The sequence below is a fragment of the Drosophila subpulchrella genome, chromosome 2R, assembly GCF_014743375.2.
Source record: "Drosophila subpulchrella strain 33 F10 #4 breed RU33 chromosome 2R, RU_Dsub_v1.1 Primary Assembly, whole genome shotgun sequence".
In the NCBI taxonomy this organism is placed as follows: Eukaryota; Metazoa; Arthropoda; class Insecta; order Diptera; family Drosophilidae; genus Drosophila; species Drosophila subpulchrella.
The window spans coordinates 10,986,617-11,112,484 of NC_050611.1; the positions used below are offsets into that span (position 1 = coordinate 10,986,617).

General features: G+C 43.8%; 46 protein-coding genes across 59 annotated transcripts in view; 25 read left to right on the top strand and 21 right to left on the bottom strand.

The window, feature by feature from the left end:
* The first annotated feature begins 919 nt into the window (after positions 1-919).
* LOC119551070 (odorant receptor 47b) lies at positions 920-2,621 on the top strand. The gene is made up of 6 exons (XM_037860193.1): positions 920-1,053; positions 1,120-1,288; positions 1,352-1,869; positions 1,921-2,128; positions 2,270-2,428; positions 2,490-2,621. The coding sequence occupies exons 1-6, from the start codon at positions 920-922 to the stop codon at positions 2,538-2,540; spliced, it is 1,239 nt and encodes a 412-aa protein (XP_037716121.1). The 3' UTR covers positions 2,541-2,621.
* Positions 2,622-3,937: 1,316 nt separating this feature from the next.
* Positions 3,938-12,854, top strand: LOC119551696. The gene is made up of 20 exons (XM_037861165.1): positions 3,938-4,038; positions 4,891-5,085; positions 5,339-5,686; positions 5,749-6,030; positions 6,090-6,222; positions 6,306-6,448; positions 6,626-6,812; positions 7,518-7,630; positions 7,724-7,984; positions 8,039-8,176; positions 8,287-9,081; positions 9,190-9,652; positions 9,735-9,922; positions 9,999-10,177; positions 10,368-10,507; positions 10,565-11,216; positions 11,275-11,444; positions 11,497-11,781; positions 11,861-11,986; positions 12,516-12,854. Exons 2-20 carry the CDS (start codon positions 5,013-5,015, stop codon positions 12,568-12,570), a joined length of 4,731 nt encoding a protein of 1,576 aa, XP_037717093.1. The 5' UTR covers positions 3,938-4,038; positions 4,891-5,012; the 3' UTR covers positions 12,571-12,854.
* Positions 12,049-12,350, bottom strand: LOC119551698. Its single transcript, XM_037861166.1, has 2 exons — positions 12,290-12,350; positions 12,049-12,231 (listed from the first exon to the last, which is right to left on the bottom strand). Exons 1-2 carry the CDS (start codon positions 12,348-12,350, stop codon positions 12,098-12,100), a joined length of 195 nt encoding a protein of 64 aa, XP_037717094.1. The 3' UTR covers positions 12,049-12,097.
* A 370-nt stretch (positions 12,855-13,224) lies between the features above and the next one.
* On the bottom strand, positions 13,225-15,197 carry LOC119551799 (uncharacterized protein DDB_G0283357). The gene is made up of 2 exons (XM_037861347.1): positions 14,935-15,197; positions 13,225-14,875 (listed from the first exon to the last, which is right to left on the bottom strand). The coding sequence occupies exons 1-2, from the start codon at positions 15,083-15,085 to the stop codon at positions 13,503-13,505; spliced, it is 1,524 nt and encodes a 507-aa protein (XP_037717275.1). The 5' UTR covers positions 15,086-15,197; the 3' UTR covers positions 13,225-13,502.
* A 1,007-nt stretch (positions 15,198-16,204) lies between these two features.
* On the bottom strand, positions 16,205-18,734 carry LOC119550440 (augmin complex subunit dgt3). Its single transcript, XM_037859115.1, has 6 exons — positions 18,610-18,734; positions 18,226-18,554; positions 17,662-18,024; positions 16,943-17,605; positions 16,710-16,887; positions 16,205-16,627 (listed from the first exon to the last, which is right to left on the bottom strand). Exons 1-6 carry the CDS (start codon positions 18,625-18,627, stop codon positions 16,478-16,480), a joined length of 1,701 nt encoding a protein of 566 aa, XP_037715043.1. The 5' UTR covers positions 18,628-18,734; the 3' UTR covers positions 16,205-16,477.
* A 357-nt stretch (positions 18,735-19,091) lies between these two features.
* LOC119550442 (farnesyl pyrophosphate synthase) lies at positions 19,092-21,016 on the top strand. Its single transcript, XM_037859117.1, has 6 exons — positions 19,092-19,327; positions 19,608-19,702; positions 19,769-19,980; positions 20,039-20,400; positions 20,460-20,686; positions 20,743-21,016. Exons 1-6 carry the CDS (start codon positions 19,146-19,148, stop codon positions 20,922-20,924), a joined length of 1,260 nt encoding a protein of 419 aa, XP_037715045.1. The 5' UTR covers positions 19,092-19,145; the 3' UTR covers positions 20,925-21,016.
* On the bottom strand, positions 20,934-23,133 carry LOC119550441 (CWF19-like protein 1 homolog). The gene is given in 9 exon segments (XM_037859116.1): positions 20,934-21,207; positions 21,264-21,421; positions 21,479-21,807; positions 21,870-21,978; positions 22,039-22,356; positions 22,413-22,744; positions 22,802-22,968; positions 23,043-23,083; positions 23,086-23,133. Coding segments are annotated over 9 exon segments (1,644 nt in total). The 3' UTR covers positions 20,934-21,065.
* A 459-nt stretch (positions 23,134-23,592) lies between these two features.
* On the top strand, positions 23,593-24,361 carry LOC119550958 (POU domain, class 6, transcription factor 2). The gene is made up of 3 exons (XM_037859985.1): positions 23,593-23,704; positions 23,771-23,893; positions 23,955-24,361. The coding sequence occupies exons 1-3, from the start codon at positions 23,600-23,602 to the stop codon at positions 24,327-24,329; spliced, it is 603 nt and encodes a 200-aa protein (XP_037715913.1). The 5' UTR covers positions 23,593-23,599; the 3' UTR covers positions 24,330-24,361.
* Positions 24,362-26,246: 1,885 nt separating this feature from the next.
* Positions 26,247-29,226, top strand: LOC119551532. Of its 4 annotated transcripts, none has more exons than XM_037860919.1 (3): positions 26,299-26,454; positions 27,866-28,258; positions 28,954-29,226. In XM_037860919.1, exons 2-3 carry the CDS (start codon positions 27,940-27,942, stop codon positions 29,055-29,057), a joined length of 423 nt encoding a protein of 140 aa, XP_037716847.1. In that variant the 5' UTR covers positions 26,299-26,454; positions 27,866-27,939; the 3' UTR covers positions 29,058-29,226. The 4 variants fall into 4 exon arrangements, with proteins under 4 accessions (XP_037716850.1, XP_037716847.1, XP_037716848.1 ...); XM_037860920.1 differs by lacking the exon at positions 26,299-26,454 and adding an exon at positions 27,443-27,571; XM_037860922.1 differs by lacking the exon at positions 27,866-28,258 and having other exon boundaries at positions 26,247-26,454.
* Positions 29,227-29,315: 89 nt separating this feature from the next.
* LOC119551535 (protein FAM166B) lies at positions 29,316-29,965 on the top strand. Its single transcript, XM_037860925.1, has 2 exons — positions 29,316-29,478; positions 29,535-29,965. The coding sequence occupies exons 1-2, from the start codon at positions 29,463-29,465 to the stop codon at positions 29,801-29,803; spliced, it is 285 nt and encodes a 94-aa protein (XP_037716853.1). The 5' UTR covers positions 29,316-29,462; the 3' UTR covers positions 29,804-29,965.
* LOC119551536 lies at positions 29,960-31,057 on the bottom strand. The gene is made up of 2 exons (XM_037860926.1): positions 30,912-31,057; positions 29,960-30,851 (listed from the first exon to the last, which is right to left on the bottom strand). The coding sequence occupies exons 1-2, from the start codon at positions 31,015-31,017 to the stop codon at positions 30,772-30,774; spliced, it is 186 nt and encodes a 61-aa protein (XP_037716854.1). The 5' UTR covers positions 31,018-31,057; the 3' UTR covers positions 29,960-30,771.
* LOC119551527 (NADPH:adrenodoxin oxidoreductase, mitochondrial) lies at positions 30,382-32,569 on the top strand. The gene is made up of 4 exons (XM_037860914.1): positions 30,382-30,751; positions 31,147-31,519; positions 31,574-31,745; positions 31,805-32,569. Exons 1-4 carry the CDS (start codon positions 30,540-30,542, stop codon positions 32,446-32,448), a joined length of 1,401 nt encoding a protein of 466 aa, XP_037716842.1. The 5' UTR covers positions 30,382-30,539; the 3' UTR covers positions 32,449-32,569.
* On the top strand, positions 32,499-33,873 carry LOC119551529 (UPF0605 protein CG18335). The gene is made up of 2 exons (XM_037860915.1): positions 32,499-32,657; positions 32,714-33,873. Exons 1-2 carry the CDS (start codon positions 32,617-32,619, stop codon positions 33,642-33,644), a joined length of 972 nt encoding a protein of 323 aa, XP_037716843.1. The 5' UTR covers positions 32,499-32,616; the 3' UTR covers positions 33,645-33,873.
* On the top strand, positions 33,684-38,468 carry LOC119551525 (F-box/LRR-repeat protein 6). Its single transcript, XM_037860912.1, has 9 exons — positions 33,684-34,155; positions 35,041-35,959; positions 36,023-36,233; positions 36,290-36,459; positions 36,517-36,657; positions 36,722-36,889; positions 36,948-37,180; positions 37,242-37,376; positions 37,444-38,468. Exons 2-9 carry the CDS (start codon positions 35,057-35,059, stop codon positions 37,646-37,648), a joined length of 2,166 nt encoding a protein of 721 aa, XP_037716840.1. The 5' UTR covers positions 33,684-34,155; positions 35,041-35,056; the 3' UTR covers positions 37,649-38,468.
* Positions 38,469-38,504: 36 nt separating this feature from the next.
* Positions 38,505-39,218, bottom strand: LOC119551531. Its single transcript, XM_037860917.1, has one exon. The coding sequence runs from the start codon at positions 39,104-39,106 to the stop codon at positions 38,645-38,647; it is 462 nt and encodes a 153-aa protein (XP_037716845.1). The 5' UTR covers positions 39,107-39,218; the 3' UTR covers positions 38,505-38,644.
* Positions 39,219-39,809: 591 nt separating this feature from the next.
* Positions 39,810-43,298, top strand: LOC119551526 (WD repeat-containing protein 48 homolog). Its single transcript, XM_037860913.1, has 9 exons — positions 39,810-40,108; positions 40,203-40,422; positions 40,485-41,479; positions 41,539-41,643; positions 41,707-41,846; positions 41,916-42,111; positions 42,174-42,368; positions 42,427-42,532; positions 42,654-43,298. Exons 1-9 carry the CDS (start codon positions 40,067-40,069, stop codon positions 42,695-42,697), a joined length of 2,043 nt encoding a protein of 680 aa, XP_037716841.1. The 5' UTR covers positions 39,810-40,066; the 3' UTR covers positions 42,698-43,298.
* LOC119551530 (protein Vhl) lies at positions 42,774-44,046 on the bottom strand. The gene has a single exon (XM_037860916.1). The coding sequence runs from the start codon at positions 43,897-43,899 to the stop codon at positions 43,360-43,362; it is 540 nt and encodes a 179-aa protein (XP_037716844.1). The 5' UTR covers positions 43,900-44,046; the 3' UTR covers positions 42,774-43,359.
* A 19-nt stretch (positions 44,047-44,065) lies between these two features.
* Positions 44,066-44,881, top strand: LOC119551533 (trafficking protein particle complex subunit 2-like protein). Its single transcript, XM_037860923.1, has 5 exons — positions 44,066-44,213; positions 44,268-44,437; positions 44,499-44,586; positions 44,648-44,727; positions 44,790-44,881. The coding sequence occupies exons 1-5, from the start codon at positions 44,181-44,183 to the stop codon at positions 44,833-44,835; spliced, it is 417 nt and encodes a 138-aa protein (XP_037716851.1). The 5' UTR covers positions 44,066-44,180; the 3' UTR covers positions 44,836-44,881.
* A 2-nt stretch (positions 44,882-44,883) lies between these two features.
* On the top strand, positions 44,884-45,778 carry LOC119551534 (cuticular protein 47Eg). Its single transcript, XM_037860924.1, has 2 exons — positions 44,884-45,367; positions 45,437-45,778. Exons 1-2 carry the CDS (start codon positions 45,356-45,358, stop codon positions 45,776-45,778), a joined length of 354 nt encoding a protein of 117 aa, XP_037716852.1. The 5' UTR covers positions 44,884-45,355.
* Positions 45,779-48,829: 3,051 nt separating this feature from the next.
* LOC119549895 (troponin C) lies at positions 48,830-50,358 on the top strand. Its single transcript, XM_037858204.1, has 4 exons — positions 48,830-48,982; positions 49,334-49,508; positions 49,566-49,817; positions 50,250-50,358. Exons 1-4 carry the CDS (start codon positions 48,971-48,973, stop codon positions 50,276-50,278), a joined length of 468 nt encoding a protein of 155 aa, XP_037714132.1. The 5' UTR covers positions 48,830-48,970; the 3' UTR covers positions 50,279-50,358.
* Positions 50,359-51,731: 1,373 nt separating this feature from the next.
* LOC119551386 (glycine-rich cell wall structural protein) lies at positions 51,732-58,871 on the top strand. Of its 2 annotated transcripts, none has more exons than XM_037860709.1 (17): positions 51,732-52,029; positions 54,627-55,332; positions 55,615-55,734; positions 55,884-55,922; positions 56,100-56,132; positions 56,195-56,260; positions 56,334-56,450; positions 56,514-56,585; positions 56,848-56,880; positions 56,939-56,995; positions 57,087-57,176; positions 57,447-57,650; positions 57,710-57,742; positions 57,799-57,864; positions 57,923-57,985; positions 58,096-58,140; positions 58,473-58,871. In XM_037860709.1, the coding sequence occupies exons 1-17, from the start codon at positions 52,015-52,017 to the stop codon at positions 58,682-58,684; spliced, it is 1,971 nt and encodes a 656-aa protein (XP_037716637.1). In that variant the 5' UTR covers positions 51,732-52,014; the 3' UTR covers positions 58,685-58,871. The 2 variants fall into 2 exon arrangements, with proteins under 2 accessions (XP_037716637.1, XP_037716636.1); XM_037860708.1 differs by having other exon boundaries at positions 51,735-52,029; positions 57,078-57,176.
* Positions 58,872-59,168: 297 nt separating this feature from the next.
* Positions 59,169-61,223, bottom strand: LOC119550082 (mediator of RNA polymerase II transcription subunit 15). Its single transcript, XM_037858553.1, has 2 exons — positions 60,602-61,223; positions 59,169-59,898 (listed from the first exon to the last, which is right to left on the bottom strand). Exons 1-2 carry the CDS (start codon positions 61,049-61,051, stop codon positions 59,242-59,244), a joined length of 1,107 nt encoding a protein of 368 aa, XP_037714481.1. The 5' UTR covers positions 61,052-61,223; the 3' UTR covers positions 59,169-59,241.
* Positions 61,224-64,839: 3,616 nt separating this feature from the next.
* On the top strand, positions 64,840-65,264 carry LOC119551285 (endocuticle structural glycoprotein SgAbd-9). The gene is made up of 2 exons (XM_037860551.1): positions 64,840-64,851; positions 64,929-65,264. Exons 1-2 carry the CDS (start codon positions 64,840-64,842, stop codon positions 65,262-65,264), a joined length of 348 nt encoding a protein of 115 aa, XP_037716479.1.
* Positions 65,265-66,278: 1,014 nt separating this feature from the next.
* Positions 66,279-67,439, top strand: LOC119551283 (larval cuticle protein 1). Its single transcript, XM_037860549.1, has 2 exons — positions 66,279-66,612; positions 66,952-67,439. Exons 1-2 carry the CDS (start codon positions 66,505-66,507, stop codon positions 67,327-67,329), a joined length of 486 nt encoding a protein of 161 aa, XP_037716477.1. The 5' UTR covers positions 66,279-66,504; the 3' UTR covers positions 67,330-67,439.
* A 447-nt stretch (positions 67,440-67,886) lies between these two features.
* Positions 67,887-71,692, bottom strand: LOC119551280 (mitochondrial sodium/calcium exchanger protein). The gene is made up of 7 exons (XM_037860546.1): positions 71,401-71,692; positions 70,945-71,348; positions 70,536-70,886; positions 70,364-70,482; positions 68,337-68,571; positions 68,214-68,281; positions 67,887-68,157 (listed from the first exon to the last, which is right to left on the bottom strand). Exons 1-7 carry the CDS (start codon positions 71,628-71,630, stop codon positions 67,963-67,965), a joined length of 1,602 nt encoding a protein of 533 aa, XP_037716474.1. The 5' UTR covers positions 71,631-71,692; the 3' UTR covers positions 67,887-67,962.
* Positions 71,693-72,441: 749 nt separating this feature from the next.
* LOC119551282 (endocuticle structural glycoprotein SgAbd-2) lies at positions 72,442-73,244 on the bottom strand. The gene has a single exon (XM_037860548.1). The coding sequence runs from the start codon at positions 73,186-73,188 to the stop codon at positions 72,538-72,540; it is 651 nt and encodes a 216-aa protein (XP_037716476.1). The 5' UTR covers positions 73,189-73,244; the 3' UTR covers positions 72,442-72,537.
* A 1,805-nt stretch (positions 73,245-75,049) lies between these two features.
* LOC119551284 (cuticle protein CP14.6) lies at positions 75,050-77,093 on the top strand. Its single transcript, XM_037860550.1, has 4 exons — positions 75,050-75,135; positions 75,592-75,770; positions 76,399-76,474; positions 76,560-77,093. The coding sequence occupies exons 2-4, from the start codon at positions 75,595-75,597 to the stop codon at positions 76,713-76,715; spliced, it is 408 nt and encodes a 135-aa protein (XP_037716478.1). The 5' UTR covers positions 75,050-75,135; positions 75,592-75,594; the 3' UTR covers positions 76,716-77,093.
* LOC119551281 (odorant receptor 47a) lies at positions 77,054-78,590 on the bottom strand. The gene is made up of 4 exons (XM_037860547.1): positions 78,290-78,590; positions 78,044-78,233; positions 77,375-77,990; positions 77,054-77,168 (listed from the first exon to the last, which is right to left on the bottom strand). The coding sequence occupies exons 1-4, from the start codon at positions 78,588-78,590 to the stop codon at positions 77,118-77,120; spliced, it is 1,158 nt and encodes a 385-aa protein (XP_037716475.1). The 3' UTR covers positions 77,054-77,117.
* A 4,348-nt stretch (positions 78,591-82,938) lies between these two features.
* LOC119550784 (neuropeptide-like protein 32) lies at positions 82,939-83,435 on the bottom strand. The gene has a single exon (XM_037859716.1). The coding sequence runs from the start codon at positions 83,369-83,371 to the stop codon at positions 83,069-83,071; it is 303 nt and encodes a 100-aa protein (XP_037715644.1). The 5' UTR covers positions 83,372-83,435; the 3' UTR covers positions 82,939-83,068.
* Positions 83,436-85,085: 1,650 nt separating this feature from the next.
* On the bottom strand, positions 85,086-85,449 carry LOC119551615 (cold and drought-regulated protein CORA-like). Its single transcript, XM_037861028.1, has one exon. The coding sequence runs from the start codon at positions 85,399-85,401 to the stop codon at positions 85,156-85,158; it is 246 nt and encodes an 81-aa protein (XP_037716956.1). The 5' UTR covers positions 85,402-85,449; the 3' UTR covers positions 85,086-85,155.
* A 328-nt stretch (positions 85,450-85,777) lies between these two features.
* LOC119551710 (protein suex-1) lies at positions 85,778-86,101 on the bottom strand. Its single transcript, XM_037861184.1, has one exon. The coding sequence runs from the start codon at positions 86,099-86,101 to the stop codon at positions 85,799-85,801; it is 303 nt and encodes a 100-aa protein (XP_037717112.1). The 3' UTR covers positions 85,778-85,798.
* Positions 86,102-86,771: 670 nt separating this feature from the next.
* Positions 86,772-87,485, bottom strand: LOC119551649 (shematrin-like protein 1). The gene has a single exon (XM_037861084.1). It carries the CDS (start codon positions 87,483-87,485, stop codon positions 86,772-86,774), a length of 714 nt encoding a protein of 237 aa, XP_037717012.1.
* A 1,886-nt stretch (positions 87,486-89,371) lies between these two features.
* LOC119550246 (glycine-rich RNA-binding protein 10) lies at positions 89,372-89,787 on the top strand. The gene has a single exon (XM_037858820.1). It carries the CDS (start codon positions 89,406-89,408, stop codon positions 89,730-89,732), a length of 327 nt encoding a protein of 108 aa, XP_037714748.1. The 5' UTR covers positions 89,372-89,405; the 3' UTR covers positions 89,733-89,787.
* A 1,756-nt stretch (positions 89,788-91,543) lies between these two features.
* On the top strand, positions 91,544-92,117 carry LOC119550895. The gene has a single exon (XM_037859885.1). The coding sequence runs from the start codon at positions 91,625-91,627 to the stop codon at positions 91,973-91,975; it is 351 nt and encodes a 116-aa protein (XP_037715813.1). The 5' UTR covers positions 91,544-91,624; the 3' UTR covers positions 91,976-92,117.
* An 821-nt stretch (positions 92,118-92,938) lies between these two features.
* LOC119551996 (polyadenylate-binding protein, cytoplasmic and nuclear) lies at positions 92,939-93,727 on the top strand. The gene has a single exon (XM_037861720.1). It carries the CDS (start codon positions 92,939-92,941, stop codon positions 93,725-93,727), a length of 789 nt encoding a protein of 262 aa, XP_037717648.1.
* A 743-nt stretch (positions 93,728-94,470) lies between these two features.
* On the top strand, positions 94,471-94,827 carry LOC119551953. The gene has a single exon (XM_037861648.1). The coding sequence runs from the start codon at positions 94,471-94,473 to the stop codon at positions 94,825-94,827; it is 357 nt and encodes a 118-aa protein (XP_037717576.1).
* A 574-nt stretch (positions 94,828-95,401) lies between these two features.
* On the top strand, positions 95,402-95,857 carry LOC119551194 (H/ACA ribonucleoprotein complex subunit GAR1). Its single transcript, XM_037860395.1, has one exon. The coding sequence runs from the start codon at positions 95,461-95,463 to the stop codon at positions 95,791-95,793; it is 333 nt and encodes a 110-aa protein (XP_037716323.1). The 5' UTR covers positions 95,402-95,460; the 3' UTR covers positions 95,794-95,857.
* Positions 95,858-96,260, bottom strand: LOC119551195. The gene is made up of 2 exons (XM_037860396.1): positions 96,164-96,260; positions 95,858-96,045 (listed from the first exon to the last, which is right to left on the bottom strand). The coding sequence occupies exons 1-2, from the start codon at positions 96,258-96,260 to the stop codon at positions 95,858-95,860; spliced, it is 285 nt and encodes a 94-aa protein (XP_037716324.1).
* Positions 96,261-96,465: 205 nt separating this feature from the next.
* LOC119551658 (protein suex-1) lies at positions 96,466-96,855 on the bottom strand. Its single transcript, XM_037861096.1, has one exon. It carries the CDS (start codon positions 96,838-96,840, stop codon positions 96,466-96,468), a length of 375 nt encoding a protein of 124 aa, XP_037717024.1. The 5' UTR covers positions 96,841-96,855.
* A 933-nt stretch (positions 96,856-97,788) lies between these two features.
* Positions 97,789-98,242, bottom strand: LOC119551319 (ctenidin-1). Its single transcript, XM_037860615.1, has one exon. It carries the CDS (start codon positions 98,240-98,242, stop codon positions 97,790-97,792), a length of 453 nt encoding a protein of 150 aa, XP_037716543.1. The 3' UTR covers position 97,789.
* Positions 98,243-98,411: 169 nt separating this feature from the next.
* Positions 98,412-98,991, top strand: LOC119551305 (glycine-rich protein 5). Its single transcript, XM_037860600.1, has one exon. It carries the CDS (start codon positions 98,548-98,550, stop codon positions 98,989-98,991), a length of 444 nt encoding a protein of 147 aa, XP_037716528.1. The 5' UTR covers positions 98,412-98,547.
* Positions 98,992-100,108: 1,117 nt separating this feature from the next.
* Positions 100,109-107,727, top strand: LOC119549538 (MAGUK p55 subfamily member 7). Of its 5 annotated transcripts, none has more exons than XM_037857681.1 (9): positions 100,109-100,462; positions 102,870-102,978; positions 103,046-103,323; positions 103,748-103,879; positions 104,249-104,278; positions 104,590-104,757; positions 105,311-105,632; positions 105,775-106,068; positions 106,618-107,721. In XM_037857681.1, the coding sequence occupies exons 2-9, from the start codon at positions 102,936-102,938 to the stop codon at positions 107,136-107,138; spliced, it is 1,788 nt and encodes a 595-aa protein (XP_037713609.1). In that variant the 5' UTR covers positions 100,109-100,462; positions 102,870-102,935; the 3' UTR covers positions 107,139-107,721. The 5 variants fall into 5 exon arrangements, with proteins under 5 accessions (XP_037713609.1, XP_037713613.1, XP_037713611.1 ...); XM_037857685.1 differs by having other exon boundaries at positions 105,892-106,068; XM_037857682.1 differs by having other exon boundaries at positions 100,163-100,181.
* LOC119549539 (spermine oxidase) lies at positions 107,442-111,393 on the bottom strand. 2 transcript variants are annotated; one of them, XM_037857688.1, is made up of 2 exons: positions 111,307-111,393; positions 107,442-109,612 (listed from the first exon to the last, which is right to left on the bottom strand). In XM_037857688.1, the coding sequence occupies exon 2, from the start codon at positions 109,595-109,597 to the stop codon at positions 108,068-108,070; it is 1,530 nt and encodes a 509-aa protein (XP_037713616.1). In that variant the 5' UTR covers positions 109,598-109,612; positions 111,307-111,393; the 3' UTR covers positions 107,442-108,067. The 2 variants fall into 2 exon arrangements, with proteins under 2 accessions (XP_037713616.1, XP_037713615.1); XM_037857687.1 differs by having other exon boundaries at positions 111,219-111,374.
* A 742-nt stretch (positions 111,394-112,135) lies between these two features.
* On the bottom strand, positions 112,136-115,052 carry LOC119551515 (syntaxin-10). 2 transcript variants are annotated; one of them, XM_037860899.1, is made up of 4 exons: positions 114,896-115,052; positions 114,033-114,190; positions 112,905-113,609; positions 112,136-112,732 (listed from the first exon to the last, which is right to left on the bottom strand). In XM_037860899.1, the coding sequence occupies exons 3-4, from the start codon at positions 113,509-113,511 to the stop codon at positions 112,656-112,658; spliced, it is 684 nt and encodes a 227-aa protein (XP_037716827.1). In that variant the 5' UTR covers positions 113,512-113,609; positions 114,033-114,190; positions 114,896-115,052; the 3' UTR covers positions 112,136-112,655. The 2 variants fall into 2 exon arrangements, with proteins under 2 accessions (XP_037716827.1, XP_037716826.1); XM_037860898.1 differs by lacking the exon at positions 114,896-115,052 and adding an exon at positions 114,280-114,696.
* Positions 115,053-115,453: 401 nt separating this feature from the next.
* On the top strand, positions 115,454-117,387 carry LOC119550965 (phospholipid scramblase 1). 2 transcript variants are annotated; one of them, XM_037859998.1, is made up of 5 exons: positions 115,454-115,590; positions 116,357-116,533; positions 116,595-116,986; positions 117,084-117,227; positions 117,286-117,387. In XM_037859998.1, exons 1-5 carry the CDS (start codon positions 115,506-115,508, stop codon positions 117,313-117,315), a joined length of 828 nt encoding a protein of 275 aa, XP_037715926.1. In that variant the 5' UTR covers positions 115,454-115,505; the 3' UTR covers positions 117,316-117,387. The 2 variants fall into 2 exon arrangements, with proteins under 2 accessions (XP_037715926.1, XP_037715927.1); XM_037859999.1 differs by having other exon boundaries at positions 116,604-116,986.
* Positions 117,388-125,868, bottom strand: part of LOC119550960 — a 49,348-nt gene continuing 40,867 nt past the window's right edge. For all 3 annotated transcript variants that reach the window (XM_037859988.1, XM_037859990.1, XM_037859989.1), the window contains 6 exons: positions 124,981-125,868; positions 124,178-124,921; positions 124,002-124,109; positions 120,884-123,939; positions 120,594-120,820; positions 117,388-120,529 (listed from right to left, as the gene is read on the bottom strand). The exon at positions 124,981-125,868 is cut by the window's right edge and continues 665 nt beyond it. In XM_037859988.1, the coding sequence (XP_037715916.1) occupies positions 118,530-120,529; positions 120,594-120,820; positions 120,884-123,939; positions 124,002-124,109; positions 124,178-124,921; positions 124,981-125,868 (7,023 nt within the window). In that variant the 3' untranslated portion in view covers positions 117,388-118,529. The remainder of the gene's footprint in view (positions 120,530-120,593; positions 120,821-120,883; positions 123,940-124,001; positions 124,110-124,177; positions 124,922-124,980) is intronic.

Genomic DNA, 125,868 nt, shown 5'->3' on the forward strand with positions numbered 1-125,868 from the left:
TTAATGGCCGGCCCATTATGGTACCATTATATGGTTAGTCCGTGGGTTATAATAAAACACACTTTATTACGAGCATTACAGGCGACGCGCGCCAGGCCAAACACTGTGGGGCTATTGACTCCCTGGTCGGGACTCCTCTAATCCCAGATTGATTCCAATGGCCTTGCTAAATGTCCATGTCCAGCCATTAGACAGTGGCATTAGCATGTTAGCATGGAAGCGGATGTCCAGTTGGCCATCATAGACACCAGAACCAGTACCGAACCATCCAACCCACGGGATTATGACGGAAAGTGTGCTGGCGAAATTTGAATAGCGAACTGGACTTTAACAGTGTCCGTTTCTGGTTATATATCGATGTCTTTGCGGGGCCTCCGGGGATCCTGATTAAGACATAACTCATCGAACATAACTTACTTATGCAGATGTGGTCCATTGAAGTGATAGGCCACAGGAAGTTTATGAGCCAGGTTGATTGAACCTAGCTCATCGCAACTATTTGGTTCGTTGGGTGGAGTGAGGAGCACTTTGCAATGATCATGTTTTGCTATACGCTTCAAAAATTGCGAATAAACAGAAGCCCAGCTGAATTCACCATTTATGCGTTATATTATTCATTGTTCTTAATGATGCTGATGATCTAATAGAGGCACCCGAGTCACGCGAAGTTAAAGTTGGGTTCATTGATCGCTGTAGAGAGTGACCGAAAGGTCCATCATATCATCATGATGTGTCAGTGGAAATCGATCGAAGTAGTGCGATTTGCAGCACATGTTCTCAATGCAATCATTCAGGGAAATCAATGTCGTGGGCGTTTCTCGAAAAACAATTGCTTATAAACATTGTAATTAGACCCTCGAGGCCTCCTTGTATAAAAGGAGCTGACCGCCAGCCTGGAGCACAGTTTATACATTTTGCAATGGTAGACTCGGGTTATCAATCAAATCTAAGCCTTATGCGGAAATTCTTGGATGAGTTCCGTTCGGTTCTAAAACAGGAAACTCCTGGACCCATCCCACGCCTGGCTTTTAACTATGTTCGCGCCTGCTTGAGGTGAGTGTTGCATCATCCATCACTCTTTTTGTAATCTTTATAATCCGTTTTTTGCCATACCCACAGTTTGCTGTGCCTGTATCCCAACAGGAAGTTGGCTAGTTTGTCTCTGTACCGATGGCTTAACTGGTTCATCATGTGCAATGTGATGAACGCTTTCGTGACCATGGTCTTGGCCCTGCCCGAGTCTAAGAATGTGATCGAAATGGGCGACGACATGGTGTGGATTTCGGGAGTAAGCTACTCGGATTCAGCCACTTATAGATCATAGAAACTAATGGTACTCTGTTTCTGATAGATGGGTCTTATTTTTACCAAGATGTTCTACATGCACTTACGCTGCGACAAAATCGATGAACTTGTTTGGGATTTTGACTACTATAATCGGGAGCTAAGACCTAATCATAATGATGAGGAGGTGTTGGGTTGGCAGAGGCTGTGTTACCTGGTAGAATCGGGTCTTTATATCAACTGTTTTTGTCTGGTCAACTTCTTTAGCGCAGCTGTTTTCTTGCAACCTTTGATAATCGAAGGAAAGCTTCCCTTTCACTCGATTTGGCCATTTCAATGGCATCGCATTGATCTGCATCCCCATATGTTTTGGTCCCTCTACCTTTGGCTGAGTGTGACCTCGCAGCACAACCTAATGAGCATCCTAATGGTGGACATGTGCGGCATTTCCACCTTCATGCAGACGGCTCTCAACCTCAAGCTTTTGTGCATCGAGTTGAGGAAACTGGGTGAAATGAGGGTCAGCGATGCCCGGTTCCGTGAGGAGTTTTATCGGGTGGTTCGCTTCCACCAGCACATCATCAAGTGAGTTTTGTATGATCTTCAACCAATAAATTTTAAGACTATGTTTGGCAGGGTGGTAGAGAAAGCCAATAGAGCTTTCAATGGAGCCTTCAATGCGCAGTTGATGGCCAGTTTTGCTTTGATTTCCATATCCACATTCGAGACCATGGTTGCAGCTGCTGTCGATCCCAAAATGGCAGCCAAATTTGTGCTCCTCATGGTGGTGGCGTTTACTCAATTGTCGCTGTGGTGCATCTCGGGAACTTTGGTTTATACCCAGGTACGACACAGTCAAACTAGAACTATTTTTGAAATACTAAATTCAAAAACTACAATCGAATTTCATACCCATATTGATATTTATAAAGTTCTTAGCTATCAGTTCTTAACTGTTTCTATCATTTTATAATTTTTTTAACAGTCTTTGGAGGTTGCTCAGGCTGCCTTTGATATAACCGACTGGCACACCAAGGCCCCAGCCATCCAGAGGGATATTTCCTTTGTGATCTTACGAGCCCAGAAACCGCTGATGTATGTGGCTGAACCGTTTTTGCCCTTTACCCTGGGCACCTACATGCTTGTAAGGATATGGAAATATCTAGATAATGTACTACTTCATCAAGTTTACTCTAAAATTGTAGGTTCTGAAGAATTGCTATCGCTTGCTGGCCCTGATGCAGGAATCGATGTAGTGGGTAGTTTGTAGATTGTGAAAATAAAAGTTGGACCTTTTGGTGGGCATTTGCATTTGCATGGCTCGTTTAGGTTGTCGCCGCGCCCAGTGACACTCGGCTTTAACAATGGGGGCGGCCCACGCACACCCAGCGGCGACAGGTGCAACCCAGCTGCAAAGTGCAGAGGAGGAGCCCCACGATGCAGTGCCTCTGGAGCCAGCCTCGAACTTATTCAGACGTGACACGCATTGTCATGATCTGACCCAACGCCGGACAATGAAGAGCGGCGATCGTTTAGTATTTGGTATTTAGCATTCGGAGTTGTGGACTTGGGCCACCAGATGCTGCTCCATGCCCTTCACAAGTGGGAAAGTCGCCCATGTCCATGAAACGTTGACCGGCCAAAATGTCATTATGTGCCATGTGCACATTCGGCCAGAACGAAAAGCTCCACCACTCTCACAACTCCAACAACACACCCAATTCCCGGGTGCGTGTTCTAATACACCGAGAAAAAAATTAATCTGCAATTGAGTCTAGTTTCCTAAGGTGATCCGACCTTTATTTTCAAATATCACTTAAAATAATTATTCAAATTATGAACTTACTTCTCTAAATTCATTTTTATAAAATATTCGATTCCTAAGCATTTAAATCCTATGGAATTATATGACTAATCGCCGATTTCTCAATGTCATGTTAAGGTTCTAGTTTGTTAAATGTCAAAGAAAGTTAACAATATGAAACCTGGCATGATATTTATAAACACAATTTTTCCATAACAGCAATGTAACTAATGTCAAGGGTTAACATGTCATTGAGAATTCGACACTAATGACCGCTTTCTTGACCACATGTCAAACTAAAAGTAGGTTTTAAAATAGACGTGTTTATAGGTTTTTTAGGCTTAAGAACTCTCCCAGATAGGGGACCTGATAAGATTATTTTTGGATTTACATGAACACAAAGAAGTAAAAATCTATAATTTCGAATATATGGAAAATATTTAGATAACAGATAATGTGCCTTCTTTTATATAGAACCAGATCCATAAAACTGTTTTCTGTGTGCCGGCGACTCCCCAATTTGGAGGGTGGAGTGGGTGGTTGGTTGGTTTTCCAAAGGGGGGTGGGCTTTTGTCAACTTCGGTCTGCTCGCCGCACTGATTAACATTTGAATGGCAATCCACGTAGGAGAGCATTTAGAACATTGTGTCCATGGCTCTTTGTTGCTGTCTCCACATCTAATTAATTCCCCTTTTCGACCATTGTTGCCATGGAGTCGGTGCCGCTGCCCCCGCTAATGGTAATCGCATTGGCAATCGCGATGGTAATGGTAATCGTAATGGTCCAACCACCGATCCGACTGCAGACCAGCGGCAAAGTAAGGTTCTCGAATTCAGTTTGTCGCGCCATATTCTAACGATCGGTCGGGTTCGGTCCCCAATAAACCATTTGTTCACTTAATCGCTTCAGCTTTAAATTGTATTAAACGGATATCCTTGTGGCAATAAACGGTATTTAAACTAATAAAGTGGTGGTAAACTATGCCCTTGAAATCCTGACTATCGTTAATAAGTGATTTAATGGTTCATCTGTAAAGACCTTATAAGATCTGACTTGTTCCTTTAAAGGATATCAGCATATCTTCCAGGACATTTAGTATAGAACAATGTGCAAACAAATGTTTTTCTAAGGATCTATACGGTTAAGAGTAAAAAAAATAAACAGGAACAAGGATTATCAAGGACATTTTTCTAGAAACTGTTTTAAATGATTGTGTTTTTAATCAGTGTTAACTCTAAGGATTTTTGAATAATTTTTATAAGATCGCATTCTTATTAATTATGATATAAGGACTATGAATATATAGTATGATTTCATTTAATATATTAGGATGCCTTTGTCTTATTCACAGCTTATTTCACAATTCTAGAAAAGCTTTCAAAATTTTAAAGCGACACTTTCCAAGTACAGCCACCACTTGAGGTCAATAGCTAACGTTTTCCGAAAACTCACTTCGCTTTTGTGCTGCGGCTGTGCGGAGAGCATAAAGAGTTGGGTGGACAATAAGCCGGAAGTGACATCCGGAGTTGCGGATCGATATGAGTCGAGCGACACGTAGCTTGGCTAGATTTTCGTTTAATGATCCAAATTCACGTTACGCATTGTGCACATTATGGCGGCAGAAAAGCAGAAATATATTTAACTATTCATGTGATTTTCCCATTTTCCACCCGCCACACTTCTCGCGCCGCGGGGAAATGCTCCCTATTGAGGTCGCATATTTCATGTCATTTTGTTAGCCAATGAACTAATTAGATCATGTCGGATAAACCAGCGCGACTAACCACGAATTCTGATTCCAGTTAAACGGCACGCAATAGTTTCGAAACCCAAAAGCCACCAAGTTGCGGCTAATAATGCCGCGATCAAGTTAGGAACCCCCGTCTGAAGCTATCTTAAATTGAATTATTGTGGATCATACAGAATGCGACCCAAAAAGGGATTACACCTGCTGCTGGCGACCCTAGTTGTCGGTCTATGTGTCGGTAAAATTAATGGTAAGTAATAATATATAATTAATGATAAATACCTAAGAAAAAAATTATGTAATATTCCACTCGTGTCATGTGGTTTTATCACATTTTATCAACTTAAGACTTAAATGTTATTTTTACTTTAATTATTTGTAATTCTATTAGGTTTATATTTCTGTTGGAATATTAAATATATTAATCTCAACAGTAGTCATAAATCGATTTATTTAGATTCTATACACCCAGTGCTATTATAAAATCTTGTTTCCACGTGCAGGTCAAACCACCTGCAAGAACGGCTTAGGCCGAGTGCTCTACGAAAGATTGCCCAACCAACAACTTCAGGGCTACGATGACGATGTGGTGAGGGATACGGCGCCACCATTCCGGGTGCTGGAAAAGTGCCAGGACTTATGTCTGCGGGATCGATCTGGCTCCAACAATCTGGTGCGCACCTGCACCAGTTTTGACTTCCAACCAGGCAGTCGGATCACCTCCTTTGGAGGAAATTCCGAGTACGAAGAATCGCTGTGTTATCTGACCTCCGAGCAGGCGGGTCCCGAGGGCATTGGTAGCCTAATGCTGGTGCCCAATAGTGTGCACTTCAACGAGATCTGCTTGACTTGTAAGTGGTTCTTAATATAAATATATAGGAACCGTTTGTATTTATTTATCTAACAACCGTAGCCAGTCGTCCGGAGAGAGAGTGCCCTAGCAGAAGATATGTCTTCGAGAGGCATCCCCGCAAGAAACTAAAGCTGCCCATAAGTGATATTAAGGAGATCACGGCTGCTAATCGCTCGGATTGTGAGGACAAGTGCCTGAATGAGTTCTCCTTTGTTTGTCGATCGGCCAACTTTGATTCCACCATGCGATCCTGCACCCTGAGCAGATTCACCCGACGCACCCATCCCGAACTAATGGAAGACGATCCCAACTCCGATTACCTAGAGAACACCTGCCTAAATGGTATGTTTTGATTATAGTACCAAAGTGCCCCTGAATTCACTCCCTGAACCATTGATTAGCCGAGCGACGATGCGATGGACTGGCCGTTTTTGTCAAGGAGGAGAACAAACGCCTGGGTGGCCCCTTCGAGGTGGACATATTCAATAACATGACGCTGGAGGAGTGCCAGACCATGTGCCTGCGGGCCGAGAAGTAAGTCATATGCGTAATAGCTCTATTTCAGCGTCATTTGAGCTAATTGCACACACCGCATTGTGCGATCCTCAATCCCGCAGATACTTTTGCCGCTCCGTGGAGTTTGACGACCAGAGTAAACAGTGCATCCTCTCCGAGGAGGACTCCATCTCACAGAAGGATGACATTAGCATCAGCTCCAGTCCCACACACCATTTCTATGATCTTGTGTGCCTCGATAATCGTAAGTGGCTACCGTAAAGACCATCTCGTGAGAGTGGAGAAAAGTCAACAGCGACAACCAGATTATAGTGGTGCATCCCATCACAACGGTTGCATCCACTTCTTCCTCTACTTCCATCCCATCCCATACCGAGAATCTCTGTTTCTACGACCATGTTATGTTGTATTCCCGTTGCAGAACGAGCCAACGATTATCCAGATAACTCAGTTACCTCGCACCTCTTCTCCAGCGGCCGGCGGCCAGATACAGCATTCCAGCGGTACCGCAACTCCAGGCTGGGCGGCGAGTTTCACTCCGAGATCACGGGCCGTTCGCTGAGCGAGTGCCTGGACGAGTGTCTTCGCCAGACGAGCTTCCAGTGCAGGTGCGTTTTCTGCCTCGGACTCTACCGTTGCCATTCTCGTTTTGATACCCTGGTTGAAAGTGTTCATTGTTTTCCAAAAGATTATGCATATTTAAAAATATTTTCATAACATGCAATATTTGTAGGTTCGAATCTATAATGAAGTTAGTACATATAGGTCCGAACATTTAAATATTCGTATCTTTTAAATGTTGAACACTTTTGGAGCTTAGCTTTTCCCAAGAAAAACTGTCATTCATCGAAACGTTTATTAACAGTTTAATATCAAAGATCCAGTGACCCTTAAAAATGTTGAGGTAGCTTTTGGTATAACTATATATTATGGTATAGACTTTACACTATAAAGTAAGTGGTAAAATTTAAAAATATTTTGTTATGCTCCAGTGCAACTGTAATTATTTTGAAATATACTAAAATCTATAATTCGAAATTAGTCATGTAGTCGAATATTTAATTGTACATATGTTAATCTTATACTAAGTGACTTTTACTAAAACCCATGATAGTTCTTTCTTAACAATTAGATGTTAATGATATATAGATCTATACTAATCTATTATATACTAATCACTATGAGCCCTGGCAGATTTAGTTATAGTACAAATACCAGGGTACTTCCGTCTTCGACCTTAAAAAGCTGTGCCAGCTTTCTGGTTCTCCTACTGCCTCACTAACCCAACCACTCTATCCTCTCGCAAATTACAGGTCTGCTGTGTACAGCGATCGTTTTCGTACTTGTCGCCTGAGTCGGTACAATCAAAAGGACGGCATGCGCATTATATACGATGCTGATTATGATTACTACGAGAATCTAATGTGTAAGTGGTTAGAGGAGGTGCTAATAGCGGGCCAGTAATCCCTGACTTGGCTGCTGGTTGCTTGGCTGGCTCTTATTCTCTCCTATGTTGCAGTGAATGTGGTGGGCGGAGGCGCCGATGGCGATGGCAGTGGGCACAGTGGCAGCAGCGATGGCAAGCGACCCGGGGATCAATCGGGCAGCAACTGGAGACAGCCTAATAAGCACGACGATCGCTACGGGTCGGGTGGGTCAACTGGCGGAGGTGGATCGCATGGCGGGACGGGTTCTGGTGGCTCAAGATTGCCCTCAGGCGAGGGCGTCGACTATAACAGGCCATACGATCGTTATCCAGACTTTGCTGGCAATGAATATGGTAGATGGTTATGATCTCTAAATTTACTTTTAAACTCTATTAAATCCTGCTTAGATCGCAATCCTTATGGCGGAGCTGGCGGAGATCGCGATAGGGATCGCTATCCCCCAGATCGTTATGGCTCCCGATATCCCACTGGAGGCGATGGAATGGGCTATAACAGGCCCTATGATCGTTTCCCTGATGACTATGGTGAGTTCCTATACCTTTCAAGACTAAATAACCCTTAATCTCACAATCGAAAAACGAGATCACCTTGCTCTAATTCTACTGACAACTAATTCACTAACCCCCCACATCAGATCGGTACCCAGTGGGTGCGGGTGTCAATGGCGATAGAGACCGCGATCGTGAGAGGGATCGAGATCGAGATCGCTATCCAGCCGCTGGCGATAGGGATCGATATCCAGGAGTAGGCGACAGAGATCGGTATCCAGCAGCTGGCGACAGGGATCGTTATCCAGGCGATAGGGACAGAGATCGCTATCCGGACCCTTATCCGCCGGAGCGTTATGCGGACAGATATGGAGATCGGCGTTATCCGGATAGGGAAAGAGATCGTGATCGCGACCGGTTGCCCTACCGCCCACTGCCTTATCCAGGAATCAATGACAATAGTCTGGCCAGCGATCTGCCGCACACCCGACCTTATCCCTCCGACGATGATGCTCCCTTCCGTCCCTATGGAGGATATGGAGGAGGTCGCTATGGAGAAAACAGATACGACAGTCGTTACCCTCCTCGTTTTCCTCCTGGCCGCGAACGGGATCCCGTGGGCGGTTATACGGGTAGAGATGCTCCCGATAGCATTTTCCCGGACAGACGCTACCGGCCTTCGTCCATGGATTCTCCAAGGTATCCCTATCTGCCCGACTCTCGGGGACCACCGGGAAGATACGATGATATCGTACATAGCGCTCGGAGACCCGAGCCCGATTCGGCCAAGCGATATCCACCAGCGCCAATCGCTCCCACAGGCAGTGCCAGCAAGTATGCCTCCACTCCGAACCGGTTTCCGGTAGGTAACGATCGTTATCCCATTGACATCTACAAATACGGCAATCGTCCGGGAGCCAATGATATTGGCAGGCGACCGGGTAAGTACTTCGGGACGGGACTAACCAACTACCAACTAGTAACCCGTAACTTACATGGTGGCAAGTGGAGATCAGGAAATATCAATGATAATTGGTTTACCCCCTTAGGCCTAGAACGTCCACCACCTCCTTTCTATGACTATGACTACGAAGAACGCTATGGTGACAGATACGGACCGTATGACCGGGAGTACGATGGTCCGCCGGGCAGAAGACCTCCAAGTGGTGGACCCTATGGACGCTACGATAGTCCCTTTAATCGTCCCTATGGTGGCAATGGCCTAGATGATCGTCCCCTTCCATTACCTGGTCTAGGACTATCCCATCCACCCACTCCTTACGGAGGAGGAGGAGGGGGAGGTCATGTGGGTGTGGGCGTGGGTGTCAACTCGGGTCCACCGCGTCCTCCGATCACCCGCTGCGAGGAGAGCGATAATTTCAAGCAGATAGCCGCCAGGCACAAGATGCGTCGACACTTTGTGCGACGAGCTCTGATCGTTCCGAGCCTCATCCAGTGCGAGAGGGAGTGCATCGAGAGTCGGGACTTTGTGTGCCGCAGCTTCAACTACAGGTGGGTGCGGATGTGGCTAGCAGATACAAGATAAGCCGAACACGAGCCGCTACAAATTCACATTGTAAATTTCAATTTGTAGAGACTCTGCCGCCTCCAGCTACGAGGACAGAGATAGGGATCGGGATCGGGATCGCGAGTCGCCGAACTGCGAGCTAAGTGACAGAGACTCACGGGAGCTGGACATCCACGATCCGGGCACCTTCGACGCCTCCAACTATGACTTCTATGAGCGCAGCATCGGACGCAGTGATGGCGAGTGCATGGACGGTGGGTGGAGAGCCTATTGAAATGTAAATTTATCTTATCCAAATAAAATATATATTCCTCGCATGATCTGGGCTAGTCACGCAAACGTGTAACGAGGAGGGCATGGAGTTCACCATCCGAACGCCGGAGGGTTTCTTGGGACGTATATACACCTATGGATTCTACGATCGCTGCTTTTTCCGTGGAAATGGAGGCACTGTCAATGTACTAAGGCTCAGCGGACCCCAGGGATATCCCGACTGTGGAACCCAGCGGGTAAGTTACTAATGCCATTGGAAAGATATAGTATATTTCAACAGATCTCTAAGCCCACTTATATTTGGGATACCCTAATAATTAATCATACTCATTTAAATAAATAGCTTTCAGGAATTATCTTAAAACAGATCTCTAAAGAGATATATAGTTAGAAAACCCCTTATCACGAATCCAATATATTTTACAGTATGGTGACACTTTGACCAACATTGTGGTGGTTCAGTTCTCGGACAATGTGCAGACCAGCAGGGACAAGCGCTACAATCTGACCTGCATCTTCCGCGGTCCAGGAGAGGCGGTGGTTAGCTCTGGTTATATCGGAGCTGGGTAATAAGACACTTCTTCAAATGCCATAGTCTTCCACTTACACAGCTCACTTTTTAGATCCGGCAGTCCCATTCCTATAGAGTATCTGCCAGCGGAAAATACTCTTAGTTCCAAGGTGCGCTTGAGTATCCTCTACCAGGGCAGACCCACCACCACCATAGCTGTGGGTGATCCTCTGACCTTCCGGCTGGAGGCTCAGGATGGCTACAACCATGTGACCGACATATTCGCCACAAATGTGGTGGCCAGGGACCCATATTCCGGCCGCAGTATCCAACTAATAGATCGCTTTGGGTGCCCAGTAGATCCATTCGTGTTCCCTGAACTAGACAAACTGCGCGATGGTGACACTTTGGAAGCCCGCTTCAATGCCTTCAAGATACCCGAGTCCAACTTCCTGGTATTTGAGGCCACCGTCCGCTCTTGTCGCGAAGGATGCCAGCCTGCCTATTGTCCTGGTCCAGCGGGTCGACAGGAGCCCTCCTTTGGTCGCCGTCGAAGGTCTCTAAACACCACCGAGGAACCCGAACCAGAGGCACTGGCTCTGGAGGGCATTAACCAACTGGAGGCTTCCACTTTGGACGAGGTCACCGTGGTAAACAGCACCACAGTGAGTGCTACCCTGGGACAGGCTCCTGGAAATGATACCCAATCGGGAGAGAAGTCCAAGGAGACTGAGGAACCGGAACAAGTGCGGGAAATGATAGAGGTAAGTGGAAGAGGATATAAGATGGGGCTATCCACTAATGGTAATCGAATCGATTAAGGTCTTTGAAACCCGCGAGGAAATCGAGAAGGAATCATATCCCCGCAAGCTAGTGGCCCCGGTGGAAACTGTGTGCATGACTCCGGCCGAGTATCATGGCCTGATCACAGCCATTATACTGCTAATGATCCTGCTATTCAGCATCACGCTGGTGGCTGGTCTAGGATACAGGTAGGAACCACTCAACAGGCTAAAGATCAGTGCTAATTGGTGCCTTTCTCAGACGCTACTGGAAATCCATCTCTAAGAACCGACTTGTGGACCGACACTCGCCGATCCATTCGCTCGGACACTCCCATTCCTCCATACGCACTCATGAGCGGTTCACCGAGATCGGACATATGCCCAACCTGACTGGAGGCGGAGGAGCAGGCGGTGGAGGAGGAGGCGGTGGAGCAGGAGGAACTGGGGGCGGAGCCAATCAGAGCGCATCGAATCGGGCCTCAAACGCTTTTCGCACCAACATGTCCATGTTCGGCGGCTCATTACACAAGACATTTGCCACGGGGTGAGGAAAGGCTGTCCGCCAGACGAGTCGCCAATCGCCCAACCGGTCCACTTATATGTGGTGTTTTATGTCTTTACAGCAACTTGGCGCGCATGTGCCAGCTGCCAGTGATAAATCCCATGCGCACCACCAACCAGGGTAGTCACCAGTTTGAGGATCCCAGCGAGCCCATCTACACGGATCCCTCGCTTTTCGAGCGTTCCAGGCAAGTGCAGGGCCATAATGTAAGAGATCCGCAGAAAGAAGTATCCCCGACCACCTATCGCAATTGTAAATATGTTCGCCATTTATTCCGATTTGTCTAACCGTCACGAGACTACAAGGGTCTGCAGACACAGAGGCCCACCTTGTTGCAAAGTCCATCCCGTCCTCCGGCTATTTGGCAATTGGTAGAGCACCAGTCGCCTTGCAACTGGCACAAGCCGTTGAACGTGGGCATATCACCTGTAACTAAACCAGAAGTTAACTTCCAAGTTGGGCACAATCTCCTATTTAAATCAAAACTTACTTGCATGGGCACAGACTAAACAGACTAACAAAATAACCAGACAGAGGCGTAGGTATTCCATGCTGATGAGTTGTCAGATTCAGACTGAAAAGCTGGGAAGCTGGGTAGGCGATAACCCATATCAGTCGAATGAATCTTGAACTCATCCCTCTCCGCCGTTCTCTTGCGAAATATTTGGAATTGAATAAAGCTCACTGATTAAGGCCTCTTTGTGTTTCGTTTACAGATCGCTGCGAAGTCTGACCATGGTGGCCGAGTCCGAAGACAATCAGGAGGTCTGAGATCCAAACTCCAATCCTCCTGTGATTAGTTGTAAATAAGCTAAAGGTTCTAAACTCCAGTTAATCAAAGACAAACCGAAAATATCCATACGCTAGCTAAATGCGTGGGACTCCGAATATTCGGTGGTCCATCAAGTAGCCTAAGAATCGCACCGCTGACCAGTATCCAAATATTATGATCTTATGCTATTTAACATAGTTTATCTAAGCCTAACAACAGAAAACACAATTATTCGCTATACCAGCTAAGATATGAAATGCAATAAAGCCTAAACTATTCCATATCACAGCAGACTTTCGTTCTGCCCGGAGGTATGCAAAAGCGGTCATTAATCAGCAGGATGCAATTGCAGTGCCACAGTGGCACATTGAGCGGCTTGCCATCCGAGGGTTAACGAGCTAGGCCAATTGCCAGTTGCAGTGGCAGTTTCCGTTGCAGACAGTAGCCGGCGGCGATTTGTGGTTTAAGTTGAAGTCCTCTCTGCAAGCAACTAGAGGATCGGTCAGAGGCCGCACATAAATCAAGCAACAGGGCTGCTACTTAAAGTAACTGAAAATGAACCTGTGCTGCTTAGTAGGTCACGAAGCTTTACATATCATTATTAACTCTTTCTTTTTAATTTGCATCTCTTGCATCGCTTAAAGAGACTGCAGTACAGTTAAGATAACACTTTTAATAAATTAAAACCACACAATACTTCTTAAACGTAAATATATAAATTAATGCAGATAGGGAATCCCAATTGTTCTGATTGCTGGCCTTGACTAGCACAGTTGAAAAGTGTTTGAGAGGACAGCTTTGCAAATGCCTTTTTGGTGGGATTTTGGGACCAACGCGACCCAATAATCTGGCAGAACCATGGGACGTCTATCGGCTAACATAAATTACGGATTATAGATTACATTATTTACAGAACTTAGTGGCTAGACCTTTAGTCGTCGAAGAACAGTATTTCTAGTATTCGCTTTTGTGCACTCTTCTTGCGCTCCTTGTTCATCTTGAGAAGCTCTGTGGTGACCAACTCTCCAAGCAGATGCTCCGATAATCGCTGCACGCCCGGATGATTGGGCGGCGCCTGGAATTTTCCGAAGTTTGAGGGGTGTGAACCGCTGGCCTGGTGTGGAAACTGCTGGTACAACTGGAATAGGAAGTCCGTGTTTGACGGAAACATGTTCTGGTGCTGTTGTTGCTGCTGATTGTTATGGCAGTTATTGCCGCCGCTGGTATTGTTGCTCCCGCTGTTACTGCTTGTGTTATTCCCATTTCCATTGCCCCGCTGCATGGGCATAGAATTACTGTAGTGGTTCTCCTGCTGCATTAATACCTGCGGCTCCAGCAGATCATGGCTATTGTCGTCGGAATCGTCATCCGAATCGTTGCCAAAGTGGCTGCCATTGCTGGTCATCTGGTTGTGAGCACTGCCATTGAGCTGAACACGGGGTTTTTTCATTTGGAAATTGCTTGATGCCGACGAATCCAAATCGTCGCCCTTAGGGTTGTAGACGTGTGGCTGTTGCATTTGCAGGTTCGAATTGTTGCTGATGGAAGCACCTACGGCGCTGGAAGAGGAATGTACCACCGGAAGCTGCTGACCAGATGCCGGTGACTGTTGCTGAGCCGCCTGCTGTTGGTGTTGTTGTTGCTGTTGTTGATGCTGCTGAGGATGATGCGTGCCCGCTCCGATTCCTTGCAGCGGAGATGAGAGTGGTGATTTCATCGAGGACGAGGTGGAGGTCAGGCTGCCGGCGCTGTTCTGGGCCCCATTTACGCCCACGGAGCCATCTTTGTACTGATCCTGGTAGCCCTGCGAGGAGTCGGCCATCACAGCCGCTACGGCCGCCGCCTGTTGCTGTATTTGTGACTGTGAGATGTGCTGCAGCTGCTGTGAGGCGACGGCTGCCGCAAAGTCCCTGAAGACCTGATCCGCCTCGATCTTGACCTGGCCATTGACGTTTTCCAGCGCTGAAGCTGCGGCGGTGCTCAGAGCACTCATGGCGTGCTGCTGATCTGGCTGGTGGTAGTGGTGGCTCTGACCCGAGCTGCCAAACTGTGCCACATTTTTCATGGAGCCATTCGACTTGTCCACTTGGTATTCGTTGTAGCTGGAGCTGTTGGCCGACTGCGGAGACGTTAGGAAGTTCGGCACATGGCGGTACGACTTGCGTGGCTGTATGTGCTGGTCCAGGAACTTCATCTTCTCCAGGTAGGGGCGCGACAGGTGTTCGTAGACGGGCGGATCCCCCTGCTTCCGCTGCGAGACGTAGCGTTCGCGCAGGTACTTCCAGCGCTTCTTGCACGTGTCCACTGCAAAGGAGGACAACATTAAGATACAAGGTCTGGCCGGAGGAGCTCCCGGGCCTCACCGTCCGTGCGCAGCTTCATCGCAATCAGCTGCCAGGCCTCGTCCTTCGTCTCGTACTTGCCGCCATTGGCGCCGCCGTTCAGGTAGTACTTCTGCCGGTTGTAGATCACCCCGTGCTGCGCCACCTCGTCAATTAGTTGCTCGTCCATCATGTTATTCTAATTCGCGATTTTAGCTGCCAATTTACCTTTGGTGTATGTCAGGCCATTTCCAACACTGGCCTGGAGGCAGCTCGGCAGTGTGACCAGAGCGCGGGAATTGTTGTTTTTATTTTTAAAGTAACTGCTTTTACTAAAAACGTTTTTATACCCGTTACTCGTAGAGTAAAAGGGTATACTAGATTCGTCGGAAAGTATGTAACATGCAGAAGGAAGCGTTTCCGACCCCATAAAGTATATATATTCTTGATCAGGATCACTAGCCGAGTCGATCTAGCCATGTCCGTCTGTCCGTCTGTCCGTCTGTCCGTCTGTCCGTCTGTCTGTCCGTCCGGATGAACGCTGAGATCTCGGAAACTATGAGAGCTAGGCTATTGAGATTTGGCGTGCAGATTCCTGAGCTTCTTACGCAGCGCAAGTTTGTTTCAGTAGACTGCCACGCCCACTCTAACGCCCACAAACCGCCCAAAACTGTAGCTCCTACAGTTTTGATGCTAGACAAAAAATTTTAACTGAAATGTATTAGTCTTGTCAATACCTATCGATTGACCCAAAAAAAATTTTGCTACGCCCACTCTAACGCCAACAAACCTCCCAAGAAGAAGCTATGACGTCAGAGCCAGACAATGCGAAATGTTTTTACGCGTGTATGTGTGTGTATGTAAATACATAGTTGCCAGCCGAACTTAGCGGCAAAGAAAAAAGCACTGCCGGCGCTCAGAGAAAGCAAAGTGCGCGGCTAACTTATTCTATTGAATAATGCATTTTTCACGCCTACCCTAACGCCCACAACGCTTAAATCTGTCTTCCGCCGGTAGGTGGCGCATTTAAATCTCGCTTTGCTGCTTGCATATCAATATTTCCCTTTGGTCCCTTAAGCTGAGTAACGGGTATCTGATAGTCGAGGTACTCGACTATAGCGTTCTCCCTTGTTTTTTTTAATTCGTTTTTTGTACTTAATAAAATAATTTTAAAAACTTTATAAGCCAATTTTTTTATTTGTGGGCTGTTAACTGATCTAAAGTCATCAGATATAACTTAGATTTCAAATTATTATTATTTGAATGTACCAATAATCATTTGATTCAAGTACCTTAATTTAGGTTTATATGTAAACTTTATAATTGTTAAAAATTAATCCAGCTGAGCTCTTAAAGTTAAATGTTATATTTTTTACGATGTGTTTCCCTAATTACGTTAGTGTATAATTTAAAATTTATATAATTAGTACTATATCCCCACAACATTATTTTGCTATGCTTTTTACAAATCTGTTGTTCTATTTTGCGTAAAATTTACTCTTAAAATTGAAATTCTAAAGGCTTTTTAACAATGTACTTTAATTTAAATAATTTATACTTTTTTTGCGGACTAGTTTATTATCAACTAAATTAATTTGCGCTGCAGGCCGCCACCAGGGCGGATCACACCGGCGGCTGCGTTTTTAACCTCATCGATTGCATGCATCATGCGATGCGGTTCAGTGAGGAACCAGATCCAAAGGACTACGCTATAGCGCCACAGTTTATCCTTTTCCTGAAACGTCCGAAATAAATAAAAATAAATTTAAAATGGTTGCACGACATGATTCTATAAATTTAGAAAAAAGGTCACTTACAATGCGGCCGACGACGTTTTCGAGGAAATCTGTCCGCAAGGATCGCACGGCTTCATCAAGACGATTTTGTTGCTGGGTGACACTGTAAATGGCGCTCAAGTGCCGGACATTCTCAAACATGGGCCTTTCAAGGGGGGAATCGTAGACAAAGGGTCGCAAGGTCTGCTCCAAACGCTTGCTGTGGGAAAGGGTAAAGAGTTAATGAGATACAAATTGTGTATGTTCCAACTCACAGTTCTGCCAATTGATCCTGTGCAGCCACACAGGACTTTTTCTGCATGCTCTGAAACGAATACGATAACAGACGGCCGAACTTTTCGTATTCAAATAGGCAAGCCTTGGCCTCGCCAGCCTTTATGTTTTGTCCCAAATGGGCTGACAGCAGATTGGCAATCTCCTGCACAAACGGGGCGCAAATGCCCTGGTAGCTGGCATTGATGGACCGCATAGTCTGAATCCTCTGCCAGGTGGTCTGCGCCTGGTTATGCAGCTCCTCCGAGGTGTCCAGGCAGTTGCGCTTCTTGTCACAGTCCAGCTGAATCGCAATCCACAATAGTTCCGCATTGGACAAAGCATCCGATATGATTTTGGTCAGCTTCTTGTCACTCTCGTGCCGCCGAACAGCTCGATCCAACTTGAGTTTGGTATTCTCGTAGAGTACGAGCTCAATACGCCGCTGGGTATGCTGCTGAATGTGAATAGTAAGATCATTTGAGAGCGTATCGAATATGTTGCTCAGCTGATGATCGTTAAGTAGCTGAAAGTCGTGCATTTCGCGCGACATCTCCGCCAAACTGAGGCAGTGTATATGGCCGAGATCCAGCTGATCTATTAGAGCCTGCGTGGCCTTGGCCTTGGCTTTGGTCTTTATATAGGATAGGGCATAAAACTGGATGCTGCAAGGTTAGTTCGTGTGAGTTTACTTCTTATGTCCTGGGATGTCTAAGCTTACCCATGTTGCAAATCCTCCAGCTTGGCCTTCTCCTGCATAAGATCTACCTCTGCGCTCTGGAACTCATCATAGTCCTGGATCTTGAAGTTTTCCTTCACATACAGAGTAAAGTATTGCATGAACGAATCGCACTTGTGGAAGTACTGCTCCAGAGGCAGTTGATGCATGAAGAGTGGCGGCGACTGCTGGGAGGTGAAGGCCTTCTTGGCCTCGCTGCTTAGTCGACAGTTCTCCCGCTGCAGTTCCTCCAGTTGCTTGGCCTTGGACTGACATGCGGCTATCAGATCCTTCTCCCTTAGTTGCAGCTCGGCGGCGGCGCACTCAACTTCGCGCAGGTGGTTATTTATGGAGTTTTTTGTGTTTCTGCAAAGGAACGAAGTATTACTAGGTAATCAGGATGTTTTCAGGGGACTTCGAAGATCTAGGATTCTAAAAGAGTAAGTGTTAACATGGAACTAGTAGTTTTAGACAAGTTGGACTGGCTTTCTAATCATTGAACGTTTTAGAGTAGTTAGACTGATCCTGTGGCTACTAAAAACCAGGCCCTAAATACAAATCTCTTACATCATGTCCTCTAGCAGCGTGGCATAATCCCTAGACGCCTCCTCGATCGACTCAATGCCCATGCTCAGAGCGTCCACATCCTGCTGCTTGTAACTCAAAAGACCAGGACTCTCCGAATCGATCTGGAGCAGCTTCAACTCCCGATCCGATTTACTTAGCCACTCCTCTCGCCGCTGCATCTCCTCCGCCTCCAGAGACTGTCGTTCCGTGAGGATATTCGCATCCGTGATGTTCCCCGAGAGGAACTTGAAGAACTGCTCCATCTGCTCATCGTAGAGGATCCACTGGTTCGAGCTGTCTACGCCCAGCTTCTTAAAGAACTCCGAGTTCTGATTGGGAGGACCAATAAATGTAAGTTTAATTAAATTATTTGATCGAACTCACGCTCAGCAGATCGCCCATATTTAAAAAAATGACAACACAAGCTGACTGCCTATCGATAGTATGGAGGGATTCTTGCGACTCTACTAGGGATAACACTTTTCGTAGTTATTTTGAATCGATTTATTTCTTTAACAGTTTTCTATTGCTTGGTACAAAACCTATTGTTAGGCAATGGAACCACAGAAGTTTGAGTCAGAAATAATAGTTAAATTCCAAAATTTTTAAAAATGTATACTGATTTATAAGTCTTTTATACTATTAAGATAATGAGTTTCTCAAACATTTAAATTATACAGTTGCAGTTTTTTTTTAATTATCAAAAATCATTGTTATTTGGTTAGTCTAAAAAAACTTTAAAAAAACTCAACCACGAAATGCCTTGGGCATCAATAAAGTTTTAGCTATAAAAAGTAGCTAAGAAACCGTTACTTTAAAGGTTGTATTTTAGGTAACATTTAAAAGTATATTCATAAATCGCGCTCCGGGCACACTGGCAATAGTTCAATTTAGTAACCAGCCGCGAATCGTGAATTAAGATGTTCAAATTGGCCCGTATGCTCCTGCCGCAGCAGCGGATGCTCGCCAGCCCGCTGCGCCTGCAGCGCCTGATCTCCACCAGCGATGAGGTCAACTCGGAGCCCATCCTGAAATCCATGGACACCATTGGCGGCCTCCCCACCAAACTGGTCAACGAGCAGAAGCTGAAGAAGACAAGCAGGTAATCAACCTACCGGTTCTCGCACTTGACCTTTGCCTTGCCCGTTTGTTTTGTTTACGTTTCGACCGGTATGGTATGCATGTATCGGATGCCTGATTTGGGCGTGCTTTCGGATGCGGAATTTCGGGGTACATATTTCTGTTTTCTGTGGGGGAGAAAGTATGTAGTGTACCGTACCCACTTATGCAGTCACGTAGACCAAAGACGAGTGTGTGTGTTTGTGTATTTGTGGCTTTGTTAGTTCTGCACTCTATTGTTCTCCACTTTTTGTTGCCCACAGAACCTTATCGACGCTCCAAAATCACTCCGTTCCCATTGCCGCTCGCGTCACGGTGTCGAAAGATGAGAGTCGCGACTTTATGGCCGTGTTCCCAGGTAAGCTGCCATCACTTATGCCAATTATCATGCAAATACTAGTGCTAATTCTATTCCGAATTGCAGATCTTGTGCGTGACATCACCACCGTGACAAAGACCTACAATTGCAACGATGCGGCCAAGTGGTTTGCCCAGGTCCTGCAGTACAATGTGCCCCGGGGCAAGAAGAACAGGGGCATCCTCACTGTTCTCACGTATAAGAATCTGGTTCCCGCCCAGGATTTGACGCCCGAGAACATAAAACTCGCTCAGTATCTGGGCTGGTGTGTGGAAATGGTAGGAATCTAGGGTACAAAGGAGTTCCTTAACTTACTAACATGTATTGCACCTGTAGCTCCAGAGTTTTTTCATTATCTCGGACGATGTGATGGACAACAGCACCACCAGACGCGGTCAGCCCTGCTGGCACAAGGTGGAGAACGTTGGCATGACCGCCATCAACGATGCCCTCATGATCGAAAACGCCATGTATGCCATTCTGAAGATGCATTTCAGCCACTTAGACTGCTACGTGGCCCTAATGGAGCTATTCCACGAAATCACATACATCACCACCTGCGGACAATCGTTGGACCAGCTGAACTCGAACCGCTGTGTCTCGGAATTCACCATGGAGAACTACAAAGCGATTGTGGAAAACAAGACTGCCTATTACACATTCTACCTTCCATTTGCCATCGCCTTACACTTGGCTGGGTGGGTCATGATTCTCATTTCTTAGATTTCGCTTACTAATCCTGTGTTCTATTGTTTAGCTACAAGGACGCCGAGGCCTTCCGGCAATCAAAGACCATTCTCTTAGAAATGGGCAACTTTTTCCAGGTACAAGACGATTTTCTTGACTGCTTTGGTAACCCGGAAGTGACCGGCAAAATCGGGACTGATATTCAGGACAACAAGTGTTCGTGGCTGGCAGTGGTGGCCATGCAGCGAGCCAATGTGGAGCAAAAGCAAATCATGATCGATTGCTATGGTAAAGAGGGTAAGGTTACCTTGTTAGGTATCAGAGTAAGTTATTAACTATTAGTTGACTTGCAGATCCAGCTAAAGTGGAACGCGTCAAGGAGCTGTACAAGGAACTGGGACTGCCATCCACATATGCCATTTTTGAGGAGGAATCCTACAACATGATTAAAACTCACATACAACAAACCTCTCGCGGGGTGCCTCACCAAACCTTCCTGCAAATTCTCAACAAAATCTATCAACGTGACTCCTAAATTACTTGATTGCGTCGACATAACGAATACGTTTTTAATTAAACTGTAGTTTAAGCATTTACATTGATAAACTGTTAGCATGGGCTCAGCAATTACAACCGAAATGAAATTTTTACTATACATACATAAAGCATATTTTGTTTAATCGTCTGTAAAATCAAAAGGTGCAAAGGCCTTTCGGAAATCTTCAACATACGATACTTCTTCTTCCTTATCGAGCAGGCAATCCTTCCAGTTGACTTTCTCATCGCAGTTCAGTAGATTTTCTGAACAGAAAACGTCCCTGGAAATATGCGATTAGTTAAGCAGTTGTCAAAACAAATTATAAAGGCAGCGCACCTGGCAAAATGAATGGGAAAATGTTTCATTTGCCGCGTTATAAGAGTGCTATCGTCGGGCAACTCAGCCAGGAAATATGGTCCCATTTCCGGTAGCATTTTTTCGGAATCCAATGCCGGCAAGGTCTCAAACTCCAGATTGAATTCCTCCGCTTTGTCCTGAAATGTAGAAATATGAGTATTACATTTTATCATAGGCTTTGGTTGTAATTATACCTCAAAACTATGTTTTATCTTCCAGGCATAGCCTTCTTCAAAGCCAAGTGCGTTGATCTGCAGGTGAACTGACTTGTAATGCCGCTCAGTGAAGCACACAACTTGTCCTAAGGTTTTGAAGAACTTTCGTAAGGCAGCCTTGAACTTATTTAGCTCCTCCCAATCATCTGGACTGAGTTGAGCAGCGCAAGGCACATGTTTGGTGGACAATATCATGACATGATGTTTGTTGATGGGTCCTTTAGCCAGAGCTAGATAAAAGTGTTCGCCCACAGTGATAATAAGATGTTTTTCCACATCGGGTGAGGACAAACAGAACCAGCATTTATCTATGCAGAAAGAAAAATGTATCAATAGTACAGCTAGTTGAATAGTGAACCAGATCACAAACCTTGCTCAATCTGAGGAATTCTTGGGCGCTTATCTCTTCTGTTATTATCACCGCTTTGGCGCTTACGACTGCCGCCATCCATGTCATAGAAATATTGTCGATTTTCGGACTGAATATGAATACACTTCGAATAAGTATATTGATTAAAGAAGATTTGATGATTACCCACCGAGTCATTTTTGTTGATGGCTCCGCCCAAGTCTAAACCGATAAAAGGACAAGGGATTTCGTTGGTGGTCTTCTGCACCAGGTCCAGTAGACGAGTCTTGTCCACGGGCTTAAGACTGAGTGCGTAAATGTACTTGGCTTTTTCGGCATTTCCCACTTCCGCAAGGGAAATAAAGCGAGTGCACAGCTCGAACTGCGTGGTCTCGTCCTTGGGCATCCGAAAAGGAGCGCTTTCGTAGTGGGTTCCATTGATGGCACAGAAGTGATACCGCGGCTTTATCTCACGGCAGAGAAATGACACCAACTTAGAGGCAATGGCCTGGAAAGAGGGATTGCTCAGATACATTGATATGGGGACTCCAGAGAGAAACATACGTTTTCCTTCTCCTGCATACCGAACGGCCACTGGGAAGTGAGCAGCACATCCACTCCTCGGTACTCCGTAGAACAGTTTTTGGACACCAAACAGGAGTTCCTTACGGCAATGACATCGGCTTTGGTGAACTCGTGCTCTGACCCAGAGGAATCCGCAGTGCCCGCCGCCTCCAAGCCACTTAAGTAGGCTATTTTGACACCACTGCTCAGAGTGTAGACTCCACGTCGGCCGAGATATGTGAGATTGGTGCAGATTTCACCATCGGCCAGATTTTCGAAGTATTTGCTATGATCCTTCGAGTTGGGGCCCAGGATATAGGTGGGCACGGTAACTGGGGATTTGGAGAGTTTATAGATAGTGGCACATTTTTATATTCCACTATACTTACTATGTTTGAATCCATTTTTGTAGGCTATAAGCTCCTCGTTTTGTTTGTCCTCGCCGAAAAAGTCACCCACACAGCACAGGATTTCAAAGGGTCCCGCCTTTTTGTTGACCTGCTCCACGCGCTGGAAGAGTTGCTTGAAGCGACCCCGCACATCGCCCACAACTAAGCTGGGAGGAAAAGGCAATATTAAATCTTTAATTCATTGTTTTATTCCACGATTTATTTACTTTTATTTACTCACATTTTGGTGCCCGCGTCCATGGTTATCGATAACTGAGAAATCGGTTACTAATCCGAATAACATTAATTATAGGGCTGCCAACTTGTTGCATTGAAAGGCGGCAGAGTTCAAAGTTTATACATCTTTTGCTTAATTATTATTACAGATTTAGTAAAGTTCTATCAACGATATTATTATATTAACAAAATTGAAAAGTAATTATCGCACTTACAACTCGTTTCGAGCACCATGACACACTTTGAACCGAAATCCCCAGCTATACTTTTTTCGGCAATTGCTGTTAAATTGACCGAAGAACGTTCTATGCTTATATAACGAACTATAACCTTACTGCAATGTCAATGGCCCAAAACGTGACATTATTTATGACATTGGCCCCAAACAGCAGCAGATTGCAACAATGAACTTTTGCTGGGCTTTTCTGGTCATGCGTGGCTGGCACAATTAAGTGGCCACTACTCTTTGCGTTCCATTAGATGTGGAGCTTCGTGAGGGATATAAAATGGGCCTAGCGATTCCATATTCATATCAGTCATATTATACACTCAATCGCAGTAATGTCGCCCAGTCAGGTTTTGTTGATCTCAGTGCTATTGGGTCTAAATAGTTATCATGTATTTGGCCAAACCACCATCGATTGTCAAAGACCGCCGCAACTTGTGGTGAGTTATAAATGGGATCTATGGAATTTTGAGTGGATTCTGAAGACATTTTTGTGTTTCTTCTAGGATCCCGCACTTTGCTGCAGGGATGGAGGTCGCGACCAGGTGTCAGAGCAGTGCGCCCAGCGGATTCTAGGAGCAGCAAGTGGACAGAAGCCAGGAGGTCCTCCATCACTGGACACGGCAGCAGTAAGTAATCTCAGGAAACTATTTAAAACACTTTTAATATTCTCGATTCGCGGCAACTTAGTGCCTCGCCGAGTGCATTCTCACTTCATCCAAGTACCTTGAGGAGCCCCAAAAACTGAACTTGGCCAACATACGCAGTGATCTCTCGGCCAAGTTCTCCAACGACAGCGTCTATGTGGAAGCAATGTCGATGGCCTACTCCAAGTGTGAGCCCCAATCTCAGCGCAGATTGGCAATGATCCTGCAGCAACAGCAACAGCAACTGCAGCAGCAACAGCCCCAGCAGCAACAACCGAGATGCAGTCCCTTCTCCGCCATCGTCCTCGGTTGCACGTATATGGAATACTTTAAGAACTGTCCGGATCATCGGTGGACGCAAAATGCCCAGTGTGCTCTGGCAAAAGCCTATGTTACGCAGTGCGGCCTGGGTGCTTAACTTTCCGATTCATTCCAGTCGAAGCTTGTATATACTGTAGCAATTAGTAATTAAATACAAATCTTTAAAATTTGTTTATTTTTTCATATATATATATGTAAATAAATGTATATATATGTAAATGTAAATGTAAACAACATTGCATTTTTGTTTTTATAAAATATCTTAATATATTATTATTATATTAGACATTTGCAAAAATTCAACGAGCTTATAAGATTCAAACATTGATGTGGGTTTTTTAAAACAAGGTCAACATACAACATTTGTGTTATCAAATTTTCGCAATTATTTGTTCGTTTTGAGTTTACAATAACCAACATTTTCCTATAAGTATAAGGCAGAGAATTGTAATTTAAGCTACCCCTTTGATTATATAGATCTGGGGGCCTTTTTGCGCTGGACGACCTGGAAAGCCTTTAAGACCAGCATCGGCTGGGCGTCCAATCCATTCATCCCATCCATCCCATCCCATCCGCTGTCACCTTTTTGCCCTGAAAGACCTGGAGCGCCATCAGGGTCGACCGCTCCGGGGTCACCTTCTAGCCCTCGGAGACCTGGACGGCCATCAAGGCCAGGCTCCCCTTTGTCTCCTTTTCTTCCATGTTGGCCGTCCAGTCCATGCATCCCATGTTGTCCGCTGTCACCTTTTTGCCCTGGGCGACCTGGAAAGCCATTAAGGCCGTCCGATCCAGGCGCTCCGCGGTCACCTTTTGGCCCTGGGAGACCTGGACGGCCATCAATGCCAGGCTCTCCTTTGTCTCCATTTCTTCCATGATGGCCGTCCAATCCATGCATCCCATGTTGCCCAGGCGCCCCTTTTTGGCCTGTAAGTCCGTTAAACCCAGGGTAACCCCGAGGACCGATAGGACCTTGAACTCCAGGCACCCCTGAGGATGCCATCTCTTTCAGCATGTTTAGCTGCGCAGCTATATTGTCCAGTCTTTCATTAATTTCAGCCTTGTAGCGCTCGAAATCTTCCTCCTTAAGTTAAGTTCAAGAATATTACTTTTATCACTTATGTGTAGTAAAGGGTTAAAAGGTTTCAACCAACGACGATTGGTCAGTCATACGACCAATATTTGCTATTTGTATTGTTTATTAAAGCTTCATTTCTTCCCAAACCAATTGCCTTGTCTTCCATAATTCAAATGAAAGACTGATAGAAATAATCAGTGACCTTAAATTATCAGTGCTCAACTTTTTTTGGGTTATAATTTTTCAAAATGTATGTATTTGTCACATTTCCGGAAATGCGCCAATGTGCGATGATTGAAACCTTTTAACAGAACAATTTTGTTTGACTTTAATTTAAATAAGTAGTCAATATGTAATTTGGTTCTTTAAGTGTTCGTTCAAGTCTTTACTTACATTCACAGTGCCATTGGCCGTGTGGAGCAAAAAAATGCAAATACAACAGAGTATTTTCCTCATTATTTAAGAAACGAACTAATCTGAATCACTGACAGACAGATACTAATCCAAAGTGAGCAATCGTTGCTGTACTTCAGTTCTTATCTCGTCAGCTCGTAGTGATCGAAGATCAGTGTCTCTTAAGGGTTTTATACATGTGTAATGTTTTGATTTAATTTATTTTTCTTTAAGTGTATGGCTGAAAAGTTAATTTTTGGTAAGATACAAATTTTCATGCGTTCAAAAACGGCTGCCTAAGTAACGGTTTCTTGAACCGCATATTCAGTGTGACCATAGAGGGAATTTCCTTGGCAGTCAGTCTATCGAATATCGAGTACAATCGTCAGACAATCGCAGCTTCCTCTTCTGCCTCTCGTTTTTTCGTAATTATTGAGATCTTCTATCTCCCTTTTCACCGACACTTACGCTGAGGCTATCTCCCTTTTTCACCGACACTTACGCTGAGGCTATCTCCCTTTTTCACCGACACTTACGGTGGCTTACGTTTTACGTATTGATAGAAAAGTCGCAGGCAGAACGGTTTAATTTTTAGAGCAGACGCTGCCGAAGTGCTCCTTTCCGAAAGACAATCAATCTTCAATCTTGAATAATTCCAAAATGGTTGACCTGACCGACGCCGGTTCGCCGTTCCAGCAATCAATTCCCGACTTTGCCTTCTACGTGCCGGCTGTTGTTGTTTTTACCCTGGCAGGTGAGTTTCGGCCAGAACCCCCACCCCCACCGCTCTGCATTTGTTACCACCTTCAAAACCCCCCTCCCCTTCTAAACGTTAATGCATGCACATATGTATAGCCTGGCCGAAATCCCGGCAAATTGGGTCAAAAGACTTTCACGAGCAACTCAACTGAATGTTTGCCCCTGCGGAACTCCCCTTTTTGCCACTGCTGTTGGATGTGTCGTTCGTGTGTTTGGCTTGGTCTTTCGTTCTTATCCGTTTTGGTTTGAGATAGTCTCGATTTGGTTTGTGCTTTTGGCAATTTGTCTTACGTGTTCTATTTGGCCATTCTGTTCCATTCTGGATTTCTTGCGTACGTAGTCAAAAGTTTGTGGGCTTCCATCGATAAGGGCAGTGTGATAAGGAATCGACCTGCCACCAATCAGTGGTCCAAGTAGTACAGTCAAACCTCCTCCGAAAAACATCTATTTCAATGAAGTGTTAATGGAGTGCTCAGCTTAAAGAGGCCTTACTAAATATGATGGCAAAATACATCATATTTTGTGATATCAATACTCAATATACTTATAAACTTATAAAGATCCTTAAATAGTACGGTATAATAATGTTTAATTTTAGGAAAGTAATTAATTGCATACTTTTCTTAATATTTCTTTATTCATTAAAATCTTAGTAAGGGATTTAAACCACGTTGATATATAATAGATTAATGATCTTGGAAAAATAGAAAACTTGAACATTCTCAGTTGGCAAAATCTACTTTCGATTCAAAATATGCTTCAGTATGGCTTGCATTCTTATAACTTTGGAGCTATCTGTCTCTCGAGGGTGGGCTTCGTCTCCATGTGTTCGTGTGTCCGGCACTGATTAGAGGCTCTCCCTTATCGCCACTATATATTTAAACATATGCTCTCCGCAACGCCAACTTCTTGGGTCTACCTTTGGAAACATGCTGACGAAGGCAGGAGCCAAACCGAAAAGCGCAGCAAAAAATCAACTATGAGGCATATCTGAGAATAATGAAATATAAGCGAATGATTACACACGAGTGGCAATTTACTTTTGTATTGATTTTAATATAAATTTTAGAGAGTACGCGCTCAGTCCTCCCGAACAGCAGAACCCGGAGCACGTAAGCACCGGCGATCTAGCGCCAAAATTAAATAATATTCGAGTGTGTGATCTGGGGTGTATCTACTGTATGTAATCTGTAAAATAATTTCAATCGTTATTATCTCTGCATGCCGCGTGTCCAACTTGTGTTGAAGATAATCAAAATCCGTAGTCCTAAAATCCTTACTCGTATCTGATTAGTTTGTTTTGCCACGTTGTTTGTTTCTGTGATTTTGTTTGCCCCCCAGTAGCATGCTAAAATCCAGAGAACAGAACCGTAAACCATGATTTCCTATATATACCATCCATTCAGACGCGAACCGCTAAAGGCGACCGCCCCACAAAACACAGCCCGTAAATTAGAAACGAAAACCGAAAGATTAGATCATGGCCGAGGATCCGGTGAACCAGCAGGCATTCGCTGAAGACGTGGCAGCTGCCGCCGCTGCCGGAGGACCGGCTGGCTTCGCCGGTCCAGAACCCGGACATCCCGACTTCAAGATGCCCAGTGCCGACGAGATCTGGAAGCTGGTGGAGGGCATGGAGGGAATTTCGGATGACGAACGGGCGGAACTCCGGGAGAGCATCTTCAACCCGAAGCCGCCGTCGCCGGAGGACTTTATGCGCCAGTACGGACATCCGGGCCACAGTTCGCGGGAATACCTGGTGTTCTTCGTGATGCTGGCCCTCATACTTATTGTCTTTGGTAAGCGTCCTCCGGAACGGGCCAATGCCGTTTTACACCCATATCGGGTGCGATATTCGCACCCACCTGGGTTTCTGGGTAAAAGGGGGCGATAAGGTTTTAGGGGGCCCTGCCAGAGCACTCACACTCTCGAGCTCCGGCTAGAATGTTTGCTTCGTTTATAGGCGTTCGATTTTCGATAAGATAACCACCGGTGAGCGTAGGATCCACCACAGATACAGAGACAGCGAAACCCAAAAAGCAGTACTTGTCAGAGACCCATGCCCGCCAGAAGTTGACACCTAGACCTTGGCCAAAAATCCACCAAACATGAGCTTGTCGGGCTCTGATGACGAACTCGGCGTGCTCGAGCAGCTGAAACAGTCCGTGGAGACGATCGTGGCCAAAACGGGGCCCAGCAGCAAATTCTCGAAGGATCTGGTCAAGCGGATCGTCGAGATGCAGAGCAAGCTGGAGTCTCTGGCCGAAACGGACCGGCATCAGTTTCTCGCGGAGATGAAGGACAAGTTCCAGGAGACGATAGGCAGGATCGAGGAGCGAATTGTGCAGCATGCTCACATAGCACAGACCTACTCCAGTTCCATAGTGTCGGCGGTGATCTTTCTCCTGGTCTCGATATTCGGTCTCAGTTCCCCTGATCCTAAGTTCCAACCAAGCCACCTTATTAACTGCTCTGTATTTCTTTCACTTTGCAGCTCTCTTCGGCTACAAGTTGTACAAATCCCTGACGGAGAAGGAGCTCAAGAAGCAGGAGAAGCTCAAGAGCAAGCAACAGAAGAAGGCCAAGAAGTCCAACTGAAGGAGAAGAAGATGCGACGACGAGGAGGAGGAGGAGGAGATGTCCCCAACGTAGTACTTTCCGGCCCTGAGACCTTCCATCTTGTTAATCAATACAATCGCCCTGTAAATGACTAAATCATAAACCAGTAAACGTAATAAAATAAACAGTACCCCGTAACTCTTTTAAATGCCACGGTAATTGTGTTGTTACGAGGAGTCGGATTAATTGCCATTAAGGTAGGACATCAGGAAATGCAAATCGGTGTCGTGACCGAACTTGTTGCTGCCATCTAGGCAATCCTGGCCTCCGTTGTCATGGGCAACACGGTCGTTTTGTCGAAGCGCCTCCTGTCAGGCTTACTATTAATAGTCAGATTCAGTTTCCAGTTACCCAGTTAAGCAGCAACACTCGGAGATACAAAACATGTCCTATTCCAGCCGTGAGTATGCCATTGACCAAGGGTTCCCACTCACATATATTACTGGTGCTCCCTAGGTTTTGGTTTCGACTTCCACCTGCCGGATGAGGGATGGTGCTACCCGAAGAACGACATGCACTTCATCCGCAGCGCCGAGTGGGTGCCCGTGGAGAAGGCTGGCGTGGGTCGCTCCTTCGCCAATCCCAATGGCGTGATCTATCCCCGGGTAGTCGGCATGATTCCGCGCTACGGCGGCCATGTTCCGGGCAACAAATTCCGGGTGGGCAACACCTACGGTCGTGCCACCATCGACGCCAAGCGCCATCTGGCCCTCAACCACGATTGAAGCCTCGATTTTTGGATCACTAGCTCACGTATAGCCAATCAAATTTGCTGTGTTACGCTTAGAGAAGCACCCAAAATAAATCGTATACTGTAGTACAGCCGAATGGAGAACTGTAGAAAAATGGCATGTGGTAATAAAATTATTCACTGATAAAAGTTTAAAGAGTGCTTTATTATTTTATTGGGTTGATCCTTTTTTTTGAATACTGAAAGCTAATCATTTCCTTTAGTTTGATAATAAGTTACATAGGACGAACATTATTAGAAATAACAATTACATACAGAATACAGTAAATAATAAATTTATAAACATTCTTTTTTAAAATTAAATTAAAATTTAAAAAAAAAGTAATGTGGCGCGCTTTTTAATTTTTCGCTGGAGCAATTCTCTAACTACCATTTGCGGAAAACAAATTTTTAAATTTCAGAAAATTTTTAAGGATAATCTGAAACTAATTGTCCTAGACATATTTTCAAAATGTTTCTTCAAAAAACAGAAAAACCGCAGTTAGTCAGTGTTACCAAAACGCAAAGGCGGGTAAATACATTATTTTGGTACTATTTTGATGGGTATTTTTAAGACCACCGCCAAAGGTCTTTCCGCAGATAAGAGTAAATAACAAATCATCATTAACAAACAACTTTTATATGATCATCTGCTGGAATATCTATTGAAATAGCTGTATTAATCTATAGCTTTCCTAAATATAAACAAAAAACGCGGCGAATGATCTACAATGGGCATGGGTCTACTTAACATCTGGAGACGTGGCCTCCACACGAGATCCGCCCGATTGCAGATGATCCAGGGTGCCAGGCCCACCAAAAGGATATGCATCGTGGGAGCCGGACCAGCCGGCTTCTATGCCGCCCAACTAATCCTCAAGCAACTGGATGACTGCGTGGTGGACGTGCTCGAGAAGCTGCCGGTTCCCTTCGGACTGGTGCGGTAAGCAGATATGTATAGCTTTAGAAGGCGGTGCTATTGGTGCCCAGGCCGAAGCCAAAGAGTGGACCCACAATGGAGCGAAAGATGCCACTGAAGTAGCCTGAAATGGCAGGGGAAACTGCCAATCCTCTAAAGAAATTTAGGGCTAACACGTACGTACCTCCCACCTGATCGAGACTCCACAGAGGATTGGCTGCGGTCGGGGCCGGACTAATGATCACCAAGAGGCACACAATCAGTGGAGCAGCACCAACTACCGCCTCCATCTTGGAAGCAACACTGTGACTCCCTCTTCAAACCCAAATGCTTTTATCCGCACCCGGTTGCGTGTGCACGGCATTCCATTGCACTTATCGGCTAACGACTTGTCCCATTATGCAAATCGCACATTGCAGCTTCGGCGTAGCACCCGATCATCCGGAGGTCAAGAACGTAATCAACACCTTCACCAAGACCGCCGAGCATCCGCGTCTGCGTTACTTTGGCAACCTATCGCTGGGCTCGGATGTCAACCTGCAGGAGCTGAGGGATCGGTACCATGCCGTGCTCCTGACCTACGGAGCGGACCAGGATCGGCAACTGGAACTGGAGAACGAGCAGCAGGGCAATGTGATATCTGCCCGGAAATTTGTGGCTTGGTACAATGGCTTGCCGGGTGCGGAAAACCTAGCTCCGGATCTCAGTGGTCGCGATGTCACGATTGTGGGTCAGGGCAACGTCGCTGTGGATGTGGCCAGGATGCTCCTCAGTCCTTTGGATGCTCTGAGGGTAAGCTCTTTTAAATACACACAAGAATCTCTGATTCTCACCTTGCAATCATAGACCACAGATACAACGGAGTATGCTCTGGAAGCCCTATCCCGCAGTCAAGTCGAGCGAGTGCATCTGGTGGGCAGGCGTGGTCCCCTGCAGGCCGCCTTCACAATCAAGGAGCTGCGGGAGATGCTCAAGCTGCCCAATGTGGACACTCGCTGGCGAACCGATGATTTCTCGGGTAAGAATCGTGGAATCTTCCAGGATTTTTTTGACATACTTATGGCTTCCAACCCTCAGGCATAGATCTCCAGTTGGATAAACTGCAGCGTCCTCGCAAGCGACTCACCGAACTGATGCTCAAGAGCCTGAAGGAACAGGGCAGGTCCTCTGGCACCAAACAGTTCCTGCCCATCTTCCTGCGTGCTCCGAAAGCTATAGGTCCAGGCGAAATGGAGTTCTCCGTCACGGAACTTCAGCAGGATGCAGCAGTGGCCACCAGTTCCACGGAGCGCCTTCCCTCGCACCTAATCCTGCGCAGCATTGGTTACAAATCCAGTTGCGTGGATGGGGCCATCAATTTCGACACCCGTCGCGGTCGTGTTCACAACATTGACGGTCGTGCTCTCAAGGATGATGCTTCGGGAAATGTGGATCCCGGTCTATATGTGGCCGGCTGGCTGGGAACTGGACCCACTGGCGTTATTGTGACCACCATGAACGGCGCCTTCTCGGTGGCCAAAAACATCTGTGATGATATAGCCGCCAATGTTTTGGATACCAGCTCAGCAAAACCAGGATTCGATGCCGATGGCAAGAGCGTAGTTACTTGGGATGGATGGCGGCGGATCAACGACTTTGAAATCGAGGCGGGCAAGGCCAAGGGAAAGCCGCGTGAGAAGATCGTTAGCATCAATGATATGCTGCGAGTGGCGGGCGTGTAAAGCCCGCATTCCATGGGTGGTGGCTGACAATAGTTTTTATGAGAACAAATCTAGCTTACTTTATTTAACTGTCGTTTGAGGCCTTTGTAATTTATTGTAAATAAAAATCTTGTAAATTTATGAGTAAGGTTTCCAAATTAATTGTGCAAGTAAATTATAGTTAGCGAAATGGATCACGCTATAACGCCGGAACCGCACTTGGTGCCAGGGTAAGAGTTCCTCTATATATCCTTATTTGATATATCATATTTGTAACGAATTGTAGGTACACGGGTCATTGTGCTCAGAATCGGGACAGAGTGGGTCGAACTTATGGCCGGCAAACCCACAAGCTGCTAATAGATCCCTGTATTTACCATGCCCCGGAACTAATTGTGGCCTCCATTCATGCCAAGCATGGTCTAAAGGATTATCCCACGGAACAAGAGCTGAAGATCCTGCGCACTCGTGAGGGGCTGGTGGACTCCGTTTACAGGCATCCCATTCTACCCGGCTACGCTGGCTTTGTGCCGAACAAAGTGAGTCAGATTGGCAAGCGTTATGTGGCCGCCGCATCCGCGGGAGTGGCCCGGCACGAGACCCTGATGGAGCTGTACCGCTGCGAGAAACGGACGCTGAGACACCGGGATCTTCTGGAGAGTGGAAACGGTCTGTTCGACCGCAAGATCAACGAGAGACTGTTGCCGCAGACCTACTACAGGTCACCTCTGATTCCGGTCACCGGAGTGTCCAAGGGCATCAAGGATGAGTCGTGTCCGCCGAGAGTAGAGAAGCTTTGCTACAGCAAGTTCACGTCGCCGCATTTCCTGGAGGACGAGGACGCCGACAAGTTCATTATCAACGGCTACGCCGGTCACATTCCCATGTCGGTGACCCGGTTCGGGGAGTCCAACAAGGTGCTCACCCGGCGGGCGCTCTGCAGCTTCTCCGACTACATGTACAAGAAGAAGCGGGACACGTGGTGCTGTGGCCAGGACCTCAGCCGGCCGGCCATCACCTGTCCGCCCGTGGAGCACTTCATCGTCTACCACAAGGACGACGGGATGGTGCCCAACTATGCGGGCCACGTTCCCGGAGAGACCTACAAGTTCGGCCGGACCTATGCCAAGACCACCTACGACGCCAAGCGCTGGCTGGAGGTGCACAAGAATCTCACCGTGCTGCCGGAGGTGGCCAACCTGGACTACGCCTACTGAGGAGCACCACACACGGGTATTCCCCCCCGGGAGCAATTTCAAATGATAACGCTTTTCCCATGGCCTTGCCACCCCGCGTTGCAGGTGCCGCATTTATTGTGTATCTCTCACCTGGTCCCACTGGCGATTGTTGTGATGTATCGATACAACAACAACATCCCCAGCTTTCTATCTACGTCGTTTTGTTGCTGCAAATAAATAAGTTTTAATTGACTGTGCGCCTCTAAAATGTACGAATTGTGGCTAATGCCGTGACCAACTGCAGTGCAGTGCCCCTCGAGATCGGCACCAATGTGAATTCGGCCATTCGGGCAGGTGAAAAGGCCTAAAGTGTCCGTAAAACGCCAAAGGAAAAAATCTTTAGAATCGAATTCGAACAATTCAAACACACACACATAGTGCCGCACCGTTCACACACCGCAGTGCAGTACAGTACCGCAGTGAGGGCGAGCGAGACGACCAGTGCATCGGCAGATAACATACATTTGTGTACCTACCTCTCTTCCAAGTGGTGAGTTGAATGCCGATTATGCACCCTGCACGCGTCGCGCGGAGCATTGTATGCAATAAGTGAAGTGCACTGCCGCTGGGAAACAGAACGCAGCATAGTGAAACAGGAAACCCCCTGGAAATACTCCCCATCTAAACAGATCCCCCTTGAGGCCCCTCCTCTTCGAATCTTTACAACCGAGATTTATGGCGGGAACTCGAACGGAGTGTGCGCACAGGTCACTAACAAGTCGGTGCGACCCAAACTGCGGTCGACTTGTTTATTAAGAGCGAACAAACGAATAAAAATAAAAACAAAAAAATATATATGTAATTTGTTGTAGCAGGTGAGATTTACGACTGTATGTTGGGTTCGGAGAGGAGAGAGCAGTTCGTATTGAGAACGGGGGCGAATGGGAAACCGTGAAAAACCGCCAAAATGGGTTGAGTTCTTTTTGCATCGATTTTCCCGGCCGGAATGAGAAAATGTCTAATTGTTTTTTTTTTTTTTTACCGTTTTTGCTTTTATCGGCAGGCTGGAATAAAGGGCACTAACAAATAATAACAAACAACCTGCAATCATATTCCTATTGTAAATCGAATCGGATCTAACTTAATCGAATTTCAAAAACATTTATAACTGCATATCAAGTATAAACAACAATTATTTAATAAAAGAAACAACTATAAGTTTTTTAAGTAAACTTGTATATATTACAAACAGTCTTTAAATTTAAAAAAAAGGTACTCGAAATCTTTTTTGGCCAATCTTATAATCGCATAAATAGGTAATTTGTATTTCTCGAAGTTCGGTTAACTTGAATTTCAACAGTAGTAGCAAAAGCGGCAATGAAAGTACTCCACTATAAATCGGGTATTAACGTTCGTACTCTTTTTTAAATTGCAGAAGAGCGAGTGTAGTGATGAGCGAATCTCTGGTTTCTCAAGTGGAGGAGACCAAGGTGTCCGACGAAGATGGTGCAAAAGAGAAAGCTGAAGTGTCCACAGCCAAAGATTCGGCCGGATCTGCTATGGAAGTGGAGACAGAAGACACCGGTGGTCAGCAGCCAGAGCAAGGTGACCCGGGGGATAAGGAGAAATCTGCCACGGTGGACATAAACACACTCACCCCGTCGACGCCCTCACAAACCCCGCCCCAATCACAATTGCTGGCCGCCGAAACTGCCACATCGGGAAGCACGGCCGTCATCCCGGAGAACATCTTGTCGCCGCCCAAGTCAGAGACCCAAACGGATGAGACCAACACGGCCACCTCGACATCCTGCTCCCCGGCCTCCGAGGGTCAGCGGTCTCCCGCGGCGGAGCAACAGTCAACTGCTCCACCGCCGCCGAAGGAGGAGGAACTGCCCACAGCGGCTGTCAATGGCTCCATACCAAAGTCAGGGAAGCCTCTCTCCACACCGGTCGGCGGTAAGAAGCCCAGCAAGGCGGCTACCACGTCACCACGTGCCTCCCGGTCTCGCAAGCCCAAGGCGCTGCCAATGTACGAGAGCGAGATAAGCGACCACAAGGTGGGCATCAAGCTGTGCATTAAGAAATCCGATGCCGGCGACGGCGCACCCGCAGGTGCCACATCTCCGCCAGTGACCGTTCCAGCGGCCTCAAAGCCGGCTCGCAAGCGTGTCCGCAAGCCAAAGCAACAGGATAGCGATGAGGCCGAGTATGAACCGCGAAAGAAAAAAGGTGGAGGGGGAGGAAGTGGCGCGGAGAAGAAGGTTTCAACGAGTTCGGATGCGGAGGCGACTGGCGAGCCAATCGAGCAGAGTGTCTGGGCCCAGAAGCTGCCAGAGGAAGTCCTTTTTAGGGTGAGAACAAACTAAAGTAACAAAATAAAACCCATTACTAATTTATATTAATTATTTCCTCAGATTTTCGAGCACGCAGTGGATACACAGGGCTGTTTGCCCACCCTCTTTCGCCTTGGCAGAGTTTGCTCACTCTGGCGACAGGTTTCTCTTAGGCCCACACTGTGGCGCACCATGGATCTTACCACATGGGTCAAGGAGAAGTACCGCACTGAACTAAAGCTCAAGTGGTTTGTGGACAACCGCTGCAGTGCCTGTACAGAGCTGAATGTTTGTAAGTTGAGAAGACAAAGCATAGTAATATAATATAATGGTCAAATTTCCTTCTAGCCAATTGGAAAATATCAGACATTAACTGCTTCCTTGCCAAGTTGTCAAGCGGTTGCCCGAATCTCGCTGGCATTACACTGTCCGGCTGGAAAGGTTTCACTTCGGATCATCTGACGTATTTGGTGGATAACATGCACAAGTTGCAGCGCCTAGACTTGAGCTCCATCAATGTAAGTTGTGCTGTTTGGTTGCAAAGCTCATACTGATGTTAATTTTTTAACGCCCAGGTTGAGATGAACGCCAGCAAGAGCGCTGTGGGTGTAAACTCACTGTGCAATGCACTACAGACCATGGGCAGCCGCCTAACTCATCTCTACTTGGCGCACAATCGTCTGGCGGGAATACCACAGATAGTCGGAATTCTTTCGGTGAGTAGTGCAGTGTTTCATCCTTTTTCACATGGCTCATTGGCATCTAATCTACTTATTCCAGACGCATTGCCCGAATCTAACGTTATTGGATCTCTCGAATGTGACCACTCAGGCCACATCACACGGTGTACTTCACATTGAGAAGTTGCAGCGTGGCTGCCAGAAGCTGAAGGTCCTGCGGGTGACAAACTCCCACATAACGCCGAGCACGGCATCAATGCAGGAAATTGTAAGGCGGTTGGATATCTATATTGAATTTTGTTATTAAGAAAAAAAAACATTTTCAGATGGACTCCCCCGGCTTTCCAGATCTGGAAGAACTGTCCGTGGCTGCCCTTACAGATGAATCGCGCATCATAAGCGACGATCACCTGCAGCGCATCCTGAAGAGCAGTTCGAAGCTCAAGTTACTGGACGTGCGCAACTGCACCCGGCTGACACACGAAAGCCTCATTCGCCTACCTGCCTGGGATATCAAGCATTTATTCCTGTCAGGCTGCTCAGTCACTCGGGATATGGGGTATGTTTGATTGTTTGCCAACAAGAGAAACGTATTGTAATCACACGCTTACCCAATGTAGGTCGGGTCTGGAGCTTATTGCCTCCAAGTGGGCGCACAGTCTCATTGAACTGGATTTGGCTTGGGCGAATATGCAGCAACCCATAGATAACGCCCTACGAGCCCTCGCCGAAAAGGGCAGGGAGTCCCCCATGGCGTGAGTATATATTGAACTAATCAAACTATTGTGTGCTTATAAAATCCAATTTACGTGTGCCTTGCAGTCATTTAAATCTGTGCGGGTCGTCGGTTTCGGATGAGGCGGTAAAGGAAATACTTACGAACTGCCGGAAGATGAGCTCTATCAACCTGGCATCGTGCCGCGGACTGCCCCGTGGGGTCAAGCGCCTGATGCAGGGACCTCAGGAGCTGGGCGAGCTGCGAGAGGTTCTGGGTGTGCAGTTAAAGAACAGCAGCGGGAGCAACTAATCCAGTCAGTGGGCGAGTCCACGCATCGGTTTTATTGTTGATCAGGCGGGCCAAGTTTAAATGTAATTTAAATTGTTGCATCCCTCTTCGCGCGAAAGGCGTTTAGCGCTTTGTTGATTTTGTAATGTAGTCGGCAAACATATTGCAATATTTGCAAATTTGCAATCGCTTGCATCTTCCAATAATGCTTATCTTGTTTATAGGCCCTAGTGTGTAACTACTGTACTAGTTTAGTATTCTCTGCACAGCGGCAGCAGCGGGTTCCTCCCTTTGTGGAGGTTCCCGCATTAAATGCTGTGCGAACGAGCAACCTTTTGTAAATGCAATATGTATTCATAACTTAGTTGATTCGAATTTTTTGCAGCGCGAAATCATTCACTTTCGGGGACAACCGTTTGCAACGATTTTCAATTATTTTTTTGAGTATATACATAATGATATATATTTAATGATTGATTGTTAGTTAAGTCCGACCATTGAGCGTTTGTAAAGTATGTATACAAGAATTTAATATAAGTTTAAAGTGTATGATTCGCAATACGAAAATGATATATTTATCGTAAAGTAGTCGTCAATTCAAAGTCGCTAACTAAGGCAATTTGTAGAATGTTTTAACCCGATTGAAATGTACATATTGGCGTTAGAGAAACTTTCCGATTGGATGTTTTTATATACAAAATAACCATTAATAAAGGTAACGCATATACCACACATACATAAAGTAAATTAAAACAATTCAATTGTTAAGCATTACTAGCAGTTAAGTGACGGCAATTAAAGGTACATTTAATTTAAAATAAACGCAAACATTTTCAATCTACGCCCGGCATTATCTCTTCAGAGCAAAACACACCGCTCCATCGGGGTTGTTGTATAATTTTATTCAAATATGCGGGAGATAATATTGCATTACGAGCTATGTACGGCCAAGACAGCAATTACAGTACGAACCCAGTTTGGGTTGGGGATACCTCAGTTCCATCGATTAGATCATCTTCAGTTCTTCTGCAGCTTGTCCACGTCCTGAATGTAGTCGGTGCCGAGCTTGACGACGGCAGCACCAGTTCCCAAGCCGGCCAGGGTCGCCAGCAGGGCGTTGTCCTGCGGCAGGGCGGACTTGATCAGCGCCCAGGCCAGGACGGATCCCATGGAGAAGAGGGTGGCTCCCAGCAGGGCGTAGGCTCCCCGCTTGTTGTTCTTCACGTCCTTCAGGTGGGGCCTGCCGTAGATGTAGAAGGCACTGCCCACCACCGCCGAGATGAGGAAGACGTTCGTCAGGTCCTTCTTGGGCAGGATCTTGGGCACGATCTGGGGGTTCATAACATTCACCGCCAGGGCTCCGTAGCTCACCAGGCCGTGGATGGGTATGTAGTAGTTGAACACATTCTCCCGTGTGAAGGGTTTCAGGCCCACTTTGTCGCATATGCTGCAGGCGTCGTTTGACTGCGAGCTGGCCATGATTTTCGGTTAAAATGCAATTAAATCTTTGAATCCCGGTGTGGTGGGGTCGATGAGACGTCTTCTTCTTCTTGTTATGTAAAGAGCAGGGTTGTCAAGTCGCGCCAGAGCTTTTTATTACGCCCTGCGGAATATCACTGTTTTTAGATTGAAATTGTGGACTTTAAAATGTGTAAGGTAATATTTGGGGATGTCTGAGAGTTTATTTGACGTTGGGGTCTAAAACCTCTTGTTTCAGTTTGTCTATTTAATCTTAGTATGTATTTAACTTCTAGATCGCCGTGCAATGAAGAATGTTTGCTTGGCGATGTTCAAAATTCATATCTTCAGAAATCTGATAATTTATAAATAAATAATTTCCAGAACTTTTTTACCGGATATGCAATTTTGAAGATAACTTTAACTTCTTTGGATATTAATCATTTGTTGTTACTTGGTTTTCTATAAAATATTTCCCGTAAATCATTTTTAAAAGTACTTTTAAAAGAGCGTAATATATTTTGAGCTAAAAAGTAATCTTCAAAAAATTATACTAATTTTTGATTAGCTTAATTATTATAACCCAATTGGCGGATTTTGTAAAAATGCATACCATAAGTATTTCACTGGTTCCGGAATCAGTCACCTTTTCGAACCGAAAGTGTCAACTCTGCTGAACAGCCGGCACAGTGTGCAAAACCAGGTGGCAACACCAGCCGGCGCAGGAGAGTGGGTGTAAGAGGGACAGCGAGGTGGGAGGACCGAATGGGGAGAGACAGAGAGCGAAATAGGTGCGAAAAATTTGTAGTTGGCTGGAAATTCCTTAATTTCGTTTCGCAAAAAGTAAATATCAGCCGCCGCAAATTAATCCCGCGATAGATGTGCGTGCCCCACGAGCACAGAATAGCCAACAGCAGCTCCTGAAGCACTCCAGTCCAGAGATATCGCCGAGAGCCACAGTGCAGCAGATCCGTGGACGACATGTTGACGCACAAAACTTGTCAGGCACGTAAGAAAATGCAGGTGAGTGCGTCAATTGGAAACGGGTAGCCGGGGGGCCCAACAGCAATGGTGAGGCGGAAGCCCAAACTAATTTAATTAAACCGCCGGACGACAGGTTTCCTTCGTGATACGGGACGCCGAGGAGAAACAGCACCGGAATGGCGTCAATGCCCTGCAGCTGGACGCCAACAACGGCAAGTTGTACTCCGCCGGTCGCGACGCCATCATCCGCGTGTGGAACACTCGCACGGACTCCAGCGAGAAGTACATACAGTCGATGGAGCACCACAACGACTGGGTCAACGACATAGTGCTATGCTGCAACGGAAGGAACCGTAAGTTGCTCCAGAGATCGGGGGTACACAGCAATCTAAATCGCAATCTTCCGTATTCTTAGTAATCAGTGCCAGCTGTGATACCACGGTCAAGGTGTGGAACGCGCAAAAGGGCTTCTGCATGTCCACCCTGCGCACCCATCGCGACTACGTGCAGGCCTTGGCCTACGCCAAGGATCGGGAGCAGGTGGCCAGCGCCGGGCTGGACAAGGCCATCTTCCTGTGGGACGTGAACACACTAACTGCCCTCACGGCCAGCAACAACACGGTGACCACCTCTAGTCTGACCGGGTCCAAGGACTCCATCTACAGCTTGGCCATGAATCCATCGGGCACCGTGATTGTGAGCGGGTCAACGGAGAATATACTGCGCATCTGGGATCCCCGCACCTGTATGCGAAGCATGAAGCTGCGTGGGCATACGGAAAACGTGCGCTGCCTGGTTGTCTCGCCCGATGGCAACCAGGTGGTGTCCGGCAGCTCCGACGGCACCATCAAGGTGTGGAACCTGGGTCAACAGCGCTGTGTTCAGACCATTCACGTACACAAGGAGGGCGTGTGGTCGCTGCTAATGAGCGAGAACTTCCAGTACATCATCTCCGGTAGCCGGGACCGCAACATCATTGTGACCGAGATGCGGAACCCTAGCAATAAGACGCTGGTGTGCGAGGAGCAGGCGCCCGTTCTCAGTCTGGGCTACAACATCGACAAGACTGGGGTGTGGGCCACCACCTGGAACTCGGACATTCGCTGCTGGAAGCTGCCCATGTACGATAGATGCACGATGAACTCCTCGGGCGGCATGGACGCCCAGTGGACACAGGGCGGCACTGAGGTGGCCTGCATCAAAGGAGGGGCTGCCATCAAGGAGTGTACGGTGCTGAACGACAAGCGTTATATTATAACCAAGGACTCACAGGAACAGGTAGTGGTCTACGATGTCCTGAGAGTGGTCAAAAAGGAGCAACTGGGTGCCGTGGACTACGAGGCGGAGGTGAAGAAGCGCAATAAGCAGGTTTACATTCCAAACTGGTTCACTGTTGATCTGAAAACCGGGGTGAGTTTAAGGTCGGTTGAAGCATGTGTTCGATTAACTAATAATATATTCATATGCAGATGCCAACGATTGTCTTGGGTCAGGAGGAAGTGGATTGCTTCTCGGCCTGGGTGTCCATTGAAGCTGGACTGCCGGAGTGCGTAGATCCCACAACAGAAATAAAGGTTAACTACTTGATTAAACCACTTCTCAGTGAATTTCCGAAATGCAAAATGATCGTCTTTTAGATCAACTATGGCAAACTACTGCTAGAGGCCCTGCTCGAGTACTGGACACCACCGCATAGCATACCACCAAACGAAATGGAACCCGACATGCACGGCAATGGGTATTTCCAAGTGCCTAAACACACGCCCGTCATTTTTAGGTGAGTTACTGTGCTCTAACCGTATCAAAACCTTTACTAATTAATTAAATGTCTTGCTAAATCAAACAGTGAAGTGGGCGGCCGCACTGTTTGTCGTCTTTTAGTGCGCGATGCAGCCGGCGATAGCGAGAGCACACTGCTCCACGAGACGGCGCCCCAGTGGGTGACCGATGTGGTGATCGAGAAGAACATTCCCAAGTTCCTCAAAATACCGTTCTTCCTGCAGCCCCACCCGCAAATGACCAAGCCAGAGCGAACGAAGAAGGTAGCAGTCTACCGTAACAGTCCGAGTTAATTTTATAATAACTTTTGTATACCTTCCCTTAGGATCGCCTTGTAGCTAATGAATTCATCCAGTGCCGCAAGGTCTGCGAGCATGTGCTGGAAAAGGTGCTCAATGCGGAGACTACCCCGAGTGGGGGCAATGCTAACAATTCCCTGCAGAACAGCCAGAGCGATGCCAACTCGGAGGGATCCCAACTGCCAGCGGAGGAACGAATTGAGCTGTGGTGCAACGATGTGGTTAGTATGATGGAAATATCTCCCTATAAGCCTTGGCTCACTGTTATTCCCGTTTCAGGTTGTGGACCCCAACATGGACCTGCGTACAGTTCGCCACTTTATCTGGAAGCAATCGACCGATCTAACGTTTCAGTACAAGACCAAGCAGAATTTCAACTACGATGGTAAATAAGAGCGCCCACGCATAGATCAACACAAGAACACCCCTCACAAACACAACGCATAGTTCATTTCTGCAATTGCGATTGCCTAACCGAGAGTTGTGCTTATATATCCGCCCCATAGGTTCGATCGGGGATAGCCTGGAGCGCGTGGCGCGCAAGTATTGATCGAAGATGGCATGTGATCTCCCGCCTAACCGAAGCAGTACCGATGCATTATTGAATGAGAACGAGATTGAGCAGATCGAATTAACAATTTGTATGTATTTATGCAATGTATTTGAGTTAACATTCGTCTCGTCCCGTGGACGAAAACATTCAAGGAGAATCTGTTTGAACAATTACTTTACATTTAAAAGTGCACCAGAGTGCTTCTGTTTGTTTACTACTCGTTAGGAATACTTCTATGTACTTCAGATTCAGACTTATAAGAATTAAGCTTGCGACACACACACGTAGATAAGCATTGCAAGGGAGTAACTACAGACATACCATTAAAAACGTATTTGCATCTGAAGCATCTAGACCTAGAGGATTGCGCATATATGTATGTAATATTCACACTTGTTTCACATTAGGTTTATACATAATTATATACATAGGACATAAGTATAAGTAATCTGTTAAAGATACAAGAAATCAATGCAACGGCAGTAGTCCAACCTGTAAAACGCTCTATGCAAGCCAATTTGTACATAAGTAATAAGCGAAAAAAAAAAGAAAACCAGGATGAAAATCAATTAAAGTTATTAAATTATTTGGAAATCAAGTCTGGCTCTCAATTCCTAGATTCCTGCCACCCCATTTAACTAACAACTATAAGTGCAATCCTAACGGCGACGCCTGGTGCCGGCCACTCGGGAATAGGATTCGATGCAGGTCAGCAGGCTGAGGAGCTGTTGCTTCAGCGTCGAGGGTATGTGATAGCCATGGATGATTCTCCTGGGCGCGTTGCTGGTTCGGATTAGCCAGCGCGCCACTAGCCAGAGGCAGTTCTCGCGCAGCGATCTCATGGGGAAGTGGATCAGCACCTCGCTGCGCACGTCGACCAGCTGATCCGGATTGTGTGGGTTCTTGGGCACCCGCACCCGTATCGGCTGGAAGATCCTCTGCGAGCGGACGTGCATCCGTTCGCCGGTGTAGTAGTCCCGGAACAGCCAGCAGTGCGTGCTGTATGTGTTCACCCGGACCTCCTCGAAGGGCTTGAGTGTGAGGTAGAGGTTCTCCCGATCCCGCTCGCACACCCAGTATAGGTCGAGGGTACGGTATGTGGTGTTTGCAAACAGCACGTACACCTCCACCTTGCCCTGACCCTCACCGCCCACCAGCTGCTGGCCATCGCGGTTGTTCTGCGCTATCTGGAGCGCCATCTCCAGCAGGGTGCTAAGCCGGTCCGCAATGGCTGCCAAATCAATTTTGCGTTGTTTTCTTTTCGCACACACCCGTTGAATGGAATAATGGAATCAAAAAAAACAACAAGCTAACAACAAGTATAGATAAAATTCACTTATTATCAGTTACGGTAACATTTTTCTCGCTGGCTGGCTGGTCACACTCTCGATGACCGGCCTATCGATAACGGGCCAAGCAGCTGATATCCTCCCACCTCTAGCGTAGAAGTAAACAAATGAACACCCAGAAATAACAAAATATGGCATTTTGCATAGCAGTAATTGGCAAGGATGTAGGTTTTATTTTTCATGTTTTTTATAATTATTAACATACCGAATCTTTATAGAATGCCCCCCTGTACTTGACCACATCCGATATGGAGCAGGAACTGGATTTGCAATATCACGTACACGCCGCCTTGGACGTCGTGGAGGAAAAGTGCTTGATTGGCAAGGGAGCTCCCGAGTCCAAGGAACTCTACCTGGGACTGCTCTACTCCACAGAGAACCACAAAATGTACCAGCATTTCATGACATCCAATTGTATCTTTATAACTAAAAGTTGGATTTTCTTACAGCTATGGTTTTGTGACCAACACCCGGGTAAAGTTCATAGTGGTCATTGATTCCAGTAATGTAGCTCTACGGGAAAACGAGGTCCGAGCGGTGGGTATCCAATCCCGTTCGAACAATAGACTATATAACTCTCACTTTCCTCATATTCCAGATCTTCCGGAATCTCCACTTGCTCTACACAGATGCCATCTGCAATCCCTTCTACATTCCCGGCGAGTCGCTGACTTCCAAGTGAGCCGTCTAGAAACTAGCATGTCTTACCATTTTCTCACGTATGATCTTTATCTTTGCAGGAAATTCGATCGCGCCGTCCAGAAACTGATGAGCGGCAATGCCTAGCTGTAGATTAAAACTGAACGAACAATAAAGCGAATTATTTATCAGAGACCTATGTTTTCACAGGAGGGATGTCAAGGTGGCCGCCCCAAGCTAGATTTAAATAGAGATACGCACCAGAGATACGCAAACCGGTCGCTGGCCGGCTGGTTAAAGCCGAAAATTATGCAAATTTAACATTTTTGACGTAAATAATTCGAGAATTAATTATATCTTTACAATGTGTCTGCTAGTTGACACATACTTAGTTAATGTCCCCGTGTCGAACTCGTCTTCCGTCTGTTTTGCGCTTTAGTTTGGAGTCCACCAAGATCTTTAACTGATCGGCAATAACGAGGCACACATAAACATGTATTTTGTGTTATCTTATGCATATTTAATGAAATTAAATCGTACGCGTCACTTGACTTGAACTTGGGCGCCACCGGCAGAGGCAAACGAAGCATCATCGGTACCATATAAAAAGCCGGCAAAAGTTTCAGTTCGATATCAGTTAGCCTTCTCAAGTCTTTCAACAAACAACATGAAGTTCTTCGTAAGTGGCCTTATCATTAAAGCGATCCTCAATGGATTCTAATTGATTGGTTCTTTGGACTCCTTGTAGATTGCTTTCGCCTGCCTGTTGGCCCTCGCTGCCGCCAACGAAGATGCCAATGTCCTCCGCAACGAAGCAGAGGTGAACGTGGACAGCTTCAAGACCGCACTCGAGCTCGACAACTCTGTGAAACTCCAGCAGGAGGGTAGCCTTCACGGGGAGGAGTGGGTTGTTAGGGGAAGCCAAGCGTGGACCGCTCCCGAAGGCCAGAACGTGGGCATCGAATACCTCGCCGATGCCAACGGTTACCAGGTGCTGTCCGCCAACCCTCCTCTGCCCACCCCACCCCCAATCCCAGAGGCCATCCAGCGCGCCATTGAGTGGATTGCCGCCCACCCTTCCAAGGAATAAATATTATAAATAATTGTGTTAAAAATAAATGTGTTGAAAATTACTTTCCAAACATCTTTATTCTTATCCAAAAGGATCAATGCATTTAAGCATGCGGCGCTCATACAAATTTGAATATTCAAATACCTCATTAGCGGACAGAAACAAGTTTGCCTAATATTGAGGGTCAACCAGACAGACGCATATTATTAATATTTCAATAGGTGTGACCCATGGCCATTATTGATGTGCTGCCCCTGAACTTGGGGTCTCCCAAAAAGTTTCCACTTTCGTTTTCGTTTATCAATCAGAAGATTCCCATTACCACTTTGCATACTTTTGGGCAGATGAACTCCACCCACGCAACAAAAAGATCTCAGGTTCGATTTCATCCCATAAAGACGGAAATTTTTCCTACCAATGAGGTTAGTAATAAAGAAATATATTAAAAACTCGGATTTGTAATAACAATTGACAAACCGATTTGTTTAGCCTAGTGTAGTATAGAAATTAGAAAATGGTAATACAATTTATTAAGATGTTCTCCTTTTTACGTTAGTCTTTAACTTGATCTTGTAAACCAAATTATAGTTCTTCCAAACTATTACTTTTACTGGCTGAAAAGGCTATAGTTATTTTTTCTGTGTGGGGACATTTAGCAATCCCTATCTAGTCACGTGATCGCAATGGGATAATCAGGCTCTTTGTTGTCATAATATGCGATGCAAATGTTGGGCTTTCGGTCTTTGAAAGTGATGCGACCGATTAAGTTGTGCGATGCAGCTTATGCCGCTGCACTTATAATTATGACGACGGGCAAAGTGAATGCCATCGCAAATTACGAGGTGCAACCAGGGGCAAAAGTAGCTGTATCCGAAGTAACTAAAGTGGTCGATCCGCCGCGACGATCAAGGCTAGACCTCGTCGCCTCACAAATGTCAAAATAACATTGAAAAGCCTGCGCTCCGGTTACCGATTTGCCGCCAAATCAGTTGATTCTGATTCGCACTCGGATTCTGGGTCGTTGAGGCTAATCGCTCTGGAAACCCAACATGAAAACCCCGACAGACTGCAGGCGATGGAAACAAATCTCAACGATGATGGATTGAGATGGTGAGAGGGCGATGTCTAGATGCCAACATGCTGTCAGGGAATCTAACCGGGAGAACACTGGGGAAAAGTGCCAATCAACTTTTGGCACGCAAAAAAAATTAAGTTTATTAAAAACGATAAAAGAAAAAGAGTGAGGTATAAGGCAAGGTCAAAAGTATTTAAAGCGCCAATGTGATAATATCTGATTATATTAATCTGGATATAACAAATAATTTAAATAAAGGTGAAATATTTGTTTGCTTTTATATTTATATTACAAAAATTAGGATATTAAATATATAAATCAAGTTTAGACACAATAACTTTTAATATTTGGAATATAAAAAATATTTCAAACCATATTCCCTATAGAGAATATTACAAAAATTAGGATATTGAATACTTAAATCTTCAGTAAACTTTAGATATTTGTAATATAAAAACCTGGCAATAGGTCTTCATTTGACATCCAAATTGTCAAACCATATGTTCTATTTAAAATCTAAATTGTATTATCTGTGTTAATCGCAGCGTATTCCCATATTTATCGATTTTCGAATTTTCCGAATTCTTTTCGGAACCAAATTGTATTTTCCGTGTAATTCGCATGGTATACCCATATGCATCAGTATTCGAATTTTCCGAATTCTTTTCCTATCTTGCTCGAGCTCAGCTGCTGACCATTTCTAATTCCTGGCATTTTGAGATATGCGTCTCATATATAACTTGCTAATAAATTAATAAGAACATAAACAAATGGTCAATATGTCACCATGACGTCAACTTTTTGGCGGCTGCTTTGGCTGGCGCTGTCATAATTCGTAAACAACATTTGGTTTCCTCAATTTCCCCAATATTCCATAGCCGCATAAACAAAGACGTTGTACCGAAAATGTGTGCCACACAAACAGCAATTTTATTAAAATATATAAATCAATTTGCATATCATGGCTGGCATTAAACAAAGCGAAAATTAATATTGTGGCTGATTTAATTCTGGTTATACGTACTATATTGGTGTAGGAAGCAGAATCGCAAGAGACAATATTCGAATCGTTTATAAAAATGTTTTAGCACCGTTGTTCGTTTCATATTTCCATGAGCGAGTGTGTGTGGAATGATTCCATCCTCTTAATTAATGTCGATTTTTTAATTGCTCGTTAATTTGGTCGAGTTTTTAAATGATTTTATGGGCGCCGTGATTGATTCATAAAGCGTGTCGTCGCTGTGAATTGGAAAATGTGATCAGATTTGCTCCAATTATGAGTGGATATCGGATACATATTTAAATGAGCAGCACTTAAGCTTACACTGAGGGAAATCGGACTATTGAACTTGGGCTGCTTTCGGTTTCATCTCGAATTCATCCATGTCATTTCGCATGTTAAATACCCAACGAAAGCGAAACTGAATTTTTATAGCCGTAGAACAGGGTTGGTTTTTAGTTTCCCGCGGAGTTTGTAGTTATTTAATTTGCCATAAATAAAGACCAGTATCCGTCCCAAAAGTATAAAAAGAGATGTTTATTTAAATAAGGTAATTTAAGACATTTTTGTATTGTCATTAAGCGTGTTTAATTTTAGCAGATGGTGACAGCGCATTTGGAACTGGTTTATAATCAGCATGAGATATAATCACTCCAGGGGCGGCCGGATCTTATAGGGATTTTTCGCGCAGTGCTGCCTAAAAATAGTCATTGTTAAGCCTAGCAAACCACTACAATATCGTATGGGGTGGGTGGATGCGGACCGTCTGCTCTTGGCGGTGGTGGCATTGGTGGTGTTGCTTTCTGGTGGCCAGGCACAGTAAATTCGGCACTGCTCAATGGTTTTACAGTGCTTTTCGTATTTTCCATTCTTTTTTCACTCCACAAAAATTAGAAACACATTTTAAGATTTCCCCAGGTTGGTGTGTGCGTTTCGCTTCTTTTGTTTATTTCCCCTGGTTTTATTTTCGAAATGCTGCTGAAAACCATAAATTAGCTTGTTACTTTTGGAATGCCTGGCGCTGTGTGTGGGTGTGTTCTGGTCTCGGGGATCTCGAGAGCCCCATGAAGAAGTGGGGAACCGAATCAGTCGTTAGCGGTGATCGATCTGGTGAACAACTAGCACAGGATTTAACATGGAGAACATTGTGAGTGGAGTTGGATTAAAGAAAATTTGTAGTATAACCTTTCTTCTGTGGAGAAGAAAGCATATTGCTTGTAGGGTTATAGGATCATCTGATACTTGCCCTCTGCGTTTTTTATTTACCGGACTTAAGTTTTTATAGATTTTAGACCAAAACCTTTGTTAGAGTAAGAAATGCATTAGATCAATTCACTTTCCCAATGCAATTTATCAAATTAGAGTTACATCTTTTTGAGAACCAAGCATTTAGATAACTTTTTGATAGTACAATAATGGCTTTTGATTAAATACATAAAAATATTTTGAAAAAGCCGGTAATCATGTTTAAAAATACTCAACATCATTTTTTCTTTAGGATGAAGACCTGACCCCCGAGCAGATTGCCGTTCTGCAGAAGGCTTTCAACAGCTTCGATCACCAGAAGACCGGCAGTATCCCCACTGAAATGGTGGCCGATATCCTGCGTCTTATGGGTCAGCCCTTTGACAGGCAGATCCTTGACGAGCTGATCGATGAGGTCGATGAGGACAGTAAGTACCAGAAGCCCTTTACACTTGTTTCCCAACTGATCCCTAATTTTTGCGCAGAGTCTGGTCGCCTGGAGTTCGAGGAGTTCGTCCAGCTGGCCGCCAAGTTTATCGTGGAGGAGGACGATGAGGCCATGCAGAAGGAGCTGCGCGAAGCTTTCCGCCTGTACGACAAGCAGGGCAATGGCTACATTCCCACCTCCTGCCTGAAGGAGATCCTCAAGGAGCTGGACGACCAGCTGACCGAACAGGAACTGGACATCATGATTGAGGAAATCGATTCCGATGGCTCTGGCACCGTTGATTTCGATGGTAAGTGTGCGGACCAATTAGCCGTCGTCAGTGGGGCGATAAAAATCTTAAATTCCTTGGCCCGATGCCAAGGTATTTTCCACCCAAATTATATCAATTTGTTGGATGGAGCACCCCAACCCCCGCTGAGAAGGGGAGCCGCCCTTGTGGTGCTCTATTTATAGATCCTTAGATCTTTACCCAGAAACAAGCAGATCGTCTTGCACTAGATTTAAAGAGGTAGAACTAGGTCTAGTATTTAAAGAATGGCAGGCTGGTATCTGTTTCAATTGAAAATATTACTCATCTTAGAAAGAATTTTTCAATGTTTTTCTTTTATAAAATTTTTAAAAGCTTAATAGATTTTTTTCACTTTACCTATCAAACCCCTTATACTTCAACTTTTGGTTCACCCAATTAATTGTTTTACTTTCACCTTCGTTTCGTTTACAGAATTCATGGAGATGATGACTGGCGAGTAAGCATTTTGGACCCATCTTATCTAATTAATGTCTACCCACAATACCCGAGGCTTGAATAAACGTTTTGTATTTTATTTCTACGATTGAGTAATCATAATTACGCTATAAATAATCCGCTTGTTCAGGAACTGCCTAGCGTAGAAAAACCCATAGCGCGGCAAACATTCTATGGACTGCAGTGCATCTGCATCCGAGTTGAGTCATCTTAATTGCCACCCTCAGACTGTGGATTATTATTAAATTTCGATGTTTATGCAATGTGCTGGGAGGGGGCGTGGTCGTCGGCTCATTTGTGTGTTAATTTGGCAAGGCCACTCGGCGTATGAGTGATGCATGTTGCGCATACGCAGCGTGGCCAGTTGTCAAGTTTTTTGCTGCTGTTGCTGTTCTTTCGATTGTTTCTCAGCTTGATCGGTTGCAGTGCGTGCAAATTCCTTTTGCCACTTGGCTGGCGTTCTGGTCCGCACAGCTGTGACCATCCCAAGCAGAATGAGACCCACTGACAACCTGCTAGATGTTTGCCTTTCCAAACAGCCAGCTCTGCTGGCTGGCCAAATGTCAATGAGCATTCTCCTTGTTGCCAAAAGATGTCAAGCATTTACGCTAAACTTGGCCGCCGCGACATGCAGTGAGTTTTCCCAAAAAATAATCGAAAAGAGGCAGCTGCCCTTTCTGAAAAGTTTACGAAAATAAAAATGGAGAAGGGGCTGGGGCAGATGGATGCTGAATGTTGAATGCTGGATGTTGGATGTTGCCACCAAGTGGAGCAACTTGTTTTGCGCAATGTTAAGCCTTTCGGCCGGAGGGTGTCGATATTAGTGGTATTTATAGCCGCTTCGAATCCAGTTTGCTTCTTTGCCCCAGCCCAATCATTAGGTGAAAGGTCAAAGACTGGACGCGGTCGCGGACGCCCTGCGAAAGAGCCGCAAGTCGGATTTATTGACATCCGCCTGGGCAGACTTCTCAATATGCGATTCTTGACACCGAGCGCATTAAAATGGTTTCCCAAACGTGCAATTCAATGGAGATGAAGCTGAATGATGATGATGCGCTCGAGCGTTGAGAGACTCGATTGGAATCCAATTTACGAGCACCACCGCTTGCTAATTTTTACCCACTAACCGAGGAGAGATGTGGCTGAGAGCGTTTGTTTAACAAGACAGGGTACATTGAGTAAACGAGATGCCGCCGTTGAGACAATAGTCGAACCCATGCACCTCGGATGGGCCACCTCCGCCTCCACCTCCGCCCCCACAGCCGCCTCCCCTTTTCGTGCAATTGTTTTTTCCTCAGCTGGGGGAACACAGCCAGCACCACCACAGCTGCACACGATTGCAATAAATGCCATAAAGTATCAAAATCTCAGCACTCGCTCAGCTCCAAGCTCCAAGCTGCGAGCTGCAAGCTCCGGCTTCAGATTCAGTCTCAGATTCAGCTGCATTTTCGTTCATTCCATTCCATTTGATTGCATTTGGCGCCAAACCAAGTATAAAAGCCGGAGAACCTGGGCTGCGATCGGCACACAAGTACCGTGACATTCGAGGAGCCACAACACGCGGTGGCAGCAGTGGCAACAGTCGACTCAGTGGACTCAGTTCAGCAAAAGGACTCGCGTGGATTACCCTAGTTTTGTGGATAATTTGCTTTGGAGAGGGCTTTGTGGCCAAGGGTTTCTGGGTGCATCAAGGATTCATCTCTTTCCTCGACTGGGATTATACAATCAAAAGTTGCAAGTAATGGCTCTTAAATGGGTAAGTTCAGTGAAGAATAAAAACTGTCTCTTATTGTTCATGGAAAAAAAGGTTCCAAAAAACCTAAAAAAAAATTAGTATAGATTGTTAAACCAGTGCTTGATTAGCAGCATAGTCCTTTAGACTATTTTATGTTCTAAAATTAAGGAAAAAATATTTTAATTCCTTTTTTTTTTTTGAACTGAACATATTAATTATTATTAAATTGGTTTCATCATTTAAATTTAAAAAAAAAAAACATTTCGAAAAATGTGTAAATAATTGGTGATTAGCTAGTTCTGAGGATACTGAAAAACGAAGTCTACAATTATTTCAATTAATTTAGTCATATCACAATTGTTCTGCCTCTTGAAATTAAAAAATGTTGTAAAACAGATAACAACATCATTTAAAATTCAATGGTCGTACAACTTTGGGACATTTTTAGTTTTAAACCTACATTTAGAACATTTATTTTACATTTACATTTACATTTATTTTGACTTTAGTTTAAATATTTTAAAAGAGAAGAAACAAGTACAAAAACCAATCCAAAAAACTATGAATATCCCAATTATTCTCTTATTGGTTCAGCCTCTTTAAAACCTTTGGGGAAATCAGGATTAAACTAGCAAAGAGCTTTCAAAGTTTTTTTAAAATGTATTTAAATGAAAAGGATTAGGTTTAAAAGGGAACTAGCAGCAATTGAAAAGCGTAGTTCCCAATCTCCACTTGGAATCTCTAAAAATTCCACAAAAAAGAACAAGCCTAAACAATGGAACTCAGGAATGCCCCATCTCCGGCTGCTAAATTAGCAAAGGATTTCCCCATCGCACTTAGCATATCCGATTGTCTTGGTAAGACCAAGTGATCCCCGGCAAACGCATAAATTAACAGCCCATTTGCAATCGGAGATGGCGGATGGCACGCAAAGTTGCCCAAGATGGATCGGTCGTGGCCGACCCAGCCCGCCCCCAAAGCAGATCATCGAAATGGAAGCAGTGGCGACCCAATTGGCAGCCCATTTGCAATTACAGCAATTATATTTGCGGTTGCGAAACGCTTGTCGAAGATGTCTAGCTGCTAGGTGGTCACGAACTGCAAAAGACTCTCACAGACTTCTGGGCCCCAATATAGAGATTCCGGCCCAAGGGGCAGGCGTTGCTCTGTTGGTTGCATGTGCCACACAGATGATGCCGCTAGATGAGTCAGTGTGGCAAATGTCAGAATTTCCACATTGCCACATTATTTCATTATTCAGCTGCAGCGCGACAAGTGAGCTCATGCCAATCGATGGAGCTGTTATGTTTATGTGGCCCAATGGAATCCGTAAACGGTTTAAACTTCAACTTGACACTCGCTGGTCGACGGAGGAGCTGCGCCGCTTACTTAACCTTCCCAGCCAGCAATTCTCAGTGGATCGTCGCTGCTGTTCACACGCTGCTGCATCTTCGGACGTCTTCTGTCTAACAAGAAGTCCATAAATACCAGAGTTCGCTTCAGGCTGCGACAACTCCGCTGATGATCCGCTCGATTGTGGGTAATAGTCCCCGCCGCATTTGCAGCCTTAATGGGCGACGATCGGATGCAACAATGGAAAACGTGAGCGGATCGGATCGGATGGGATCGGGTGGCGACGCTCTGTCAATGGGCGAATGTTCCATTGATGAAATGGCCGACATTTGGCCACACTCTTGACCCCGATTGAGGTCCCGAGCGGGGTCAGGTTGCAATGCTGGACAAGATTAGGTGTGGGGAAAGATATGGGTTTGCCCAACTCAGGGTTAAATTTAGTAAATGAGGCCTAACTTTCAAGTTTTAAAATGCTTTTTTATTTTAAAACATTTTTTTTTAGTACCATCATATCTGTTAAATACTTTAAAAGGGATATATCTGTGTTGAGTTAACATGCAATCACCCTATCTTTTTAATCACAAAGTTGGAAGCTATATAACGCTTAAAAACCTTAAGTGATGATCTATCATATCCAATATTTGTTAGGTATGCCGATACTTGAACTTAAAATGGGTATAATATATCCAGACAGATATATATAATTAAAGTTAGTATTATCTAATGATATCATATAGTAAAAAGTACGAAGGTTGTTTTACGGAGCTATTGCAGGAAAAGATCTTAAGCTCTTATAAGATATCCAGACAGCAATATACTTTAAGCCCCTTCTATACCAATCATAAGGTAAACAACGAATTAATATTCGGATTTTTATCAAATAAGCCTTTAATAATACGTAGGTCTTTAAACAGTGTTTGCTAATTAGAATTTTATAGAATTTATAATAGAGGCAATTAAAAAGGTAGTTAAATAGACCTGTTTATTTCAGCATTATAAAGTGCTAGCACACTTAATAATCTCTTAAGATTTATGGTAAAGCTACTTATTGATTGCATGCAGATGTAATAGCCAAATTTGTAAACAATTAGCCAATATTTATTTTGCAATCACATAAGTCAACCTATCGAAAAGTGTTGCTCCAGGCCAAATTCAAAGCGTGCAACTCGATGGCAAAGGCTGTATTCGCATGAACTTTCCACTTACCTTGCATAAATTTGTGATGCCACCAAGCCAATCCCACCTGATTTTTGCATCTTTTTCAGGCTCTGTTGATCACGACGTTGGCGGTGGCCCAAACAGCCAAGCTGGATAACAAATACCTGCCCCCACCGGCAAGTGCGGCCAGTGCAGGCGGCAGTCCGGGAGCAGGGCTCCAGGGACCAGGAGGTGGCTTCGGCGGAGGTGGCGGTGGATCCGGTGGTGGTTTTGGCGGAGGCGGAGGACCAGGTGGTGGCGGCTTTGGAGGAGGTGGAGGAGCAGGTGGTGGTGGCTTCGGGGGAGGTAACAACGGCCTGGGCGGCTTCGCAAACGGAAGACCCATCGCTCCTGGCGGAGGTGGTCCACCCGCTCCACGTCCCAGTTCACCAGGTGGTGGTGGTGGTGGTGGTGCTCCTCCAGCCTCTGGACCACCGATCCCCATCCTCTCATTTGTTAATGAGAACGATGGCGATGGCAACTACCGCTTCAGCTACGAGACCGGAAATGGCATCAAGGCCCAGGAGGAGGGCACCGTGAAGAACAAGGGTTCCCCGAATGAGATCCCCTCCGTGATGGGATCCTACTCCTACACGAATCCCGAGGGCGAGCTCGTCGAGATCATGTACACGGCGGACGAGAATGGCTTTGTGCCCTCGGGCAACGCCCTGCCCACTCCACCACCCATCCCGGAAGCGATTGCCAAGTCTCTGGCTGCCCAGGGCATCTCCGTGCTGCCGGGTGGTGGATTTAGTGGAGGATCTGGAGGACAGGGTGAGTAATAGTAAATACCTATGTGATGAAAAATCAGTTAACATTTTACTCAATGACTCAAACAATAATAACAATGAACGAAAAAAGTACTACTCATAAAATAATGAGTATTAGTTGGGCGTTATATTCCTACAAAAGTATTTTTAGTGATCATCCATAGCTCACAATGAAAATAATAGATTTTTTATTAATCAAGTAAAACCTATGAAATAATCATTTATAGGAAGAAGTTATAAGAAGTATGAACCCGATCTAAAGCTCTTGTACATTTTTGGTTTACAGGTGCTGGTGTCGGTGGAGGCGGTGGTTCAGGCTATGGTGGCGGTTCAGGATTTGGAGGCGGTGGTGCTGGCGGCGGAGGAGCAGGTGGAGGAGCAGGCGCCGGCGGCGGATATGGATCAGGTAAAAATCATTGCAAATATGTTTAAATCCAAAGTTATACAGAAATTCTTTCCATACAAATTCGGTTGGACTAAACCCCATTCGCAAAAGATTTTTTTTCCTCTATCTACATAAAGTACTAGAGATTTTTAAAATATTGTTTTTCTTAGGAGGCGGCGGCGGTCGTGGTGGAGCACCAGGTGGTCCAGGTGAGTTGATATATTTTTTTAATTTGTATATTCACATGTATCACACGGTCTCAACATCTTCAAGTATTGCTTATACCTTAAATGCGATATCATCAGTCAAAAGTTTTACAATATAATTATTCTTTAGAGATAGCATTAGACAAGATTTGACGAAAATAACAATTTATTTGTTTGCAGGTGCGCCAGGTGGAGGTGGTTTTGGCGGCCAAGGTAAGTAATATTAACTAGTTTCAAATTTCTTACTTTGTATTAAAAACACACTTACTTTTTAGGAGGTGGTGGCGGCTATGGAGGAGCAGGTGGCGGTGCAGGTCGAGGCGGTTCTCCAGGAGGTCCCGGTAAGTACATGGGTTTCTTTAAAATATACAATGGTAATATTTAATTTATATTTTAATGGCTCTTAATTTTCAGGAGCTCCCGGTGGAGGAGGATTTGGTGGAGCCGGAGGAGCTGGCGGCGGATATGGAGGTGGAGCCGGAGGTGGAGCCGGAGGCGGCCGAGGTGGCGGTGGAGCACCAGGAGCTCCCGGTAAGTTGAATACCTACCTTATTAGTTTGACAATATCATGAACAATTCATTTGTAATTTTCAGGCGGAGGAGGATTTGGTGGAGCCGGAGGAGCTGGCGGCGGTTACGGAGGCGGTGGTGCTCCAGGTGCTCCCGGTAAGTATTCAAAAACACATTTTATTGTTAAATATTACGGCATGTCATAAGTAGACGGCGAATTTAATGTGAGGTCTTTGCGAAAACATTCAATTTTTAATGATCTTAAATTGAACCATTATAAAATCATTGTTTTTATATGGAACGTATTAAACAAATAAAGAATGCTAAATCTAATCTTTGGATTGTTGAACATTTTAAAATTATTTCTAGTCGTTATAATTTTTAAAGAGTGAAGTTTAACCAATTCTGTTGATTTCAGGATCCCCAGGAGGAGGAGGTTTCGGAGGTCAAGGTTAGTAATAATGAAATTTCCTATCTTCGGTAAAAAATGTGTAAAATACATTTTGTAGGCGGTGGTGGCGGATTCGGAGGAGGTGCCGGACGCGGTGGTGCTCCAGGTGCTCCAGGTGAGTAACTTATTAAGTTTCCTTCAGTTTTTTGCTGATTAAAATTTTAAAATTTGTATTTCTAATGGTTTTTAATTTTTAGGCGCTCCAGGTGGAGGAGGATTTGGTGGAGCCGGAGGAGCTGGCGGTGGATACGGAGGCGGCGGCGGTCGCGGAGGCGGTGGTGCCCCAGGAGCTCCCGGTGAGTTGATTCATTTATTTCCTTAATATAATTGGCATAGGTATAGACCAAAAATATCGAAAAATAATATTAACAAAAAATGTTTATGCATACAAATTCAAAATTAAATCACTTTATGATTCCTTATCAATAAACTTCTTTGAAGACTTTTAAGAATGCCAAGTTAAAGGTACCAAATTTCTAGTATATGTTTTGTTATTTTAAAATTTAAAAATGCTTATTATCTTCCCATATCACGACAATTTACTTATTTCTTTCTTAATTGTTTAGGATCACCTGGCGCAGGAGGATTTGGTGGTCAAGGAGGAGCTGGCGGCGGATATGGAGCTGGTGGCGGCGGAGGCCGCGGCGGTGGTGGAGCACCAGGTGCCCCAGGAGCTCCAGGATCTCCAGGAGGAGGAGGTTTCGGAGGACAAGGAGGTGGTGGCGGATACGGTGGAGGCGCCGGACGTGGTGGTGCTCCAGGAGCTCCCGGTAAGTAAATTATATGATATGTTATTTTATTTTCTTAACAAACCTTTTCTAATTGACAGGCTCTCCAGGTGGCGGAGGATTCGGAGGTCAAGGTTAGTAATATCTCAATTAGTTACCCTTCAGATTTAAAAATATATATATTTTTTAGGTGGTGGTGGAGGATTTGGAGGAGGAGCTGGACGCGGTGGTGGTGGTGGAGCCCCAGGAGGTCCTGGTGAGTAACTAACTCTCACTTCTAAATTTTCAAAAAATAACCCGTTTCTTTTTGAAAGGCTCTCCAGGTGGAGGTGGATTTGGAGGAGCCGGCGGTCGCGGTGGTGCTGGAGGAGCACCTGGTGAGTTTATGATTGGTTTTTATGGACTTTCATTTGATTTTGACAAGGCCAACTAGTTATAGATTTTTAATATCTGTTATTGACAATTTTTAATGACTTCCTTTCTGCAGGATCTCCAGGCGGACCTAGCTATGGCGGTGGTGCTGGTGGACCAGGTAATATATATATCCATAAATAAATTTGGAATAATTTTCATGGGAAACTAAGTGAAGAACTGAAGATTGTAGATGTAGATGTAGTTGAATAGTGTATACCTAGACGTCATAAGAAAAGAGTTATTCCCACGCATTTCAAGTTAGTTTAACATTATTTTTGCGCAGTTTGCAGTTTACAGTTTTACCCACGATCTACTAACGATATTTTTTAAATTATATATTCTGACTTAAAAGCGAATCTGGTGCATTTACAAGGTCTTTCTAGCAATTAGACGAATAAGAGCCTATATTATAAAGGGTCAATCTGATCACGATCTTTCCTATAATTGCAGGAGGCGGCGGTGGACGTCCAGGAGCTCCAGGATTGCCCGGTGGCAACCAGTACGTTCCGCCCCCAGCCGGTGGCGGTGCACCTGGCTCGCCCGGAAGACCAGGATCAGGACCTCCAGGCACAGGATCGCAATACATTCCACCTCCCCCGGGAGCGCCTGGTGGAGGTCGTGGAAATGGAGAGTTTAATCCTCAGACAGGCTATAGTTATTAAAACAAGAAGTCCCAAAACGCCTATCAAATCTCTCAACTCGAAGAAATGTCATAACAATGCTGGCTGCCCTAAATGTTCTTTCACTCAAATGGTTAATTTATTTATGTAAGCTTCCCTTTTCTCCCTTTTCTTTTGTGACAATGTGTGTGTGCCACTATCGAAATAAATGAATCTTGAATACTTGAAACCACGATTTTATAATGATACTCTGGGATACCCAATTAAAAGAAGCAGTTTGACTTTTTAGATGCATGCATTTTATACTTTTGCGACTACATATTTGGACTAACTAATCGTTTCAATTACAATAACTCGTTATATTATCTTTGGGGACTTCTTGAGGCGTTTGCCATAGGGATCCACTAGATTGTTGGGTCTGCCCTTGAGTTGTTGGGTGATTCGGGCCTGTTGTTGCTGAATCTTGAATACTCAAAACTACGTTTTATAATGATAAACTGGAATTTCCCATTAAAACAGCAGTTTGACTTTTCAGATGCATGTATTTCATGCTTTGAGTTGCGACTAACTAATCGTTTCAATTATAATAATATGTTATATTATTTCTTTGGGGACTTCTTGAAGCGTCTGCCATACTGGTTATAGCCATAGGGATCCACTAGATTGTTGGGTCTGCCCCTCAGTTGCTGGGTGATCAGGGCCTGTTGCTGCTGTTCATTTTGTTGCTCCTTCTGCTGTTGCTGCTGCTGCTGTTGTTGCTGATTGAGATTCTGTTGCTGGTTGAGATTCTGTTGCTGTTGTGCCTGTTGGGCCGTGAGATTGCTGCCAAAGGATTGCTGGCCAAATTGTCCGGCATACTGGCCGGGTAAATTACCAGAATGCAGCTGATTAAACGGCTGATCTGGCTGATATTGCCCGGAGTTTGGTTGCTGTTGCTGCTGGAAGTTGCGTTGCTGTTGCAACTGTTGTTGCTGCTGCTGTTGTTGCTGCTGCAGCGGGGTCAAAGGTTGTTGCCCCGGAAGTTGAGGTCGGAAGGGGGCATTGGGCAGTGGTGGCGGCAGCTGGCGGAAGGGCGTCTGGTAGGGATTCAAATTGGGATTGAGCAGGCCCTGTTGATAGGGTTGGGCACCCGAGAAGTATTGCGGGGAGGCTGGAATTCCCGTGCCCTCCGCCCGGAATCCGTTCTCGTCGGCGATGTAACGTACTGTTATGGGAGTGCCCTCCGGTGAGGTGTACGAGTAGGAGCCTTGGATTACCTGTTTATAAGAGAGATTAGTTAATAAAAATTTATAAAAAGCGGCACCCAAGAGTATGTTATAAGTTCTTCAAAGTTAGCTAGTGATACGGCAAAAAGATTGCTAGGTAATGTTACCATCATTTAATTGATTAGGATCTTATGGACTGAGATATTAACCAACGCGATTTATCAGAATTAAGTAACTGTCATAAAAGAGACAAAATAACTTTTCTAACAAAGTAGTTTCCAAGCCAAAATAAAAATTTGTATAAGCAATAATATTAAATAAGATTTAGTTTTAAAATAAATATTTTGATGTTTACTACAATATGTATCATAGGATCGCTAAGACCTACATACTGTTATATTAAAAGGATACTCTTCAAATTCAGTAATGAGTTAGTAAGCAATTTCTGTGGAATTAGAATTTCTATTCAATGCAGACCATACCTTAAGAGTGGTGCTAAGAATTTTGTAATTCTTATAAAAGGAAGAACCCTTTCAAGCTAAACAAAATCAAAGGTCTAAATATAAATATGAATTTTGTTTTAGTTTTAAACGTAAATGTTTCTTCAATATTTATGATATCATCTTTACTTTATAGCAATGTAAATCATAGGAACATGAACAAAATGATTATTAAGAAGTAAACCCCTAATGGAATAAATGTTTTCTTAATCATTAGCAACGACTTTGGGACGAATGTTTGTGATAAAACCCACCTGTGCCTCGACTCCTTCCCCATATCCCAGGTTTTTAACATAGCCCTGTGCCTGGGCAGTGGTTCCATCGGCCGATGAGTATCCGTAGGAAAAGCTACCATCCAGATTGAGTTCGTTGTTGTAGGCTGTGATGGGCACGTAGTTCTGCTGCTGGTACTGGTTATACCGGGTGTAGGGATTCTGGAGGGCAGCTCCAGTCAGCGGAGGAGCCAGCGGATTCAAGGCATTTCGCTGACCCGGAAATAGTCCTTGACCCTGAACGGGATTGGGCTGGCGGCGCTGGAAGGGATTGGTTGGCTGTTGCAGTGGTTGCAGAGGAGGCACCTGCCCCCGTTGTCCTTGGAAGCCAGCTCCTGGCAACTGGGCCTGGCTAACGGAAATCCAGAGACTGGCCAGCACGCAGGCCACCCAGCGGAGGTGCCGGAATCGAGGGGTTCGGGGCTCCGACATTTAGGCTGTCAGTGGGCGGGTACCGTGGATCATAAATCTCGCGAACGGAGCACAAATTACACGCTCGATAAACCCGACGTCTCCACTTATAGAGCTGGGAACAGTTTTGAAAAGATCCGATCGCGTACCGAGAAAATCCGTTGCTGCCACTGGAAGTCACTGATCGAAAGTCGTGCCACGACTGCAAATGCGGCTCCCACTGCCAGCCGTATTTATGCGGTTCTCGATCGCGGATCGGCGGAACAGGCCCTAAAGCTCAGCGTTATGGTCAGAACAATCGGTGGCTTCCTGTGCTCTGGCTATCAGCTTCTGACTGCATCTCGATGGTAATCTCCCGGGGCGGCCAGTGTAATTTATCTGCGTGTTAACAAGCCGCTGGGGTGGCAGCTTTATTGGTTTTTTATCGGCCATTGACAGAAGGACAAACGAATTTCGTTTGGCTTTGGCTTTGGCTATGGTTTTGACTTGGGCCGATTGATATCTTCATGGTGGGGCCACCTTCCGCGCACTTGTTTATGAGCCAGCCGCAGCCCCATATGCAAATTCTGGGCCTTTTTGCTCTAGCACTTGTCTTCCCATCTGCCTCGAAGGCGTTTGTCTGAGTTATGTGCTGACAGCGGGCAGTGTATGTACATCCATTGCCCCTCGTTTTCCCTTGGTCAAGGTGGAAGTCGGACCTCAACCTGGCCTACAAACATCATTTGTCAAACGGAATGCCAGAGAGATAGATACTGCGTATCCCCAGGATAGCTTGAGAGTTTTTCGGGGCCTGAGGTGTTCCATTGTTCCACGCTCCACTGGGGTTATTCATCAATCTGTGGTACCGCGTCTGGGATTGCTCATGTCTAGGTGTGATGTGATCGCCATCACTCATTTATAACTGCCAAGTATCTGGCAGATACATTTTCGTTCGTCATCTGTATGAGCTGCCATTAAAATTCGAACATGTCTTGTTCCATGTTCAGCTCGAACTTTAATTGCATATGCTAATTCTGAGGAGGTTTTCCATTTCGAAGCAAGGTCAATTTTTGCAATGATCATATAGGTCAACATTTTGATACTTGTTCATGGTAAAGTTACGCAAAATTAACAGACAGAATAATTTTTCTTTTGCTGTCAAAAGAATCAAACCAATCCCCTTTATGTTGCAAAAATAAGCCAAACTAATATTTGAATATTATTATTTCTTATCTGCCTAGTATCATTCTGAATCTGCCTAAAGGCCTACAAAGCTTTTCCATTTAATGCAAATGCAACTCAACCGAAAAGTATTCTACACTACTTTTAGAAAACCAAATAGCTTCCACATTCGGCTTTCATAACTTTTAAGTGCGCTTCACCTAACAAATAAAAAATTTTAAAAATAATATATAGGTAAAATAGTTTGTTTTATACATATTTCAACCTGTAAAAAGTTTTCCAATCAATTAAAGACTTAAAGACTAGACTTTTAAGTCTACAATTTCTTGATGATCCATACTTGGAATCATTGGTATTCATTGTATGCATCCTAAACTTCTTAGCCTTCAGATAAGGATCGAATTGTATATTTGTATCCACTTTACATAATATATGTAAAATGATCTGTGCATAATATTCACATTGTATTCGTAAGTCTGTAGCCCATATTAACAGTACACTTTTCATATGGTGCCTTGCAATGTCGTATAAGGTATAAGCAAAAACCCCATGAGAAATCATTTGTTTACGTTTCCCAAAATCGATTGACCCAATAAGATGCCCAAATGTGAGTGTCAAATATTAGTTATAAATATATTTTGGTCCACATTGGCTAACCGTCGCCTGATTGATTTGGCATTTGAATAATTTCCGAAACCGGAGGATTAAACAGCAATAAAACAAAGCGCCGAAATGCGGGAAATCAAGCGAGGTGGCGATGCGGGGAGCGACATAAAAGTGGCTTGCCAAATTTATGCAGAAATGCGAGACACAACAAGTCACAATACAATGTTGTTGGCCCGATGAGCAAACCACATTAAAGACGGGTCGGACACTCCTCCCACGACTCCATGAGCTGTAGGCTTCGGGCTCTAGCCTCAAATCCACCTAAAAGTCGGACAGCCACGGCGACGGTTATTAATAGACTGTAGCCCGAAAGTTGCACTGCAATCTCGCGATGGTTTAGATGTTTTTTTTCGCAGACTGGGCCTGACATTTTGTAATTGTGAATTCCATTAGTTAGAAATTATGGCCGCCAGCGCGGCTAATTGATTCACTTTGTGGCAGTGCGTAGTGCGACTGCAACTGCATCTTTGGATCGGGGCTTCTCTCTTCGGGTTACACCTGGTGAATCTTAACTAAAGGTTAACGTGTCGCAGCTCTGAATTATGACCTCGTCGGCATTGCGGCTGCTACATTAATGAGTTTCCACTTCTGTGGCAGGCGCGTCAAATGTCGCTCTGCGAAAGCCACACTCGAAGAAACGTGGCAGGATCATCAGCTAATCAAGACATCAGTTCTTTTGAGGTTGTATCTCATTTGCAAACAATTTGTGGAATAGAATAGGAATATGGCAGATCATTAACCAATTTATTGAAAAGAAGAAAGAAGAATGAAGGGTATACTTAATACACAATGTCATTATAACCAAGGCTCATTAAGCTATGTTAGATTTAAGCACATCAGTAGAGTTAGTTATGAAGATTTAACCACATCAATAAAAATAGCAAAAAGTTACTTAGTTCTCTAGGAAATGCATATATAATATTTGATAGTATAAAATCAATAAGGATTTAAATATTTTCATACTAAATCATGAAATTAACATATTATCTATATTTATTTTTATCATTCCATTTTGTTATCAGCGTATTTTAATTATAAATGCTGTTGTGTTTGGGATTATGGAAGACTTCGAAAAGTCTTTTAAATATATTGATTTTATTTCACCAACCTTTTGTCTTTTGTAATGAATATATAATTTTCCTGCTTAGCCTATGTTACGTTTTTGTAAAGTAGAATTTAAAAATTTTTTTAAAGTATAGACAACTTTCCACATATTTCTCGAAGTGCATACTTGTAGTATTACCTGATTCCGCGGGATTTAAACCAACTCACCGACTGGGGAGCCACAAAGAATCAATTTATTAACACGTTGCCCGAGAGCCTGGCCATTTGGCAAGTGGAACTGGAAATTGGAACTGGGCGGGCCAAGGCAAATGCCAAAATGCAACTTCTGCCGCAGTGTTGCTGCCTCTGTTGCTGAGTTGCGAAATTGCTGGAAATTATTATTGAATTCTTTTTGTCTTACCGTTTTCAGTTTGCTATTTGCCATAAATGTTAGCCGCTTCTCAAAGGCCCAGGCCCAGAGGTGCCCACCCACTGTAACAGAGTTCCAGAGCCACAGATCTCTAGGAATTCGCATGGAAGCCAGGTGGAGCAGTCGGCCGTTACCATTTCTGCACCTTTCGCTTGCCACAATTGTGTGCCGCAGTGCCAAATTGTGACAAATTTTATTAGCTGCTGCACCTTGGTAACAGAACCCACGCGACTCACATGTGTTCATGATGCTATCTGCATTGTAAACATGACAGTTTACCGGCTCCACACTTCTAAATGGCCATTTGAAATGCAAATCTGCGGTTCAATGAACTCCAAAACACGACCTGCTACTTTCTACTGACCTCAAAAAAATGAGAAAAGCATCTGGCATTGCATAATGTCTTTGTCTGCTGATCTAAGGTGGAGAAATGTGTTCAGCTGGTCTCTTAACGGATTGCTATAAAATGCGCAGAATCTTTCCAACACGCTTAGTATTAGCATAAATCATGTTCGCATTGGTAAGTAGCGCTTAGCTCATGAATAGCCGAGTGACTCCACTTTATGTTCTTCATTTTTTTTTTTTTGGGACTTCCAGCTATTGATCTTGGCTTGCTGCCAGCAGTGGAGTTGGCCCGCTGAGAGTGCTGCCATTAATGAACCAGTGCCAATCCTCAAATCGGTGGCCAAACAACTCAGCTCGGGCACCTACTTATTTATGTACGAGAGCGCCGATGGAAGTTATCGCGAGGAGCTGGGCCTTGTGGATTCCGATACAATTCCTGCCGATGGCAGTCTGAAGGTTTCCGGTGTTTATGGTTATATCGATGACTGGGGTCAGGAGCTGCAGGTCAGATATAAGGCGAACCAGAATGGCTTCTTGCCACATGTGAGGTACGTTTCCGTGGGGAATGCTATAAACAAATCGCCATAGAGCCATTATCTTTGATGGGCACACATTCTTGAAAATGTTAGCCAGACAATTACCAAAGCAAAAAGCCGATCCAGGCGCGAATAGCCAGCTTTGGGCTACAAGGAGCGGCACACGGTAAAGAAGTTATATAACTATTATTTTACCTATTTAATCGATATACCGTTAAAAAATCTTCAAAGTGGGATCAATGTCTGAGATTCTGAGCTTGGAATACAGTTCCGGTTTTATTTGGAAGTCTTTATCATTATATTATAAATTCATACAAAAAGTCTTTAAAACTAGTTTAAGACACTTATTTTAAAAAATTTCAACTTTTACGATTTTGTTACACTTTTAATAAATATAAAGAGATGTTTGAATTATTTAAAAATATGAGTTTACAAAATACATATTAATGAAGTGCTCTAATTTCTTATGAATGTAAAGCAATTTTTTTCTGTGTCTGGTCCAGCAGCTGTATCTGAAATCGCTTGCTCATCGCTGGGATATTTAATTTGCTGCAGATTCGAAATTAGTTAAGCTGTCAAAGTTATAAATTGTGGCAGCAGCGCCGATTGCCCTTTGCCAAATCCCAGCCAAATGTCGTTCGGTGCAGCGAAATGAATTTGTATTTATCACCCCATGAAATGAGTAGCGAAAAAAACACGATCGTTACTATCTAGCCCCGGAACTGCCGATGATTGAGTTAATAGCGCCGCCATGTAAATGAATTCGCTGATGCACCCCATTGAGATTCTGATTCGAGCCATTTGTCAGCCGAAGATGTTCGATCGATAGTTATAGATAAAGATAGATAGATAGATATATGTACGAATGCCCTGGGCTAGGGGCTACACCCCAGTGCAGATCATAATATAAATTGCATCAAAGCTGACATTTTACACATTTGTGGGATTGGTGTGGATATGGCGGTGCAAAGTGTGAGGTGCGACTGATTAATCGCGACACCTGGCGAGTGGGTGAAGCCGTCCAAGTTATGCAGTTGCAGAGGCCGTTAATGTAGCCGCCGATCGGTGTCATCAATCGCCGGCGTCATCGCCCCGATCTGACTCAGATCGGGCCAATATAGTGACACATATTCAAGGCCCTGCTCTGATAACTGACCCATCGGAAGCCTTGACATTTAAAGCCAGCCGCATTTCGGAGTTTGCGGACGTAGCGTCCACATAAAACGGGATGCAAACATGTTTAGCATGTTTAAGCGAAAGAGCCGAAAGAGCTGGATGTGGTCGAAATACTGATGCAGGAGTGTGTGGCTATAAAAGCCAACTGGCCGATTTCAGTTCAGTTCACACGCGCTTTAACTCTCGCTTTCTACGCTCCAAAAACCGCAAAAATGTGCAAAATCGTAAGTGGACGCAATAAAGGATAGGGGACATCAAAAAAGACTTATGGATAAAGAGAAAACTAAAAGATACAAATGTCCTTGATCATTTATTAACTAAAAGTGGGAAGTGAAGAAAAAATTGATAAGGATTGCATAACTTGAAAATTTGATAAGTAAAAGTGGGAAGTGAAAAATTAAATACATTAGCTTTATATAATATAGGACCATCTTTTTAAGAATTTAGTATCTTATTTATGTGATAATAATTTTTTTTTACAATAATGTGTTACGTGTGATAGGGGTAGTCCCTTCTGCTTTTTAATAATATAATATACGTGCTAATTTCCTAATCCCCCATAGCTTCCTCTTTTCGTCCTGGCTGTTGTGGTCGCCTGTTGTCATGGTCTTCCTGTGGAATCCGAACGCGAGCCAGTGGCAATCCTGAGTTCCGAGATCAACAAGAAAGCTAATGGTGGGTACGATACCCAATACTCAGGTGCAGATGGAACTTCTCGCAAGGAACAGGCTGATTTGGTGGACGAAGGCACCGACGAGGAAGCTCTCGAGGTGAAGGGATCCTACAAGTACATTAACGACCTTGGCGAGGAGGTTGAGGTTTTCTACACGGCGGGAAAGAATGGATTTGTCCCATATGGCACTAGCATCAATCCTGAAATCACAGCTGTTGCCGAGGCGGCCAAGAACCTGCCTAAACAGGTAAAGGTGGAAAAGGCTTAAGAAGTGTTTTCTGGAAGAGATCTCGCAGATGGTAGTTCATAAGATTAATGAAAAAAAGCCAAAGCGTTGTTGCTAGGCAAACCGAAATAAAAGATAATACGAACTGTGAAGAAATGATGTTTCAATCTATCTAATTTGCATGTCTCGCACATTTTTTGTTCACTTATCCAGCGAAAATACACAGGGAAAAATGGGAGTTAAATATTGTTGGCTTACTATACAAATCTAAATACAAAAAAAAATTAAAATATATAATTTTAGTACAAAAATCTTAAAAATTATAATATCTAAAATATATTTTAGTAAATATATTTTTCTGAGCACATGGTACTTGAAAGACCTTGAAAGCAGCCCAAAAACTTGGCACCGTGTCAAAGTGTGCGACGTCATATGATTAAGCACACGTTTAGCCACTTTGCGGTACAGTGGGCCCTGGGGCTACGAATGAGACACCTGCTTCTATACATCATTACACGCTTAAACATCGTCCATTAGCTTTGAGCAAAGACACCTGAAATGAAGACTTAACGAACAGGAAAGCGAATGAAATTGGTCATTTAATGAGGCATAAATCATCTCCGGAATTTGCATATTTGATGGGCTTATAAAGTTTCATTACAGATTCCCCTCAACTCAGACTCCATAGGCGTGGATCACGCCCTTCTCCAGAAGAATAAGAACTCCTATAAAAAAGAAATAGTACGAAACCAGTAGAAAACCACAAGCTCGTCGCAGCTTGAAGTTTGTGGTGAGGGCTGAGAGCATTGAGAAGCCCATTCCAACCTCCAAGAAGATGCACACCGTCTCCCCAAAGCCTCCCTCCGCAGGCTGTTAACAGATCTCATGGAAATACTTTTTAATGTAACATTTTCATCTCTACTTACGTTAATATTACTGGGCGCATTCATGAATGACTGCACTACCAATGGCAGGGCCAGAAACACAAAGGATCCTAAAAAGAAGAATAAAGCTGGATACTTGCTATAATATTAATTATCTTTAAATACCAAAAACTGGTGCTGAGAAGGTGGCCGTCAGGGCCATACGAGGCCATCCCTGATGGGCCAGCGAGAGATTGGTGACCAAATCGTTGCTACTTATGGCCCAGCATACGGCCGTTGCCAGTAAAAAATCCTGGCTCACTTTCATTATGGTTGCCACCGTAAAGAACATGGCATTTACCTCGGAGGTCAGGCAAAAGATCAGAAAGATGGTGGCCAAGAAACCCATACTAGATGTAAACTGTAATAAAAGCCAGGAAAAACTTCATTGGATATAATTTTAGCAAATGAGTTGGTATTGACAGGAGTCACTAATGCATAACATTCATCTTTTTAGGGTTTGTTGTATATAATTAGCTTGTAGGTTTCTAGGATTGTCTGAATCAATTGTAGTACTAATTTTTAGCAATATGCGAATAAAGAATAATTACGAAATAATAAAACAGCTTTTTAGGAAGGTTAGTCGAGTCCAAGCTCGCAAGCTTTTAGAGCTATGTTGGGAAATTATATTGAAAGAAGTATACCTAAATCTTTATAAAGGCTATAAACTGGGAGATTAATCAAACCTACACTCAGGGAAAAACACCGTGCTTAAAATAAGTACGAACAGCCTTGATTTAAAAAAAATTGCATGCTTAACATTTAAGAACGTTCGTGCTCAAAAAATTCTCATATTAAGCACATTTTGGAGTTTTTATGTCTGCCAACTCTAATAATTCCCAACTGTTTATTCTGAAAGTACTCAGTATATAAGGCGCATAAATTAGGTAGTGTTAATGCCCGTGAGCGGCTAGTCGTAAGTAAACTTAAAATATTTATGTTATTTATATACAAGGGTGGTCAAAAGTATTTTCACAAAAAAAAAGTTAAATATACTCATAATTTGAACTTACATCTTGTTAACTTTGGCATCAATAGAAAGGTAATTTAAATGCCGTTTGAATGATACAATACATTTCTTAACCCATTCAGTACTTATTGAAAAGGACGAATTTGTGTGAAAATGTCCTTTTTGAACTTTTTTCCTCGACTTGAAAACTTAAATTTTTTGATGCAAAAAGTTTCTTTAAACAAAAATAATAGTAACTGCAAAAAGAATTTTTCAAAAATCATTTTGCTTATATTTTTTATGATTTTTTAAAGGTGACAATGTCGGAAAAAATTTGTATGAAAAAGAGAAAAATATGGCTAAAATGCATGTTTCTAAGCATTTTCAAAAAATCTTAAAAAATATAAGCAAAATGATTTTTGAAAAATTCTTTTTGCAGTTACTATTATTTTTGTTTGAAGAAACTTTCTGCATCAAAAAATTTAAGTTTTCAAGTCGAGGAAAAAAGTTCAAAAAGGACATTTTCACACAAATTCGTCCTTTTCAATAAGTACTGAATGGGTTAAGAAATGTATTGTATCATTCAAACGGCATTTAAATTAACTTTCCATTGATGCCAAAGTTAACAAGATGTAAGTTCAAATTATGAGTATATTTAACTTTTTTTTTGTGAAAATACTTTTGACCACCCTTGTATATCTCGTTTATTTCGTTTCAGTTTCCAATACTTATTTCTCTTACTAGCATAAAATAAAAACTCATTTTAGTTTCATAATATTTATATATTGATATAAGAATTATTCGTCCTTAAATCATGCCTGCAAATTTCTTACTTTATTATTAAATCGTTCTTGTTTTTAGTCCAAATATGACTTGATTTAAGAATTATTCATTCTTGATTGAAGACCGAAAGGTTCTTAAATATAGTATTTTCGGTCTTGAAAATTCGTGCTCAAAAGTAGTATTTTGTTCTCGCGTTCTGTATTTTCCATGCTTGGCGAAGTTTTGACACCGAAAATACTAGGTTCAAGCACGAAATAATTGATTTTTTTTCTGAGTGTAGGTATTTCAGAGGATCTAATCTGTAAACCACGATTTTGTTTCCGGTTTAAGAAACTCCAACATTATAAATATTTGCTTTTGTAAAAAAAAACCATATATGTCTACGTGCCTAAAATCCACGTTAGAAATACCAAACACTTACTCTGAAAAATTTGGGTGGGGTGTCGGTGCGCGTGAGAAAAAATATCAAGATAGCAATGGGTATCATAATAATGAGGATGAGAATATAGGAGGCAATGCCCGCAACGGTGTATCCCCGAACTGGAAAATAAGATCTTTAGGTTGGTCACCCACGCATTTCAAGATAAACTCACTAATTATGTAGGCTATATAGGTGGGGACAAGAATCACTTGCAGGTTGAAGAGCAGCTTCGACCATCCGTAAAGGGGTTTCTCCATATCAACCACTGGTATGAGAAATCGCAACACCATATCGATGGGTTGCTTGAGAATTAGATAAACCTTCACCAGGACCGTTCCCCGTCGGAAGCGTTCCGTATCGAACTCGGCAACAGTGTTCCAAAATTGTCGGAAAAGATGCTTATTTCGACCACCCTTAACATCTGACCGTTCTATTATTTGGCGCTTCAAGGGCAACTGGGTTTGCGGCTTCAGTTCCTCCAGTTGCAGCGCCTCAGCAACATCCATCTCTCTTTTCTCCAGCTCTGGTGAGGATTTACACAGGTTATAAAAAATTATAATGTCATAGGTAGTGAAACTTACTTCGAATGCGGGCCATCAGCAAATGTTGATCAATGATGGCCACCAAAACGTAGCCCACAAAAATAAATGAACTGGGTAAAGCCAAAACCCAGTTGATGCCGTTGGGACGCTTGTGAATATAGTCCATGTATGCGACATTAAGGAACAGGAAACCAAAGTCACGGATATAATAGTTTGGCTCCATATTAAAGGGTTTGGTCAGGATCACCACTCCGGCGACGAAGATGTGCAGGAACATGGCCTGCGACATGCATATGAGGAAGGTATACTTGCTGCTCTGCATTCTCGAAGCGATTGCCGTGAATAAATCCGGCGATCCATTTGCAATGGCCAGAACCGTAACTCCAGCTGTGCTCTCGTTCATCCGCAGTGAATCCGCTATCACCTTCAGAAGGGGACAGAAACTAGATATTCCAAGTTATTTCGTTGCTTATGAAATATTGATATGGTACTCACTATTTATTTATGGTCATCTGCATCATCCAGAATACATAAATGGCCATCAGAAGCATTCCCAGCACACTCCAGAAGGAATTAAAACCGCTTCGGACGTCCACTTTGCAGAAATGCCAGCCCAGATAGTTGATAAAGTTCATATTAGTCACACAATCTGGGGTGTTTAGCACAAAATGACATCGACGAGTCTCCGGCAAATCGTGGACCTTTCTGCAAGTTACCTCACGCATTTTTAACTCGGTATTTTATTTTCCTAGCAATTACCACTTCGGAGATTGATTGAGAAACCTAGGCTTCCTTATGACTTAATATATCAAATATTTAACGTTCAAAATTCCGTTGACGTGGTATAAAAATGGACTTAAAGCTCGAGATTCAAACATGTCTGTGAACTTTGTAGAAATAATTATAAGTGTCTTAAGATGACTTACTCTATTTTCGTTAAGAAAATACGATCATCTTTATGGTTTTATAAGAATGTGTATATAAAAGTCAGAAAATCATTGCATGACGTTTTAAATACCTCCTTAAGGTCTAAAAAAAACTTGATTACATTTTTGTGAATATCAAAATAACAGTAACGGAAAAATGGTTTTTAATATAAGCCTTTAACGATCTATTTTTAGTGTTTATGCGTAAGTACCTATTATAAAGTCCAGTTAATTCAGATCTATAAAAATGTTTTTTATTTAAACAAAGACTTGCTTAGAAGCAGTGATAAGTTGTTTACGAAATGTGTTTTGCCTTGCCGGATTACTAATCAACAAAATATCTTAATTTTGCTTTGTTTTCATTATGCCTCTCTCGCTTGATTATACCAATCGTTAATCTTTTTCCATATTCTCCAATAAAGTTCTAAGCCATAAGCGTCATGCCCAACAATTTGTGGTCGGTGAGATAATTTCTTGTTGTCAGCATACTGCTTAAATTAGCACTAACCATAGCGAAATTTATGATAAGTATTTATATGCAGCACGGAATCCGCATTTCACATGCAGCTGCTGTCGCTCCATTTCAATTTCAATCAAGAACGATGCGGATTTTAGATAGGGAATCGTTTTATTGCTAGCCAGTTAAATTAGATCGCACTTGGTTTTAAATTAAACAATACTTAAGTAGTCTAGTGTCTAGGAAAGCTTAGGCAGTCTTGGTCTCCACCTTCTTCTCGATCGCAGCCTCGACGGCAGCCTTGATCTCGGCTTCTGGCGCGGCATCGAGGACCACCTGGACGGGCACCACCTGGGATGCGGCGGGCAGAGGCTCGGACTTCTCTACCTTCACCGATTCCTTGGCAACCACAGGCTCCTCCTTCTCGACGGGAGCGACTTCCTTCTCCACAGCAGCCGCCTTCTTTTCCAGTTCCTGGGATCGGGCCCTGCGGAACTGCAGCTCGTCCTCCTTGGAATACTTGGGCAGATCGGCAGCAGCCTTGGCCAATGCGGTGATTTCCTTGGGGATGATAGTGCCAATGGGTACAAATCCGTTCTTGCCGGCGGTGTAGCGAACCTCCACTGTGTCACCATTGGCGTCGATATAGCTGTACATTCCGGAGACCTCCAAAGCCTCGTCCTCGGTGCCGGCATTCTCGATCACACCCTGCTCCTGACGGATGGACTGGTCACCGCCCTCGTAGCTGAAGTGGAAGGATCCATCGGGCTGCTTGTCCGTCTCGAATTTCAGCACGGGAATGATTTCCCGCTTCTCGGTGGTGCTGCTTACGACCTGGCCAATACTGGCGGCCAGAGCTCCACTGGCCAGGGCCAACAAACAGATGGCAATCTTGAACATTTTGGTGGTTAATTAGGAAGTTACGAGAGAAGAGAGTTCTTGGGTGCTTTCTTGGCGGGAACCGACGGACGACTTGGCTTACCACATCCAACATCCACTTTATATACCGGCGTTTAATGTGCGCAGCAGCCACGAATTAGCATCTTTTGAGTCCCATTACGCCATAACCCAAAAAATACAAAAATATACCCAAAACAAAACGGAAAAAACACAAAAGAAATTCTATGGAAGCGAGCAGAATGTGATTTAATAAAACACTCACAGCCAAGAGACAAGATTTGCATATTTCTGATTCAGCGACATGTTAAAACGTAAGACATTGAAGAGAGGTCAAGTGATTAAGCCAATGATGATGATGTCGATGGGGGCACTGTAATAAGATCGACTTTTTGTCGATTCCAGCAATCGCAGACAATCCCGCCCAGACAGGTTGATCATCATTGGATCGAAGAACACGTCATAAACTTGTTTCGCACTCGAACGTTTCGGGTCGATCAATCACTTGAAGTGGCCAAAAAAAAAAACCTGCGCCTCAGTAACTGATTGATTGCCAATGTTTAGGAAACTGCACTCGATTAGCATAGTGTTCCACACGCTCGGCTAGACAAAGGGGCATAAATTAAGATACATTTGATGTGCGCTTAAAACGAGTCCATATATCGGATTCGAATCGCACGCGATCCATCAGGCATCAGTCATCACACGGGAAACTACTTGGCCACCCTGAGTGTGTTGAAAAAAAAAAATGGCATCGACTGGGAGTGAGTAAGCCAATTGCAATGGGCCGCAAATTGTATGTCAAATGTGAAAAATGCACTAAGCCAGGCCAGCCAGGCAAATAACTCTTCCTCTCAGCCAAGCTGCAATTTGAAAAGCAGCGCGAAGGCCAAAGCAAAACGCGGGCAACCGCGAAATTGGCCAAGTAACATGGAAAACGTACGAAAGGGAAAACGTACCAAACGGGTTGCGCGGGGAGTTGGCCGAAAAATCTCGGGCGATGTTCATCATGTTCGTGATCATCTCCGCGGTGGTGGAGTTGGCTGGATTTTGGCAGCAGTTATTGCTGTAATTTTTATGAATTGCAACTGACATTTCCTACACGCTGGAAAAGTTTAAAGTTTAAGCCGAGAAGAAAAATGGCCTGAGCCGGCCGGCAAAATGAAGCGGTAAATGGGAGCGGGTAACTGGTGCAGAAGGGAGTGGTCCCTGGACCTGGTCAGCGAAATTGGCCTAAAAGGGCAGGCTCACCTGGCTCACCTGGGTGAAAACAAAGACAAATAATGCTCTTTAACGATGCATTGAAATGGACAAGTCGGCTACGCCCCAACCTCCGGCCCATTCAAATGTCAGTGAGCAGAAAGATTCCATCTCGATTCATTGGCAGGCATGTGGCCAAATGGCCAATTCATCAAATCGAAACCAATTGCAACATCTGTAATCTTTTAATTAATATTTGACTTAACGAATTATTGCATCCAGTCGAGCATCCAGCGGGGGCACTAATCAAATGAAGTTCGCATTGCTAATTCACATAAATTACAGCGCAGAGAACTGTAAGCTGTGAGCTGTGAGCTGCAAACGGCATAAGCCATACGGCATACGGCATACGCGGCGTATGCGCAACGCCCATTTGCATTTGAAACTCGTTGCGCATACGCTACGTGGTGCGACGGCAGCTCTCCGATTCTGTTGCTGTCAGGCAGACAAACACTGTTTGTTTCGCGGCCCACCCGCTCCGCCCGCTCCCCTGCCCTTCCAGCCTCCGAATCTGGGCTGGTGCACTGCATCTGGTTGCGGATGCTGGCACTGCTGCTTCTGCCGCTGCTCTGCCTCCAGCTGCAGTGGATGCGATTTTGGTATAAAAACGTTTGTGGCAACTGCAGCCAAGTCAAAGCACTTTAGACGAGCCTCCCAGCGCAGTACCCGATTTTAAGTCGCGAATCCGAAGTGAGTTTCAGTTCTAGTTGCGGTTTGCGAATCCTTAAGGATACAGTATCATACAAGATAAAGCAAAAACTTAGAAAAAGAATCACAAATAACTATAAAGCTTGTCCTGCATAAAGGATATTTACAAAAACCCAAAAGGCTTTACTTCTGGAAAACCTATAACAGTTCCCAGGATCTTCAGTCTCTTATATGGATATTTTTCCCACGGCCTTCATCATCATAACCATCATAATTTCGCAGAACTTTCAAATCGCAAAAAGCCAATCGGAGTATATCAGATACTAATTGCCAAGCAACGAGTTTGACATTCAAAGACAACGCCGCCGGCAACTCAATCGGGCACTAAACACTGAAAACTGAACACTGAACACCAAACACCGCACCTCATCTCAGTTATGACTCTATTTAACCACCTCACTCCCTGCGGTACCCTGTCTTCTTTTTCGCCCACTAAAGGTCATGACGCTCACCCACGCCTCCTTCGCAGCCGTCGTTTTGGCCCTCTGCTGCCTCAGTTTCATTCAGGCCCAGCCACAACGTGGACTGCCCCCACCACGCGGAAACTCCTTCGACGCGAATGCAGTGATACTCAAGCAGAACTTCGACCTGAATCCCGATGGCTCCTACCAGTACAAGTAAGTGGGGATTGGGGATCTTTTCAGACCTTACAAGTATTTAGTATATGTTTAGGAAAATCCTTTCCTCATTTAACGTTCAGAAGAAACGTTTACTATCTGTCTTACAACAAAGAATCTTGAACTAAACTATTTTTATAAAACTATTATTTGCATAGTATGAAAATTTAGCACACTCTCCTATCTACATAGGTCAGAATAACATAAAAATTCTCAAAATAATATAAATATTTTATCAACAGATCGATAGACCTATGTAATTTCAAGCTTATATGTTGTTATGCAATGTTACCACTACAAAGTATTTCGTAGAAATTTTATTGGACAGTTAAAAGTCAAATGTTTTTAGACAATTAAATTTTTTAAGTGCTTGTAAGCATTAACAAAGTAAAAAATAGAGTCGGTTTTGAACACTAAAATGTTTATACTTATATCTTAAATGTTCAACAGTTTTATTTGTTTTTTTCTGAAATATGCATATCTTTTTTCAAAACCTGTTAATTTATAGGCCAATTATAAAAGGTTTTTTCTCACATATTTGGGTCTAACCCCATTTTTAATCAAATCACTCTTAATAATGTTGCATATCTTTCTAATTCTGATTCCCATTTACTTTGAATATTTATAGCTACGAGACAAGCAATGGAATCCGAGCGGATGAGGCTGGCTATTTGAAGAACCCGGGCAGCCAGATTGAGGCACAGGTTAGTAATCTTTTGGGCGCTCTATCTTAAATATCATAGCATACTTTGGGGCACACCTAAAATGTATTATATCTCTGCTTACCAGGTAATGCAGGGATCTTACTCGTACACCGGACCCGATGGAGTGGTCTACACCATCACCTATATCGCTGATGAGAACGGATACCGCGCCGAGGGAGCCCATATACCCACCCCGCCTCCAGTTCGCGCCGCCGCCGCCCCCGGAAGATTCTTCAAGTAATCCGTATCGTCATAAATTCGTGTTCTAATTCTTCATCGTTATGCTCAAGTTGGCAACCAAATCGTTGCGGGTCAGTGACCAAATGTGAACCAGAAACAGACAGGAGAGAGATAGAGCAGCTGCTCGTTGGTGATCCATCATACCACCCACAAAAACACTTCCGTTTAACACCCCGCACCCCGAAAACTCCACCATCCCTTCGTGCTTCATCTGTGCATTTCTACCGCCAATCCAATCTCTCTAATCTACATTCTACATTCTACTTAGTGCCTAACGAACAGTGTGTGAGATAAACATTTGTAAGATATGTAAATTCGATTGTTAAATGTCGTACGGCAACGCATGCTCAGCAATAAAAAAAAATTGCACAAAAATCAATCCGATGCGTTGTGGTAAAACCCTTTACGAGAAGGATCTTAGCATTGTTATGTAAGACATCGCAGTGCGGACAATCTAAAAATGATAAGATAGGCAATTAGTGAAGGGATTTTATAGATCAGATTCGGGAACAGATTTTTCAGGTTCTAAAGTTACTATCTAAAGTATTAGTTGTTTCTAATAGTTGTTAGATCATTTCCTTTAAATTTTCATAGACCTAGGGTCTCATAAATGTCTTTTGAAAAATCAGGTCCCTTGGCTAATATAACTCATTCACCCACCGACGAGAAGGCCTCCATGTTAGCCTCGAAAAAGTATCCTGTGATGCGAAAACCCCGATGAGCCCGCATCATGCTGATCAGCAGGGATCGACAAATCGAGGTGGAGGCTCCTCCGGCTCCCAAACTCTCGTGCCAGGGACTGTCGTAGATGGCCCACTCGAAACTGGCACTCTCCGTCTTCAGATTCTCCCCGCAATAGCAATAGATATAGGCCTGTATAATGATGGTGGCTATAAAGGAGGCGTAGTACACACCCTCGGTCTGGGCAAAAGTAATGGAAAATAGATATCCCAGCATGCAGAGTTGCAGAGAGGAGATGAAGAACTGGGCGCAGATGATTGGTTGGTAGCAGAGATTTAGATCGCTGCACATATCCAAACTGGTCTGATACAGCGCAAAGATCTTGTTCAGAGTGGCCTGGGATTCCTTATGACTTCCGCCCTTGAATCTAACCACCTTGTACTGGGCGATCTTGAAGAAGGCGCACAGGTTGCTGGTGAAGGAGCAGAAAATGGTGTCCAAACTAACAGCTGGTAGAACCACACCCGTTGAAGCGAAAGCACTCCATGTAAAACTCAGGGCATAGTTTCGGAGGATGTGAATGTCCCAGGGAAAACTATAAAAATAAAAAAGGTAATATTATTTTATAGATACTAAATTACTACCTACAGACAGGGAAACGGGAGCTCTGGCTCAGCATGACCTGCTAGCCAATAACTGAGACCCATTCTCACAAAAGGCAGCACACTATTCAGGGCCCAGGCGAGAAGAAAACAGGTCCTGAACAAAGTGCACATACGTTGATCCTGCTTGTTCGCTGCATTGAGGATCTCTGCATATTCCTCACCCTGATCCGCCTCTTTGGAATTATTTTTAAATAAACATAAAATACTAGTAATATGTATTACAACTCACCATTGGCCATCAGCAAACGAAATTTATCAATCAATCGCTTGAAATCCCGACGCAAGTATAGTATCATGCTGAACTTAAATAGTCCAAGGATGGTAATTAATAGAGCCACCATGGCATCTGCCAGCAGCATTACATGCTTCCAATTATGAAGCACAGCTGCCAGGATGAAGGGAAAAATTGCGGCTATACCAAATACGTTAATTGCCCTATAAGGACGCTTCCACATTTCTCGGTCTGCACTAAAGAGATCAAACCCAAGCAGGGCAATTGTGCTTTTCTGTACTTGCAGGAAGCTATCCATGTCAACAAAGGTTATTTCGGCCTCACACTAAGGGAAGTCCTCTTGGACCAGGGGTTTTAAACCTTTCCACTGAACAAGGACATGGTAAGTTGGAAGAAAAGTGGCTAGAATAGCACAACCTATAACTACCCTTGCAGAGTAAATATTAGAAACAATTTCTTAAGAACACTTAAGTCGTTGACTTCTACAAAGCCAAAAACCCATTTGCTAGTCTTACAAAAGTATTTGTTGTTGCAAACATTTGATAATTATACGTAATTAATGGATAATTTGGTGTTAATTATTTGATTATTCGGTAAATCACACTCATATAAACTCATTTGAAGTGCGATCTTTGGAGTTCTTAAACTTGTTGTGTTTTATCTGTATATACCCGAAGGAATCACCTTTATAAAAAAAATAATTCATTAATAATAATTTATATTCAAGATGTGTTACAAAGCTCTTTAACTTTCGATGGCTTTATATTTAAAAGGGTTGTTACAAGCTCCTGACTAAAGTTAAGATACCCTTTGAAAAGGCTATAATAACAGGGTTAAGCACCAGCTCCTTTTGACACCTCTTCACGAATACCAAATTGAAATAAAATTTTAATGCTTAAATGTTTTCTATTCACACCTCGATATCCATGGGTGGATGTCCTTTTATCAAAGGCGTGGTCGGCGATGTCAGCCGACCTGTCAGAAAAACCAGGAAATAGGAAATTTTTCCCAAAAGACCAGTGTGTCACGCCAGCCCAATGCCGGGACACTAGAACTCCGTCGACGTGGTTTGTTTCCTGTCACTTGCTCGTCTATAGTATAAATTTAAATTAAAGAAAAATGATTGGTTTATATTTTGAAACAAAATACACCCATACCGCCACCGCCAGACTGTATTAACTTAACTCAAATTATTGAAGAAAGTTTTATAATTATCCTCCATTTTATATGTAATCAAAGAGAATAATTTGCAATGCTTCCATAATCTTTATTCATGCCTCGACATCCAAGGGTGTCCATTTGAAGTGGAGAAAGTAGTGGGTTTCACGAAGCGATGTCAGTACATCATTGGACTAAAATGTGATTTAAAAAATACAAAATATGTCGGTCCTCTTCAGTCTCTCCATCTTCATCAGTCTCTCGATCTTCATCAGTCTCCTCTTCAGTCTCTCGAGCATGTCGGGCTCCATCGTGGGCATGGTTGGCTCCCTGATCGGCGAGGTCCAGGAGTTCCATCACCTGATCGTTGTTAGTAGCATCATCCAGAGCGAAGGCATGGGCCAGGAACAGGACTCCAATGAGAACCAACAGTATAAGACGCATCTTGCTTTACGTTCGATTCAACAGACTTGGGGGTAACTGATGATGTTCCATTCGAACACAGGCCTTATATTCGACGTTCCTGCCTGAATAAGACGGGGTCTTTAACAACCGTGTTTAGCTTCACCACCACTTCTTGTCATATTTATACGGCAATATATTAAACTAAATACCTACTCACTAAGTGCGATAGCTTATAGGTTTTTATTGACAGGTATTACATCCCTGAAAGGCCATAAAACCCGGAATAAACTCTATCTCCGTTGTCACATATTAGACATACCAATGAGAAATAAATTTTAATGCTATGTCTTCTTTAGTTCTTTATTCACGACTCGTAATTTCTGGGTGGATAATCTTATTTTGTTGAGTTGCTTCGGTGACCGAACAAAACTTTCAAAATTTCAATTGGAGAGCCTAGCGGACCCTATATAGTTGGCTCCCTGATCAGCAACCTTCAGAAACGAGATTAACAACTGGTCCTTAAAATCAATTTAATTGATGAGCCAAGTAAATACTATTGGATCTTTTAACTGGTTAATAGCATGTTGAGTAAGAGTTAGTTTCGACCAGCTCAACATTGAGAAATACCGGCATTAGAGGCTTCACACAATATAAGTTGTACTCTACAAAGGATGTTGGTTAAAAAGTAATACTTTAGCTTAAACATGTAACCTCGTTTGGGGCTGACCCCAATATATACTATATGATCCAAATTTGCGAATAAGAAAGACTACATTGAAGCATTGATCTCTAAATATATTGTGCTGGTCTTATAAATTCATGGGAATTTTTTTTAAAGGAGTGTCATCTAAAGGCTATATACACAGCCTGCGGCCAACAGATCCCTTATTGGAAAACAACACATATTAACAGGCCTAAACAACACCTAAGACACCAATGAGAATAAATTGCAATGCTTCAATAATCTTTATTCACGCCTCGACATCCGAGGTTGCCATTTTGACGTGGGAAAAGTTGTGTGTTTGGCCGAAGCAATTTCAGCACGACATCGGCCTATCCATAGTAAAGCCGTATTAGCCAATAACGTAGTGTTCGCTCCTTTGATTCCTCTTCAGCCTCTCGAGCCTCTCGGTCTCCATCATTGGCATGGTCTGCTCCCTGATCGGCGACGTCCAGGAGTCCGATCACTTGATCGTTGTTGGTAACATCATTCAGTTCGTAGGCGTAGGCCAGGAACAGAAATCCAATGAGAACCAGGATTGTGAGACGCATCTTGCCTTCCGTTTGATTCGACTGATAACAGGTAAAGACTTAAGTGCAACTGATGATGTTCGATTCGTCCGCAGGCCTTATATTCGACGACCCTTCTTCAACAAGTCAGGGTTTTTCAACAACCCCTCTAAGCTCCACATCCATTTTTTGTCTTATTTATATTGAATTATAATCTAAATACCAAGTGCGACTGTTTATTAGATTTTTTGACGGGTTCCGATTTGCATTGTTGTATTCCAATATACAATTATTGCACTCTGACAGGCTATAAGACCTAAGCTAAGGCTCCCTTTGACACTTTTTAGACATACCAGTGAAAATCAATTTTATAATGCTTCAATGTTCTTTATTCACGAGTCGCCACCCGTGGGTTTATGTTCGTTTTGTCAGTAGCTTCGATGGCTGAACACTAGTTTCAAATTCGGAAATATGGAGGATAGGGGCATAATTCTGATAGGAAATGCTCCTTTATCAATGTTACCCACGTATACAGTTACCAGCTCCTTGATGGGGCCATTATTTAAAGCGTAGGCATAGGCCAGGCACAGGATACTAATAACAGCTCGGATTGTAAGACGCATCACGCTTTCCGTTCGATTCGAATGATAGCTGATGAAGACTTGAACGCAACTGATGACTTCTGGACCCGACGGCAGGGCTTATATTCGCGTCAATAACTCGGCGTCAACTACCTCTTCTAGCTCCCCTATTCCCTTGCTTGTACTATAGTAGCATGGGGAATATTTAAGAAGTATCTGTGTTTTCCGACAGACTACCACTACAGCTCCACTAACGCAAAATTCGTATAGAATTTTTACAAACACGGCTGTCAGACATTCTAAAAGATTTAGAGAGGAGTTTTATTATGAAAAAGTCATCAAGCTCGTCTTTGCAATTATTCAAAAATATCAGTTTCGATCAGTTTTTCGAATTATTTCCTGTGTCAGCACTATTTTTAAATTCTTTAAAATTGCAAAATCTCATTCGCGAAAGTTGTCAAAAAGTTGCTCATTTTATTGGGGTTCGTAAGCTATCAACAATAGGGAACAGTTAAATTTCTGGTGTATTGCTTCTGTTAAAAGTCATCAAGCTCGTCTTTGCAATTATTCAAAAATATCAGTTTCGATCAGTTTTTCGAATTATTTCCTGTGTCAGCACTATTTTTAAATTCTTTAAAATTGCAAAATCTCATTCGCGAAAGTTGTCAAAAAGTTGCTCATTTTATTGGGGTTCGTAAGCTATCAACAATAGGGAACAGTTAAATTTCTGGTGTATTGCTTCTGGTAGATAAACATCATTATTGATTTGATCTTACTCATCTTTTTATTCAGCAGACTGCCGAACCTTTCCACCGGTTAGGTAAATTGCAACTAACTGCATATTGAGTAAATCTTATATCAACAGCAAAACACCCATCATGACTCATAGGCATATGACAGGGTAAGGCTATTGACCTCTGGTTAAACCTAGAAACTATTAGCTGTTAGTTTTTCTCTGTCCTGTCTTTCCATATAAACAAACTTGTTGAATAAATAAGGTTTAACAAAATTAGTTAAGGTTTTTTTTTGGTTGGCAAGACCGAAATCCTTTTAAAAAGGAGCTATGCTAAACTCAATATATCTTTTCATACTGTAAAGTTTACAGGTAATGTATATAATGCCAAAACTGGCCAAAACTGGGCAATACAAAAGATGTGCTGACTTTGTTTCGAATGGTTTTTGAATCCTCCTGGCTGTGGTAAATATTCCTTATAAAGGCTATTATACCAATCTTACCACTTTGACACCTTTTCATTCCAAATGATAATCAAATTTTAATGCTTCAAGTTCTTTATTAACGCCTTGACATCTATGGGTGGATGTCCTTTGACGTGGGGCAAGAGGTGGGTTTGGGCAGAGGCGTGGTCAGCAATGTCAGCTCGATATTGACGTATCGACCTTACTAACCGCGGCCCCATCCTCCTCGTCCACCCCAGCCGCCGCCGCCCCATCCTCCTCGGCCGCCGCCCCATCCTCCTCGTCCACCCCATCCTCCTCGTCCACCCCAGCCGCCGCCTCCCCATCCTCCTCGTCCGCCCCAGCCGCCCCACTGGCGGGCCTCTCGGGCTCCATCGTTGGCATGGTTGGCTCCCTGATCCGCGACGTCCAGGAGTCCGATCACCTGCTCGTTGTCGGCGGCATCATCCAGGGCGTAGGCATAGGCCAGGCACAGGACACCGATGAGGGCCAGGAGTGTTAGACGCATCTTGCTTTCCGTTCTATTCGATTCGATTGATTGCTGGTGAAGACTTGAGTGCAACTGATGATTTGTGGACTCAATCGCAGGCCTTATATTCAAAGATCGCGTCAGCCGGCGTTCCTGATCTCATACGCATCAATAAGTCGGGTCTCTCTACAGACCCCCCTCATAGCTCCGCCACCATCTCTTGCCATATTCTGACTATACCATATACCATGTATTTACCTGGCCGCAAGGTGCGATTGTTTAGGGGCTTTTTTGACCGGGTTCTGTTTGGCATCGTTATATTTCACCACACAATTATTACACTCTTTGTTATTTCGTCTTTCTTTTTTTGTCTTTTTTTGGCTGTCATTACTGAATCATTTAAAATTTAAATGTCTCATTTGCGAAAGTTGTCGGGATGCTGCTCCTAAGTGGTTTCATGCATAGATCATTCGATTAGGGTTCGTTGCCTGTTATCAATTGGGACCTGTTTTACTTTATGGGTTTTTACTGGACTGCATCTGGCAGATAAACGTCAAATCGATGGTCAATAAAAGCCAAATATAGACTACTGCAACTTTCAAATTTGAGATTAATTTGCACCTAATTGCATGTTTAACAAATTTAATATCAACTATTCTTCCACTAGATCATCATGACATATGACAGGTTAAGCCTATTCAGCCCGACATTGCTGATTTTAAAGGTCTTTTCAGGCCAGATGGCTATAAAATGAAAAATTACCTTCTACATCTTAAGTAACTTAACATCTATTTTAAAAACTGGCTTAATACTTAATGATCTTATACACATTTTTTGAGTCCGAAGTTTGATAATTCGAGCTAGCATATATATTCACAAGGATTCATATTGAAATGAGCTCTCGATTGTTAAATGAATGTCAAGATCGACTTGTTTGATCTAGACTCTGAAAAGTAAACAAGTGGGGATTTACGAGTGCGAGCCATTGAACCTGAGCTGTCCATACAGGTTCCCCTCGAAATATCCCAAACGTTGTTTAATTATTTTTCAAAACAAAAAATAGTAATTTAACTTATTTGCTTAATTCGCTCGTGCGAGCCAAAAAAAACACTCCCACTTTTTTATATGGGTGTACTTCGTTAACAAACTTGGGTTCCACCAAATTTAAATACAGTTCTGGAGCTTAAAAAGTTGCACAAATCAAAGCTCTTCTATTTGAGTGTATATGAAGAAAGAGGGCTTGTCATTTTAATACTCTAACAAGGGGTATATTCAGTTCCATATTTGCAATTCACCGCAATAATTCAATATCTGCGAAACATTAGGGCTTCTAAATATAAATATAAGCGTGCTATATAATTTAAAGGGTATTACATTGTTGGCTTGCTTTTTTTTATATTTGTCCGTTGGGTAGAAATCCAAGTTTCCAATGTTCTGGAGACCAAAGTACCTATTGTTCTTGCTTAACAAACAAGTTCAGATTACTCAATCCTCAAATATATTGAATCGTTTTGTGGTTTGCTTTACGGGTTTTCAAAATTAATTGTTTGTTAAGTTATATGAGTATATATTTTTGTGTATGATGATTTTGCAAAGCTGTGAAGTACCATTTAAAATGTACGAACACGTATACATTATTGATTGCTTATTCTACCGAAGACATATGTTCAAAATACATTTTATGAGATTTGATTGCCTTAACAAGGCAAGGTTTTTTAAAAAGTATCTTTCCAGCCTCAAGAACAAATGTAAATCGGTTTCAGAAACATTTTTATTTACAGTACAACGGGTTATCAAGGGAAAATGAATGTAATATTTTCAGGCTAGCGACCATAGTGTCCATATCCACCGTGATGACCACCATGGCCACCATGACCACCATGACCACCATGTCCGTAATTTCCACCTCCGTAATGGCCATCACGAGTCTGGCGCAGCCCTTCTTCGGCGTGGTTTCCTCCGTGATGGGCCACGCCCAACAGGTCCTCCAGATTGGCTCCATTATTATTCAAGGCGAAGGAATAGGCCAGGCACAAAAGACCAACGATGGACAGCAGAATAAGACGCATCTTGTAGATACTTTAGCAAAGTTTGGAATAGATTTTTTCGTTTGTTCTCGGTTCTTTGCTTTGAGCAACTGTAGATCTCTGAGCCAAAATCACGGTCTTTTATGCGGCCACCGATCCAGTGAAATGACTGACTTTCCATTTCTTGTTTGCCATTTTTGCAAAGATATGTTAATGTTGAATTGATTTAATGCTTCCCATAACATTTCATAACGTAAACAATTCAAATGGCTTTGTTTTTCTGACTCGGCTATTAAAAAGCTTTAAGAGCTTTAGTTTCTTTTTGACTTAATTTGAATCTGAGAGCTTTTAAGAACTTAAAAAAATGTTGATAATAATATGAGGGCAGCTTTATTTAAAAGGTGTCATGGATTTTTGGGAAGCCACTGTTTTTGGTTTCCTACCACCAGTAGCTACTGTAGCTGCTGCTCCAGGGCCGATAAGGAACACTCCATCCTTTGTTCCATCCTCCGTTCCATCCTCCGTTCCATCCTCCACCCCATCCTCCATTCCATCCTGTGTTCCAACCTCCTCCCCATCCTCCAGACAGCCAACGAGCTGGTCTTTCGCCTCCTTTCGCTTCCTGACCACCCAAATCAGCCACATCATCTAGGGTAGCAGCAGGAGCAGGATCCTCTTCCACAGGATGGCTCAAAACCCCTCCCAATAGAAACGCAAAAGTTGCAAAATAAGCGAGCTGCATATTGACTATCCACCTCAATTATTACTACGATCCAACTGATCTGCATTGCTGCCTTTTATACCTTAAAAAATGCAGTTCTTCGCCCACTAATTAAAGTTTATTTACAAATTGCCAACGAGAAGCTGAGAATCCCTGACCCATCAGCTTCATAGTTAACATATAACGATCACTTCTTCAAAACCAATTTGCATGGCTTGGCAGTGTTACAAAAGTCGTTGTACTCAATACAGTCATCTAAAAAATCAGGAATAAGTAATTCTTAAAAAACGTATTGCTTATTGCAACGTCCTTTAGAGAAGGTATAAAACCCTCGCCCAATTTCAATTTAATTTAACAAATAACAAACTTTTATTTAACGAAATTAAAACGGATTAAAAGTATAAATAACAAAGATGGTATTATTAAAAGTATTGGAATCAGTTATATAGAGAGCATAGTTCTTTTTTAACTTTGATTTTTAAGCATTTAATTTTACTTCTGGCAAGAGTGTATTCCCAATGACTATAAAAATATATATTACAACCAAAGTAAAGAATCTATTAATGTAGACTAACTCTGAATTTGATTGTATTACTTCTTCGAAGCTTTCGAAGTAGTAACAACTATAAAAGACATTTCGATGACTTAAAAATCTATTTATGATTACTTATAATACTGATGGACTTATGGCCTAGCCGAGCAGACTAAGTAGACCGCTTAGGGCTTGTGGATTTTCTCCGGCACCTGAGGCTCCAGCTGCCCCGCCCCCATTCGCGAGCAGGGGGCGCAGACTACTGCCGAGAGCCTGGCCCAAAATACCAGCTAACTGGGCTTGCTGGGCGGTGGAAAGCTGAGGGGTACCAGTTCCAGATCCTGCTCCAATTCCCGGTGTTGTGGGATTGGAGGGAGAACTTGAGATGCTAGCTGTACTACCATAGCCTCCATTCGAGGGATAACCAGCAGATGAAGAGGCTCCAATGGAACTATAATTCGGTCTGTATCCATAATACTGCGGTCTCTGGTATCCACCGTAGTTGTAGTAGCTGGGTCTGTAGTAGTTACCATAACCGTAACCCAATCCAGGATATCCATAGTTGTAACCGTAACTGGGATACCCATATCCATAGTTGGGCCTATATCCATAGCTAGGATAACCACCGCCGTAGTAGGAATCCACAGAATCCGATTGGGTGCCTCCACCGCCGGCAGAAGATGATCCTCCAGGTCTTATAGGTGGTCCCACAGCAAGGGGAACATCGAAGAGTGGTCTACCACCTCCCAGTAAAAGAGGTGTCAATAGACCCAGAGTCCTGCCCTGCGGACGACTATCTCTGGCTTTACTACTCTGCCCAGAGACCATCAAAAAAAGAAGGCTCAAAAGAGCCAAACGCGCGGGTAGAAACATAACCGTAACCGTCGAATGCAGATTAACAACTGAAGACTGTCTGAAAAACCCAATAATATTTTATACAACAGAGTTCTTTAGTGATTTTCCAAATGTGCTTGCCAAAAAAAACAGACCAGAAGACCTTCGGCACCTTAAAATAATGATCGCAGACCGAGCGGAACTTTGCAAATCTTGCCCAGAACGTCATCAACTGGTTAACGCCACGCGGCTTTCACGCCCAGTTTCGAGACCGTCTTGTTTTGGCCCAGTCTGCAGACGATCGCACCCGACATTGACCTTGCCGAAAGTTGGCCAAATAAGACAGAAATCTGTTTCACACCGTTAACTCGATTGCTAGCTTCCGCGGGCTTTTTTCAATTTGGGCCTGTTGTTTCATTCACCATTCAAAAAGGCCAACAACCGGGGGCGTTTCTGCTATATTTGCTGGCTATAGGCTATAATAATAAAGATCGTCAATAGCAAAGTTAATTAGCGGGCTGGAAATCTATTCACCCCTTCGCAGATGCATTCCACTAGACATTCGCATGACCGATTGTGAATCATCTTATACGTGCCGTATAAGAGCGGCGGTTCCCCATTTTGCGTTTCCAGGGGTTTCGGGACCGTCTCGAATTATTGTATTGGCTCTAATTGATTAGTATTTCGCCAGACGTGGAAATCTTTGACTTTTAATTTGATTAAGTCTGGCTAGACGTCTTAAAGTTAGTCAAGCCTATTAGGCAATTAATACGCCCGTGCTTAACGCTTATTCCCAAAACAATATTCTAATAAATATTATATATTTACTTTTCTTTTGGGTTGAATACTATATAAATAGTAGTTTAAACAATCTGAAGCAGTTACTTTGAGGTTCAGTAATTATAAGAAATAAGTAAAGGTTTTAACTATGAGATAGCACCACATTACATTTTAAATGTATATTAAAATTCCGAACTTAAACAATAATACCATCGGCTGAAACAATTAAAATTAATATTATAATATATTTTTACAACTAATAAATTACTCTTAGGAAATTTTGTTAGTGAATTAATTACTATTCAAGTGCCCAATAAAACGAATATTGCGTAATTTGGAAGGGACTCCCTGAGCACTATTTAACACCCTTAACCGGTTTAACCCATATGATATACGATTTGTTTTCTTGAAATCTGTTACGTTTATTTCGTTTCGCCTGCTCATCTGTAGATCATCATTATAAGCTTATTTTTGGAAAGACTTGAATACCGGTCAAAAAACTGGTTTTACTTTCTCACTGAACATTTTTATATTTGCGCCTAAGCAATTAATGTGCTTCCCCTGATGCACAAAAAGATAAACCAATCTCAGGTGATAAAAAATATTTGATTCCCGTATATACTGCAGTTAATTAACTGCGCAAAAAATAATCTTGGGTCAGTGATCACCTAAGAGTTGTTGTCTAGTCTGCATTCAACCGTAGGAGAAGTAAATCCCCATCTTGGGGGCTGGTCTAAAAATTTGATGCTGACAAAACTGTACACAGCGAAAATAACTAACTACCTTTTACAATTTTCATTATATTCAAAGCCCATAGTTTTAAGACAAAAGGAAAATACAAAGATCATTATTAAAATTGAACTAAAATCAAAATCCCTAATTTGTCATTCTTTTTTCTCTGTGTACGTATAGATTCTGTCTAGTGTTTTTAAGTTCCTGGGAATGTTTTGGAAGTGTTTTGAAGACAGCAATTGACGCGCCTGGGATTTCCATTGCCCTCAAGTTTTGGTGAAATCATCATCATATGATAATTGCCCTACGGCTATAACTAATGATAGTTGGATAGCATGTGCTGGGCTATAAAACACTTACTCTTCAAACGGGACCTCCCCGCACTATTTGACTATAAAAGTTGGAACCCAAGTTAATGTCGTTGCAGAAAGTGTTTGAATTTCCAATATGAGACAATATCTAGTTTTTGCTCTCGTCTTCGTGACAGTTCTTGTCCTGATCAGCGGACATCCACTGGAGGATCAAAAGGTTACCCTGGAGGATGCTGAAGCACAGCCCGGCATTGATGATGGATCTGGAATAAGGGCTGTCCGTCACTTTGGCGGCGGATTTCGACGCGGTGGATTCTGCTGCGGAGGAGGAGGAGGTGGTGGTCACCGACGAGGTGGATACGGTGGCTATCCAGGCGGAGGCTACGGCGGAGGTGGCTTCGGAGGAGGTAGTGCATCAGCCTCGGCGTCAGCCTCAGCCAGTTCCAGTTGGGGACGTAAATAATTATAACTTTCTTAATTGAGGCGAAAATAGACAAAAGTCGAAACGAAAACAAAAACATTTGACTTTGTTTTGGGTGAGAATTGGAGGCCGGTTGGTGTAGGGGCGTGGCAGATCGCTTACGCACTTAGTCAAAAATACTACGCAATTAACAGGAACCTGTCTACAAACGCTAATCAATACGCTACAAACATACACGATCTAAACTCTATTTTTCCCACAGTTACAAAATATTCCGACCGAAAGATTCCGCTAGGTCTAAGCCATTTAATTAAAAATAGAACAGCTTAACCATAAATATGCGGTTAATTTTTGTGGTTTTTAATTGTTTTTGTTTATGACGTTTTAAGCAAAATTTGATAACGTTTTGCGAAATGCTTGTACAACCGAAAGGAATCGCCTAATCTGGGATAATGTAACCTGTTTTTGAAACACTCACTAATTGACAAGTCAATAAAAAGCTAGTTCGAGCAATTTCCAGACATCTGGAGTTGAGACAGGGTTTTTGCGGTTTTGCTTTGATATTGATGCACTCCCGAAAAACCTTGCGATCGAGTATTATGATGGAAAGTTACCTCCAAGTTCCTGGCACAACATTTCACCAGAGAAGATGAAGTCCCAATTAAAAATTTCATTTAATTGAGGCTTACGGGTGATCTTATGATTCATGACTTCCAATTAGCAAAGGTAAATATTTTCCACTCTCGATTGTGGAATTCATTTCCTTGGTAACAGGTGCGTTGTAAACATGATTCATGTTTATTTCTAAGTTTTTGCTAGTGCAATTAATTAGCGCCTCCCACACAAAACTATTTGTTCTATGCAATAAATATTTTGTAGAAAATTCCGTTTAAGAATTAGATTAGCACACTTGCCTTATAATACGGAAATTAAAAGAATGGTATGCATTTTTAATGGCACCAACGGTATAAAGTTATGATGTCTGGACCTTATTTAATTGTGGACAGTCCCAAAATAACTCAAAACATGTACCAAAATAAAGGCTCAAAGTGTTTAATCACGCTATCGACTAACTTGACTGGCACGGTACACCACCCTTGTGGTTATTCGCTCACTCAGAAAGAAAACATATCTACATTTTTAAAAATTATTTTTACTGTGGTCACCAACCGCAGTGTAAATAAATTAAAATTTGATATTTATATGCAGCCAACTTTGAGATACATATATATAATAACAATATTCATGGCTTTCAAAAAATACTATAACTACAAATGAATCGTCACAAAAAAGGATATCGAGTGGTAGATTTTTATGTTGACTCATCATAGATCATTATAATAAGTTTTATAGAATCTGGTTCGCTTTGTTGTGCTACGGAATATCTACTTTATACGTCATAGAAATGATACCAAGAAATATAAAATTGGTGAATAATTTCGGTGCCTTATATTTTTTCTCCGTGATCTTTCGAGGCGGCCAACTCCGCAAATGAATCATTCGCGTTGTTGGTAGTGCCTACCGCAACAAAAATCAAAAGTCGCCAAAACCAAAAACCGAAAGACTCCCCCCAAAGGGGTTCAGCCCCCAACTGACGTCACACAAGAGGAGTCGTGAGTACAAAACCGGGCAAAAAAGGCTAAAACGCATTGACGGAAATGTTGTGCGGTCCTATCCCCGCTAATTATATTGAATGATGTGCGGCAAATCAAATTAGTGCCCCAATACTGTCACCGCTGGAATCTGGCTGAATGGGCGACTTGGTCTGTCATAACAATTAGCGCGTTTCGGAGAAGATTTGCGGCTATAAAAGCAAACGGCAGATGGGAGATAAGGCACAGAACCCCAAGGAACTCCAACAGCAGTAGACATATCAAGTCATAAACTCCAAATCACACCCATCTTAGAGAAAAACACTCACATACCTGATAAACATGAAGTGCACCATCATTATCGCTGTGATCTCCGTAATCATCAGCTTGAGCCTGATTCAGGCAGCTCCCATCGGCGAGAACATCAAGGATCCAGGATTCGTTTCGGCCACGGATATTACAGGAGAGCCAGTGCGCCAAAAGCGAGCCAGTGCGGATTATTACCAGGGCGACTACTTCATCTGCTATCCCAAGAGTGCAGTCTACGGAAAGCATGGATACGGAGGATCCAATCGCAGATCCTACGATTCGGAGGACTATGCCCCACACAATCTGGCCGACGATCCTTTGGCTGTCCGCCAGGCTCGTGCTGATGCCAGAAGAGCCGCCTACACCGACAGCTTTGGCAAATAAGCCAAGAACTACCTGTTATTAGATGAATACCAAAAAAACACCTCTACAAAGTTAGGGAGATGCACAGGTCTAGCTATAAAAGTTGTACAAATTTTATTATTATTATTTATTGAACACAAATAAAAGTATGATTAAAAACAAATTGATCTGAAGTTATTTTTTGAAAATCCTTATAGGTAGTAAGAAATCACATTATTCCTAAAAAATATAAGTGAATTAGGAATTACATTTTTTGTGGGTTATTGCTATTATAACTTTTTAGTTTTAGATTGTTAAGATTAATATCGAAATTAGTTATCAGTTTTACGAATATCAAGTAAAATTATGGTGCAATCATCTAAATAATACAATACATTGCTAAAAAAAGTTGATCTGAACACGATATCAAAATTCATTGATCAAATTTGGAAATATCCAACTATACAGAAGCAAATGTGATATATTTTATATTGCTTATTCTTTAATGCTTAATTTTAAAACGTTAAATGATTATCTAGGGACTTATTATTAGGTAAAACAGAAAAGATGTAATAGACATTTTGATGGCATACCTTTAGGCTGTTGTTCAATCTGAGTTTCTAGACTCTTAGTTTCTTCTTCGCGCAGAGACTCCCCCGCTTTACCCTACAGACATGAGATATATAAACCGGAGCGACTCATCTGCTGAGCAACGATTTTCTGCAAGGCGAACTCCGTGCGCTGAGACATTTCGCACCTTATTTGCCTTGGGCATTAGGCTAAAAGTGTGAATTGTTTATAAAGAGATTACAAAACCGAAGACAGGGCGCTCAGTGGGCCGCAGTGTTCGACTTTTGCCGCCATAAAAACATAAAAAAAGGCATCACTTTAAACGAAAAACCAAGGCGGATAATTGCAAAAGAAAGTTTTCACCGTCGGCCTCGGCATAAAAGGGGATTTCTTCGAGCCGGAAGCAAACAGTCGCCTCCAGAGATTGCTACCGAAATGACCAAGTTTGTTGCGAAGAAAGCCCTCCTGCTGCTCTCCCTGCTCCTACTGGGCATGGTTGAGGCCAAGTCACTGGATCACCAGGAACAGGATCAGGATCAGTATGTTCGAAAGGAGCGTCAGCTGAGGATGGCTGCCTCAGCAGATCCGGATGTCAAGATGGTGGCCAATGTGACCCCAACGACAGCATCTCAACCCATGCAGATGTCCATGGGCATGGGTCTACCGATGAACCAGATGGCACTCGGCTCCGTGGGCAGCCAGTTGGTGAGGTATCCCAACTATCCTGGCCTCATTTATCCTGGCATTGGACCGCAACCTGGCCTCAATGGCTTTCCCGGCCTTCAGGCGAACATTGCCAACAACTATCCCTCGTATCCGGATCCCAATCTGGCAGGATCAGCTCCTGGTTTCAACCCCTATGGCTCCTTTGGCTATCCCGGTGTGCCGCCCATGTATGGCAGCTCCCCACTGACGTATCCCAATCCCCAGCTGCCCAATGGATTTGTGCCCAATCCTGCAGTGGACAACTTCCAGTCGCTGAACAGCATCGTCAACATGGCCAATGCCCAGGGATTGGGTGGCGGAAACTCCGGACTATACCCGGCACCTCAGGGATTCGGTGGTGTCAACTCGGGACTCTATCCAAACCCAAGCCCCCAGGGATTCGGTGGAGCTAACTCGGGAATATATCCAGCACCTCAGGTCAACATGCAGGGATTGTATCCACCACCCGGTGGGTTCCTGGGGCGCATGAACATGCAGGCCTATGCCCCGGGATTTTAAATGGGTTCCGAAACTCTATACTTACGTATGCTAAGCTAATTTATTCTATTTATTTTGCAAAATACAAGAACATTTAAACACAAATTTGTATTGCTGCGTTTTATTTATTTATTTTAAAAGATTTCCCTAGTATTTCAAGGAACTAATAAATTTCAGTTTAATTTGGGAATTCTTTGTGAGACTTCTTTATATAAGCAAAGGCCAAATGTAAAATATAGTGAAGTAAAGCAATCCTTTGACATATGAAATATATCCCAAAATGAAAAAGTAAAAGCCAACCACAGAGTTTATGGCTTTCTCAAAAATTTCAGATAATTAACGTATATCTACACTCTCGATCGCCAAACAGAATACACCAGAAACCTCTTTTTAAACGCTAATTAAGCAGCAGGTGTCAAGTGCAAGGTTAGTAATTTAGCGAATTCAGCAATCGGGGATAAGGAGACAAGTCTTAAAAGTGAAACGAACATACTGACTGACACCCGCAGAGTCATTGAACAATTTCCCTTTACTATCGATGTTCACTTAGAGATAAAGATACATTTTACCACTCTGATTTACGATCCACAGTGATTTCCTGGCCTGCGTAATGCATTTATCTGAGTACCTAGGTCATTGATAAGTCGGGCAGGTAGTTGGGTTCATAAGCCTCAGGGTAACCCGATAATTGTGTGTATTCAGCTGGGTATAAGAACCCGGGCTGTAAGGTCAAAGAGCACCAGTCTTTAGTGAACCATCGCACCATGAACTACTCCGCGATAAAATATATTCTGATGGTAATACCCATCATCGTTTTGCTTCTTACGGATTACTGTGAATCCAAGCCCTGGTGGCCCGCGAACGCAGATGGCTATGACGCCAGTCTGGATCCCGTGGCCTGGTCGAGACCCTTTGCCCCGGATCAAATTAGGAAAACCCGCTATAATGTTATTCCAGAACCCAGGAGCAAACATCGCCACCGGCAATCCTCAACGCTCTGGTACCAAAAACCAGTGACTACGTATCCCAAGCACTTTGTCAATGCAAAATACTACAAGAAATTCCTAAGAAGACGCCAAAATCTGGCAACACGTGAGAGATACGCACGCTGGAGGCAATAGACTCTATTATATATGTATACGCCATAGGTGCTAAGCAAAATCTTTATCTCTAGTAATTAGCATAATAAACAAAAGGCTTAAGACACCAACGAGCTGCTTTTATATTTAGCCGGCCAAGTCGCGCGTCATCAAAATTCTGACTTGCTTCGATTAGCAGGAGTTCTACTCTAATTCTCAATCATCGAGGAGGAGACAACTGAATCTGGTCCCAAACAAACACAGACTAAGGTCAACGCAATTACGTTTCAAGACCATCAACCTGGTAATCGCAATGGCAAACATGATGTAACTATCGTTAAGACCAAGCTAAAGACCTGTGCAAACTCAACCATTTGTACACACTGACTCTTTTAAAGACCAATCTCACCAAAACCCATCCCAAAAGTCTAACAAAAATTTTGGATGAATGAAAGTACGAGTATATTTGGTCAAGATCGCAGATCGCAGCCGTTGCTGGGCCCACCGATTTGTTGACACTGCGAATTAGCAACTCTTCGCACGAGCCCAAGACCCAGACAAGAAGTATATAAACCTAGTTGTCATGGCACTTGGTATTAAGTACCAATCCGGCCAGCATCCATCAATCAGCTATCTTTAATATTTCTGTTGGAATCCCTTCGAGAAGCAGCGAAAATGAAGTTCCTCTTTCTGAGTTTTGCCTTGATCGCCCTGATCTCCTGCTCCCTGGCTCTTCCTCTGGATCTGGACAATGGTGAACCGTTGACTTTGCTGGAACTGGAGGCGGAACAGGATCCCCAAGTGGATGAACTGGAGGGCGAGCGAGTTGCCCGAGGACTGGGTGGTCTGGGAGGACTTGGTGGCAAGTTTGGCGGATTTGGAGGACTTGGTGGCCTGAAAGGAGGATTCGGTGGTCTGGGACACGGCTTTGGCGGTGGATTCGGAGGACATGGTTTCGGCGGCGGTTTCGGCAGCTTCAAGAGCCTATTCAACAAGAAGTTCCGCTAATGTAGCAGCCATACATCAAAATTATAGTCTAAGAATTTCGTAATAAAATTTAGTTAGGTTAAAGTTAAAAGTTCCCCGTTTGATATATGGGATTCAAAGCTCCATAGAACTGCAGTTCTGGCTCTGGAGCTGTGGTGGTAATACGCATCCTAGTCTTAACGGTGGGAGGAGTGGGAGTGGTCGATTGAAAGCGACTGAAGACCAGACGCACCTGGTTCGCAAAACTTCGCCACAGTTGGAAGGGTTTCGGAACTGAAAGGGGAAATATTAAGATTAAAGATCAAATGATTAAAAAGTTAACAAGTTTAAAATACAATTTTTTGTACACCTTTAAACTTATGGTATTATGATATTGGTTAACATATATTACCTGAACTTTGAGGAGGTGCCACCTGTGGATCGAATTCCCGCTCATCCAGAGCTGCCACCAGCACCACAGTGATCCACAGCAACAGCAATCGCAACATTTTCGGATCTTAACCGCGTTGCCCTCTTATAAACACCTCCGATCTTAGCTTTCCCCCGCCATAAACCCAACGTGTTGTTAATCAAGCGTAATAAACAACCGATTGAACGGACTTGCATAACGTAAATAATTTTATTGCACCCCATTGGGTCAGCTGTACAAAAGAAGTATCACAAAGTTGGTTCATTCAAATCCATGTCAACTGATTAACCGTAGAAGCCACCGCCGTAGTAACCACCGCGTCCACGGTAGCGGGTGCGGGTGACCACCCGAGTTCTCTGGAAGCCACCACCGTAGCCGCCGCCAAAACCACCGCCAAAACCACCGCCATAGTAAGGGGGAGGGGGTGCGCCAAAGAACGGTGGTGGTGGAGGTCCAAAGGGTGGTGGTCCAAAGTACTGGCGCACTTTCCTAACGTTCTCTTCCGTAGAATCCGCCTGGGCAGTTTCTCCAGCCTCCAAAAGCTGCGCGGTACTGGGTTCCTCCTTCAACACTTCCGTTTCCGTTTCATCGGCTTTTACAATATTACACAAAATCAGTGCAACCAAACTGAACAAAAATAATATGCGCTTGTTATCCATTTCGCTGTCGTATTCCTTATCGAACCTCGTGAAATACTAAAACGCAAAGCCCATCTGGTCTTTAATTTATAGCCAAACATTTGCCAAGAACACCCAGCACCTGGTCTCAAAAACAAAGGAGGTTCATTGGCATTTGCTGATTGCCATTGAGTGTCTTTTTTCTTACATTTTTCGTCTAATTTCAATCAAAGCCGGCGAGAATAATTATTTTCTTGAAAAACCCAAAAAATCGTCTACACAAATACATTAGGCTGACCAAATCTTAATGTGAAGATAAAATGAAATATGATGCGGAAGTGTGAGAAACAGTGGAGCGAAATCTAGATCGCTGTGGATTGTGTAACATGATATGCGAGTGATCAAGATATCAAGTGAATAAGTAATACCATGCTGAATGAAAATCAAGTAAATATATAACATGGCTTCTGTAATGATAATCCATCGAAAAATGTTCACTGAAAGTTAAATAAAATGGTAGAAAATTAAATTGACAATCAGGTGCTAATATGCCGTCAATAAAGAAGTTCTGAACAAGTCAATGTCAAAACCTTTACCTTGAACTCAAAAGTAAAAGAGTTATATTCAAATATATAGCAAGATTACGATTACGAATTAGCACTCCGATTACCCAGTATCCAATAGCTCTCCAAGCCAGCCAACTTGACCCACTGTAATCGCTTGATGGCTTGTTGTTTACCACTTTAAAAAAAAAGCCCATCCGACTCGCCTCGCGCGATTTTCGGCATATATATTAAAGCAAACACCAGCGAGAGACTCTTCCAGAAATATCAACGAAAACCAACAATCAGTTGGAAACGAAATATGCAAGCTCATCGAATTTGTTGATTCCAAACACTCGGCAAAATGAAACTCGATCTCGCAGCACTTTTGTTTATTCATTGTTTACACTCGAGGGTCTGGAGACACACTCAGACTTATTCGGAAACATCTAGCCAAAGAAGCCGCCTTTGAATTTGGCAAAACCAACGGCGCCTCCAACAAAACCACCGCCTCCGACGCCACCAAGACCACCAAGTCCACCCAATCCTCCGGCTGCTGGATAACCACCTCCTCCAATTCCATTGTAACCATATCCATAACCATAGCTAGGGATCGTTTGAATGGTAGAAATACTGGATACTACGGGAACAGTGGTGATTATGGGTACGGTGGAGACTACAGGAACTGTTTGAATGGCGGGTGCTGCCACTATGGGGGCAGCTACTCCTCCTCCGCCGATGATACCGCCTCCAACGATCCCGCCTCCAACTATTCCACCACCTCCAAATCCTCCAATATGACGGGGTTTTCGAATACTCTCCTGATCACTGCTGGAGAGGATTGGTTTGGAACTGACCACGGCGCACGTCAAGACGACCAGGTAGACCGTTTGCCACAACATGATGGGGTTAACTGTTTGGTCCGCCCCACTCCCAGCTGCTTATTTATGCAAATTAATTAGTGGCCACTGTTTGCTCTACCAATTGGCATATTGTGGCGCCCAACTAAAAAAAAACCCCAAAGACTCTAAAGCCCCTCCACTGTTTTTCGGCGGTTCTAGTAGGGGAATCATGGTTTTGCCCACTGGTTAGTGGTTCACACCTAATCATCGTCATAGTTTGTACTCCGAAGGTCGCTGGCCTGGGCATTAAAAACCAGGTGATTTCGGGTAAGGTAACTCAAATCGTTATTGGACACTCAGCCAAGATGAGGTGCGATCTGCGAGTGCAATTTTTGCTGTTACTGGGAATAAGCGGTTGGAGCTGGACTGAAGCTCATTCCCTGGGAGGAGGTGCAATTGGAGCCGTTGGAGGAGTGGGAGCTATTGGTGGTGTAGCAGCACTTGGAGGAGTTCAGCAAGTGCCCGTGGTGCAGCAAGTGCCCATTGTTCAGCAAGTGCCCATCGTGCAACAGGTGCCCGTCATCCAACAGCAGCCGCAGGCTCTGGGACTCGCAGGAGGAGGTGGATTTATTGGTGGTGGCATCGGAGGAGGTGCCGGATTTGGACGCTACAAGGAGAGCTATCGAGTGCGAGCGAGAGGATTCGGCGGTGGATACCGCGCCCGGTACGACAAAAAGTTCGGTGGAGGATTCGCAGGATTCGGAGCTGCTGCGGGTGCAGGCGCAGCTGGAGGCGGTTTGCTGGGCTAAGGATGATCAAATAATGTAGTTAAATTACTAATTTTAATAAAAGTTCCTTTAACAAATAAACCAAAATATGTATTTTCATTTTAAAATATGTCTAACCTATAGGTTATATGTGGTTATATATGGTGGTTATAACCTCCATTAAGTTTATAAAAAAATGTTTTGAACTTTGATACGAAAACCTAAACTAAATATTACAAAAATATTGAAGAATTTGATAAAATAAACAATCTTTAAAGATTCTCCCTTGAAAAGGGTTTGATAATTATGATTCGACAGGTCTCAACGCCCTGTATGTCTTACATTTCGGATTTGTATTTACTTGTTATAATTTTAAGCAATTTCTTAGTGTTTCTGTAAGCTAATAGGTTTTCTATTACAATTCGAAAAATATATTTTTGCAGATAAAAACTGGACACCCTCTATTTCTTCCGCTCTGAACTTTTGCTGACCTGCGCGGATTCCACCCCAGCAAAAGTCCGCATGGCGCTCTGTGCTCTCCCACTTTTAGGATTTCCACTCTCTGGTGGTGCATTTTGGCCCATTCATTTCCGATGTCGGTCCACTTACTCAATCTCTCTCGCTCACTCCCTGTCGTTCTAGAATTCTCTTTTTTAACATTTACTCTTCACGAAAACACCGCAGTGGTTTAAAAACTTATTATAATATTTGAAAAACGTAATATTTTATTCCAAAACCCATATAACTTTTTTTACGATCTTCATACAATTTTATATATTTGAGAACTAAAATTCAAATAAAAAAATCAAAATTTACAATGTTTTTTTTTCGAAAGTATGATTTTTTGAAAAATACTAACATGTATTTTTAGGTACGACAAGCAAGTTAAAACCAATATTTCGTGAACATTAGAAACCTATTATTTTAAAATGTTTTTGGATTATTTATATAATTTGTGCTTTTTCTACAAATATGTTCAAAAATTTCTTTTAAAAATATTTATTTTATAAAATAAGGTCCTGAAACTAAGAGATGACGTAAGAGTGGAAAAATATAGTCTCTTCATAGAGCTGCAGAGCGTAGAGAGAGTGAAAGAGATTCACGACATGGTCGACGAAGTCGTCTCGACTTTAAAAAGTATTTCTGAAATTAAACGTTGTTCTTTGGCCATCGTGTGCAGTCGCAGTCTCTCCCGTTATTCGCCGTTCTGGGATTCCCGCTGGCGGACTCAGGTGACAATCACCTTGATAATCCTTTTGGAACATGTGAAATCCGCCAAAGGCCCCAAGGATACCCAAAACAATAACGGTTAACTTTAACTTAACTAGTACGCAGTATTAGTGGCCTAAAAATAGCGAGAAAATTAGCGAAAATAGCAGACATGCCGTGTTTTAGTGCCTCTGTGTGTGCGTGAATGTCTGCGAGTGAAGTGGAAATTTAAAAATAAAACAACGCTGGGACTCAAGTGAAATCCGTCAGTATCTTATTGGCCAACTGCCCAGAAAAACTCCAGGTGATAACCTCTATTTAAATGACAGTTTGTTCCTTTTTTTGTCGAGCCAGATTTTGTTGTTAATCAAATTCTCGGGGCAGGGGAAAACTTTCAATGCCCTCTCAGTAAACTCTCTTCTCTCTCTTTTCTCTGTGATTCCAATGTCTCTCTCTGGTTTTCTCTTAGCCACCGCTATTTTCAGTATGACCAGAGTGTCTCTTTGGTTTGATTTAAATAACACAGTGCAATTCCTTCGAGTTTTCAATAACCCCCAAAAAGGAGAGGGATTTGGGGGCACTGGAGACCTGGCACCTGCCTTATCTACTAGCCACAAGGACTGCCTTTGTCTACCCATACCATCCACTTTCACAATTGACAGACCCCCGGGCAACGTCATTATTTCGCTGCTCGTCAGACCTCTTGGCCTGTCTCGGCTTTCCTCAGCGTAATTAGTGTGATTGGGGCCAGGCTTGACTTGGTTTCTTGGCTTCTGTCATTTGACTGATTGGCAGCAGTAATAGTTGCACATGCAACACCCCCTCTAAGGGAAAAGTTTTCTGACAATAAACCAATAGCCGAATTTTAAGTCGTTTTGGTGTCGATAGTGAATTTGTATTCCCAAAAAATAATACAAATTCGAAAGTTAAATGTACATCACTTAAACATTTAAGGTGAACACTTGAAATATAATATTTTTGTAAGAAACTTACCATATAAATATAAATAAATAAAGAAATAAATATTTGATAATAAATTAAAACACAACTTTACTTAAACTTAATAAAAATAAACAGCATCTGAAAATCTCTTGGAGTGTCTTCAAGTAACTTCACGATGTAAACCTTTAATGCTACCAGCAACTTGTAATTCGAGTAACAAACATGCTTATACAAAATGGTGGTAGTTTAACCAGCGGTAGTTATTTTGTAGTTAAAATTTCACCACCCCCTGGAATAAAATACTCTTGAAAGTGGCTGCAACCCTCGGATCCCACGCACTGACGTCGCTGCAACTCACCCTGAAAATTGTTGTAGCTCGGACTTTTGTTGGATGGCTATGTGTACCGACGAGTATGTAGTTCAAGGTCGTTGGCCAAGTTTCGGATAGAGACCAGGGGCTAAGATGCTTGTTGGTTTGGTCTCATTACCATATGTAGAAGCAGAAACTCGAGACCCCCATGGCAAGTTGAAGGACATAAGAATGACCCACTTGAGACGCTATTCTTGGGCCAGGTCTTGGGCTCCAAAAGCGTCCACTCAGTTGACACTAATCGCTTCCCACGACTGCTCTACAAAAAAACGTGGTCCTAATGAGCACCGGTCATGCAAGGTGCCAGCGTGTTGGTGACCCCTTGGCACCTGGCCAAGGCTTTTTCTTCAGCCTCCCCCCAGCAATCCTTCAACACAGCAACAGGAAGCGCAGTCATTGAACAGTTAATGGAGTGCAGATTGCAACAAGGGGCGGCAACATTCCGGGCCGCTGGCCAGATGAAAGTGACCATAAATCCAACGCCTGCTCTAATCAACTGGCCCCCTGGCCAGAAGCCAATGACAGACAACGGCGAACGCCCCACTTGGCCTGGCTTAATGTCAGCTAATTGCAATGGCGCTCTGCTGGCCGGGAGTTCTTTAGACTTGGCGTCGTCAGTGGGGCTCTCCATCCCCAACGTATCAGGTTCAATGGGGCGCAAACTGTTGTTATGGTAACTATGCAGTGGGGCTTCAATAAGATGATTCTCAAAAAATACCACACAGCTGTCAGTAAATCTTAATACAAGTAGTTCAAGTTAAGGAAGCTCCCGACATATCTTCAATACTATATCTTCGTTAATCGGAAAAGGCTTTATTTTAGTACGAGTCACCATAACAGACAATATATTATATATGGTAAAAGTTAATAAAGTTCTGTAAAACAACCACTTAATATTTTTCAAGAACCGCCTTATCTTTAAAATCGTATTTTATTTTCTGAAATACAATAGTTTAGCGTTGTCTGAAAATATTCTAGATATAAGTATATATTATATAGATATATGTAATATTTTTAAAATCGTTTTACATGGCTTAAAAATATTCTTCCTTTTTATCTATAAATTCGAAATTCGAATTCCTTAATACTTTTTTCCAAAGTCGACTTATAGAGCTAGAACTGTTCGTTAATATCCCAACCAAAGCTTTGGCAACATTTACCAGTGTTTGGTGTCCTTTGTGGCGAGTGACGCAAAAGAAGTCGCTTTGTGGTAGGGGCAGGTTATGGTGTTTATGGTTTTTGGGCAGTGGGTGGAGGGTGGCAGCCTTGGGCCAGGAATTATCATTTGGGTTTCGTGCTCCCCCACTGGCCCCCTGTTGACATGTTTATGCGCAAATTTACAAAGTCTCTCTCCGGTTGTTGTTAAAGTCGCATATCGATTTTGTTAACTCGATTATAGGAACAGCGCCAAAGGATAAATTGTGAGGGATAAGCAAGGACAGTGACTCGTCGACGGTTGTGTGACATGCTAGCAGCAGTTATGGCATCGGACATCAACTGGGATCCAGGTGAGTTGAGTGACGCACCCAGGCAGGCTGTCAAAAATGATTGAATACATTTTCGCACACCTTCCAGCTCTTTCCAAACTGATCTCCACGCTCAAGGAGTCGGAGAATCTGTCCAATGACCAGGAAATCGACTTCCTGAAGGCTCTGCTGGAATCCAAGGAGCTGAATGCCCTGGTCAATGTCCATACGAAGGTGGCCAAGGTGGGTCGGGATGACCGGCTGGCCCCCGTGCTGTCCACCTCGGCACAGGTGTTGTACGAGGTCCTGGAGCAGCTGTCCCAACATTGTCACCTGAACGATGATTGCAAGGAGGCCTTCCACCTGCTGCAGGACTCTCATCTGCAGGTGAGAAAAAAACTTAACGACCCTAAATATATAAGAACAATATACAAGAAACTGAAAGCCAATTATATTGAAATTTTAAATTAATTTAAAAGTATCCGTTTTAAGAAAGAAGCCTAAGTTTTCTTTTTAAATTTTAATTTTCTAAACCACGCATATATGCTTTTGGTAAATAATTCAAGTTGAAAATATATTACCATATTTTAATTTTGAAAAATGTTCAAGGTTTACTTAGGAATGAAGTTGAATCAATATTTTGGATTATTCTGAAATTTGTTCAATGATAGGCATCATTATTTCGTTTAACCCAAATTTAACCTATTTAAAAAAATGCACAACGTTTTATAGAATTTATAAAATGGTTTCTTATTAATCTTTATTGCAAACATTTCAATTGAACTTCTCTGATTAAAATTTAATTTTCCAGCACCTCCTATTTGCCCACGATGCGATTGCCCAGAAGGACTTCTACCCACACCTGCCGGAGGCGCCTGTCGAAATGGACGAGGACGAGGAGACCATCAAGATTGTGCAGCTCGTGAAGAGCAACGAACCTTTGGTGAGTGTCTATCCACTGCGAGCACCATTTTCCATTTCCATGCCCATCTCATCGCCGAGATCGCTGTTCTGTGCTGTCCATCGCTTTCCACTGTCCAACCTCGACTTTCACTTCCGCCCCAAAACCTTTCACCGCCCCCATTTCGCCTTTGCCAACTGCTCCTCTCTGCGCCTTCATTCATTTTCGTACTTCTACTGTTATCATGTCATGTCACCATGTCAACTCTTCCCAATGCTAATCAATTTTGTAAACTTTGCCTTTTGTAAAAATCGAATAAAATCGAATCAATTTCTCGAATTCGCCCATAACAAACAAAAAAAAAATGCATTTGTAACAATAAAATGAAAACAATGTATAAAATAAACACAGACAGGAGCACAGGGTGCGGAGCCAATTGTTGTAAGTAATCAAATGTCCATAGCCGTAACAATGTCCACTGTAAAAAAGAAACAGAAACCAGTTCGCCAAGCACTGAAAACAACAAACAACAGCCAGGAAGCTGTGCACAACACACCAAGATACATACATTCATAACATTAGATACATTTCGTTGTCCCCATTTCGTTGTTATTGTTCCTGTTGTGACACATCCATTAGATACATTGGAAACCGCAGTCCACACAGATACACAATCACACACTCACACCACACGCACACATACGCGTAGACTTTGGGTAGACTTTCTAGTGACACGTATTGCCTACTTTTAGGGCGCCACCATTAAAACGGACGAGGAGACGGGCAAGATCAAAATCGCCAGAATCATGCACGGCGGCGCTGCAGACCGCTCCGGATTGATTCACGTCGGCGACGAGGTCATCGAGGTCAACAACATCAACGTGGAGGGCAAGACGCCTGGCGATGTGCTCACCATACTGGTTAGTTATCCTAAAAACCCATCAGAAACCCCTAGAATGTCTGCAATATTATAATGTTCGAGGAAAACCTTTTCTTTAGAAGTTCCTTAAAAAAGTATTATAGAACAAAGACATTTTTCAGATAAATGTATTGATGATGTTTTTATACAAGAGGCCAATTCTAAAAGCTAACTTGGCTGAAATATCATGACCTTTCAATCATATAAATCCAATTTTTAACATATAATTGCCAGTAATATTTGAGGGCTTAAAAATTATATTCATAAAACTATCATTTATTTTATACTTAAGCCAATTCTGGAGTTATTACTTAGAATCTCAAATCATAGTTCCTTTATCTCTATCTACTCAACAAATTCCACAACCCAACTAAAAAATATTTTTTCTTCCCTAACTAAGTAAAATAAATTCCCCATAGGTTTTTAGTTAAGAAATAGCAATAATATATTTTAGAATTCACCAAAAACCGAATATATAAAATTCGATTTTTTTAAATCCGACCTTTTTAAATTATAATCTAAAAAAAAGTACTAATGGACTACGATTTCCGCAGCAAAACTCTGAGGGCACCATAACCTTCAAGCTGGTTCCGGCGGACAGCAAGGGAGCCCAGCGGGAATCCAAGGTACGGGTGCGAGCCCACTTCGACTACAATCCTGATGTGGATCCATACATCCCATGCAAGGAGGCCGGCCTGGCGTTCCAACGTGGCGATGTGCTGCATATTGTGGCCCAGGATGACGCCTACTGGTGGCAGGCTCGCAAGGAGCATGAGCGCTCGGCGAGGGCTGGCTTGATCCCCAGTCGAGCGCTGCAGGAGCGCCGTATCCTCCACGACCGATCGCAGAAAGATGGCACCGATCTGGACTCGAAGCGTAAGCAACCCAGTTTACCAGCCCATTTGCTCCATAACATACGCTGTTCATATTTGCACGACTAAAATTGCTCTTATTTCATGCCCCATCGTAATCCCCTCATCTAACCCCAATTGGCCCCATCCATCATTGCCATCGCCAGCCGGATCATGCGCCTCACTCTGCACCACCCCACCTGGCTCCCCACGTCTGCCCGCGAGCAGCAGCAGCTCATCCTGCCGCCAGCCCAAGACTAAAAAGATCATGTACGATTTGACAGAGAACGATGACTTCGACCGCGAGCAGATCGCCACGTACGAGGAGGTGGCCAAGTTGTATCCTCGGCCGGGTGTCTTCAGGCCCATAGTGCTCATCGGAGCTCCCGGAGTGGGCCGTAATGAACTGCGCCGCCGGCTGATAGCCAGGGATCCCGAGAAGTTCCGCAGCCCGGTGCCGTGTAAGTATATAAAAGAAGAGGGGTTCACTAAAATGAATGAAATGAACACCTTCACTATTGTCTTTTGATCAGTTGATCACTTGTTCATTTGTTGAGTTGTTCATTCGTTAAGCTGTTCATTTTATCATTTCTTATGCCATATTTGTTCATCCATTCATTCTATTTGGTGAAGATAGTCAGAAATCGAGTGAACAGATAAATAATGAATAATCGGAGTTATAATGTGTTACTCATTTGAGTAACACTCATTTAAGTAACAAATTATAACAGCGATGAACAAATCGCATTTTGGATTTCAACATCTAAAAGAAGGGTTCACTCTAGTACAGATGAACGTGTTCACTATTGCACTTTGTTTATTTCCTCATTTGTTCATTTGCTAACTAGTTCACTTTATCAGTGGCTTCAACATCAATTTTTGGTATTTGGTAAAGAGAGTCAGAGGGTCAGTGAACAAATTAATAATTTTGAAGTAATAAGTAATCAAATGGCCTAAAATGAACTCTTCCTATATCTGAGATGTTTTTAAACTACTCACATCCTTTGCAGACACCACCCGACCAATGCGAACTGGAGAAGTGGCCGGACGAGAGTACATCTTTGTGCCGCGCGATAAAATGGACGCCGACATCGAGGCGGGCAAGTTCGTGGAGCACGGCGAGTACAAGGGCCACCTCTATGGAACCTCTGCGGAGAGTGTCAAGTCGATCGTGAATGCCGGATGCGTTTGTGTGCTGAGTCCGCATTACCAGGCGATCAAGACTCTGCGCACAGCCCAACTGAAACCGTTCCTCATCCATGTGAAACCACCCGAGCTGGACATCCTAAAGGCCACGCGAACTGAGGCCCGGGCCAAATCCACCTTCGATGAGGCGAATGCCAGGAGTTTCACGGACGAGGAGTTCGTCGATATGGTAAAGTCGGCCGAACGGATCGATTACCTATACGGACACTTCTTTGACGTGGAGCTGGTCAATGGGGAACTGGTCAACGCCTTCGAGCAACTGGTCCAGAATGTCCAGCGTCTAGAGACCGAGCCAATATGGGCACCATCCATGTGGGTGCAGTAGATTGGAGATGCCAAATGTGGAAAAGCATTTCATGCAATTTGTTGAACAACACCAAAGTATTTTTGCCATACGAATTTAGCAATCTGCTAGAGAGACGAAGGAGAGACACTACTATATTTACCCGTAGGCGGTCCTGCTGGGCACTCCCGTCCGGCCTTAGTCCTTTTCACGACATGTACCTTTTTGCGTAACAGTGAAAACAAAGAAATGAATACAATAATACACACCAAAAGGAAGGAAGAAGGAAATTTAAACTCAACCAGCGTCTATCTTACAATTATGATAACGATTAAATTATAAAACTTGTTGTACAAAATTTATTTGTGTTCAAAAAATGGACTAAATTATAAATGTATTTATTACACGTTGTTGAAATCAATGTACCGAGTTAATCCCCCTGTAACCCTAATGCTAACCGTATTGTATCTCAATTGTATATACACTCACTCACTAACTAGAGCATATTGGATACAATGTGAAATTCTGTGTAACATGTCTCATTTCGAAAACTGATTTCATCAAAACGTAGTGACAAATTGTTGAAAACAAGTGAACAATTAATAAAAACCTATTTTAAATGCGATTTAAAGGGAAGATCTATTCAGAAGCTAAACTTTGATTAGGTATTTTACATTAATTTTCGGGTAGAGAAGACTTAAACACAGCTTTTTATTGGGCAGCACACTTGTTGACATATTGACATGCTCACTTTAGGTATAATCTGTGACCTATGTTAACCTATGGCAAATGTGTAAATTAGTAGCTTAGGCATATGTATGAAGTCTATCCAGGATATACATATTGTTCAGTTTTCTTGATTGTTTTTGTGTATAGTGCGAAGACAGAATTTTAAATTCACATCTGCCCATATTACTGGGCCAGGTATCGGTATCGCTGCCGTCTATATATCACGATATCCCCCCTTATAGCTAGAGTTGCGACTTGGTTCCCGAACGGGACAAGCTTAGTCCGTAGAATTGTGCCAGACGTCTGGCCTCCCGCCATCCGGCCTCGACTGCTCCATGTACCGTGGAGTAGTAGTGCTCACTGGATGCCTCTCCAGCAAACTGGACAATGGGTCTATCGCAGCGACTTTGCTGCCAAGCGTCGTCCTCCGAATCCTTCTCCTTTTCGGGAGTGGTGGCCACCACAGTCAGGGGATGGGCAAGTTCCCTGGCTCCGGTGCCCAGCTGCTCCGTATCCATGGATCGATAGGAATACGAACCGCGGAAGTTGTCATTCGTATACCAAGCAGATGTGCGAAAATTCAAGGGCTCTGGGATCTTCCACTTGAGGAACCGGCGGAAAAGGTACATCACTCCAGCTTGGACCTCATCCACGGGCAGTGTCTCCATATGCCTGCCATTCTCATTGGTTATCCAACCCGCTAGAATCCTCGGCTGATAGCTTACCCTATAGAAGCCAAAGACATCCTCCAACCAGGCTCTCGAGGTGCCACGTATGTCATCCAAATCCTCATCCCTCCAGAGCAGCGTAAAACCCGTCCAATCCTCGGGCCAAAATACCTCGGGAAACTCCACAAAGATTTTGTTGACTGTTCCAAAAGCCAAACCATCAATGGCACGCTGTTTCTCCACCGGAAGTTGTGGGTCAAACAGCTGGAAGTGCTGATCCTTGAGAACGCCCAGGGAAACGGTGACCACCACATGGTCGACAATTAAGCTATCTCCATTGCTCAAGTGCAGCTCCACGCGACCATCGTTCCGATTCCAATTGATCTTTGTGGCCCGAGTGGCCAGAAGTAGTCTTTTCTCCAGAACTCCGTGCTCCACCTTCAACTCCTTGGAACGCATGAGCAGTTTTAGGAGCTCCACAAATCCTTTGTCCTTCCAGTTGAGCAGGATGTCGCCCTCGCATTCCCAGTAGTCAAGGTAACCACGTCCCGACACCTGTTCCAGCGTATCCGAGGCTTCGACGGAGTTTTCGAATTTCTGGTAATTTACAAAGAACTCCCTGGCCACGTCAGCATCAATATCGGAGTTTTCCGGACGCCGCAGAGTGTCGTAGAACTTGTTGGTCAGATAGCTGCCCAAGGAGCCGCTGCAGTGACGCAGCTCCAACTGCCGGGTGACCAGTGAATCACCCACAATGGCTTTCAGGCGACTGGCCACCTGTTCCGGGACCACTTCTCCATTGGAACGGACGCACTCGTAGTTATCATAGACCGGTCCCGTGGACTCCAGCAGCTCCTCCTCCTGCTTGCGCGTCAGTTCGTAAACAATGTTATCCTGTTCCCCGTGACACCACTGGGCGCCCAGATCGATCACGTTGTCCGCAAAGGGAATGGTGTGAATGCGACCACCTACACGATCCTCGGCCTCCACGACGAGCACATTCTGGAAGCCCAGTTCCAGGAGTTTGGTGGCACAGGCAACGCCCGAGGCACCTGCTCCAATGACAACGATCTTGCGATCCAGATTCCGCTGTGCTCCACTCATTCCGGGTAACTGAATCTACATTGGAAATAAAGGGGTGGCAGAGCAACAGGAGAATCGCAAATTAAATAATAAACACTATTCGCTTGAATGTGGAGGAGTGTGTGGAAGTGAGTCGGTGGCAATTGAGCATACACTCAAAGAAAATGTCTGCATTCTATTTTAAAAAAACAAGCCGTAAAAAGACATATATTAAGATTCAGAAAAAGAATTTTTTTTTTTAAATACTTAAAACGACTATTTAGACACCATTTGAATCTAACAAAAATTTCCAACTTTAAAAATGTAAATTCTAAAATCTGAGCTCACAGTGCCTTCGTTAAGAATGTTAATAAAAATCGGTAATTAAGAAAGTAATAAAGTATCAAGTATGCGCATTCACGTATGTACCTATATCCCTTAGGTTTTTTTTTTTACTGGCCTCTAAAATCTTCGAACGTGTTTTTTGACATGTTATTCATTGAAAATGTAAATATACATAAAATAAACACCTGTTTCACTAAAAGCACTCTAAAGACTAAAAGCACCCTTAACAAATTTAGCAAATACTGACTATAATTGTTTACCTACATTTGGTCTCAGTGAAAGAAAATTATAATATAATTACTATTATTTTCATTTTCATTTCATATTATTTTCGAATTTCCCATTCTTCAGAAAAAAGGTTTTTTCTGACCCTTTCACTTTCGAAAATAGCGTTTAAAATAGATTTCCCAATGAAAGATTTATGTATGTATGTACTTCTTATAATCTGAGCAATATATTGTAGGTCCATAGCATGAAATAAATATACCAATATCTGCTTATTGTACAATCACATTTTTTACACAGGGAAGTAATTTTTTGAACAAAACAAACAAAACGTAAATAAAATTAAATTCAATAATTATCTCAATAAATTTTTCGAAAATTAACTTTAATATTAATTAGTACTTGAGAAAAAAATATCCCTCGAAGGTGCATTTTTGTTAAGTGCAGTGGCTATTTGCATGTGAAACTGGTGCAGTGCAATTCCAGGCACTTGAGTTTGATCACCGCCCACTTCACCGACAACAATAAGATGTCTTTTGATTAAAAACTAACGTCATATTCGCTCATATGTTTCGACAACGAATTCCTGCCCGCAATTCCGACTTTTGATAAGAGTTTCGAAAAAGCTCCCCCCACCAACACAAAACCTCAAAAGCAACACTTTCGGCCAAAGGAAAACACAAGGGTACAAACACATGCAGCCTCAAATATGTTCACTCGCTTCTGGCTACATGAATTTATTAATAGCCATGGTAGCTAAGGGAAGCCAGAGGGAAAAGGAGGCGGTACAATCCCAGAAGTATCTAGCCAACCGGACCAGCTGGTTTTACCTGGAGTTCGCCTGAAATCTGATTTATACCGACCAGGAGAGGAGGAAAATCAAGAGAGCAGTATCCACCTCCTTCGGTTTGACATTGATTTTATATTTTTGGCAAACAAAAAATGTTCAAGGTTTTCTGCGACAAACAAAATATACAAAAAAAAAAGCAAGTCAGCAACAAAAATCTAAGAGGAAATGGAACAATGCGTTTCTTTTTTTGGGGTGTGATATTGGGTGGTCTGTATTGTCACTTCACTGCGCACTCCCACTCACCAAAATAACTTTAAAAACCGCTTAGTCGAATTTATTCAACAATTTAACATGTCTACCGAGACTTTTACTATATATACTGTATACTTGCTGTTGGAAAAACTCCAGCTCCGCGGAAAATGCAAACAACACTGAAAGCCGAAATCCGAAAACATCACATGGAAACGTGCTGCTCTGCCCGTGTGCTTATGCTGTGACCAGTGGCGTAGTCGGAAATCCAAGGGGTGCCTATGTACTGGGTATTTTTAAGACACCCCTCGACGACGCCTCTGGGCCCCCTGCGCAGACGGTAAGCTTGCAAAGCTTAAAGCACCCAACACAGCTGAGTGAAAATCGAGTGGGTTGTCGAGTAGTTTGGTGAATCGAGAGAAAATTGGAAGAGCCCTGATCCCCTCTTCAAATGCACTGGGAAAAACACCGTATAAAAGCTATTTCATAATTTAAAAATTTTATTTTTTCTTTAAGAAGAAATCTTTAAATGAAACGAATTTATATGAACCAAATAGAATTTCCTAAATATATTATATAAGTAAAGTCACTATCTGTCAATATGAATTATTAAAAACTCCATGTTTTAGGGTCGGTATTAAAGTCGATCCATATTTCGGCATTTATTTAACACATTACAACCCAGTCTTTTGAAATGTTCCAATGTCCTGATATTTAATTCGATCAATCAGTTAACTAAACAAAATTTTTTTAAATTTGTTTAAAAAAAGAAATTGTGCCCTTAAGATGTGCCATTTAAATAAATTAAAATACAAATATTTTAAAATGGCTAGTTTTTTGATATGTCACATTTATATATGTTTGTATTTCTCAAAGTTATGATCGTCAGTTTTGTTTAAGATATGATCCGAATTGATGACAAATCCGTGAGTATTCCTTTAGACGCCCCGTAAAAAGTTGTACATTGTTGCTTTAAATGACGAATTTAATTTATATATATATTTATATTTACTCAACTGCATACAAGTTTTTGCTAGATTTGGTTAGAGGAATTTCCTTAGACTCTTCGATAAATAACTCGTTTGATATTGGTAGGTCCATTTCGTGTATATATATATGCAGATATATCCTTCGATGTATATACAGGTCAGTTGAAAGATCCTTTGGCCAAATCGGGAATGACAGAACTCTGGAGAACTTGGTATATAAGTAGTTAGTTATCTTTTATTACCCGCCTACATTGACTTTACATGATCATCTCTCCGTAGCTTTGGAATTACATTATACATATATATAGGGGCTGGTAATAAATCTGATTAAAATTTATAAGTGTATATACAGCAAGGGAGTTTACTTGGAATATGCTGATAATTCGTCTAAATGAACATTATACGATTTGCATTTAAGAACCGGAATTAAAAACCATGCCAAGTCTTTAAATAAATCTAATTTACACTAAATATAACTGATTTTGAAACAAAACGATAGCAATTACAAAATAATAAATAAAATTATCACAAATAATAACAGCCCGGATAGGATAAGAATGGCGGCCCACTGTCGTTTATCTGTGGGGAGAAATTGATTATGTTAGTTAAATGTAGAGAAGAATAGTTTATAGAGGCAATTGATGGGATATTTTGGTAGTGGATTACTAGTCATGATAGTATTTTAATTGTTGTTTGAAAGATCAGTTCTGGCAATCCACAATCCAAATTCCCAGTGATATGCCTTACTCACCATTATTCATATGCAAGACTTTGGCAACTTTCTTCATGGTCGTGTCCAGCTTGGACTCTGTGGTGTCGAACTCGTTCCCAAAGTCATCCAACATCACCGCCTGCTCATCGAGCTCCACGCCAATTTGTCGCGAGACCGTCTTGAGGGTGCCAATCGAATCACTGATCATGTCCAGCTGCTCATCCTGACCCTGGATCATGCGCTGCTGTATGGACACCGTCTCGCCCACATACCTATGACTCGGACTGTCCATGCCGCCGTGATGCGTCTGTCCATAATGACTGGGACTGTCCAGGGCGTTCTCCAGTTTGGAATACTTGGTGCCGCTGTGGCGGGATGCAGCTGCCGCTGCCGCCGACATGGTTCCAGCTATGGTATTGGCCACCGCCTGACTTCCACTATTGATCAGCGAGTTGCCGTTGGGACACTCCACCAGATACGTGCGATCGTTGTGCGGATGCTGATGGTACTCGTTGGAATTGGAATTCGAGTTGGGTATGGCGATGGAATGATTGTGATTGGGACTCTGGCGATCGTTGTCGAGCAGTGGCTGGTGTGCGGTGATGTCTCTGTCCCGGCTTCGGTTCAGGCTCATCTTATCCTTCATCTGCTTGACCTCATCGCGAGTGTTGTCGATGAAGTGGCGCCGGCTGGAGAGTTCACGGTTGTCGATCCGAAACTTGCTCGGATTCTTCTCAACAATGCGTATAGGTCGAAATCGTTAGGGTTAAGGAGAAAACCAAGGGGAATTATACACAAATATAGTCGATTGACCCGACTTAAAGACACCCAGTACTCATCATATGTTAGAAGATATATCGAATGAAGAATTTGTCTATTTCTTAAAGATTTATACTCGTAACAATTAATAAGATCAGACATATAATTGAAAATAAAGACAGTATTTGACTGACCAATCAAGTTTACAATATAAATAAACGCCAAAAATATTTCAGGCTTTAAAGGTATTTCGAATTCTTCAGTATTACTATGATGACATAAGAAACAGACATTAGAAATTGACAAGTAAAATCATATCTTCTTCTCAACTCATTTCACCCCCTTAAACGCTTTGACTACCGGGATAGGAATTGATTTTCCAATGGATTGCTTTAGTGAAAAGGATATTGATAGTGTCCTCGAGGTCCTCGAGATCCCACTCTATGCTCCGTAGCGAGTTACGCAGCTCGGTGGTGGTCCATTCAGCCTCTGTTCCGCCGCTCTCGCCCAGCTCCCGCCAACGCAGATAGAGGCCGCGGGTCTTGTTCAGAGCTTTGAATACCTCGCTGAGGGGGTTTAAAAAAAATAAAAACAGAGTGATAAGTTATGGGGAAATTCCATGAAGACTGCAGTGGCCAACCAAAGGGGGACCTACTCCTTGACCACGAAAAAGGGATCCTCCAGAGACATGCCGTGTTCTCTTCTTGGTCCGAACGAAAATTAACACTCCTAGCAGTTTTTCACCAGCGTGGCGTACTTGACGGTTACTTTCATGGATTTTTCCGGGCGAAAACCACCCCCAAAATCCTAGGGGGATGCGTGCAAAGTGCAAGTTGGTAATACCAAACAAGGGGGGTTACATCAAAACTTAAGCCAAAACGGAGCAAATTTATGTTTTCTATCTTTTTTAGCAGGAATTTCACAATCAACTGGGTTTTATCTTCGGCTAGAAGCAAAGTTTGCACAGCACGTTTATTGATTATTGCACTTGGGGGCCGCGCCGCTTATCGCCCGATTTCTCTATAGATTCCGCTAATTTTGCTGGTTCCGCCGATGGCCCAGAGAACACTGTCGTTATTCGCGCTCCAGAGGCTGAAACCCCCTCAAGAACCATTGGCATTTGTTTACGCCGCTCCCGCGCCTGCGCACTACCAACTACTTTCTACCCCTTAAGAAACCGTTTCGAAAACAACCCGAAAAATGGCCCAAAAAATTCCACAACAAAAAAAGTCGGCCAAAATGCCAGCACTATTTCAATTTTCATCGCTCACCTGCTGCTCGTCGCCACCTCATTTAGCAAACTTCTATCCAAGAACACGATGACAGACTATAATTTTAATTATATACAAGACAATTTTTAACTACTTCCTTTAAATTTAAGTTTTATTTTTGTTTTGCTGCCAACAAAATAAACCGTCACACTTGGTATGACCTGAATGCGATAGAGAAAATTTCTCAAAATAAATTTAGTATATATCGCTAGCACTGAAAGTTCGTTACCGTATGTGGGGCAACTCTATTTTTAAAAATTATTGATCTTAACATTTCAGTGTTCTTTAAATACATTAAAGCTTAAAAAAAAAGGTTCTCAAAAATTATCAAATAAAAATAAAAGTTGACACTTATTGTCTCTACCAGGAAATAAAGTAGTATTGCAAATGTAACTTAATTTTTAAGTTATCGAGTTTTAGTTATTCCCACTCAAGATACTCATTCGACTAAATATGTAATAAAAAGTTTCGAGCTGCTTTGAAAACTTTAATATGACCAATAGTCGTATTCCTATCAAGTATAATATATTTACTGCACGACTGCCACACTAACCACCGTTATCCGGTTTATTTAGACCGCTGTCAAATAGGTTTGAAAAGTGCTTTGAAAATGTTGCAAAACGACGCGGTGCGGACTTTGCAATATGATAGTGAGATTCGCGTGGCCCAGCAGCCAAGTCCCCAAGAACCCAGAGGTAAATTAGGGATATAGTTTTGAAAACCAAATAAAAACTTTGGGTGAATCACCCATGGACAATTGTAACTGCCTTGTTACCAACTGATAAGCGGTGCACCGGATTAATTATTATTGGTAGCGAGTGTGTCACAGTTCGACGCAAATATGCGACTACAAGTTGGCTATATCTTATCTGGCGTTTTGTTGTGGTCTCGGTTCCTCAAGTGCCTTTGTTTGGGACGATCGAACCGACCGATCAAAACTGTTAACAAAACCAAATAAAATATTAATGATAGGAAACTATCCCTAGTTTCAAAGAGTCACCCGAAATTTAAGAAAATCGTAAAGTTATTACCGGCAATACTGTATTCCAATATGAACGGGTTTGAATATTTAAAGCAATACGCAAAAAAACAATAGATCGCAGTTATTGGATTATAAAGTTCAACAACCTAGCAAGCACAAATAAATTATATTATATTTGTATATCATAAAGTATTACGATTTTACTTAAAACTTTTTAGAACTGATTTAAAAGATTTGATGTGTCCTTGCTATATATTATATTAATCACGTTAGCATCTAAAATTGTATTTTTTTTAGAAACCTACCACAGATCAGTAAGATTGCATTAAGATCTTAATAATATGCACTCCTTAAATAGTTTTGAATGTTTTTCATTTTGATAATATTGAAATTCCGGATTTGGTTTTATTTTTTGATAAAAGAGTCAGGAAATATTTGAACCACCTTTTAATTGGATCATTTCTTTTGGTTTCTTTCAGTTTACGACTCCCATATCAGCATTACTTCACAGCCGCGACCGGAGGCTCCCCGAATCCCTTTGCCGGTCCCCATTGCCACAGTTACGGGCAGCCGGACTTTTATTCCCCTTTCCGGATACGATTGCCTAGCGGATCTGCCATCGGTGCATATTGAACAGACATTCGAACTAAACGAGGGTATGTAATCCTAACTCTACCATAAACCTTTAAGAGCTTATAGTTCTTTATTGTCCTGTAGCTCTAACAGGAGTTTCATCAGAGAATCGTTATGTGGTGCGATCTCCATTGGGTGATGCCATTTTTGCGGCCAGCGAGAGCTCTACAGAGAAAAATCGACTCCTCTGGGGAACCGGACGACCCTTTCAGATGCACCTACTGGATAAAACACATCAGGAAGCTCTAGTTTTCAGAAAGAAACTAGCGCTAGGATCACTCTGTTGCCAGCCAAAAAGCCTGGAGATTTGGATACCGCCTGGTAATGTGCTGGGCAGAGTGGTGCAGTCACCCACTTTCATGCAGCCGGAGTTCTATATCGAGGATGAGAGCACCGGACAGCCTGTATTTTGTGTGGAGGGTCCTGCTAACTCAGGATTCTGCTGCTTCTGCCTGCCCAGAGAGTGTTATTTTAAGGTTGGTAATAGATTGAGACCAGTCAAGACGTTTTGAAGTACCTATAATGCTTTACTAACCAGTATTTTTTTCATTTAACATCCTTATTTCCCTACAGATCCATTCGGGTGGCAACATGAGGGCTTCCATAGACCACAAATGGCTTGCCAGCAAGTCGCAGTACACCACAAATATTTACTTTAGTGACGTAAAGCTAACAGCCAAAGAACGGGCTTTGATATTGGGCTCAGCCTTTTTACTGGTAAATAAATCCCAAAAACCCAATAAACAGAAATAAGGTTAATTTTTATCTCTTCCAGGAATATCTGTACTTCCAGACCCGCTTCTAACTATTACAAATTCAATAAACCTTGTATATTCACATTGATTTCTTTATTTTTTGTCATTTTTTTGTATAAGATTTTATGTTTGTTTGTGTTGTTTTTTTCAGTTTTTTGATATATTTTACAATAATGTAATAGATCACTTCATTTACTTGTTGTTTAACCATACATACATACATTCAAATATATATAGGTATATATCTATGTGTGTATATATATACGTTGCTACAGCTCTTGCCATAGCAGTTTGTACAATAATTTTCATTTATCTCTATCAACTTTGTGTAGTTTGTTTGACTAACCTACCGCTTAATGCATATATGACAACATATTGATTATTTACAGTTTCCTATTCTTCATCATTTCGTTTCTCTTCTGCCAAATACAAAATTAAAACAAACAATTAAAAGAGTCTCGTGGTCTCGTCGTTTTAAAAATTAAAACAAAACTAGGGTTATACATAATTTCTTTTCAGTTGCTCTTCTTAACTTGAAGTGATAACAATTTGAAATAAGGAAGAACTATGTGATTTTCAAATGATTTAATTTGGATTTGGACATGGAAAACCAATATACTCAGTGTGGGTGTTCTGGTTCCTTTTGGGTTCATTATTGGGGCTAGGCCTTATAAATAACACACTTTTCTCGCTCTCGGCTTGTTACATTTGTAGATAGACTCACAGCACTTCAGGAGTTTTTGCATTTATGCATTTCGAAAACAAATTATGTTTAAATGTATATAATATATATCGATTTATATGTGTGCCTGTTGGTTGGCTTATAACTAGGGCTAGCTGATGACAATTCCTTAAACTAAATACTTAAGAGACAGATCGAAACAATCTGCGTGGTGACTGGGAGACTGCCTCGTCGAATCGTATAAGAGGTTGTATAAGATTCTTTTTGGGCAGTTCCCCAAGAGTGTTTACAGTGGAATAGCTGACTCGCTTATCTGGCTCTCCTATCGTTTGATTACGATTTGCGATTAGCCCAAAATTAGTTGGGACCATCACTGAAGAGAGGTGGGTCTTATAGGCTAGCTCTAGAGTAAGTTGTGTGTGCCCAAATGCGATATGCTTAGACATTTGATATGCGCTCGTTGGAGGTGGTTTGGTCATGGCGTCCCTCGCTGGAATTGTAGACGGCGTACTGACTGGTGTCCAGGTGGTAGACCACAGGATACTGATAGCCTCAGCTGGGCTGCAGCATGTACATATACTGTCAGTTGCTGGCCGCTGCCGAAGCAGCCACGGGAACGGGCACGGGAACAGGCAACTCCTGGCCAGTACGGGCACGCTTCTCGCCACCGCTCTCTGCCGGATTATCGCTCTCTTCGCCCGTGCTGCTGAAACTGCCCGGCAAACGACGCTTCAGGCTATGGTTCAAGCCATTGGCCACCGTTTCATCCTCAGACATGGAGCTGGCACGCTTAGGTGTGTTGCCAGCACTGTCGTTGTCCAGCGAAGCTATCGCCGAAGCAATAGCAGCACTAAAGCCATCTTCGGACGCGCTATCCTGCGAGACAGGACCTGTTGCATCCTGGGCCAACTGCATCATTCCCGAGGGTGTTGTATAGCTACTCAGTTTGCTCGGATCCTTTTCCAGCAGCTTCTGTGCCAGTAGCTTTAAAGATATAAGCGAATTTTCACAGTCACTTGTATCAATTTCAGTGAGACTAATCCCAGCACGTTCAATTTCGGCGTAGGTTCCAAATGGCAGCTTCTGCAGGCACTCCAGCTTCTGTACATGCGTCTTGGAGCGCAAATGCTTTGCCAGATGGCCATGGATGCGAAAGGCGATCTTGCAGTCGGTGCACTCGAAGGGACGTGGATTGGAGGTGGTTGGAACACCGAACGTCGAGGTCATCATAACCTTGTTTTTGTGCGCCTCTGATCGCTCGTGCTTCTGCAGATGTCCTTGCGTGCGGAAGGATATGCTGCAAGGTTCGCACTTAAACTTGCGCTCCATGTAGTGAATGTTCATGTGCAGAGTTAGCTGATGCTGCCGCTGGAACGTCTTGGCACAAATGGTGCAGGTTGGACGCGCATCGCCTGCAAGGGGAGCTGATGGCACTGCTCGGCCGTAGGATACATGCTGGAGATCGCTGCTCTTGCTGCTGGGCGTGGAACCGGCATTTTTAAAGCCATCTTCGCCGACGATCACCGTACGCTGGGTGGGCTGAGCGTTAATGCTGGCGCTAGCTGAAGATGCCACAGGAGTAGCTGTTGATGTGGTTGTTACAGCAGCCACAGATGTTGTTGGTGGCGGTGGCGGATTTCCAAGTACTCCACTGAAATCATTGGCATCCGGTTGCTGCACTGCAGCGGGCAAATTAGCATTATGTGGTTCCACAATATTGGGCTTCTCCTGATCCGATGGCGCCTGGATCTCCTCCTTTTCTTCCTGTGCAATTTTAGCTGGAGCTGACGTCGGAATAACTGGAGCAAGTACAGGAGCAATAGGTGGCAGCTCAACAGTTTCTGGAGTCTTAACTTCGTGGACTTCGATGCTAGGAACCTCATTTATGGTCATGACGGGCCGACTATTGGTGGTAAACAGAGTACTGCTGCTGCTGCTAAATACAGGAGACGCCGCAGTGTACAAAGTGTTGATGAGATAGCTGCGGCTAAATTGACTCTGCTTTATCTTGGCTTGATGCAGCGCATGCTCCTTGATGTAGGTCTGCAGTTGCACGTCCTCGCCCTCCGCCTCGTGCTTGGCCTGCTCCTCCATCTCAGCGGATATGCGCACCTTGTCCGACACTGAGATTAGGGTCTTCATGAAACCATTTGCGTTGCCAGAGCTGCCGAAGATCACATCGTGCATCTGCTGGGCCTGTGATTTGGGAAGGTCCTGGACGGGCGGCGGAACTGGTGACGGTGAGATGGCAGACATGGAGCCGCGCGGCTTAGTGAGATCCATGGGAGCACTTTCCTCGCTGGCCCCGCTGCGTTTAGGCTTCGACTCCTCCGGGTTGGAATAATACTGTTCCTGCTTTTGGTAGTCGAACGGTGGCTTGGGTGATGTGAAAGAGCACACCAATCGCTTGGGCTGCGAGCCCGAAGAGCCAATACTGTTTGCAGGACTAGCTGCCGGAAGAGGTGTATCGTGCAACTGTGGATAGGGCGACACGCTCTGCGGGATGGGCGGCGTCATCGAAAGCGATAGCAGGCCCCTTGCTGCCTCGTGCTCTTTCAATCGGGACTTGGATTCATCCGTATCTGGGAAAAAGGTAATAATAAATTAGAAAGATAGCCCATCGAAATAAATATGATTTCCTCTTACCACTACTTTCCGATTCATTGTCACTATAGTCATCTGAATCAGATTCTCCTGCCATCGACGACGTGCGTCCCCCTGCCGAAGTGGATGACTGCTGGTCAAAGTCCATGTCCACGTCCAGGAACTCGCTATCGGGTGGCATTGGTCCCGGATTGATGCCCAGTTCAATGCACTTCTTGAAGTGAGTCTTTGATTGCATGTGCTTGGTTAGGTTGCCCTTGGTTTTGAAACTGTGTAAGAGAGAGGTGTTTATTTAGTATACTCAAATATAACAATTAAACTCAATAACAAACCTGAAATTGCAGTGACTGCATGTGAATGGCCTCACATCCGTGTGGGTGCGAATATGCTTCTTAAGCATCGACGGCTTTTTGCAACGAATGCCGCATTCGGAGCAAACATATCTTCCCCTTCCTCGGCCCCGGATGTATGTGTAATCCTCGTGAGACTCGTAACCACCCACCAGGGGCTGTCCGGACGGACTTGTCTCCAGCTTCTTGGCCTGCGCCTCCTCGTTCGCCTTGGCCGCCACATTCGCCTCGCTGAGAGCGGCAACTGTGACTGTTGGTGGGGTCTTCAGAGGCCCTTGATAAAAGGCACTACTACTGGTCGTCGTCGAAGTGGAGGAAACTGTTTGCTGGGAGGCGACCAGATTATAGCTTAGCTTTCCTGATCCAGCCATCGCTGTGGAGCTACCATTTCCCAGCATCCTTTGACGTGAGTCATAGAGAGCCATAACTTGCTTCAGTTTAAATCCAAGTGGATGCGGTTGGTTCTCCTCGCACACCTGCCACACGCTATACATCGATAGTTTGTGCATTCCGGCCACATACGAAGGTTGCGGGCAATTCACCGTACAGTAAAACATCTTTGTGCTGCATTTAAGACCCAGATAGGTGTAGGCATGTCCATTGAGATACAGTTGCACACAGGATTTGGACGGCCTCGGAGTCTCTGGCGAGATCAGCGGCAATGTATTTGCTGTAGGTGTAATGCCGTGATGGCGTTTTGGCGTAAAGGTTCCCGGCTTTAGTGGCAAGCTAGTGGGTCGCAGGAACTTTGATTTGGCCGATGATGAGGTACTTGCAACGGGATTGGTTTCCTCCGTGTTGTTTCCATTGGGAGTCTCCACGTGCAGCGGTGTTAGAGGCGACTCCTGCTGTTTTCCAGTAATCACATTTTCCAGATTGAAGTGACGCACTTCAGGTTCCGTGGTCTTTACATTATCAGCCATGCGGAGAAAGTTAAATGGTGCCTTCTTAGGCGTCTCCTTGCTGTTCCATTGTAGAGCTTGCCGTTGGGCTGGAGTGGGTGGTTGGCGGCTGAATTCGCTTGGCACATTTTGAACTCCTCCAAATGGCGATAAAGCCTTTAGTTCACCTGAAGCGCCCCCCAAAAGAAGTGGGCTGGGTTGCTTGCGGTTTGGGCTACGTCCTCGACTGGATGGAATCGGCAGCTGCAGCTGTTGCGGTGGCGGAGGAAGCAGTGGCATTTGTGGCGTTAAGCTCCCGGGTCCTGGCATTCCGGGCACATGAGGAATTGGTGTGACTGGTGTGCTTTTATCACCACCGCTCATCGGTGGCAGCGTTAGCGGATTAAAGGCAGTTATCGAGTTAATGGGTGGAAACTGAAAGTGCTGCGGACCCGAACTAACGCCGAGCAGTCCACTGCCACTAACCAGGGCCATCAGCTTGCGCTCCTTACTCGATGATCCTGGTTCGTTGTTGGTCTTGACTGACACGTCCTGAAAGCTTCCACCGGACAGTAACGGAGTTCGAATCATCTTGGGGCTGTTATCCAAATCGGGACATTCCGAAATGGGAATCATGCTGCCTCCAGAGGAGGTGAATCTGCGCAATCGCTCCTCCTTAGAGGACTGCAACTCCGGAACAGTATTACTGTTATTCTGGTTGTTAAAGGAAAAGTTAAAATTTGTCGACTGCTGAGAGGAGGAAGCCACGACCATATCGCTGGTCTTGACACGCTTGGCGGGCTGAGCTTCAGTATCGCGCATTGCAAACTGCCGATCCTCGTGCATTTTGGTAATAACCACCGAGTCCTGGGCCTTGCGTGGTGCATTCTGCTGTGCATAGTCGACCAGGGGTGTTTTACCCAATAACGGGCCTGGCGATGGCAGTGGTGCATCCACAAATCGCAGGGCTTCAATCTGAGGGGCAGGAGCAGATATTGGAGCAGGAACTGCAGCTGGAGTAGACGCAGTTGCAGTAGGGGCTGTTACGGTTGAGGTCCTCGCTGGCGTTTGTGCTGCACTCAGGCGACTTAATATCTGACTGCTCCTCTTCGTATTCAACTGTGAAAAGGCTAATTTGGCCAGAGATAATGGATTTTTTGAGTTTGCCATGTGACTCTTCAGTTCCGGCAGACTTAACGACATCGAGTTGGAGCGAAAGGGTGACGATGCCGGACTCATTGGAGCACTGGAGCTCGCATCCTGGCAGTAGGTGCTGTTGTGCAGCTTCAGTTCGTCCGCGCTGCGGAACTCGTTCGCGCAGATGGGACACGAATAAACAGCGTCATCGCCCTCGCCAATTGGCACCGCCAATCCTCGGGCATTCAGCAACAGATTCTTGATGATCGAGTTGTTCACCTGGGCAATGGGTGGTGCAGTTTTGGAGCCGCTAGCCGAATTCACAGATGTCGCAGGAGTGGGTGGTACAGAGTTGGAACTCAAGGAGCTCACCGGCACTGTGACCATAGTTGGCTTGGGCTTTGCTGATAGGTTTAAAGGCATCACATGCACCGCCGTCGCCGGTTGCTCGTTTTTGGCCACTGGTGTGGCTGGATCCTGGCGATATTGCATTGTTTGCATGGGCAGCGGGGAGGGCGGGGGTGGCAGTTGTTGCTGCTGCTTCACAGGCGTTGTCATCGCCGAAGCAGGCTTATAGGTATTCCTCTTAACCAATCCATTTGGAGGTTCTAATTGCTGCTGTTGCTGCTGCTGGTTCTCCTGCTGCTGTTGCATGTACGTATAGTAGTTCTGCTGCTCGAGCTGCTGCTGTTGGATAAGCTGTTGTTGCTGCTGCTGCTGGAGTTGCTGTTGCTGCTGTTGTTGCTGCTGCTGCTGTTGCTGCTGCTTTTGGACGATGGCCTGTGCCAAATTCACTTTAGTCTCGCGCTCTGGCATCTGGGCATTGATGTTGTGACTGTTGTTTGCATGCAATGCCGCCGGATTGCTGTTGGCTGCATTGTTGCTGTTGGCATTGTTGAAGCTGCGGGAACGACTCAACTGCTTGGGATACTTTTTCTGCAGCAATAACTCCTTGTTCTCCACAATGGCTTCGTTTTGAGAGATCAACTTGGAAATGTGCTCCTGTACTTTGGCCACATTCTGAAAATGATAAGGCCCATATAAGTAATACATCGATAAGAAGTTTTTACGGCAACACTTACTACTTGCTTGCCACCACTGGAGCTGGCAAAACTGCTGAGATTGGCGGCGGGCGTGGGAGTGGAAGGCGCTGTTGCTACATTTGAGACCTGGCTATTAGCTCGCACCAGCTGTGAGTAATAAAAAATGTGTTAATTACAAACAATATTCTCATCAAAGAAAACAGTTCTTAACCAACCTGTTGAGGCGGCAGACTGGGAGGCTGTTGCATTGGTGGGGGTGCCTTTACTAAAGGTGAATGTTGCTGCTGTTGCTGCTGCTGCTGTTGTTGCTGCTGTTGGGCCAGGTGGATCTGTTGCAGTTGGAATTGCTGAATGACCAGCGCATGCTGATGAATGGCAGCGGCCGCTGCTTCTTGGTTGTAATACGGAGGCTGGCCCAGATAATAAACTCCACCAGGTGCCACCGGCATGGCGGCCAACAGCGATTGCTGGGCCAGCAGGGACTGCTGCTGCTGCATCTGCAACTGGATCTGGTGCGAGTTAATGTGGTGCTTCATCTTCATCTGCGTGCTGGGCGATAGCGTGGGATGTGCCAGGGATGGCTGTTGCACCAGGGGAAGCTGAATCGACAGCTTCTGCTGAGCCATCTGATGTTGCTGCTGCTGCTGAATGTGCAACTGCTGCTGCTGCTGCTGCTGTTGTTCCTTGCTGCTGCCAGGCACGTACAACGCGGCATTATGGAACTTGGGTTTATATGGCTTGTAGTCGATCGATGGTCGATGCTGGGCAGTGGCCGAGTGGAGATTATCCGCGGTGGTGGGTGGCAAAGTGCCTGCAGCCGGCGAGCCTAGCGGCAACTGTTGCAAATACTGCGGTAGCGGTGGCTGCTGAATGTAGGCACTCTTGGCCGCAGACAGAGTGGAAGGCGAGGGTGTGGGCGAATTCATGGGCTCATCGTAGGGCGATCCAGCGCGACTTGGCTGCAATAAATCAAGAAATTAGATAGGGTTTCGATGGGAATCTCATTAATTTGACTTACCAGCTCCGAACTACTGTTGCTTAGCTCGGCATCCTGATCGGACAGACCATCGTCCGCATCGGCTGGCACCTCCAAGCCCCGAGCTCTGGCCGCATGCGATCTTGAGCGGCAATGCTTGTACAAATTGCTCTTCGTCTTGAACGCAATGCCGCAGGTGTCGCACGGATAGGGTCGCTCGTTGGTGTGGGCCCGTATGTGCTTCTCCAGCACCGAGGGCTTGGCACAAATCAGATTGCAGTAGGTGCAAACGTAGCGTCCGGATTTCTCTCCCACTGGATTGACCACAGCTGCTACCGGACTTGCCGTTGTTGGCTGCGTCACTTGCTGATGCTGGGCAAATGTTGCCGGTGACAGTGTGGCATTTGCCGCATAGTTGCTGTTGCTGTTCGTATTGCTGTTACTGAGTGGCGTTCGCGTTCTTGCCGCCGCTTTGTAGCCACTATTGCTGCTGCTGCTGCTGCTGATGATGAGACCGTCCTCTTGACCAATGGCATTGACATGATTGCTATTTACAAAATTGGCACTGAATTCATGTGTGGCTGCTGGCGGCGGCGGCGGCGGCTGATGTTGATGTTGCTGCTGCTGCACTTGCTGGTGGTTTTGCTGTTGGGTCATCAGATGATGGTGGTGACCATTGGCCAGCGGCGCTGGCGGTGGCGATAGCGAACTGTTTGAGGAGAGCGATGTGGTGCGAATGGCATCGCCACTTGGTTGATGGTGGGCACCACCGCCGCCATTCGTTGCATTCCCGCTCTCCACCTCGGTGGTGCTGGCCAAGCGTTTGAACTTTTTGTGCAGATAGCGTGAAATATTTGACCAATCCCCCAACGGAGCCTCATCGGTGGCGGGTGTGGCATTTACGGTGGTCTGCTGGCTGCCAATGATGCT

What these genes read in the sequence shown, in the direction of transcription:
- LOC119551710 (XM_037861184.1), bottom strand. Translation starts at nt 86,101, where the DNA reads ATGCAGCTCGCTTATTTTGCAACTTTTGCGTTTCTATTGGGAGGGGTT.
- LOC119550082 (XM_037858553.1), bottom strand. Translation starts at nt 61,051, where the DNA reads ATGTCGGAGCCCCGAACCCCTCGATTCCGGCACCTCCGCTGGGTGGCC. An exon ending in GGGAAGGAGTCGAGGCACAG is followed by an intron (nt 59,899 to 60,601) that starts GTGGGTTTTATC and finishes TCTTATAAACAG; the next exon opens with GTAATCCAAGGCTCCTACTC.
- LOC119551615 (XM_037861028.1), bottom strand. Translation starts at nt 85,401, where the DNA reads ATGCGTCTTATTCTGCTGTCCATCGTTGGTCTTTTGTGCCTGGCCTAT.
- LOC119550965 (XM_037859998.1), top strand. Translation starts at nt 115,506, where the DNA reads ATGTTGCAAAACGACGCGGTGCGGACTTTGCAATATGATAGTGAGATT. An exon ending in GACATTCGAACTAAACGAGG is followed by an intron (nt 116,534 to 116,594) that starts GTATGTAATCCT and finishes ATTGTCCTGTAG; the next exon opens with CTCTAACAGGAGTTTCATCA. An exon ending in CCAGAGAGTGTTATTTTAAG is followed by an intron (nt 116,987 to 117,083) that starts GTTGGTAATAGA and finishes ATTTCCCTACAG; the next exon opens with ATCCATTCGGGTGGCAACAT.
- LOC119551319 (XM_037860615.1), bottom strand. Translation starts at nt 98,242, where the DNA reads ATGTTGTGGCAAACGGTCTACCTGGTCGTCTTGACGTGCGCCGTGGTC.
- LOC119551070 (XM_037860193.1), top strand. Translation starts at nt 920, where the DNA reads ATGGTAGACTCGGGTTATCAATCAAATCTAAGCCTTATGCGGAAATTC. An exon ending in TATGTTCGCGCCTGCTTGAG is followed by an intron (nt 1,054 to 1,119) that starts GTGAGTGTTGCA and finishes CCATACCCACAG; the next exon opens with TTTGCTGTGCCTGTATCCCA. An exon ending in ACATGGTGTGGATTTCGGGA is followed by an intron (nt 1,289 to 1,351) that starts GTAAGCTACTCG and finishes TGTTTCTGATAG; the next exon opens with ATGGGTCTTATTTTTACCAA.
- LOC119551284 (XM_037860550.1), top strand. Translation starts at nt 75,595, where the DNA reads ATGACGCTCACCCACGCCTCCTTCGCAGCCGTCGTTTTGGCCCTCTGC. An exon ending in GATGGCTCCTACCAGTACAA is followed by an intron (nt 75,771 to 76,398) that starts GTAAGTGGGGAT and finishes GAATATTTATAG; the next exon opens with CTACGAGACAAGCAATGGAA. An exon ending in GCAGCCAGATTGAGGCACAG is followed by an intron (nt 76,475 to 76,559) that starts GTTAGTAATCTT and finishes TCTGCTTACCAG; the next exon opens with GTAATGCAGGGATCTTACTC.
- LOC119551281 (XM_037860547.1), bottom strand. Translation starts at nt 78,590, where the DNA reads ATGGATAGCTTCCTGCAAGTACAGAAAAGCACAATTGCCCTGCTTGGG. An exon ending in TCGTTTGCTGATGGCCAATG is followed by an intron (nt 78,234 to 78,289) that starts GTGAGTTGTAAT and finishes ATAATTCCAAAG; the next exon opens with AGGCGGATCAGGGTGAGGAA. An exon ending in ACATGGAGGCCTTCTCGTCG is followed by an intron (nt 77,169 to 77,374) that starts GTGGGTGAATGA and finishes TATCATTTTTAG; the next exon opens with ATTGTCCGCACTGCGATGTC.
- LOC119551658 (XM_037861096.1), bottom strand. Translation starts at nt 96,840, where the DNA reads ATGGATAACAAGCGCATATTATTTTTGTTCAGTTTGGTTGCACTGATT.
- LOC119551283 (XM_037860549.1), top strand. Translation starts at nt 66,505, where the DNA reads ATGCAGGAGTGTGTGGCTATAAAAGCCAACTGGCCGATTTCAGTTCAG. An exon ending in CCGCAAAAATGTGCAAAATC is followed by an intron (nt 66,613 to 66,951) that starts GTAAGTGGACGC and finishes AATCCCCCATAG; the next exon opens with CTTCCTCTTTTCGTCCTGGC.
- LOC119550895 (XM_037859885.1), top strand. Translation starts at nt 91,625, where the DNA reads ATGAAGTGCACCATCATTATCGCTGTGATCTCCGTAATCATCAGCTTG.
- LOC119551531 (XM_037860917.1), bottom strand. Translation starts at nt 39,106, where the DNA reads ATGGCCAGCTCGCAGTCAAACGACGCCTGCAGCATATGCGACAAAGTG.
- LOC119551698 (XM_037861166.1), bottom strand. Translation starts at nt 12,350, where the DNA reads ATGGAATACCTACGCCTCTGTCTGGTTATTTTGTTAGTCTGTTTAGTC. An exon ending in TTTAGTCTGTGCCCATGCAA is followed by an intron (nt 12,232 to 12,289) that starts GTAAGTTTTGAT and finishes CTTCTGGTTTAG; the next exon opens with TTACAGGTGATATGCCCACG.
- LOC119550784 (XM_037859716.1), bottom strand. Translation starts at nt 83,371, where the DNA reads ATGCGTCTAACACTCCTGGCCCTCATCGGTGTCCTGTGCCTGGCCTAT.
- LOC119551536 (XM_037860926.1), bottom strand. Translation starts at nt 31,017, where the DNA reads ATGGAGGCGGTAGTTGGTGCTGCTCCACTGATTGTGTGCCTCTTGGTG. An exon ending in GAGTCTCGATCAGGTGGGAG is followed by an intron (nt 30,852 to 30,911) that starts GTACGTACGTGT and finishes CTGCCATTTCAG; the next exon opens with GCTACTTCAGTGGCATCTTT.
- LOC119549538 (XM_037857681.1), top strand. Translation starts at nt 102,936, where the DNA reads ATGCTAGCAGCAGTTATGGCATCGGACATCAACTGGGATCCAG. An exon ending in TGCAGGACTCTCATCTGCAG is followed by an intron (nt 103,324 to 103,747) that starts GTGAGAAAAAAA and finishes TTAATTTTCCAG; the next exon opens with CACCTCCTATTTGCCCACGA. An exon ending in CACCGATCTGGACTCGAAGC is followed by an intron (nt 105,633 to 105,774) that starts GTAAGCAACCCA and finishes TGCCATCGCCAG; the next exon opens with CCGGATCATGCGCCTCACTC.
- LOC119551799 (XM_037861347.1), bottom strand. Translation starts at nt 15,085, where the DNA reads ATGATGGACGAGCAACTAATTGACGAGGTGGCGCAGCACGGGGTGATC. An exon ending in GATGAAGCTGCGCACGGACG is followed by an intron (nt 14,876 to 14,934) that starts GTGAGGCCCGGG and finishes CCTCCTTTGCAG; the next exon opens with TGGACACGTGCAAGAAGCGC.
- LOC119551529 (XM_037860915.1), top strand. Translation starts at nt 32,617, where the DNA reads ATGGATCACGCTATAACGCCGGAACCGCACTTGGTGCCAGG. An exon ending in GAACCGCACTTGGTGCCAGG is followed by an intron (nt 32,658 to 32,713) that starts GTAAGAGTTCCT and finishes AACGAATTGTAG; the next exon opens with GTACACGGGTCATTGTGCTC.
- LOC119551649 (XM_037861084.1), bottom strand. Translation starts at nt 87,485, where the DNA reads ATGTTTCTACCCGCGCGTTTGGCTCTTTTGAGCCTTCTTTTTTTGATG.
- LOC119551530 (XM_037860916.1), bottom strand. Translation starts at nt 43,899, where the DNA reads ATGGCGCTCCAGATAGCGCAGAACAACCGCGATGGCCAGCAGCTGGTG.
- LOC119551953 (XM_037861648.1), top strand. Translation starts at nt 94,471, where the DNA reads ATGAACTACTCCGCGATAAAATATATTCTGATGGTAATACCCATCATC.
- LOC119551533 (XM_037860923.1), top strand. Translation starts at nt 44,181, where the DNA reads ATGGCATTTTGCATAGCAGTAATTGGCAAGGAT. An exon ending in TCCACAGAGAACCACAAAAT is followed by an intron (nt 44,438 to 44,498) that starts GTACCAGCATTT and finishes ATTTTCTTACAG; the next exon opens with CTATGGTTTTGTGACCAACA. An exon ending in GGCGAGTCGCTGACTTCCAA is followed by an intron (nt 44,728 to 44,789) that starts GTGAGCCGTCTA and finishes TTATCTTTGCAG; the next exon opens with GAAATTCGATCGCGCCGTCC.
- LOC119551280 (XM_037860546.1), bottom strand. Translation starts at nt 71,630, where the DNA reads ATGCGTGAGGTAACTTGCAGAAAGGTCCACGATTTGCCGGAGACTCGT. An exon ending in CAGATGACCATAAATAAATA is followed by an intron (nt 71,349 to 71,400) that starts GTGAGTACCATA and finishes TGGAATATCTAG; the next exon opens with TTTCTGTCCCCTTCTGAAGG. An exon ending in CTATATAGCCTACATAATTA is followed by an intron (nt 70,483 to 70,535) that starts GTGAGTTTATCT and finishes CTTATTTTCCAG; the next exon opens with TTCGGGGATACACCGTTGCG.
- LOC119550246 (XM_037858820.1), top strand. Translation starts at nt 89,406, where the DNA reads ATGAGACAATATCTAGTTTTTGCTCTCGTCTTCGTGACAGTTCTTGTC.
- LOC119551386 (XM_037860708.1), top strand. An exon ending in TGGAGGATCTGGAGGACAGG is followed by an intron (nt 55,333 to 55,614) that starts GTGAGTAATAGT and finishes TTTGGTTTACAG; the next exon opens with GTGCTGGTGTCGGTGGAGGC. An exon ending in AGGAGGTTTCGGAGGTCAAG is followed by an intron (nt 56,881 to 56,938) that starts GTTAGTAATAAT and finishes TACATTTTGTAG; the next exon opens with GCGGTGGTGGCGGATTCGGA.
- LOC119549539 (XM_037857688.1), bottom strand. Translation starts at nt 109,597, where the DNA reads ATGAGTGGAGCACAGCGGAATCTGGATCGCAAGATCGTTGTCATTGGA.
- LOC119550440 (XM_037859115.1), bottom strand. An exon ending in CTGGAGGATTTGCAACATGG is followed by an intron (nt 17,606 to 17,661) that starts GTAAGCTTAGAC and finishes CTAACCTTGCAG; the next exon opens with CATCCAGTTTTATGCCCTAT. An exon ending in AAAACGTCGTCGGCCGCATT is followed by an intron (nt 16,628 to 16,709) that starts GTAAGTGACCTT and finishes CGGACGTTTCAG; the next exon opens with GAAAAGGATAAACTGTGGCG.
- LOC119551525 (XM_037860912.1), top strand. Translation starts at nt 35,057, where the DNA reads ATGAGCGAATCTCTGGTTTCTCAAGTGGAGGAGACCAAGGTGTCCGAC. An exon ending in AGATAGTCGGAATTCTTTCG is followed by an intron (nt 36,658 to 36,721) that starts GTGAGTAGTGCA and finishes TACTTATTCCAG; the next exon opens with ACGCATTGCCCGAATCTAAC. An exon ending in TCAGTCACTCGGGATATGGG is followed by an intron (nt 37,181 to 37,241) that starts GTATGTTTGATT and finishes TACCCAATGTAG; the next exon opens with GTCGGGTCTGGAGCTTATTG.
- LOC119551305 (XM_037860600.1), top strand. Translation starts at nt 98,548, where the DNA reads ATGAGGTGCGATCTGCGAGTGCAATTTTTGCTGTTACTGGGAATAAGC.
- LOC119551195 (XM_037860396.1), bottom strand. Translation starts at nt 96,260, where the DNA reads ATGTTGCGATTGCTGTTGCTGTGGATCACTGTGGTGCTGGTGGCAGCT. An exon ending in GGCACCTCCTCAAAGTTCAG is followed by an intron (nt 96,046 to 96,163) that starts GTAATATATGTT and finishes TTCCCCTTTCAG; the next exon opens with TTCCGAAACCCTTCCAACTG.
- LOC119550442 (XM_037859117.1), top strand. Translation starts at nt 19,146, where the DNA reads ATGTTCAAATTGGCCCGTATGCTCCTGCCGCAGCAGCGGATGCTCGCC. An exon ending in AAGCTGAAGAAGACAAGCAG is followed by an intron (nt 19,328 to 19,607) that starts GTAATCAACCTA and finishes TGTTGCCCACAG; the next exon opens with AACCTTATCGACGCTCCAAA. An exon ending in TGGGCTGGTGTGTGGAAATG is followed by an intron (nt 19,981 to 20,038) that starts GTAGGAATCTAG and finishes TTGCACCTGTAG; the next exon opens with CTCCAGAGTTTTTTCATTAT.
- LOC119551515 (XM_037860898.1), bottom strand. Translation starts at nt 114,314, where the DNA reads ATGTCTCTGGAGGATCCCTTTTTCGTGGTCAAGGA. An exon ending in CCCTTTTTCGTGGTCAAGGA is followed by an intron (nt 114,191 to 114,279) that starts GTAGGTCCCCCT and finishes AAACCCCCTCAG; the next exon opens with CGAGGTATTCAAAGCTCTGA. An exon ending in AGTCTTGCATATGAATAATG is followed by an intron (nt 112,733 to 112,904) that starts GTGAGTAAGGCA and finishes TTCTCCCCACAG; the next exon opens with ATAAACGACAGTGGGCCGCC.
- LOC119551996 (XM_037861720.1), top strand. Translation starts at nt 92,939, where the DNA reads ATGACCAAGTTTGTTGCGAAGAAAGCCCTCCTGCTGCTCTCCCTGCTC.
- LOC119551527 (XM_037860914.1), top strand. Translation starts at nt 30,540, where the DNA reads ATGGGCATGGGTCTACTTAACATCTGGAGACGTGGCCTCCACACGAGA. An exon ending in GTTCCCTTCGGACTGGTGCG is followed by an intron (nt 30,752 to 31,146) that starts GTAAGCAGATAT and finishes CGCACATTGCAG; the next exon opens with CTTCGGCGTAGCACCCGATC. An exon ending in GTCCTTTGGATGCTCTGAGG is followed by an intron (nt 31,520 to 31,573) that starts GTAAGCTCTTTT and finishes TTGCAATCATAG; the next exon opens with ACCACAGATACAACGGAGTA.
- LOC119551194 (XM_037860395.1), top strand. Translation starts at nt 95,461, where the DNA reads ATGAAGTTCCTCTTTCTGAGTTTTGCCTTGATCGCCCTGATCTCCTGC.
- LOC119551696 (XM_037861165.1), top strand. Translation starts at nt 5,013, where the DNA reads ATGCGACCCAAAAAGGGATTACACCTGCTGCTGGCGACCCTAGTTGTC. An exon ending in ATGTGCCTGCGGGCCGAGAA is followed by an intron (nt 6,223 to 6,305) that starts GTAAGTCATATG and finishes TCAATCCCGCAG; the next exon opens with ATACTTTTGCCGCTCCGTGG. An exon ending in GTGGCTGGTCTAGGATACAG is followed by an intron (nt 11,445 to 11,496) that starts GTAGGAACCACT and finishes TGCCTTTCTCAG; the next exon opens with ACGCTACTGGAAATCCATCT.
- LOC119550958 (XM_037859985.1), top strand. Translation starts at nt 23,600, where the DNA reads ATGTCGCCCAGTCAGGTTTTGTTGATCTCAGTGCTATTGGGTCTAAAT. An exon ending in AAAGACCGCCGCAACTTGTG is followed by an intron (nt 23,705 to 23,770) that starts GTGAGTTATAAA and finishes TGTTTCTTCTAG; the next exon opens with GATCCCGCACTTTGCTGCAG. An exon ending in CATCACTGGACACGGCAGCA is followed by an intron (nt 23,894 to 23,954) that starts GTAAGTAATCTC and finishes GCGGCAACTTAG; the next exon opens with TGCCTCGCCGAGTGCATTCT.
- LOC119549895 (XM_037858204.1), top strand. An exon ending in CGATGAGGTCGATGAGGACA is followed by an intron (nt 49,509 to 49,565) that starts GTAAGTACCAGA and finishes ATTTTTGCGCAG; the next exon opens with AGTCTGGTCGCCTGGAGTTC. An exon ending in TGGCACCGTTGATTTCGATG is followed by an intron (nt 49,818 to 50,249) that starts GTAAGTGTGCGG and finishes TTTCGTTTACAG; the next exon opens with AATTCATGGAGATGATGACT.
- LOC119551526 (XM_037860913.1), top strand. Translation starts at nt 40,067, where the DNA reads ATGTTGACGCACAAAACTTGTCAGGCACGTAAGAAAATGCAG. An exon ending in ATGCTGCAACGGAAGGAACC is followed by an intron (nt 40,423 to 40,484) that starts GTAAGTTGCTCC and finishes CCGTATTCTTAG; the next exon opens with TAATCAGTGCCAGCTGTGAT. An exon ending in CTGTTGATCTGAAAACCGGG is followed by an intron (nt 41,480 to 41,538) that starts GTGAGTTTAAGG and finishes ATTCATATGCAG; the next exon opens with ATGCCAACGATTGTCTTGGG.
- LOC119551282 (XM_037860548.1), bottom strand. Translation starts at nt 73,188, where the DNA reads ATGTTCAAGATTGCCATCTGTTTGTTGGCCCTGGCCAGTGGAGCTCTG.
- LOC119551532 (XM_037860919.1), top strand. Translation starts at nt 27,940, where the DNA reads ATGGCCGAGGATCCGGTGAACCAGCAGGCATTCGCTGAAGACGTGGCA. An exon ending in CCTCATACTTATTGTCTTTG is followed by an intron (nt 28,259 to 28,953) that starts GTAAGCGTCCTC and finishes TTCACTTTGCAG; the next exon opens with CTCTCTTCGGCTACAAGTTG.